Source organism: Martes martes (assembly GCF_963455335.1).
Source record: "Martes martes genome assembly, chromosome: 13".
Lineage (NCBI taxonomy): Eukaryota > Metazoa > Chordata > Mammalia > Carnivora > Mustelidae > Martes > Martes martes.
The window spans coordinates 13,877,683-14,021,861 of NC_137901.1; the positions used below are offsets into that span (position 1 = coordinate 13,877,683).

Here is a 144,179-nt window from a genome sequence, read left to right on the forward strand (position 1 = left end):
CTTCATAAAGACCAACGCTTTCTCTTCTCTGGGGTAAGTTCCTAAAAGCAGAACGGCTGGATCAGAGTAGGTGTTTTGTTTACCTTGCTAGAAACCGACAAACTTCTCCCAAGTGCTTGTACCATTGTCCACTCCTGCCTGTTCCTCTACAAACCAGCCAACAACTGGTATGGTCAGCCTTTTCACTTTAGTCATTCTAATGGGTTTGTCTCATTGCCGTTTTAATTTTCATCTCCCTGCTGCCTAATAATGGTGAACATCTTTTCATGGGCTTGATATTGGTATATCTTCTTTTTTTTTAAGATTTTATTTATTTATTTGTCAGAGAGAGAGAACAAGCAGGGGGAGTGTCAGGCAGAGGGAGAAGCAGGCTCCCCACCAAGCAAGGAGCCTGATGTGGGACTCGATCCTAGGACCCTGGGATCATGACCTGAGCTGAAGGCAGACGCTTAACCGATTGAGCCACCCAGGTGTCCCGGTATATCTTCTTAAGTAAAGTGTTCATATCTTTTGCCCATTTTGTATATTTTTTTTTCGTTATTGCGTTTTGAGGGTTCTTTACATATTCTAGATGCAAGTCCTTTACCGTATCAAATACATGATGTGCAAATATCTTCTCCCAGTTGATGACTTATCTTTTCATTTTCTGAGTGTTTTCCAAAGAGCAGAGTTTTAATTCTGATGAAGCCCAATTTATTGATTTATTGTTTCTTATGGATCATGTTTTCAGTGTGGCACCTAAGAAATCTTTGCCTAGCCCGAAGTCACAAAGGTTTTTTTCCCCCCTATGTTTTCTACTATAAATTTTATAGTTTTTGTTTTTACATTTAGATGTATGGTCCAATTTGAGTTAAATGGACCCTTAACTGTACTATTTGGTATCTGGAACAAGGTGGGGATTATTCAGTTTTTTGCTTATGTATTTCTAATTGTTTCAACACCATTTGTTGAAATGACTATCCTTTGTCCACTGAATTACCTTGTACCTCTATGGAAAATCAGTTTTGGGGGCTCCTGGGTGGCTCAGTCGCTTAAGCGTCTGCCTTCTGGTCAGGTCATGATCCCAGGTCTGGGGATCGAGTCCCGCATCCAACTCCCCGGTCAGCGGAGAGCCTGCTTCTCCCTCTCTCTGCCTACTGCTCTGCCTACTTGTGCTCTCTCTTTCTCTCTCTGTCAAATAAATAAATATATACATCTTTAAAAAAAAAAAAGAAAATCAGTTTTTGATACACGTGTGGGCCTATATCTGGACTCTCATATTCCACTGATGAATTAAAATTTAAACTTAAATAACTACCTGCGGCTAATGGCTACCAAATTGGACATTTCAGGTTTAAACTGTAAGCGTCTCAGAACAGGTGCTATGTATAAATCTCACCAGAGAAAACTTTTGCTTTGCCTTAGGCACCAGAATAATTTTATTTGGACCTTCTTACCATACGACTGCTAAAGAGGAATTAAATTTTCACTGTTTTTCAGAAAGCGGATTTCAATTTTCCTCTTCCAGCTTATTATTGGGTCTTTAAGGGCTGGAGGCCCAAAGAGACGAACTCCAGGCTCTGAGGTCCCATGTTCAAATCCTGACTTAGCAACTTACTAGCTATGCAGCCATAAGCAAGCTGCTTCACGGTCCTTCCTCAGTTTCTGCATCTATAAAATGGGCATCGTGAGTATAACCTATTTCATAGGATTGTTTCAGAATTAAATAATACATGGAGTGCTTAGGCAAATACCTAGTACATGATAAAGCCTCAAAGCTAGTCATTATTATTTCATGTGAAATAAAATACAGCAGCAGAAGAGGGAGACATTGTATACTTTCTGAACCCCCGTTCCCTGTCTTCAGAGACACTCTGCTGTGTTTTAGTGTGGGTCTCAAACACTTTAGCTTCAGTACATTCCATAGCTGTGCATGTCCTGGGACCATTATACCCATTTTGCAGATGAGAATTAAGGTACTTAAATATTTGTCCAAAGTCACTCAGCTACAGCAACTACCATTTGAGGCCTGAGCTGAAAACCTGGCTTACTTCTTCTTTTACCACACGTCTCTAAAAATACACTGACGAGGAGCTCAGTCTTTTGTGTCCCAAATAAGGTTAAAGGAGTCATAAGGGGATGTCACTGCAGGCCCACAGTTAATACTGAATTAATTAATATTCCAGTAATACTGAACTTCAGAGAAGAGATTTTGCTATTCTGAAGAATGAGGACAGGGTGTCTAAATCCAGGTTTCAAGGTTTGTAAACTTTGTGCTTTTAACTTAATGATGTTCAAAGTCAATGGACATCTGAGCAGCCTGGAAACTTCTGAGATGCCCCTGAGATGCCCCTCTCCTGGGTGTTCTGTGCAGTCGGGCCAGGCTGTGCCCTGGAGTCTGCATGTCATGGGCCCCCAGATGGCCCTTGGATGACACTGGGAGAACAGCCGTGACCCACAGTGCTCCTTGTCTTTGCACCGGACCCTTCCAACTTAGTGAGCAACCAGGAATTACTGCCACATTAGCCAGAGCAAACACACCTCCGGCTTTCCCTTTCCCTCAGGTGGAAAGTCTGATTTAGGGGGAACAGGTTCTTGCACCAGCTCGGCAGGCACAATGATTTATTTTCACCCGGGCCATACCCACTGTAGAGAAGCTCACTTTCGCTTTGCCATGTCTTTCCATATAGCCATATTGAAAATATCTCTGTCTTAATACTGAACAGATCCTTGGGTATTGTGAAGCATTGGGATGTTGCATCAACGTGTCGTGAGGAGGGTGGAGTGGGAGGAGGGTTCTGGAGACCCACAGGAAAAGCCCCTCTCTGGAGCTGAACTTCCCTTCCAGTGCCAAGCACAGATTTTCCATCCTGTGGGAAACAGATGGGATTAATGGTCTAGCCTATTGTCTTTTCTCACACCAAGGCCCTATGAAGGTCTGTGCGTTCTTGTTCCAGAAAGGAGTCCCATCTGCACCAGGGAGGGACAGGCAGCACCTGCAAACCCAGCCTGGGGCCTGCGTTTTAAAACCGACTGACTTCTTCTTTTACAATGCATGTCTCCAGAAATGAATGGGGGAGGGACTCAGCCTCTGTATCCCAAATAAGGTGGAAGAAGTTATGAGGGGATGTCACTGTTGGCCTGCAGTGTCTGTCTTCCGGGCAAGTAATAAAAGGGGTTGGCGGTGGCCCAGCCCCTTGAAAGTGCCTGGTTGTCCCTACAAGGAAGGGACTTGGAAGCCCCCGGGGTCTACCCCTGCTGCCAAGTGATCGGTGCCATCACCGAGGAGTCCACTCCTGGCACATTGCTGACTGTTTAAGGAGGTGCCAAGGGCAACTGCTCCGTGTTGCCTCTGATGAGAATAATGACAGAGTGAAACCCTCTGACTGGTTTCCGTCTCCTAACATTCCCACATTTCCATTTCATTGCAGCAGAAGGAACAAAGCACTCACAGAATCAAAAGACAAGGAGAAAATCTTTTCAAAGCTCCTCTCTGACGAAGGATTCATACCCAAAACATACACAGAACTCTTAAAACTCAACATAAGAAGGCAAACCACCCAGCGTTTAAAAATCGGCAGAAGTCCTGAACAGACCCCTGCCAAAAAAGATGACAAGCAAGCCTATGAAAGGATGCTCCCCATCACAGGTCATTAGGCGTCTGCAGGTTCATACATAACACACTACTGTGCGCGGACCAGAGTGGCTGAGAGCACCAAACGCCGGCGAGGATGAGCAGCAACAGGAACTCCCGCACCGTACAGGTGGGGATGCAAAATGGACGCCGGACAAAATGGACGCCAGACAAAATGGACGCCAGGTTGGCAGTTTCTTATAAAACTAAACACATCTTACCATGTGGTTCAGTGATTACGCTCCTTGGCATTTGTCCAGAAGTTGAAAACGGACGTCCACACAAAACTTGCCTGTGGATGTTTAGGGCAGTTTTATTCATAATTGCCAAATCCTGGGAGCAACCACGATATCCCTCAGCAGGTGGGTGGATAAATAAATTGTGGCCCATCCAGACACTGGATTGTTTGGCAAAAAAAGAAAAGAGTTATTATTTCATGAAAAGACACGAAGGGACCAAAAATGCAACTTACTTTGCGAACGAAGCCAATCATTCTGTCACCATAATTACTAAGTACCTTCAGCTAAGTCAGAAGGTTACATTCTGTATGATTCCAACTATATGACATTCTGGAAAAGGCACAACCATGGAGATAATACAATGATCAGTGGCTACTGAGGGTGAGAGGGAAGGATGAAGAGGCAGAGCATAGAGGATTTTTAAAGAACTGTTCTATAGGATGCTACAGTGGTGGGGGGGGGGGGCGCCTGGGTGGCTCAGTCAGTTAAGCATCTGCGGTTGGCTCAGGTCATGATCCCAGGGTCCTGGGATAGGAAACCGCATCAGGCTCCCTGCTCAGTGGGGAACCTGCTTCACCCTCTCCCTCTGCCTCAGACTCCTGCTGGCCCTCTCTCTCTCTCTCAAATAAATAAGTAAATTATTAAAAAAAAAAAAAGTGGATGCGTGTCACATCTTTGTCAAAACCCATAGGATGTACAACACAGCCATGAACTCTAATGCAATGAACTTTAGTAATTAAAGTATCAATATTGGCTCATCCATTATAAAAAGGAAAGATATAAAATGCACGCATAGGATGATTACAATTCTATGAAATAGAAATAGCTAACGCAACGCAATCGGATCCACAGAAAAGAGGCATTCCCAATTGTGGAAGGCGCTAACACAGGAAGGCGGGTTTTGAATAGGAAAACATTCCTGAAGGAAATGGAAGGATGTGTTAGAGCTCCCTATATGCTAGGGCGGGTATTGGCCTTGAACGTGTTAACCCGCACAGTGCCCCACGACAGGCCTGTAAGTCTGTACCTACGGGTAAGGGAGCTCGCTCAGAGAGGGGCTCCAGCTCCCTGGGCCGTCTTGGGGTTCGAACCCCTTCACCTTGGTGAAGGTGCATGCCCTTCACCAGGTCATACTGCCTTAAAAAAATTAGCAATTCGACTGAGTTTAAAACTCTGTGCAGGAACCGCTTTAAAACAAAGCTATAATACCACTCATTTGTTAGTAAGCAGATCCTTCTGAAATGCTCGGAAAGCGCTTGCACCAGAAATCCTCTGCGGAGCAAGGTGAAGGCGAAGTCCGACCACTCACCTTTCTCTGGCTCCATAAATCCACCGGAGCGGATCAGAGGCGGCTTCCCTGGAGGCCTCGCTGCTCCTGCGGTGGCCTGGGGACTCTTCCGTCCCTGGCTGGTGTGAGGTTGAGTGGTGACTTGCGGGCCAGGTGGGGGTCCCCGGGGACGGAGCCTGGGGCGGGAGGCGGCGGCCGCGCGGGACCGGGCCCCGCTGTCGCGACAGCGCCCCCTGCCGGCCGCGGACCGCGCTCGCGCTCAGGCTCAGGTTCGTGCCGGCGGGAGCCGACACCCCGGCCTCGCGGGGAAGGTCCCCTCTGCGCCCCGCGCTCCCCCACGGCGTCAGAAGGGGCCCGCGACCGCGCTGCGCACCCCCGGCCGACCCGGGGACGCGGTTTCCCTGGCCCGTCGGCTCCCTAAGTTCCCAGCAGCAGCTCCAGGCAAGCCCGGTGCCCGTGTCGCCGAGGGGGAGAGGCCCTCGGTCCCTTTCCCTCTCCGTTCCCGGCCCCGCGCCCGCCGCCGTCCCCGGAGACCGCCACGGCCAAGCTCCCCGGCCGCGATTCCGGACCCCGGCGGCGTGGGTCACTGATGGCCGATTCTTCCGGGGGGTGGGGCTGGGGGAGGGGGAGTAATTTTTTTGCTCCTCGGGGCACACCCTCGCTCTCCGTCTTCGAGTTCTCTATCAGCCTGCTTCGATGGCTCTGCTTGGCTCCCACTCCCCGCCCCCCTCCCCGAACTTGGGTACTTCTGTTCTGTAGGTCTGAGTCTGGGTCGGGGCGAGTCCGGGAACCTGTGTGTTTGTTTAAACCCTTCGGGTGATGCGGGAGGCAACCCAAGGCCACACTTGGCGACAAGCACTGGACTGGCACATACCACTCAAGTGCAACAAATTCACGGGTGAGCAAACGAACTCGTGACTGCCTGCCCCGCCTGCTTCTCCTCCTGCCTGCCTCCCTCCCCGGGGCTCACCCGCCTTCACGGCCGCTGCCCCCGCTCAGGGGAGCCCCACCTGCCTTGGCTCCTCCCGGCCCAACCCGCTCCCCCGCAGTGGTTCAGCTTTGCCGAGGTTTTCTTCGCCCTGTCTCACCCCTTCGCTAAGGAACATCTGACCTCCTGCTTCCAGGCCCCGTGAAAATGTTGTGGCCTTTGAAAACCCTTCCCCAGTTGCAGGCAGGCCGCGGTCACCTCTCCACCCTCCCTGTGACCCCACGGCTGGTCACCATGTCAGCACGAGTGATAACCTCTTGCCACACTCCGAGGTCCCAGCCAAGGGATGTTTGCCGAGTGGCTGCCGAACTGTGCACAGGCCTCCGCAACCATCTGGTGCTATTTTTGTGCAAGGAAACAGAGCACCAAGAAGACGGACCGCAAATTCCTACACTCACACACTGGAACTTCAAAGACACTGGAAGGTGCATCTTTATTTAGATGAGGCTGATCTCTGTCGGGGGTCGGCCAGCTTCTTCCATACAGACACAGACTGTCGCTATTTCAAGCTCTGTCCTAACTGTTCGACTTAGCTGTCCTAGGACGAAAGCCGTCATAGTAATACATAAATGAGTGGCTGTGTTCCAATGAGCTTTACTGGTAGACACTGAAACTTGAATTTCATATAACTGTCACGTGTCATGAAGAGTTACTCTTTTTCAACCATTTAAAGATGTAAAAATCATTCTTATTTGTGGGGCTTCGGTGTCGCCCGTCTGCGAGCCATGCCTAATCCCGCGTCCTTCGGCACAAGACGTGTATAGGAGCTCGATTTTTTTTTTTTTGACCGAAAGGCCTCGAAAATGAAAACTTTTATCAATACAAGCAGAGAAGAACGGAACAACGGCTGGATGGGGTGAGGCGGAACAGAAAGGGCTCTCCCCGAGATCCCTTGCAGCCAGAACTGTTTATGCCGCCATCTAGCGGTCAACTCCCGTGAGGTCGGCTCTGAGGGCTCTCCGCCCCGCAGGACCTGGAAAACATTCTCCCCTCCCACCAGCTCAGGGCCACGGTTGGGGTTTGTGTTCCTGACCACACCCAACAAGGACTTCAAATCCGTTAAACCAAAAGTAAGTGTGAAGGCAAAGAACTCTAAACCTTCCATAAACCTGCTAAAGTGAAAAAGCAAGCTTCAAGTCGGAATTTTGAGATCATTAGTCCAATTTCTACTACCTTTTCCCAAGCAAGCCCTCGGCTTTCGGGTAAGAAAAAGAAAGGTCAGAAAGGCCAGGTGTTCAATAGGACAGTTTAAGGCTGAGCCCGCCCATGAGTCCCGCTGGCCTCCAACACAGGAAGATCTGTACCATCACACAGACATGCCTGCAAAAGTCCTGCGACGTGGGCACAAAGTGGCGGAGGAGCCCAGTGGGTAGGATCCGTGGGTTCCATTCCAGTGCGCCACTTAATTGTTCTGTGCCCTTGGGTGGTTAGCCTTTGTGCCATTTCCCTGACTGCTAAAACGGGGCAAAACACCTACTTCAGAGCGTTGCTGGATGCTGAAATGAGCTAAGGGTATCTTGGCCTCAAGGTATCAGCTACCACGATGAATTTCTTGAGTACCTACTACGTGGCAGACATTGAGTGCTCTCTATATTTTGCCTATGAGATCCTTGTAACTGTCTTACAGAGTGAATTCTTTCCTCCATCCTGTAAATAAGCCTGTAAATAGGTGTACTGTGGCTGGGTGCTGGGAATGGAATCACGAAGGGTGTAAGGTCTTCCCCACGTTCATGTGATTTAGGCATCCAGTACACAACAGAGTGACCATGCGACAAACCTGACCCAACCCTGATGTGCTGGCAAGAATGAGCACTGAGTAACTGTTAGGTAACGTGGTGGCATTCTTAGCATTTAGAAGGCTTTTGGGGTGGGTGTGACCCGTCACTGTTCCTGCCTGGAGGTGACCTTGCGGCCATCACTCTTGGCCTTTGAATTGTTTGTGAATGATGGCAGCTGGTAGAGGGAGTGCCTGGGACCATCTACATGCTGGAACTTCCAACAACCAGCAGTCACGTGTCTCTTCTGCTTGCCCTGCTACTTTATCTCGCCCATTTCTGAAGGTCTGTAAGTTTATGGCTAATGGAATATTCACATACTGCTCAATTTATCGAGACCCCTGAGGACAATGAAAAACTCAGAGCTCCAACAGAATATTTGCACATGTTTAAAACCCTGGATGTTGGTAAGAGTTGCTGCTCCCTGAATGTATCTGAGCAGGCAAACACTTAGAAGCTAGTTCTGAAAGTCCCAGGGTTTCCCATCTCTGAAAAGTTTCCCCCATCCCGCATCTTCAAGTCCCTCAATGAGACACAGAAAAGAGATGTTTGGGCCTACTAGGACCCCAGCCCTGTCCTCTCTCAGAAATCCAGAGACCCCAGGGCCATTAAGACCATGGGTCTCTCCACAGAGACGCACCTGTGAGGGCAGGCAGCGGCACAGGAAGTAAAGCACGAATCTGAAGCCTGGTCTTCACCATCGGTGTGCCTGTGGCACTCACCCCATTTGAACCTCGAGTTCCAAATCTGTGAGATGGGAAGGAGGAAAATCCTATACCCTCCACACAGTGCTGACCAAGGAGCACAGGGACAAAGTGCAGAGGAAACCATCAGGCACCATCAGTGTGTTTCAGAGGTTTATAATAAACTTTGAATGCGATGACTGAAAGAAGAGATTGCTCAAATTACTTTTATGGCCAGCTGCCTGCGTTCTTTAAGGTTTGGGGCACAGGCTTACAATCTCAAATGTTTTCTGTCTTACGTTCAGTTTTCTCTAAATTAGGTCAGTGGGAAAGAACATCTGCTGGCTTGCATTGTCCTTGTCCCCCACCAGGTGGCGCTGCTTCCCAATTAGCAATTTCTTTTGGCGAGAGGCTGGCTGAGACCTCCTTTTTTACATGGATCAAGTTGGAGCTGCAAGAAGAAAAAGAAGAAAAAAATGAAGAACCACCCGGCCCCCCACCGCACGCCCCCACCCCACCCAAATTCCAAGTGAGCAAAACGGGAGCTGGGGATAAGAGCGCTGGTAACAGAGAACTGCAGTCACTGCCCAAGGAGTAGACTGTGGGGCGGAGGGTCTCCGATGCCTTCATAGTGATGTGCCCCACCTTCCAGAGCAGACAGGAGGAAGCCTACAGGCCTGTGCTCCCAAGATGGACGGAGTCTGCAAACACGCACACAGTTCGGGCAATGTGTCCCCACACTCCCATACAGAGGCCTCTCGTTTTTCAAAAGAAGAATTTAAGAATTTGGTTCATTTCTCAAGGTACGGTGAGGAAAGCCACTTTTGCATGTTACGGGCATAAGAGCTGCGAATTGTAAGCAGTGATGAAATGCTGAGGTTGGACTGGCCTTCGGCATCCAAACCGCGCCGGCCAATGTGCTAACAGGAGTTCTCTGGGAAAGGGCAGTGCTGCCCTCTGTGTACGGTCGGTGTAAAGGGGACCTCGAGTGGACCCCTGCCTCTCAGCCCTTGGACGCTAGAGTCCTTTCTCGTAATAGCTGGTCCCTCAACACCCCTCCTCCAGCCCCCCACCATGCAAGGAAGGTCCAGAGACACGGTGACCATGTTTTCCTCATTCCCCCACACCTCATTTCCCTGAAAATAAATGGGCCCTCCTGTGGGGTGCCAGGGTGGGGAAAGTCAGCATTTTTCTTTATTCATTTGAGATGAAGTGATCGAAGGGTTATGGGGTTGAGCTACTGTCCCAGCTTGCCTCCATTTGGTTTCACTGCCTTAACCTTAGAGTGCTTTTGTAATCAGTATGTAGAATTGAAAAAAGGTGTCTTCCAAGCTCAAATGGACGACGCTCTTAAGTACTAGATGCTACCTGTCAAAAAAAAAAAAAAAAAAAAAGATTATTTTACACTGTGCTTTCATCTTTATGGAACCTTCTCAGAAAGATTTGATTTTTAGCACTTACATAAAAAAGTAAGTGTGGATTTGCCTTGTAATGTACTTCTTCTACTCCAGTGTCGAATAATCGGGATTGGGCCACTCAGCCCAGGGCGGCCGTCATTTGGTAAGCTCTCCAACGAGAGCTGATTTTTGAGGACAAGGAATATTTTGGTTTTTGGCAGTGGACAGAGCTGAAGTAGCTAATCTCAACATAAGAACGAACTGTGTTGCCAGGTCCTTCACCACCCAAAGGACCAGACCTGCTGCCCTCCTCCCGGCCTCAGCTCTCTCTCCCGTCTTCAGGTCTCCTTGCCAACAACCTCCAGCCTCCTGTCCCTCAAAAGCAAATTCAACAGACATCCAAGTGCCTTCTTGGTGCTATTTCCCAATGTTGGACCTTTCGCATATATTAAAATACTGTCTCGTTTTCTGTCTGGGGAAAATGAAACTCAGAGGCCCAAGGTCCCTTCCACTTGCCTCCTCCGGCCGGCCCTGCTTCTCCCACTGCCTCACCCGCCCCCTAACCATCTCCGAACGGCCAGACCTTCCTGCCTCCACCAGCCAAGTTCCTGTAAATACCAGCGTCAACATGTTCCTCCTCTACTGAAAATCTGGAAACTTCCAATGTTGCATTCCATCAGCCTCAAAACCTCCAGCCTGAGTCTGGTTTACCTCTTGAACCACAAACCTCACACCTCTTCTAAAACGTTCCTTCTCCTCCTCCCGCCGCCCCAGCCACCAGGCACTGTCCCTTACAGTCCCGTGCCCCCTCCACACGGGGACCCTCCAAGGCCCGGCCCTCTGCACACTCCCTGCACAGAGCCACGGTTCGCAGGCCTCCCCCGAGCCGAGCCTTCCGAGGCACCACCACGTCTGCCCAGGAGGGTGTCGGGCTACGGACTGTGGGTGGGATGCGGGCCGCGTGCGCGCAAAGCACTCAGAAAACGATCTGGAAAACCTAGGATTTGGGTAGGTCTTACAGCCCGGCACTTGCACTCCTGGATTTGAAGCCTAGAGAACCGCCGCACACACGAGCCGGGAGACTGTTGCCAAAACGCGCCCGCGGGAGCAAAAATCGAAAACCGCCCGAGTGTAGACAGAGCGGCTGAACTGTGTGTGTGTGTGTGTACTTTCCCCTCTGCAGGAACACTGTAAAGGTAGTGAAGACGAATAAACCGCGGGACATCAGGCCTGCCACACCTGATGAGCAGAGACAGTCACAGAAGACCGCCCGCGAGCTGCCTTTTCTGCGAAGTTCAGGAAAAAGCGAGCCAGTGTGGTGGGGGGAGGAGGCCGGAAGGGGTGAGGAACAGGCAACAACGGGGTTCCGGACAGTAGGCTCCCGGGGGGCCGTGGAGGAAGGAGGAGAAGGGGCAAGGGACAGGCAGGGGACACAGGTGGCAACACGGGTGGCCTGTGCACTAACTGGCAGGCGTTTCCTCATGAGGGCCCGAGCGCAGGTGCATCTGCTGGCTGAGGGGGGAGCCGGCTCCTGGGGCTGCTCAAGCCCACTGTCCGAATGGGCCCGGAGGGAACACTCAGAAGGTGGCTCCGGACAATTCGGCCATGATTCCTGCCTTGTGCGCCCGAGCCCCTGCACGCCCACGGCTGCGAGTGCTGGGGGACGGCCGGAGGGGCCTGGGCTGAGCCCCCCGGTCACCACCGCTAGGCGGGACCGAGCTGTGCACACCCGCGAGGCCAGAGTCTCCCCGTGAATTACTCGGTGTGCAGAAACGGACTAGAGACTGGGTCGGAGAAGACAGAACCGGGGGGACACAAGCTACTCCATACTGTCCCGAGAGCTGCCTGGAAAACACAATCGTCACAAAGCCGAGAGTGTAAATCAGGTCCCCTGCACCTGCGGGGCGGGGGGCCTCCATCGGAAAAAGCCCTGGGCACACAGCGCAGGCTCTGGGGACAGAAACACAGGCTCTCCTTCCAGTGCCACACAGGCGACCTATAGAGTAAGACTGGGGGTCGGGGGGTGGGGAAGAAACTGAAGAACATCCAAATGGTAAAAAACAATCAAAAAACTTGGGGATTCACTGCCCCACATTACGGGGGAAATGGAGTGATTCTTTAAAAAGAAAAAACAAATCACCACGTGTGATGTCCTCCTCCTATCACTTTAACACAATTTGCAATAAACCACAATTCTTAAGCTGTTTTTCATTTTTTTATTGCTGTTAATTCAAGGAAAAAGGGTTGCATAAAATCCAATCTGTTCTAGAAATATAAGTGGCCTTTCCAGTACATAACATTTCAAATATCAAAGTATATGGTAAACATACAAATAAGGAGAAGGTAACATACCTCCTATGTACAGTACAGTATTTTAAATCATAAAATAAGCTCCATAAAGTACAACTGGCAAGGGATTCACAATGCGGTCCGTACGTGGCTTATCAAAACTCTCACCGGAACAACTCAACTGCAGCTTAACAATTAATTTAATAATGTGGTCCAAAAATACCCAGATCAAATAAAATATATTTAATCAAAATAATTTCCTTTACTTGAACTTTTCTTTTTAAATTAAAGCTTTCATCTACCCCTGCATCCCCGCCCCTTTCCCCTTTAACTCCCACCCTGAAAGTTAGTTTCAAAATGTACATTGCTGCTATAAATATAAATGCTACCTATGAAGCATTAAATGAAGCTTCTTTCGTCTTCAAGTTTTTCCTTTTATCTAGCAATCTGTTAGGCTTCTGCACCAAGACCAAATATTTAAGTCCCTCTGCTGTACACCGACGTTACTCCACACAACAAAAACCTATCCCTTCTGCTCCGTACTGAGGAATGGGAAAACAAAACCGGCCCCGACCCTTATCTCGGACTATACAGTGGTAGTTACTCATTGCTGTTGAATGCAGCAGTTCCAAAATACACCCAATCTTCCAGATAATCTCAGTGCACTTTAGGAAATCAAAAATTACCTGGAAGCAATTTAGTACATAGATTGGCTTTAAAAAAACTTTTTTTTTTTTTTAAACAGCAGCATTAAACTTAGTGACATGACACTGACATGATTAATACCATCTTAACACACTCAGAATTCAGTCTTTCACATTATAATCAAGCATAGTGGTAAACTTATCAAAGTGACTTTGCTACGAGAGACGGGTTAGGGAACAAACCTGACTTTCGCAGAAACCAGAGCTTCTGCTCAGATTGCAATAAACCATACACATTTTAAAACACAACGTAACACTGCTACAGTTGGTGTGAGAAAAGAAGAACTCTTTACTCAGGTAGTGTCTCTTTAGCACGACACAGTGGTAGACTACAAGAAAGACCGGCTGTCGACTTTCATTACACACAGACACACAGAACAACACTCACACTAGTTTGTTTACTTTATTATGTCTCTCTGAAGCAACAGGCTAAAAAAGTATGATGGAGTAAAAAGTTTTTTGGGTTTTTTGTTTTGTTTCTATTTTTTTTAATTTTTTTATTTTTTTAAGAAAAAGCTCTTTGTCCTCTTCAGACTTCGTATTTTTTTGTTTCATATGGTTTTACTTCTTCCGCTCTCTTCCACTTACTTTAATTTTGATTTGGACCACAAGCACTGCATATATGTGTTTATGGGATGCTGTTTGGTACATATATACACACAGTTCAGGGGACTTGGTGTGTCCTTTCACGGGAAGGTGAAACATTCCACCCTCGATTTATAGGAAGGGCAGGTCATGGAAGTGGAGACTGATGCACGGCCAACGGCCCCTGCCACGGGTCGCTGGAAGGAGGGTGGCGGGGTGATGTGTGTCCTTTAGGGTGAAAGTGAGAAGAGTGCGGAAGAAGCAAAGTTTCTCTTTTTCAAAACCATATGACTATCACCAGTGTTGTAAAAAAAGGTCAAATACACAGTTTTAAAGATTCAGTAAACATTGCACACAGCAAGTATTCAGTGTAAAAAAAAAAAAGCACAGCAAACATTTTCCTTTTGATAGTTTGTCTGGAGATTTAAATTACATGTATCATACAGGTAAGCCTGTTGTTGAACCAGGAGACCAGAGGCTCAAAAGCAATGCATTCTTTTTTGTTTTGGACATCGGTACAAGAGAAATGAAAAATCCCAACTGCATAGAAATCTAGGAAATGTATAGACAAAGAAACACAAACAAAATACCTTTCCTTTCCTCCCCTCCACACCCCACCATGACTCCCCAACACGTCAGGGTATTAAGCAGTCAAGCTTTACTTGTTTCAGTCTGCAGAATCCAACGTATCATTAGAAGGGGGGAGGGGAGGTGCGTATCTCAGTCTGTAAGTGCCTAAAACGGGAAAACAGAACTGCTAAGTCACTGCTTACAAGGCAAGGCATCACAAACCACAAGACAGCAAACGGCATGCTCGGCAGAAGGCAGCGTCCTCCGCACTACTACGATTCCAAAACGGGGAAATAAACTACCTTCAAAAAGTAGTATGAAGTTTGTGCTTTAAGTTCAACCTAAAGCTATCAAACTCGACCTTCCTGTAAAAATGCCAAGTATATACTCGCAATTCAAGCCTTTTTTTTTTTTTTTTTTTTTTTTCCGGGGTGAGATTTGGCAAAACGACAAAAGCCAAATCCAGGCGAAAGGGAACGGTCTGGAGTCTCCGCTGAATGTGCGGTCTTACGCAGACTTATCTAAGAACGTTTTCTTGTTTCTGGTGGTAATAACATTAAACAGAGTTCAAATAATTCCCTTATTCCCAGACCAGTGCTTAAATATTTTGTCCCTTAAAATGCAAGAGCATTTTTTTTTTTTTTGGAAGCATCTGCTGGGAGGGAAAGGGGCAGCACGAGGGAATGTGCGTGAGGCCAGCTGGCCAGGCACCGATCCACTCAAAAGAAACTAGAAATCACACGTGTCAGAGGACCACGTGACTTCCTACATCCTCAGTACCTGAAAAGTCTGCTTACTCTACGCAACAGGATTATAGCTTAAAAAAAAAAGTGCTGCAAGCAAGAGATTTGACATATATAACACAAATTCCCACGGTACTCCTTCCAAAGTGCCTCAGTGGTTTTATGCTTTCCTTGGAAACTGAATTCCTTTCACCTTCCTTGCGCTGCGTGCCCTGGGTCTACACTAGGTCTTCCCACTTGCATTTCGGGATTTGTTACCGAAAGCACAACACCCGTAAAGGAACACACACCAGCTCTTTCTGCCACACCGGGGCCACCGTGCTCAGTAAGGCAGGGAGAAACGGGCACACTCAAAAACAAGTCCTCTGGGAGCTCTCATGATTACCTTGTTGACTGGCCTCCATGGACGACTGCTTGCACTCCTGTGCGTAGTGTCCGCTCACGCCACAGTTGTAACATGACACGTTCCCGTTCTTCTTGGGCCCCGAAGCGCTCGTGTTGGCAACTACGTTAGGTGCTGGGTAGACAGGATAGAACCTCCCAAACCCCGCCATCTGCTGCAGGCCGTAGTTGGCTTGGCTCCCCATGACCGGGTCATGCACCAGCCCGTTTGCATATGGAGTCTGAGGCAGAAAGAAAGGAAGTTGGTTGCCGTTGCTCTGATGTGCTTGGTTGAGGTAGCTGCCATTGCAGAGGGATGGCAGAGTGAAGAACGACGGGACTCGGTACATCGGTCCGGGCATCGGGTTGGGGTAGTAGTAACTATTCAGCTGCAGGCTCCCGTTGGTCCCGCAGCTGCACCTGCGCCCACACGAACCGCAAGGGCCCGAGCCCACCTGCTGCGGCGGCAACACCGTCCCGTTAGCGTTCGTGTTTCCCACCGCGCTGATGTAGGACGTGCTGTCACTCTGCGCAGTGCTGTGTGTCAAAGCGGGGCTCGGGCTGGGGGCGGGGCCTGGGGTGTGGGTGGGGACGGCGGGCGGCCCGGCGGGCGGGGCCTGGCTGAGGCCCGCCCCCGCCGACGGGGCCGACGTGGCCGCGGGGCTGAGCACGCTGGAGCTCTGGCTGGGCAGCACGCTGGCGGCGAGGGGCGAGCCGGGCAAGGTGTAGGAAGCTGGTGGCTGGGCGGCTGACAGGCCGGCTGCTGGAAGAACTACCTTCACATTGGTAGGCTGAGGGACGGTCCCCGTGTTTCCCTCGATTTGAGGCACCATTTGATTGAGTCCTACCACCTGGGATGCAGATTTTGTGATGGGGTCCGTGGTAGCAACAGGAGATCCCGGAAAACTACCTGGGCTGTGGACAGGAAGAAAGGCAGTGTTTGGTGATCCAATGCTCAGACTCGCGGGGGGCTGCTGTGGGATGTTAACTGGGCAACTCTCTGAAGACCCCTGTGGGGGCGGCAACTTTAGCCTCTGGATTGTGAGGTGTAAAGCGGGGGCGCTGCTGTGGGGGAGGAAGGCTGACGGAAGAGGTAAAGGGGAAGCCAGTAATTCAAGGTGTTTTTCGGATTCTCCAGTAGAAGCTGCTGGCCCCAGGATTCCAACAGGGGTAGAATTTGTGGATTCCCTTATTGCGGAAATAGCAACAGGACTGGGAACGAGCATCCCTATTGTCTTGCCATCGGCAGATTTGGGTGGAGGAACAACAACGTCAGACTTCTGGGCACCATTGTGCATGACACAGTGTAAAGTTGGCATAAAAGAAATATGCTGATACTTGGGTGCGGTTAGGGGATCTTCTAAAAGGCCTCCGTTGTCGCTTCCTAATGAAGCAATCTGAACAGGTGGCTGGACAGTGACGGTCTGGTTGACAGAACCATAGCCTGTAAACCTGGTTGTTGACGGATTCCCAGAATCCTCAGAATTGCTGTCTGTGTCTAAGGGAAACATATAAATAGATGTTAAAGCATGCATCACTCCCATCCCTTGCTAGAAATAAATTTTATCTTTTTTTTTTTAACTTTTATTTTACATTTTTTTTTTTTAAAGTAGCTTCTATGCCCAGAGTGGAGCCCAACGCAGGGCCTGAACTCACGACCCTGAGATCAAGACCTGAGCTGAGATCAAGAGTCGGATGCTTAACCGACTGAGCCACCCAGGCGTCCCAAATTTTAAGTGTATCTAAAATGAACTCTAAAGTTTAAAACTGGAGGAGACACGTCCCTCGGTTTCCTGACCACCAAGCTGACCTTCATTTAATTTTTTACTTCCTATGGGCTTCATTTAAAAAATATAGAGATTCTGTTAAAGGCGAAACTATGGTGACAATAAAAAGACCAGTGGACGCCAGGGGTGGGGAGTTGAGGGCAGAGACGAAGAGGCAGAGCACAGGGGACTTTCAGGGTGGTGATAATGATCTGTATGACACTATAATGGTAAATACAAGACATTATACATTTGTCCACTGCCATTAAAGGTGTAACAACCAAGAATGAACCCTTAGGTCACTGTGGGCGCTGGGTGATAATAACGTGTCAACAGATGTTCATGCTTGGTAAAAAGTGCACCACTCCAGTGAGTGCTAGTGATTAACGGGGCAGGCTGTCTACATGGCAGCAGTACAGGGGAAAGCTCTGTAGTACCTCCCTCTTCATTTTCTTGTAAACCAAAAACTGCTCTAAAAAAAAATGAAGTCTTTACAAAGAAAAAACAAACAAAACCAAACCATGGAGAGATATAAGCAACAAAAGGTTAACTGGAGACTGAATGAAGCACAACATAAACAGAGAGCTTTATTTAATATCACCTTATTACTGAGAAAAGGATTGGGTCTTTTTAACTTTAATCAATTTTAAGCAATGCACTTGATCTGTATTCTGCACTGCCAAACCCAAGGTCTTCACATGGGTCTCACACACATGATGCCATTTAAAGGAGCTCAATTACAAGACTATCCTTCACCCAAGCACCTAGCAGTAGGGAACGGAAGACAATGGAATAAATATCTGGTAAATATTCGTACTTTGACATATTTCAGTGGGAAAAAGAACATTTAAAGCTCCTAGTATAGTCATAGACCGAATGGTGTTGAGGCACAAGCAGCAAGGCAAACACGAGAGCGCCGCCATTTCTCCCGTGGTAAAACAGCAGTGGCAAATCCAAAATTACACTTTACATGGCGTTACTGCTGCAATCGCTCTTAGGGCTGTATGTAGAAATAGCTTCAATCTAGACTTCCCTTGGGTGTCTTGACTTCTGGTATAAAGAGGGCAAAAGATAAGGTCTAGACCACAATAGGTAGGCATTATAAACCCAGATACTGCAATAATTCGTAACCATGCAATTAAATGCAGTGCCTATTTTAACATTTTTTTTTGCTCATAAATTCAAGCAGAACTGCATCATGTACTTAAAAATGTTTACACTTAAAAATATTTACACGTTTAAGGTAACAGCTAGCTATACTCAGCAAAGATGTTAAAAACTTCTGAAACAATACTAAAAACAAATCATACTAGTAGTCTTTCTCAAGAAAGGTTAAACAGAACCTGCTTAATGACACAAGATGTCAACAGTGTTATTGAATCGATTATTACATTTTAGGAAGAAGAGTTTCAATATATGAGTAAGTGATCTAGCATAAACTTCCCTGAGTAACTGAGGTGTTTCTTCCTAAACACTTCGAAACAAAATGTATCCAAAAATTAGTAACTTATTCAAGGCATTTTATCTGTTCTGTAACATCATAGGAATACACAAAGACAAACATTTAAGTCCAAAGAAGACAGATCATTTTTCAGGTGGTTAACTGCATTTCTGTATGAACTGGGCTTTCTTTAAATCTCAAGTCATGGCAAATGACCCCATGAGTTTAAATAATCCCAAGTGGTTTTCTGAGCATTGTAAGGACTCCTCTAGCTAATGAGAGATGGTCTCTCCCTTTTCTGCACTGGCTTTCAAAAGTAGGAAGTCTCAAAACAAAACCCCATTATGAGCAACAGAACAACAAAGTCACATGCTTTTTAAAGCAACCTTTTCATGCACTCAAAATTCTAAAAATGATTAAAGCTTTTTCCCACAGTGGATATTTTTCCCCCTGCTGGTTTTAGACATTCCAAATGATTCCTCATTTAGGGAAGGCTCAATTGAGTCACTTGAAAACCGAGCCTATCTGAAAACGGCAAGTTCCTCCATCCAGGCTGCCAACTCGCCCTATTGGACGGCAGGAAAGGGAGGCTGCAAAGTAACCCGGGTGCACAGATGTGCTCTTCCCAATTCTGACCAAGGGGCCAAATGTACACTGTTAGCTCAAGAGCCCCCGGATTATTGGCAAATCTCACAGAATCAAGCAGAGCATGTGAAATGAAACACACTGAAAGCCTATCTATTCTGGATAAGGCAGAAAAATGCTCTCATCTAACCTTCATAAGAGCTCTGGGCAGTTATTTCCTTTTTTTTTTTTTTTTTTCTTTTCCATTAGCAAAGTGCAGATCAGAAGCAGTGCTGCCTCCGATGAGAACTCGTGGTCGAGTCACTACATGCTGCCTTGGTAGGGCTTCAGAACAACTGCACAGTCGAGACGGGCTGTGAGTGCACGTGATGCAGCAGCACTCCTGCTGTAGCTCCCTAAGACATGACCTGATACTCTAACACAGGAGCAAAGGTCTGGGAAAGCTATACACTGCCCAGCAAGAAGCCACACGTGGCTCAAATACTGTGGTGGGAGTATTTACACAAATACTCTTTGTGGCCCAAGAGAAATCAGTTAATACTTCCCGCTAGCATCGGTACATCTCATAACCATCAAATAACCAAAATGTTCCTAATCAGATATTTATAACCAAGATGTTACCAATCAGATGTGTTTATCATGTGTAAAGAATGATATCCTCATTCAATATATACATTTTTGAGATCTCATTTCCAGAATGGTAGGGTAAGGTTCTCTGACACTCCACTTCTGCATAAAAGGAACAAGAATCCTGGCAAAAACTGTCAAAATCAACTTTTTCAGAACTCTAGAAATTAACTAAAGGCTTGCAGCAAACTGAGGAGTGTTTATTCCAGAAAAGCTATTGACTCTCTTAAGAAGAGCAAGCACTGCAGCATTTTACCTTTGCCCTAATTCCTGTATATTTTCTCCAGCTCGGAAGTAGCTTTATAAAGGGAAAGTTTTGCAGCTACAGAAGCTTTATAAACTAGCAGCCTAGCAGCCACTAGAAAAAGCATGCATTTGGAGCTATCTAAAAGCCCCATCCCCAAAGAGCTGTCACTATTGGCCTAGCAATTAGAGCTCACTCTGTTAACAGCTGCTTACCCATGCGACATTTGTCACAATCAACCAGCAGCAAATGTTTAACAACTTGGCTGCCTCAGGCAGCATTACCACTTGGGGCTAACAAGAGCTTGACCACAAAACTTTGAAAGAAACAAAAAAAAATGAAGAATGAGATGTCCACAAGGAGTTCTGAAAAGCTTCCACATATTCCTAAAAATCTTAAAAGGCCAGACTCATATCTTGAGCTATATGTAAGCCCAGGAAAGACCTGAGAAAGCCCTCATTCTTACTTTTGGCCGACTCTGAGCTTCTGTTTAAGGAAGAATTGAGAACATAATACATACAGAAAATAAATAGCAAAATGGCAGATGTGAATTCTATGTTATCAACGATTGCAGTAAATTTAAATGGATTAAACATTCCACTCAAATGGCAGAGATGGGCAAATGGCTAAAAAGCCATAATCCAACTACATGCTGTCTATAAGAGATACACTTCCGATTCAAAGACACGAATAGGCTTAAAGTAAAAGGACAGAAAAAGAAGTACGCTATAAATAATACCTAAGAGAGCTAGAGTGCTGTATTATTCTCAGATAAAATAGACTTTAAGACAGAGTTACTAGAGACAAAAAAAGATATTTTATAATGATAAAAGGATCAGTCCATTAAGATATGTATATCATAAATAAGTACCTCCAGCAACACACACATTTTTAATTTTTCTACACTGAACTCTTTATTTTATTATGACTGTTTTCTTTCTACTTAATTTCATATGCAGGGAAATAACGCTTTAAAAAAATCAACACTGCTAGGAACTGCCAAGTCAGTGGTCTATAAGACACCCTTTATACCAGTTAAATTTAAAATCAATAATGACATTTATAGAAACATAAAATTATGTATGTCTGACTGATTTTAAGAGACAACATACATTTTCCTCTGCCACCCCCATTTCCCTTCCAGAGAGCAAACCTCTGTCTTTTTCTTCTTCACTTTCAAAGCTTTCTCTTCCATCATGTCGTGGGCTAGAAGGAGAACTGTAACTCTCTGAAGAGGTTTCTCCACATGTGTCATGTCCAGATCCAATGTCCAAATTCACATCTAAAAATAACAATTCTATTTTTTAAAAATCATGTTAAGTAGTTAAATTAATTTCTAAATTGAACCATTAGAATTAGTTACAGCTATAAAATTTTTTTTCTTTCAGTTTGTCTATAAACGCCTAAAAAGCTGGTCCTTGACCTAGGTAAAAATTCATTATTAAAATAAATTTTAATTGAAAATAACAATAACAAATACATTCTTCAAATAAAGGCAGAGGAAACAAGTCAATCTTACTGATTCTCTAAAAAATCAGAGTTTAGTTTCTTTGTAGGGTCTGCTCAGTCCTAGCACATGAAACCATTATCTAAGTCTAGATATTTTAGCTCCTCAGAGCTTATTGGAAAATACATTCTTTAATAGAATTCAAGAATAGAAGTGACTGCCAAAAATGTTTATTCAGTGAAATCACTGTGCCTGAGTATTTAAAAAGACTCAAATGCTTCCCATCTAGACTGAGTAGCCTCTTGAGTTCTGCCCAGAAACCAGGCCCACATCGAGGTGGGGTAGGGGGTGTAGTACAGAACTTGTCATGATCAATTAGTCATATCTGTTTTGGGCACAGAGGAAAGATTATTAGTATACCTAGTACTAGACATTCCTGCACTGGCCCAAACTTAGATAACTCTTCTATTCATTTCTGTAAACTCGGCAGCTAACACAGTTTCTGCCTCGCAGCAAGCGCTCAACATGTGTTTAGTGTACAAATCTGCATATAAGGAATTCTGGAGGCATTTCGGAATTATATAGATGAGTGAACCATTTCTATGGCAACCTGGTAGAAGCAGTAAAAGGTAACTGCTTGGACAAAATATGTGTTAGAAAAAAGATACGGTTTGTGTAATAATGAACAAGTTAGGTGACTAATCTGTGTCCTTTGAAGGTATTAAATTTATAACAGAGTTAGTACAGTTATGGATGACCTAGCCTAGCCCACCCACTCCAATGGTAAGGAGATATTAAAGAATAAAGTCATTAAGAATGCAGATGTTGCAATTCCCTTTAGGTAATAAAATGCCAAACTGCCAAAGGAAAATGGCACAAAATCTCATGAGACTGTAAGAGTGGCAGAGGAGTGACTTGGGCAAGTACTAGTTTTACAGAAAAGTAAGCTGGAGTGTACTTACACATGGTAATAGGTTCTGCATTACCAGTCACAACATGACTAAGGAAAGGGATGCGAGCCAACACTAATGGCGATCAGAAGACCATCTAATGCGCCATGGTGGCCAAACAGCCCGGCACTAAACTGGATTGATGAAAGTAAAACCTATACCACTGTGGTGTGTGTGGAAATTGCACATATAAATATCTCAAGCAGCAAAATGAACAAAATGAACAATTCTACTAAGGGAATCAAAGATCCAAGGACAGTTTTCACACCAGAAATGGTGCGCTAAAAGGGAGCCCCTGGAGTAGGATGAGCTGAGATCTGCTCACTAAAACTCAGACAGTGAAACCCCAGTGGAGTCTTTGAAACTTCAAAGCCTAAGGTCTGGAATGTGTTTTTAAAAAAAAAAAAAAAAAGAGCGGCTATTTCTCCAAATGCCAATTTATAGAATGATTCACTCTAGATTACGTAGCTAGTAAATACTCTCATCACCAAACTGTCAAATATAATCATTTGCAGTTTTTCAGGAGCTATAAACATCAATCTATACTAAACATAATCCTCTCTTTGAGGATCCAGAAGGTACAGAGTCTCGAACTTTTCTCATCAGGAATTACGTGATCCTTTGGAGTCAGGAGGTGTGGATGGGGAGGATGAAACAATTATGCCGAAGGACGGTCCACCCATTGTCTTTTCGAACAGAAGCATACATTTTTTTTATTTGTTCTCTCTCAAAGGGTAAAAGGTTATGCATGTTATTAAGAAGACAAAACCCCAAAACTTGTCATATTCTAGTCTAACAATAAAAATCCAGGTTATTAGTATGTTTGAACCAACAGAAGTTCAGGTGGACCAAAGAAGTATGTAGGTCCATCACATGACAGAACCATATTAGAGGAAGCTGGAGATTTTTAAGTCTCTGAAATGTCTTGAAAGAACTACTGAGAGGTCAACTATCTCACGGCCCCTCCAAACTTCCTGGTGCCACAACCCACAACGGAAGAACGGGGTGGAAGAAACACAGGTGATACAGTGGGACAAAGTTCTTAACAGCGCAGATGAAGTAAAGCAAGCAGCCTTTTAGTGGAGAGATTTAAAGCTGGAGGTTTTAAAAGCAAATATACTGCAAAGCATACAGATGACAAATAGGATGCCTGCTTTTCTGGGAGGACACAACACGAAGGGAGGCAGTAAGGGACTTCTTTTGCTCCCTTTTGTATCTTTAGATAATTGAACTATATAAATGTATTACTACTCAAGACGGAAGTTAAATTTTAAGATCAAAAATGAGTAATACCCCTCTTGGTTATTTAAAGATGCAGACAACCTCCCCATCAGAGGATCTGGTATTTTCTTTCTTTCTTTTTTTTTTTTTTAAGATTTTTTATTTAATTTGACAGACAGAGATCACAGGTAGGCAGAGAGAGAGGAAGGGAAGCAGGCTCACGGCTGGGCAGAGAGCCCGATGCGGGACTCGATCCCAGGACTCTGGGATCATGACCTGAGCTGAAGGCAGAGGCTTTAACCCACTGAGCCACCCAGGCGCCCGGATCTGGTATTTTCAACTCAAATACAGTTTCTACACTTTAAGACATGCAGGATTTTTCCATAAAGAAAAGAAAATCTTAAATATATCTTGAGTTTACTGAATGCTTAAAGGTAATTCCTTCTTTATACCCTAATGTTTCAAAGGGACATTAATAAATACAGGGGTTTTGTGGTTTTTTTTTTTTTTTTAAACTGGAGTCGGCAAACATCTGAGCTACATTTGACATCAATGCAAATTTAGAGATTTTACATACAGTCACACTTCGGGACACAGAATAAGGTTAATCTTAATAAAAAAAAAAAATCCTGATGTCGTATTTTCAGAATACTGGAAAATAAAGAGCCCAAGGAATTGGGAGGGTGGGATGTTACTTAGAAGTTCTTAATAACCTACAGTGTATGTTTTCTTCTACCTTCGAATAGGGAAAAGGAACTAAATTCCTGGGCACCGAAGGGCTCAGCAGTAGTGAAACACTTTTCACGTGCAGCCATATTTAATTCTACAATCTAGGGAAAGAGGTTCTTACTCCTGTTTTACAAATGAGAAAAATAAGGCTTCGGACAGGCCACACGTTTACAAAACTAGTGGAGTGCAACAGTCAAACCTACAATGGGCTGAGATCAAAGTCCACAGAACTTCTCTGCAAAGAGGAAGCTAAGGAGCAAGGAAGAGCGGGTGCTGCTTTGGGGAGCAGCAGTTCCCACAGTACGTGAGAGACAAGGAACAGAGCAATGTTCTGAGGGTGGCACAAATTTCGACGGCGAAATGACCCAATGTGGTAAATGATCTAGGAGACAAACATGTGGGCAGTGCAGAAAATGAGCTGGAGGGAGGAAAACCAGAGACAGGGAGATGAGCAGGAAGTAATTTCCAACCATCCACTGACAGAGACCTTTCATCGTTCTTATTTTAGCTTTTCCTCCTCCTCTTAGCTGCCACTACCACAGGAAACCTCAAAGATAGTTAAGTGTGACAAGAAACTCATCAACAACGTGGGATTTTTTCCCATGTCATTTTTTCCCCCAAAGACAGTTCAGTTAGCTAATTCAATGAGTTGGCCAGATGATTTTAGAATCAAAACGTAACCCTATTTCCTGTATCAATTTTCAGTCTCTCTGAATAAATAGCTGGTTTCAAAGCAAACTCCATTAAAAATACATACTCTGGTTATTCGTGTTGTATCACAACTGAGTGTGCTATTTGAAATAAATTTACATCTTAAAAAACCCTTAACTTGTGAGGTCAGTCCACTCAACAAATGTGTTAGGTACACGCATGAACAAAAAACACTCTCCTACCAGTCTATGGCCTTTTATTCTCTTTTATCTTTCCTATTGATAGTAAACATGACCTTGAAAAGTTATCATTGAGCCAGCAGAAAGGACATTTCTCAAATGAATACAAAAGCAAAAAAAGTAAAGAGATCTTAAAATAAAAGTGGGTAAATGGAAACTAGACAAATGTAGCACAATAAAAATCCGAGTGTCTGCGTTCCCCTAAAGCTCCATAAAACCCCATGAAGGGTGGCCAGTAGAACAGGAAAATGTCCACAAGAAACCAAAAAATGACTTTACACAAGAACAAGGACAGGTTTCCACAAGGGTAGAAAATACCTTCCAGCAGCAACTGGCTTGAGAAGCAGACAAGTGAGGGGTGGGTTGCTACCAGAGGAAGGAGGAGGTGGTAAGTAGAACTGTGGCAAAGGAAAGGTTTACCCCCATTGCTAAATCCTACATCCTCAATTAACGCCATTAATACTTCAGCATGGTTTAATTCAGACACTGCTGTTCGCATCAGTGCGAATTCCAATCAGTGTGAAGTACAGTATCAAGATTTGACACAACACTCTAATACCTATTATAATGGGTATCATGCTAAATATATTTAGGTGATGGGTGTTTAACAGAAAAACTTCCTTACCTTTCACAGAACCACCATGGGCATGTTGAGAAGTGGAGAGTCTAATACCATTTATTCTACTATTCAATCTGTTGTCAGTTTTCTTCATTTTCTCCCTAAACCCAAAGTACACACGTTAGCGACATTTTTTATAAGCTTCTCTAGAGAACACAGTTAAGCAGTATTACTAAAATTCCCCTCGGGGATGCCTGCGTGGCTCAGTAAGTTAAGCAAGAGCCTTCAGCTCAGGTCATGATCCCAAGGTCCTGGGATCCAGCCCTGGTTCGGGCTCTCTGCTCAGTGGGGAGCCTGCTTCTCCCTCTGCCTGTCACTACCCCCACCCCCAGGCTTGTGCTCTCTGTTTCTGACGAATAAATAAATAAATATTTTAAACAAGTAAAATAAAATTCCCCTCAGTTTTTTTATAATAAAAAAATTTTAGTAAGCTATAATCTAAATGCAAGATTCACCTTTAATCTGAGAATTCTGAACCTCTCCAAACTAAGCAGATTTGGCAATAGCTTTATTTCAATCATTTGCATTTGTTGATAACTTTGAATTTAAAAAAATTAAGCCCTGCAGTAAAAATAGGAGGAAAACTAGTCGAAAAATACCATCTGTATGATGTCAACTAAACAGGCCCAAAGTCAAACCCCCCTTGTTGCCTTTCTTACCAATTTCTATTACTGGAAACATTACATTGAACCTACTTTTCTATTTGTGGCTTTCCTTTCTTCTTATTTATTGATGATAAGCCTCGTTTCTCAGTTGAATGCTAATGGAAAGAATAAAAAGAAATCAAACAGACTAACAATAAACCACACTGTGGCGTTATCCTTCTGAGATCAAACATTCTAATAAATTCTGACTTCTAACCTATTTCCTGAAGATACCTACCTGAATCACTAAAATCTACACATTCTCTAATACTTAATATTAATCTAAGAAAAATACCTACTTTGTATTTTGCTTTTAAAATGGACCTGTATTCTTTCTTCTGACCACAAAATAAAACACAGTCAAGAAACTGGTAGTTGCTATACTTTCAACAGTATTCTATTAAAGTCCAGGTTGTTAAAACTTCCAAACGGTTTTGTCAACTTTAAGAAGAGAAGGTGTAGGCACTGAAGTAGCAAGAGAAAAGGTATAATCAAATGGACTCCGAAAATAGGCCATTAAGTAGGACTAAGGTAACATACAATTTCTCAAAATATGCTTCAATGCTTTAGTTTGTAAAAACGCATCCCAGTAAAGGTTAACATTTGGATCTGAGTGTTGGCCAGAAATAAAAACCAGGTTAACCCATCTATTTTCTAGAAAGAACGTGGTTCTCCCCCGAGCTGCAGAGTAAGCACCCCACTGCCTGCAGCACAACCCCACCTCGCGGACACACGGACCCCATTCTGCGCTTTCCCTCCACCAACTCCCAAGAAAGCAGGCGTTTCCTAATGACAGTCAGGACTTGGGGGAAGTGCCCCAACGATTCGCGAGGGAAGGTCTGTTTCCAAATTCACGTCACCGGCAGGAAGATGGTGATTGACATGTGACTAATTGTTTCAAAAGCAAAAAAATTTGTTGGCAAAACCGTTTAATGTATCCCTAGTTAGAATAAACATGACAGAATTTGTATCAAAATGTACTAAATTTCTGAAGGATAAAGGCAATCTCAAGGTATTCCTTCAGACCTCAGAAGAGCTCAGACTTTATATCCCAGTTACACTTACATGTAATCCGACATTTACATTCAAAGTCCGACACTCCACTCTCCGAGATAATAATGCACAGAGGACTCGACTCTTCTAGAGCAGCGATGCGCAAGGACAGAAACAAAACCCTCCAATACCTGGTCAGCTAAGGCCACACAGTGCTCCGGGTGCGGAATGGTGGTACAGCTCTGCTTCCTCCAATCCATGATTCCATTCTGTTCGGAATATTGCATGGTGAGCCCATCCAATGGAGAACAACTTGTACCAATAGTGCTATCAGAAAAGTTCACAGAAGTATGAAAATCTACCCTTAATAATGGAGCCTACCATATCACAGCATGAAGAAGCTCTAGTGACTCTTTCTGTCTTCAGTATATTATTTTTTTACACAATGCCTAGTGACCTCTCTCAGGGGGAAAAAAAAAAGTATAGTTTATACTAAAAGACTATTACACAGCTATCTAAGGGTTAGTCCCCATCTCTAAGTAAATTAGTAACAAATGCACATGGTCTTCAGACTCTCTGCTATGGTCGTCCTGTACCACCCACAGGGGCGCGTAGCCCCAAAGGGTGAGGATCACTGACTGAGAGTTGCATATGTCTAAGGCATGTTAAAAGGACAGGATGATGTGACTGAAAACTAAAAGAAACGTAACAGAAACAGACTCAAAAAGAATCCAGGGAAGGGAGGTACCGAGCAGGGCCTTTAAAATAACACTGCTTCATAGGTCACTGACTACAGGACGATGAGACCTTTTGGAAGAATCTTGGAAAACATAAAAAAGAACCCAATTTCAACTCTGGAATTGTAGAAGGAACTGAAAGTGAGAACTCAATGGATGGAAACAGACTAACAGAGTCTGCGAGGAGGAACTTCGGTCAGAAGAAACTAGACTGGAGCACCGAGAGGAAGAAAATACAGAGAACACAGAGAAGGGGACAAGACACGCGGGCCACGGTGAGAAGTCTATTATCCAAAGTCGTCCAGGTCTCAGAAGAGAGAAGAGAATCAGGCAGAAGCAGTATCTGAAGAGAGCATGGCTTGGACTTCTCTAACCCCAAAAGGTATCAGGCTTCAGACTTAAGAAGTAGAATTCAGCCAAAGACAGTTACAAACACATCCTAGGCGAAGTGCCGAAAACCAGACAATGAGAAAATCTTAAAAAGCAAGCAGAGTTTGAAAAGCGCACCAACTTCCAAAGAGCAGCAAGACGACTGAAGCGATGAGGGCCGGCTGTCTTTTAGCACCCCTAGAAAAGCAGGACCTGGGATGGCGTGGTTGACAGGGGAGGTGACCCCAGGAAGCAGGAACGATGAGTACACGGAAATAGGAAAGGAGGAAAAACCAACGTGAGGGTCCGTTACTGAGGTTGCCACAGAAGCAGCAGAGGTTCAAAGCAGCCGAGACCTCCCAGAATTATCTAACCAAAGGACCGGAAGCTGAGCTCTGCCGTCAGTTGAGTGCTGAGTCCCGGGGACAAATTAACTTGCATTTCTGGACTGTGCCTGTTTGAGAGCCAACTCGGTCCCCAGCCTCAGCAAGTGCCCCAAGGGGGAAGGTGGACAGTCTTACGGCTTAGGTGGGACGGGAGACAACGAGGGGAGCCAGAGCTGGGCTGAGGGGATACCACGCAAGCGACCAAAGGCGTACGACAGCAAGACAGTAAAACTGAGTTTAAAAGTGCTCACAGAAAGTAACCGCCAACCTAGGATCCTACATCCAGTAAAAATACGGACCAAATAAACACTTTTTGCAAGTAAAAACAAAGTGAATGCATCACTGGCAAACAGGATGCAGGAAATACTCTGGTGTTCTGCAGCAAGAAGGAAGTCACAGACGATGCTAACACCCGCAGGCCAGAATGAAGGATCCTGGAATTCTGACCGAAGAGTGAAAAAGAGTTTCGTGAGCTCTAAAATACAGGAATAACAATATGTGACATTTACGGTTTATACGGGGGAGAAGGAAAGGGAAGTGACAGTGATTAAAGGTCCTCACGGGGTAAGTGGTGCCAGCACAGTTCACACCGGGCCGTGGTAAATGATGGACGCAGAAGGCAATCTCTAGGGTAACCCCCAGAAGAACTGAGAACGGGGTAGAACAATCAAGGTCAAGACAAGAGAAAAACAGAATAAAAGCCACCCTAGAGCAGAAAGGAGAGAAAAAGAAGGCAACACAGAAAAGGTGGGACACATAACAAGCAAACAGCAGAATGGCAGACTTAGAGCCAAACGTCTGGGTAATTCAAGTACATGTGACCCAGTTAATTAAAAATGCACAAAGGCATTTACGTTTTAGAAATTAGATACGTACTTCACGAGGGGACTTTTCCCGGTGTGTTTCTTGTGGATTATGGTGTGCTGTAACACGTCTAGAGTAGAGAAAAAAAAAACAGTTCATTATGCCAAATGCTTCTGCAAAAATCCAAAAGGATGATGCAACTCATTTATGGGACTGTAACAGTGTCGACAGACCGTGCAGAACACTTCTGAGCATTTTCCACAGAAAATTCCTTAAAGAGGCAGTTTTTAAAAGACATACTAAACTACTGAATCTCCTCAAATATCCTCTCAAATATGGTCCTGGCCACCTAAGAGCAAACTGGTTTTGTCTGAAACTACAGAAGTTCGCTGTGACGTGCCACTATGAAATGGCGACCTTCCGTTTCAGGCTTTTATTTTAACCGTTAAAAAAATGAAGCATCTCAAACATTCAAAAAATGCCTATCTCTTAATATAAGAAACGCCCACGTTCCCAGCCCCCAGGTCTATTCAACTGACTCCTGGACAGCATGGGTCCCCCTTACATACAGAGGTTTTTTCTGATGGTTCAGTACAGTACTAGAAACCTATTTGCTCTTCCATATGATTGTCTGAACGTTTTCTTCTCGCTAGCCTACTCTATTGTAAGAACACAGCAGACAGTACAGCTACAATACAAACTATGTGTTAAACACTTTCGATAAGGATTCCGCTAAGCTCAGCTGTGGGGGAGTCAGAAGTTCTGCCCAGATCTTCAACTGCATGGGAGTCAGCACCCCAACCTCCATGTTGTAACAAAAATATATCACAGAAACAACCAAAGGCCTCTTCCATTCCCTCCGACTCCCTCCCTCTCCAAGGGAGAGCTAGCTGAAACATTCCAGTGCGTGTGTTTATTAAGACTTACAGCCCCTGACCTGGTCAGACCCAGGTATTTGCTGTTACATGCAAGGCTGCTGTGAAGACTCCATGTCCCCTGGGTACATGGACAACAATTTTCACAGCAGCAGAACCGCTGGGCAGTAGCATAAAATTAATTACTTCCAACCTCACTGCACAGTGTCAAGTTCCTGTCCAAATGAGTTGTACCAATTTATATCCCATCTGCGGCGGATCAGAGTTCCCATTACTTCATACCCCTGGTAATGTCACTCGAAAAAGCTTTGCTGATCTGATGAGCATGAAAAGATACCTCACTGTTTTTACAGTGTGCATTTTTCAGGCCGCTTGTGGGGCTAAACACTGTTTAATAGCCGTTCGAATTTCTTCCATGAACTCTCTTTATCTTTTGCCCCATATTTCCAGACTGATGTTCTCATTGATTTTTTGAAAGAGTATTTCTAGTGTCTGGATGGAGTCTTTCTCCAACTGTGAATATCCTCTGAATGTCTTCAAATTGTCTGGTTTGGGGGTCACATGTTCAGTTATTTTAGATTAGAAAGATCTCCGCTACAGGCATGCTCTGCTTTGTCAAGAAAGCCTTCTTGTCCCAGATGATTAACATTTAGAAGTTCAGTTTTATAATTTACACGTTACATTAAGTTTATGTTACATATATGTTGTTATTCACTTGCAGTTCTGGGCTTGACATAAGTATACATCTAATGAGATAATATTTTTTTTCAATCGGAAAGCCAGCCAACATCATTTATTGACTAGTCTATTTTTTCCTCACTTATTTATAATGCCACCTGTCACATTCCGAGTTCCCAGATGTCTGTTTCTTGGCTCCTTAATCTGTTCTACTGGTCCTTTTGCCTCTCCCTGTGCCCGTTATCAGGCAGAATAACTTATTCCGGTGAATCCACACTTACCTTCTTCTTGACTTGAAGCTTCCGAACTGTCTTCCTTTAAGTGTTCTAAGATTTTAGAAGTCTTCAGAGAGGACTGTAAGTTATCTGCAGGAAGTATTCAATATCATTAATCTTTAGGAAGACTGTAACAAAAGAAAACACACAGAAGGATTCCTTTTCTCCCAAGAGGGGGAGAATGGACAGTTAGTGGTAAAGGGAACTTCTGCTAGCTGGGTCCTTTAAGAAACCCAAGTGATGGGGTGATGGGGCACCTGGGTGGCTCAGTGGGTTAAGCCTCTGCCTTCGGCTCAGGTCATGATCTCAGGGTCCTGGGATCGAGTCCCGCATCGGGCTCTCTGCTCAGCAGGGAGCCTGGTTCTCCCTCTCTCTCTGCCTGCCTCTCTGCCTACTTGTGATCTCTCTCTCTGTCAAATAAATAAATAAAATCTAAAAAAAAAAAAAAAAAGAAGAAAGAAAGAAAGAAAGAAAGAAACCCAAGTGACAGAGCACGAAAACAGGCTCAGGTGCCAGGTGAGAAGTAGCACGAGTGAGTGCTTCCCAACGTCACCGGGGGCTGAGGACTGCAAACCTCTCGTGTGCTGTAAACTACTACTTTTATAAAACACGATCCCGTGTGGCCATGTCACACTGCTCCACAGACTCCGTCTACTGTCACTTTCTATTCTATCACAGAGCAGGGAGAAGCGATTCAGAGGCCAGCACGGACCGGTCAGCAAACACATTCTCAAAGGCCCGGAAGACTTCTCCATTACGATACAGACCAGCGCGATTCCAGAGCTTAAAACTGAAGTCACTTAGGAGTTTAAGAATTTTGTTTTCTCAATCGTTGGAATATAGAACACTACGCTCTATCCTAGGGAGAAAAAGGGTAGAGCAGTCATTCTTTTCAAAAGAAATGCAAATGAACTTTGACAACAATGTATTCTTTGGTGAAACAATGGGGTCATCCTGACGAGATTTTCCACAATCCCAAAACATGTATGTTTAATACATTTTCATTACACAGCAATCTGATACCTTTAGTGCTGCTCACGTACTTTAAATACTGTAAAGCTCTCATGATGAGTTTTCTATTATTTAACTAAGCACTACTCACTTGGGCCAGTTTTCCCAGGCAGCCTGCTAAAAATCTGAATGTGAAGTTTAACTGCATGTTTCGATGCTTTTTTAGAATTACATAGATGCTAGTTAGTGAGTAATCCTTAAAAGTACTTACACTCAGTCCAAACGGAAGCACCGACTATTAAATCTATATAGTGCTATGATGATTAGGATTTTCCTTAAAAAAAAAAAATACAGCTGCTGCCACCATTCAGACATAAATTTAACCACAGGGTTGTTCATCTTGTCTTATTAACTTGTCATCGAAAGTCATTCATTCTACTTTCTACTTGTTTGTTTAAAATATTTAAGGCTCAAGTGCCCCACGAGAGAAACTGTGACAAGTTAGCCCAGGTTATAATATCGAATCATCTTACTTTTTATAACCTCTTTTTCTTCCACCTCAAAATGATGAAATATGCATTTTCTTTCCCCTTTGGTTACAAGAAAATATGACTTTGTTGAAAGCAGAAGAAAAGATTAAAAAAAGTGAAGAGCCACTTGCCAGAGCGGCTGTGCTGGAAGTCAGCACGTTCTCCTAAAGCACACGTCCACGTTCCTGGCAAAATATTTGTTTAAACAGGCAGTTGAGAAAGATGACATAAAATGACACATGAGGCCAACTGTGATGAAGGATGAGACATCAGAGCAAACACCAATGCACAGGAATAGAAGGAAAAAAAATGGGGAAATCTTCAGGAGACAGTATTTCAGTTGGGTCCTAAGACAGGCGTGATTTTAACGGGCTGTGCCAAAAGGAAGGACATTTAAAAGTTCAGGGGTAGAACGAGCCAAGATACCGGGACAGGAAATGGCAGGTGTACTGGGCGGTCACGAAGCCAGAGAGACTAGCAAATAAGGTACAAGGAGGCTCATGGCTGGGCTCCAATTTCAAAGCAAACTTCTAAAGTTGTGATCAGGGGATTAAGCCACTGATCCCTGCGGTAATCCTGGGACAGGTTAAAGCGAAGTGAGAAGCTAGAATCCGAGACGGGCGAGGTTTTGCGCAGGGCATGCAGGAAAGGAAGGCTTCACTGCCAACAACGGGCCGGGGAGGAGGGGCAGAAAGGAAGGCCTGCTCCGTCCCTCGCGCCCTGGCCTGCCAGTGACAGAGCACAGAGAGGAAAGGGGAAGAGGGTGAGGCCCGGGTTTCCAGCCTCGGAGGCCGGGGAGGTCATCATTATGGGAACAGGGGACCCAGGAAGAAAGGCAAACGCTGAGAGGGTCTACACCAGGCGCTCGGCAGCACGGCAGCGCCATGACCCGCACGCCAGGGTGACGAGGCCCGGGAGCACCCAGGGGTGGGACCCACGGGTGGGACAGAGCTGGCCTCCGCCCGGGGGTCGCTGGGATCTGGGACAGTAGCTTTCACACAGCGTCACGGACGACTACGGTGGTTCCCAACCAAACGCCGCCCTGCCCCGACGGGCCCCCGGCGCTTACTGAGGCTGTGCAGGGGGTCCGCTGGTCCGGCCTGGAAGAAGCTGTGCACCCGCCGACTCTGCAGGAAAGCTCGGGAGGACGTGGAAAATAGCTGCCTGCGCGCAAGGAGAAGACGGGCGTTAGCGCCACGCGGCCCGGCCTCAGCCTGGACGCCCAGGCCAGCGCCCGCGGCCGTTTACTTCGGGTATAGAAAACAGACGGTTTTCCTAAGGAAAAGAATAGTATTTTCTAACACACTTCCCAGAGGAGGAAGTGGATAAAAGAAACCTATTTGCAAAAATCTAATACACAGGTGTATTTTTAATTTTCTGTAATCTAGTGGTACGGTTACAATTCTGGCAGAAAAAATATATATACATATTATTCTGTCCATCTTTTGCCCAAGTGGTCCAACAGCCATCTTTCCGCTCAGAGTGAGAACAGCAATTCCTTCACTCTTCTTCACAGGGTGCCGCTTTTCCTCACCTGTCTGTCCCACGAAGGCACTTCCCCACCCTCTGAACCTAAGAGCCTAGGACGCGGGGGTGCCGGGGGCCTGAACCTGTGGGACGCGGAGGTCTGGGCAGGTGCGAGCCAAGACTGCGTCCTCAGGCAGGACTCAGTGATGATTCATTCCACTGTACTTCGTACCATGAGTCTGAGCCGTTATCTTTGAAAACCAGCTTTCCTCACATTTCATTAGTATAATTAAGACTTCAGCGGGAAGTCTTCTCGGCAAAGGGACCCAGCAATAAGGGGCATAGTTACAGGAGAGTCTCCTGGAGAGTTTCCTCAAGGATCTGAACACCAGCCCAACCGAATCGCCCTGAACCAGTTACTAACCCTTTCAGCTTTACTCCCCTCCCAGGGAATGACACTACCGGTTCTTCAAGGTTATGACACTCACAGCACACGAAGCTGTCCCCCTGCTCAACGTACACACCTCCTTCCACCACTTCTGAACACGTTAAATGCTCATTTAAAATTCTTAAATTTCTCCCCAAGGTTTTTGACCTGTCATTCATATTAATTATAAAGTCATTAGATACCATACCAAGAGATGACCCTGTGGACCACAATTACCTTGTACATTAGGCAAAATTGCTTCTTGGTATGCAAATGTGGAAATAAATATTCAACTGGAAGACAAACAGGGGAAATGAAGAGATGGGAGGAAAACGGAGCAAGGAGCTGATCTAAATTTCCAGGTCTGAACACATTACCTACAGCTGGGGACTAAGACCCAACGGCAGTGGTGAAACCTATTACCCGGTTACATTTACACACCAGCCTGTCCACCGACAGACAGACAGACACACCTTTAATTTGGGCTTGAGTCCCAAGAGACAGCCTAGATGCCACCCACCAATCCACGAACCGAGTGCAGGTCCGCTGTGCGAACACTGAGCCACGCAGACAAGCTGCACCTGAGATGAAGACACAGGCCGGAAATCGGCATCCGCACTAAAGTCAAGGTTTCAGGAATGTAGAACCACAAGATGGTAATCATACCTGTCTATAAAAATCAAACTGGCCATAAACTAACATATTAATAAGAAAAACAAGATTATATTTTGACAGGACCAAAACCACCCAACCCCTAAGGTACATTTCAATGCCTTATTTCTCTCTTCCTAATTTACAGTGCTCTGGAACTGAACTCACGCACCATGTCCTGTACCAGCCCCATCTCTACTGCTCCTATAAACTCATTTTCTATTTCCCACGTACAATAATTGCCCCTTCATCTACAATCACTCCTTTTCTTAAGTGACATGAATGATAATCATACTAAACTAAAATTCACGAACTAAGAATGAGGTCTTCTCACATCCTATTAATGGTGTTGGGACCACAAACCAGCCATACAAATCAAATATTTTTTTTTTTAAGATTTTATTCATTTATTTGACAGAGATCACAAGTAGGCAGAGAGTCAGGCAGAGAGAGAGGGGGAAGCAGGCTCCCTGCTGAGCAGAGAGCCCGATGTGGGGCTCAATCCCAAGACCCTGGGATCATGACCTGAGCTGAAGGCAGAGGCTTTAACCCACTGAGCCACCCAGGCGCCCCAAATCAAAGAGTTTTTTTAAGGGAAATATTGGGGGAGGGGACGTATTCTAAAAATATAATTTTTGAGGAGTACAGTCTTTCCAAGCAGGATACAAAACCCTAAAACCGTCAGAGAAAAAGATTGATATATCCTATCTCAGAAAAATTTAAACAGTCCACATGGTCAAGAAATAACAACAAACAGGGCTCCTTTCTTTAATCCAACAAATAACTTATAAATCAGTCAGATCAATAAAAAGTGGGGACTGAAAAAGCCATTCACAGGAAAGTGCAAATAGAGACTAACTACAGACTCAAACACAGACTAAAATAAGATACAGTCTTCGGGGTCCCTGGGTAGCTCAGTGAAGGTTAAGCCTCTGCCTTCAGCTCAGGTCATGATCTCAGGGTCCTGGGATCGAGCCCCACATGGGGCTCTCTGCTCAGCAGGGAGCCTGCTTCCTCCTCTCTCTCTGCCTATTTGTGATCTCTCTCTCTGTCAAATAAATAAATAAAATCTTTAAAAAAAAAAAAAAAGATACAGTCTTCCTCTCTAAGATTGGCAAAGATGAGAGATGGAGAGTATCTTTTGTCTGCTGAGGTACAGAGATCCGAATGCAAGTCTTCCAGGGTATCAAGGGCTGCTACCTCCTTAGAATCCTCAGAAGTAACTTGGAATCATCACATATTTAAAAATGCGTAACTTATGACCAAACAATTTCAATTCTAGAAATTTCTCTCACAGATAAACATATCCAAATGTGTTAAGAAACAGATGTGGATATTCACTGTAATACTGTTTGTAGTCTCAGAATATTTAGAATCAGAATGGCCATTAAGTATACTCATCATGATACCACTAAAAATAGATTATGTAGCAAATAAAAAGGCAGCAATCTTTTTACGTGTACCGATGTACTACCACGTCCAATATATTTAATAAAGAGTAAGTGGCAGGAAAGTGTGCATAGGATCACTTCATTTGCGCAGTAAATATGCACAAATACATAAATACAAGGGTATGCATATGCACAGAAAATTTCTGAAAAGTTACATAAAATTTTTTTAAGGAAGGCTATTTCTAGTGACTAAATTTGGAGAAAGGGCAATTCAGGACTTTCAGCATCACACCTTCCTCTACATTCTTCACAAGTAGCTCAAATAACACCTTTATAGTAAGAATGATCTTAAAACACACGCACCCACACGCCTCCATGATCATCACTGAGGAGAACCCTAAAAGCTGTTAATAAGCAAGAGTCAGACACATACTTCTTAACTGTCATCTTAGCCAGGAACCAAATTTCTAAAAGTGGCTCCGTATGGAAATATTTTTTCCCCTCTAAAAAATCCTCACACTTAGAAAGAAGTTGCAAATACAGTAAAACATACTTTTCTGAACCATAAACAGCTGATCTCTGACACCCAACCCCTGGCAAAACATCAGTATCCCCTACAAAGACATTCTCTTACAATCAATAATGGGACATTAACACTTCATGATAAATTAAGACCTAATCCTCAGACCCCATTAAAGTTTCTCCAACTGACTCCGAAGAGTCCTTTTTACCACCAAGACCCAGTTCAGGTCCTATGCCGCACCCAGCTACCATGGGAGCTCCTCGGCCCTCCCATGGCTCTCACGGTTTTAAGAGGACAGCCCCTGTGGTTTGTGGAACGGTCACAACTTCCGTTTGCCTGATGTGCCCTGCAAACAGATTCGTAGCAGGATTCTTGGAGGACCAAGGCTTTGTTTTTTTTGCTACAGCCTACTGTGTGGTGATTCTGACTGACGCCCTCATCACTCACCAAGTTCACGTTCCTGGATTAGAGAGTGACCTGTTAGGCTTCACCACTCTAAAGCCACCCTTCCTCCTCTTAGGAATAATAAGCATTACTGTGTAGGAAAAGACTTTGATACTACAAAATATCCTCATTCTATCTACTCATTATTTATTTCAACAAGGACTCGTGGTTTCCTCCTCTATTCGATGTTACTGTTTTATTTATTTTGATGTTTGATTTGCTCCAGATATGACCATAGGAGCCCCTTCAAGCCGGTGTCTGGAGCCTCGTGACCGAGCCGCTCCACTCCTCGAGCGCCGCCAAGCCTCCTGGCCCAGCAGGCTCGTCTCGTACTGCTCCTGCGCCAGCCCCACAATCACCTCTTCATCCGAGGAGCCCTAGTTCCGTGCAGGGCAGAATGGTTACAAGTCAAGCTCTGGACACCAGGCATTCCCACTGCAACTGGCTGTGGCTGCTTCCAGACCTTCTCAAAGAACAGAGCCAGGGAACACAGGTGTACGCACAAAGCCGTATTTATTTCCGTATATATGCCAAAAATCACAGGTCTGCGTCCGTATCTTCAATTCCAATCAGACGCTCCAGGGTGCATTCTGGCGGTCTTCCTTTCCGTACTGTAACCCCGTTCCCCAACAGAAAGACACCTGCGCTTCACGGTTCTTAACATACTTACATCAGGTCAACCCTATAGTCATATATTCCCACTCCTGCCCCCTCCCACCTCCTGTGCAGGTACCCTCCTGACACCAGCGGGGCTCAAGCGCATGCCGGCCACCTCTCCCACCGTGCCAGGCCTCCCAGCACCGTCCCTGTGACTGAATGATGCCTCACTCCACTTAGGGCCCCTTTTCTAGTCCCTTAAGGCGCGTCCTCCGAAAGCACTGCTGCCTCCGGCCTTGCTCTGAGTGGGTTGAGGACGTACGTGTTTGGGACGGGGAGGGAATCGATGAGGACTCGTTAAAAATGACAGTCCTACGAAGAGCCCAGGCACTGGGATTACTAAGACTTGAACCACCGCTTAGCACATCTCCTAGAGCTCATATGCATCAAGTTCTAATACCTAAGCTGAATAACAGATGCCTGAGAACACGGACAAGTATTTCAGAAACAGCACCAGTAGCACGAAAACCAGATCGATCAGCTACTAATAAACTCTAAAGTTCTAATAATTAAAAAGTGATCCTGGAACAAAAATGAGATTGTTAAGAGGAAAAAATCCAGGAACATGTTATCTACCTAGAAATGTAGGAATCAGTAATACAGGAAGGAATCAATTCATGGCTTGGAAAAATAGATTTTGATCCTGGCCTCACTTAGTGAAATAAAATAAATCCAAAACAAACAATAAAAATAACAGAAACTATCCCACCCACAAAAAGTAAATTGATCATGTTTCAAAACAGGGATAGCTTCAAGCCTTTCGAAATAAGTGAAGAACATATATAGCCCAAATTCAGAAGTTACCAAGTGAACAGCTGGTCCCATTCCTACTCCCAGAGCCCCTCTTCTTCCCTGGACACAAGCATCTTTACTACTGTGTTTTTCAGAGATATTCTCTGCACACAAACACGTACATATCCTTTAAAATAGTGACATTCTATTAACTGTTCTCGCCTGGCTCTCCCCCAGCACTCCTGAAGGTACCTGTTGTTCTTTTGTAGTAAGGCCACATAGCATTCCAATGAATGTCCCATGACATTAAAATGACTCATCCTGTGAGTTAACCAAGTCTCCATCAATATCTAGCTGTTTCTAGTCTTTTCTAGTCAAAAATTACAGCACTCATCTTTGCATGACAGTGGGAATACTCCTGTATGATAAATTACTAGAAATCCGGGGCGCCTGGGTGGCTCAGTGGGTTAAAGCCTCTGCCTTCGTCTCAGGTCATGATCTCAGGGTCCTGGGATCAAGCCCCGCATCGGGCTCTCTGCTCAGCAGGAAGTCTGCTTCCTCCTCTCTCTCTGCCTGCTTCTCTGCCTACTTGTGATCTCTGTCTGTCAAATAAATAAATAAAATCTTAAAAAAAAATTACTAGAAATCCGACAATATCAGCCTAGGCCAGTCAGAATAGCTAGTACCAAAAAGACAAGAAATAACAAGTATCAGTGAGGACGTGGAGAAAAGGGAACCTCGTGCATTGCTGCTGGGGATGCAAACGGTACAGCCACTATGAGAACAGCACGGAGGGGCCTCAAAATATTAAAAATATAAAAGTACCGCACAATCGAGGATACCACCTCTGAATATTTACGCAAAGAACATGAAAACGCTAATCTGAGGAGCTATATGCACCGATGTACTGATCACAGCCTTATTCACAACAGCCAAGACGCGAAAGCAACCCACGTGCCCATCAACAGGCGAATGGATCAATTCTTGGCTTCAGGCTAAGATCAAGTGAAGAAAATGTGGTACACACCATGGAATATTACCCAGCCATTAAAAAAAAATGAAATCTTGCCATTTGGGACAACACAGATGGACCTAGAGGGTATTACATTAAGTGAAATAAGCCAGAAAGAGAAAGACAAACACCATATGATTTCACTTATATGTAGAATCTAAAAAACAAATGAGCAAAACAACAGAAACATACTCCAATACCGAATATTGGTGGTTGCCAAGGGAAGAGGGTAGAGGTATGGGTGAAACAGGCGAAGGCGATTAAGAGGTATAGACTTCCAGTTATAAAACAAGTAAGTCATGGGATGAAGAGTACATCACAGGACCTATAGCCAATGATACTATAATAACTTTGTGTAGTGACAGATGGGGACGACTCATGATGTCCTGTTATCCTATTACATACATAATTGTTAGATCGCTGTGTTACATACCTGAAACTAACATAATGTTGTATGACGACTATACTTCAATTAAAACTAAATTAAGGGGGGCACCTGGGTGGCTCAGTGGGTTAAGCCTCTGCCCTTGGCTCGGGTCATGATCTTGGGGTCCTGGGATCAAGCCCTGAATTGGGCTCTCTGCTCGGTGGGGAGCCTGCTTTCCCCTCTCTCTCTGCCTGCCTCTCTGCCTACTTGTGATCTCTCTGTCAAATAAATAAATAAAATCTTAAAAAAAAAAAAAAAAACTAAACTAAATTTAGGGGTGCCAGGGTGGCTCACTTAGTTAGCTAAGTATCCAACTTGACTTTGGCTCAGGTCATGATCTCAGGCCTGCTTAAGATTTCTCTCTCTCGGGGCACCTGGGTGGCTCAGTGGGTTAAAGCCTCTTGCCTTCGGCTCAGGTCATGATCCCAGGGTCCTGGGATCGAGCCCCACATCGGGCTCTCTGCTCCACGGGGAGCTTGCTTCCTCCTCTCTCTCTGCCTGCCTCTCTGCCTACTTGTGATCTCTGTCAAATAAATAAATAAAATATTTGAAAAAAAAAAAAAAGATTTCTCTCTCTTCCTCTCCCTCTGCCACTCCTGACCCAAAAGAAATTTACATTAAAAAAAAAAAAAACTAAATTGAAAATATTTAAAATTAGGGGCACCTGGGTGGCTCAGTGGGTTAAAGCCTCTGCCTTCGGCTCAGGTCATGATCCCAGGGTCCTGGGATCGAGCCCCACATCAGGCTCTCTGCTCAGCAGGGAGCCTGCTTCTCCCTCTCTCTGCCTACTTGTGATCTCTGTCTGTCAAATAAATAAATAAAATCTTTTAAAAAAAATAAATCTCTGAGCCATCTAGAGTTAATTTTGATGTAAGGAATGACATATGGTTCTAGCCTAACTTTTTCCCCATATGGCTACAGAGATGTACCTAACATTTAACAAACAACCTGGGAATGACTTTGTATTCATGAAGAGATAAACCGAAACACAGAAACAAAGACACATAGACCTAATATAGTATTATACTCTTCATCTAAAAAATCATCACTGAGAAATGTTATACTACTAAAGGTAAGTTGTTAAAAGTCTAAAAACACTAAGACCCACAAAGATAAATGGTAAAGGACAGATGATCTTAAAAAATACACAAATGGCTCAACTTAGAAAAAGATACTGAATTTCACTAACAAAGAAAGTGAACATTAAGCCAGTGAGATAATCATTCTCCTATCAAATGAGAAAATAGTTTTTTAAATGATACTCAAATCTAGCCAAGCTGTGATGAACTAGTAAACCCAAACACTAACAGTAAATACTGTTTATGTAACATTTTCATAAAAAAATAATAATATATGTATTATCAGGGATCCTAAAAGAGGATTATACTCTTTAAATCAGTAAATCAATTACAAAGACTCTCTCCTCAGTAATAACTCATAAATCTGGAAAATTTTTTAGGCATAAAAATGGTCAAAGCAATATGGTGGTGGGGGGTGGAAACGGTCTTTCTTCCCAACAACAAAGAAAGAGTCAAAGGATTACATAGCCAGATGGGACATACTCTGTAGCCATTCGAAATAATCTTGAAGAATTAAATAGAAAATCCTTATACTCTAAGAAGGAAAATAGATATAAAACTTGCCTCACTAATATTACAAGCAAAACAAAAAACTAAAAGGAAAATTTTAATTGTCAGTAACAGTTATTTGAGTAACTGTCATCTTTTCATTACTTTTCTGTATTTCCCAAATGTTCTATATTGAGCATCTGTCAGATTTATTAAGGCGGCCCCAAACTACCAAAACAAACTGAGCGACTCTACATAGAGCACTCTGTATACAAATATCCTGAGTAAGACTTTACTGTATTTTATCCCCCTCAACAGGAGCAGTACGCAACAGGACTGTGAGTCTACGACTGGTCAGCCGCGGGGTCTCAGGCAAGGCAAAGACCTTGTTTGACTCCGCGGCCTCGTAGCTAGCACTGTCCAGCTGGGAACAAAGCAGACCCCGATGCCAGCACGGACAGGGTGAAAGCGGACTTCCTCCCGGAGATGTCCTAAAGATGCACACTCTGCGGCTCTCCATACCCCAGAGCCTGCCAGCTGGCCTCCTCTCTATCTCCTCCTGGGCCGCCCGCCAGGTTCATGCTCCAGACTGCCTTCCGCCGCCCAGGGTCACAGCTGGAGAAGCTCCCTCCTGAGTCACCTTGGAGGCAGCGGTCTGAGTGCTCCCCACCCCCTACGGCCGGGTGCTCAGCGTGTGCCGCAGGGACCAGGAGCACTCCAGAGCCCAGTACATCGCAGGACCAAGCCCACTCCCGCGCTGCGGGCTAAGAATCTGCGCCTTAACGAGATCCCCAGGGATGCATGAGCCCCCTGACTTTTGAGTAGCACAGGGGACCCTGGAATTCGACCATCTCTCCCTCACCATCATCCCCTGAATGCTCGGTGACCACTCCCTGCCGCTCCCTGTCTGTCTCTGAGCCCTCCCGCTGGGCGCTCTGAGCCACCTGAGCGAGCCAGGTCTTCAATGAACAGATGTGCCCCTCCCTGCTTGGACTAGAAGCCTGTGAGCCAGTCTGGGTGGGGTGCTCCCCTGCCCTATCTCGAGGGCTGCGAAGGTGGGGGGCACTCCCCTGAAGCTGCCTTCCAGCCACTGCGCCCTCTGGTTGCAGTCTCGCTCCCACAGTCATACTCAGCTTGGCCCCTGCCCTGCTGTCTCCCCCATTCCTGGTCCTCCAAGGTGTTAGGGACTTTCCAAGCCCACACGGGTGATCAGCCAACACTCTGGCCTCTTAGCCTCGCTGCCTCTTCCACAGGGATTTCCTCCATCTGTGTCGGTCTCTGCTCGACCCTGGATCTTGTCATTCAATAAGCACACCCCCCTCCTTCCCAGATTTCTGCTTCTCTCCCTCGGGGAGCGAACATCCCCCCTTCTTCCCAGCCCGCCCCATCCGGAGAGTGCTGGGTCCCCCGCACAGGGGGAGCGCCAGGCACTGAGCAAAACCCCTCTCTGCCCACTCTTGGCCTTGGCAAGGCTACTCCACAAAACGGGGCCAGCTCGGAATCAGACGGCCGGCGGGACGCCCCACTCAAGCCTGGAATCTAGCCTGTATGTTCCAACACTGCTTTTCCCTAGTTTACTTATTAATAACTGCACGTCTCCAGGAAAACGGCATTTGTTTCCTCGGCCATTACCGCCCTCATTTCTCTCTCCTAAAGGGAAACCCTCACAGAGGGGGGAGTTGCAGCAATTAAACAATCACAGAAACCACACTCCAAACCTCTCAGAGTCACAACCACCGGCCCCCCTCAGAATTCCCTAATTCAGGCATTCCACGCTCTGACCGGCTTCATTACCTGCTCACTCCCACGACGCCCGATTCTTCAACTGCGGTTCACGCTCCTGTCCGGCTCCCCTATCCTCACACCGGGAAGCTGTCCGTTTTTAAACACTGCACGTGCTTCCCTAAACTCATTTGCCCCGGTGTCCTTTCATCACATCCAAGAAAATCCTTAACCAACCATCTGCTTTCCTAGCACTTGAACCTGAAATGCTGGAAAGATGTTTTTAAAAATCCACACAGCAGGACAGCCCGAGACCACTATAGTTTACTGATATTCCATCTCAAATGGGCTCCACGCCCCGGCCAGCCGATGAGGTTTCCTGCATCAGGCTGTGCACGTCCCCACACAAGCCCTGGACCTCCCTTCTGCTCTCCAACATTCGGTCCCCACCCTCAGGGTAGCCATTCTTAAGCAGATTCTTACTTTAGGAAAAAATAGAAGCCAATAGGCAAGAGATCCCTCCACTTCCCATCACGAAATAAGCATATTTACCCACATCCACACCCATCCTGCCCACACAGAGCCCCTGGGCCACCATTACCCCACTTGCCCGCAGCACGCTCTGGGAGCTGACCCCAGTGCTGTGCCTGACCCGCCATGTCCCAGCCGTCGCCACTGTAACTTCCCCACCCTACAGAAGAGCTGGTCTTCAGAGCGTTAATTTCTTTTATTTTCTAATCCATTAGCCTAATCTTACTTACTTGACAACTTAAAATAAAAAACATCTCTAAAGTTGAGCTCTTGGACAAGGAGCTCTTTCAGTAAATATTTTATGGAGAAAACAAGAGGGTCACTGAATGTTGGTATATTTTAGAGGCAATTATTTATGATATCAGAGAGCTGAGGAGTCTAGTGATCAAAGTAATTAGTTTGATGTTTCCTCGTGTGAGCCTAGACCCAAATAACACACAGATAAAATGTCCATTTTAAGAAGCACCACAGAAAGTGATCTCCCTTGAACTCCATTCTAAGACCCCTGATGCCCATTATCTCATCTGTGCCACCGCTGTGACTGCGTCTGTGAACTGTTACCTTAGGATGGGCTCTAGGTCAGGATGTCGCCGTTCTTCCCTTTTCAATGAACCCTGATTCAGGGCTCTTAAGATGGTCTTGTCAAAAGTCTCTGAAGACACTTCCTTTGGGAGCTAGAAAAGAGAAACAGCGAGGCCAATGTTAAGCTTTTCACTTACCGTTAAGTAGGTTACAAACCAGAGGCATAAAAGGAAGATAAATGTCTCTTGCTCAGTCATCGTCCCCAAACAGTTCCTTCTCCAAATCTTCAGGACACAGGTCCCGTACCGAAGCAGCATCGATTTTTCTACTAGGAAACAGTCTTCTGCCTTCTGGGCACACCTCAGGGCTCTGGAACAGGGCGGAACAACCCGGCAGCCTTCAGCGTGCTCCTGGGACGCGCCCGCAAGCCGCTCACGTTCTAGGTGCCACGTGCCACATGGAAGCGACCCTCCACACGGAAGCGCTTCAGTGACATGGAACTACATTTTGCCTAGCGTGGCCATGATTATTTTAATCCTCAAGCAGGATTCTGAGAAGTGTTATCCCTGCCTTTACAGTTCCCACCCTCGCGCCTCCTACTCCGCATCTGAATCTCCGGCAACGTCAGACTGACAGGCCGACGCACCAGATAAAGAACTGGGGGTGAGAGGTGGGGCGAAAACTCTCTGTCTTGCTCACGCACTAACTGAAGGGTGAGTAACCCTCCCCGCCACGTGCCGGTGGTACCCGCAAAACGATGTACCAGCAGCCACACACAGAGAAAATCATGACTTGGCCAAGAAAGGTTTTATTTAAAAACAAAACTTTAAGTCATGTTGTTTATTAAGTAGCTTACTTTTAAAAATTCCTAATGAAGCCATCATTTCTAAAACTAACTTCCCAAGTCTTTCAAGAATTCCAAGTTTTAAACTTAACCTCCGATAACGAGTCTTTACAACGAACTCCTGAATGCCTGGCACTTTTCACTAAAACGAAGAGCAGAAGCGTTAACACAGTCCCCGAGGAGCTGTGGGAAGAGAGCAATGTGACAAACTGTCCGCTCACACGCTGCTCTCTCACCAGAGAAGCCGAAGCAGGGACGCTCTCAACAAATCCGCGTTCTGAGTCAACAATTCAGGAACAGAAAACTTAACAAAGACAGCATAAAGTATCACTAATTTTAGGCAGTGAGACTATGGAATCAAGATGTTTTGTCAGAACGAAGCTCTTCCTGGTTCTTTTACCACGTGGTACGGCAGAGGGCCCTGCCGGCATCCTCACACCCGCTGCGCAGAGCGAGGCCTCTGGTCACTAAGAGGAAGAAACAGCTCCCAAATCTACACATTTTCCGGAGAAAGGACTATTTCAGTATTTATATTATTTTAATACAGATGCCATAGTACCCATTTTATGCATGTATTTCCGGAATATCTGTACACAGCCAAAGCGAACCAGCCTCGGTGCAGTCTGTTTCCACCACGGCATCACTGCTGGCCCTTCCAGCACGAGCACACACGTTTCCGCCTGGTCACTGACGGCGCACGTGATGGGCCAGAGCACGGATGTGCAGTCATCAGTATTTGCAAAATGCTTTATTTTCAAGTGGTTTTTATCTTCAATTTCCAAGGACTATTTCCAGTCCTAGAGGAAGGCACATTTGCTAAAAATACAGCTTTAAATCATGTCTCTTCTATTCTAGTCACTTCTGAATTTCCTCACCTCTCGGTCTGCGTTCCAGGCCCAGCCCCCACCCCTGGGCCCCAGCTCAGCCTCGCACCAGCGTAGAGCGTTGGGAAGCATTTCTCCTCGCTAGCACGAGCTTCTCTTTAAAAACTTTGAGGCCTGGGGCGCCTGGATGACTCAGTCAGTTAAGCGACTGCCTTCCGTTCAGGTCATGATCCTGGGGTTCTGGGATTAAGCCCCGTATCAGGCTCCCCATTCAGCGGGGAGTCTGTGTGTCTCCCTCTCCTCCCTGTTCATGCTCTGTCACTATCCCTGCCTCTCTCTCTCAAAATCTTAAGAAAAAAAAAAAAAATTCAAAACACTGAGGCCTAATGGAGAACCATCGTTATAATTCAGTTTTCGTAACTCTTCTCAGCCATCCCTCATTCATTCAATCAACAAATATTGAAACCCTAACCCTGTCCTTGGTCCTGCTGTAGGCTCTGTGGATAGAGCAGCGTAGGAAGCCGCGAAGCCTGCCTGCGTGGAGCTTCCAGGCTCGCAGCGAGCAGCAGACAGCTGTCAGATGCAGCTTCAGAGCACAGGGGAAGAGGGCCTGGATGCGAGGACAGAGGCTGCCACTTACGTGGGAAAAAAGGATCGAAGGCACTGACCTCAGACTCCCTCTTCCACATTATAGCAAACAGTAAGTGCAGTTAAACAGCATCTACAAAAGTTAAAGGTTGTTAGTATGCACAGGCTGTCAAAAGGACACTTCGGCTCATAACTTTCATAGATGATTTTCAAAGGTAAAAAGGAGAAAAGATAAATGGTAAACTTGAAAGGATGTTTGAGAAGAGGCAATTAGTTTCTGGAAGCATACAACGTTGCCAATTATTTCATGTAACGATGAGGCATCTGTTCCACTTTAGAAAAATTCTATATTCAAAAGTTGACTAACTAGGGGTATCATTAACTACCATGATTCTGAAGAGTGACTTAGTTGGGGGGGGTGTTTTCTTCAAGCACTTAAGCTTTTAGAAAAATTGGACAATTGCAAAAAAAAAATCTGTCAAGACGAAGAACGAGCTGAAGCTTAGGGAGACCCAAGAGGAGAGACTCTGCCCGGTGCCAGGCCCGAGGCTGGAGGTCAGTCACGTGCTCTCCGTTGAAGTCTCTCGGCAGCACACGGGACAGATGGGTAGCACCCCGATCCCGTAACGTCTCAGGGAACTGGCCTTGACACGCGGCAGCCCTGGCCCCCCACCGCGCCAACTGCACACCGCAAGACATTTCAGCCTTAGCTCCATCTCCCTGCAACCTACCCCGCAGCGCTAGACTCCACCACAGAAAGGGCAACCCAAGAAAAAGAAACGAAGTACGTTGCTCTCTGACCCGCAGGACACCGGTTCATGACTACTTGCCCTTCAACTTGGATAGATTTATTCTACCGAGACAGAAAAGTCAGATATAAATGCGAGAGATGTTAAAAGCGCAGGTGTGGCGGTGGTGCCGGCCAGCCCTTCCCAGCCTCTTCAACGGGGTTAGCCAGGAGCTAGGATCCCTGCGGAGCCAAGGGCCCTCTTCTCTGCACGACAGCGCTCCCGCGCCCGGTCCTCCCACCACCCTCTCCTTCCCCACCATGCTGCGGACCGCTGACGGGCCACCCACGTGGGGCCTTCACCAACTGAAATGAATGACCCCTCCCCGCCCCGCAGTTAGGTCACCCTCTTCAAGTGGCAGAAGGCGCTCTCGGCCCTGAACCAGGAAGGCCCGCTTTAAAACAAGCTGAAGGAAGATATTCAAGTTGTCCCTGGGTGTTAGCGGACTAACACTGTGACAGCACATGGAACCATGTCGTCCACAGAGCCAACACCTACCAGGCTGCTCATAGCTCTGCCACCTGGCGACACAGTGACTACTAGCTTTCAGAACGGAGACCCACCACGTGATCTGAAAGACTACCTTTACAGTGACAAGCAGACAACTTAGAAACCAGCACAGTGCTGAAAATTTCCCGTGTCACAGGTTCAGTAACTACATCCCACCTTCACCCAAAAGTTAGTAATGGAGTTGGGAATGTTTCCTGGCTTCGGGACTTTTTATCTCCTTCTTAGCAATACATTTTAAAGTGTATTTGCTTATTGCAAAATAGGAAGGTACTGGTTAACCATTTAAGCCCATTTCCTCCTTTTAATATTTAGCTCTACTCATACACACTTCAATAAAATAGAATTTAAAGACACAGGCAAGAGTTTGACCAAAATGACCTGAGATACCTTTTACCTCTGCAAGTCAATGGAAGATGTTTCCATTATCCCTCATTCTCAACACTCCGGAGAGTCTATCACGGGGTGGTGGGGGCGGTGGATGGGGGACGGGGGACGGGAAGCTGGAACTCAAAGAAGGAACCAAGGGACATGGATTTAAGGAAGTCCACAGAGGGAGCTGAAGAGCTGTTAGGGCTCAGAAGCACAACAAAGGCTGGCAAGCCTCCTTCCACTGTGCAGACACACCCTTTCACAGGAAGCACCCTCGCAAGCAGCCACCATTAATATACACCTTGGCAAGGAACAAGGAGTAAGGTTCCACTTCTTTCAAATGTGCAAAACCCTTCATTTCCTTATATGGGTCACATAAGAAAACTTGGGTTTAGAATAACATGACATTTTCTGTAAGTAACGTTCGTGGAGAATTCTAAGTCAACCTTCATATATGTAGTTAAACCTTCCTGGTGTGTGTTTTGATATTGAGGTTTTTGGATTCTACATATTACATAAAAATCATTTTAACAACAAAATCTGTACTTTTACCTTCAGTAGAAATTCCTGTAGTTCTTGGTGGGTTTTTGTTACTGTTGTGACTGAAAGATCAGACCAATTTACCTGATTTAAAAAAAAACACACACACATATTATATAGTTATTTCTTAGGCAGGAACCGGCTGAAAAAAAGCCACATGTAAAACAAAGGGCCTACTTAAATTTTATTAATATTAACAACTAGAAGTATAAAGTTAATCTGGCATTATCATTAATTTCTTCAAAATCGTTAAAATTAATGGCACATTGACACACTCTACTCAAAAAAAGTTTTAATAATTCCTTTCACATTGCATGGTTTTGTTAACGTTGTCTTTTAAAATGTGACTACATTATAGTAATTTTTCAAAAGGGAGAAGCTGCATGACTCTAAAATGACACTTTTGACGGTATAGATCTATATAGCAAGGAAGATAAAAATTCTATCTCCGGGAAATTATTAAACATAAATTCTTCAGAGAAATAGCTAGAGTTTACTGCCCCTTTCGATAGTACCACATTGTATTTTTATGGGCTATATGGCTTATGAAGAGATTTCATCTTCATCTCAATTCTTTAAAATCCTTTATGGTGGATGGGGCAGGTATGATGACCTCCCATTTCCAGATGGAGAAACTAAAACTCTAACAGTTCCCTTACTGACATCTGACTCCAAGGAAGCAGAAGAGCCAGACTGAAATCTGGTAGCCACTTTACCTCTTGGACACTTTTAAGTCAGTGGACTGGATGGCGGCCCACTAATAATGTCTACTTTACAATTATTTGAGCCAAGTGAAACTTACATTATGCAAATACCTCAGGCTTACCGGCTAGTCATACCGTTATTAATCAGATAGTTAATAACAGATAGGAGATTGTATCTACCAACCCTCAAAGCAAATATCCTCACTAACTGGCACATCTTTTAAGTGATTTTTAATTATTCGAATGTTCGCTGAGCAGCTACTTGTGTCAGACACTGTTCTCAGTGAAAGGGACACAGGAGTGGACAAGACAGCCGAAGTCTCTGCTGGCTGAGGTTCAGGGTCTGGTGCATGAGACAGATTACAACAAATGAATAGTTAAGACTTCCCCTCGGGGATCCGGGCTCCAGAGGAAATGAACAGGGCATGGGGCAGGAGCAGGACAGCACATCAGAAGGGTGCCAAGAAAGACCGCACAGGAGGGAGCGTTTGAGCCAGCCTAGGAGTTGAAGGGATGTGAGCTGTGCCATGGTCTGGGAAAGACTGTTCCAGAGCTGGGGATGACAAAGGCTTGGAGGAAGGAACAAGCTAAGAGCTCCAGCAACAAAAGGAGTACTCGTGTAACTGCCTGAAGAGAGTGCGGTGGCTTGTGCCACGGGTTATCATCACGTTAAGTGAAATATGTGGAGATAAGGACTTAAAGTTTGTAAACTGAGGCTACTCCCCGCACGGAGCAGAAGCCAGAGTTCTGATATTCATTCAACCAATGCACTAAGCAAGTCGGATACAGTGGGATGACAAAGGATGAAGAGTCCTGCTCTCCACGAGCTAATAACCTACTGGAGAGGAAAAACGTGTCACCCAAACGGAAGACCGGGAAGCTGGTGAAGGGAGGATACCGTGGAATGAACGGAAACACACTCTGCTGGGGCATCAGAAATGACTTCATGAGAAAGGCACAGCTAAAGTTTGGCGAGCAATACCTTTGGGGAAGAACTGAAGTGAGCGAGCACAGAAACGTGGCGTCGGTCCGTTGGGCTTCAAGGCGCTCAGTCCAACCTTGGGAGAAAGGGCTAGACAGTGAAGCCCAAGCAGGGAGGAGTAAGGAGGACGTGGACAAGGAATCCACATGACAGTCAACAGGCAAAAAGGAGACATGGGGAGGGACAAAGCTGGACTCTACGGTTAATTAGACAGCTGTCTGAAGGACAGAATGACAGGAAAGCAATTAGAGATAAGAAGACAAGGCGACAAAGGCCAGGGAATAAAACCTTCGTGGAGAAAGAAGAGGAGGAGAAAAATATCAGGGAAAACCATGCCAGCAAAAGACAAGGCCCATGATCTTGATTTAAAAAATACTAGAGAAAACGTTTACTTTTACTTTTAAAGATACATCTTACACCTTATACTGAAGGCTCTTTTTTTTTTTTTAAATAAAATCGTCAAGTAACTTTAATGTGATACAATTAAAAACTTGGCAAACCATGCAGCACATAGGAAAACAGGACATTCCCTTAATTAAGACAAACGTATGCATACGTACAGCTTTTTCTTAAATTAGCAAACCCGCTGTAAGTTTTTCCAAAGATCAATTTTCATTTTTCCCGAAAGGTCATTTAACACGGTACATGAGAGCCCGCTGGGGCAGAGGGGCTTACTTTGAAGGTGTACTCCCAGTACTTGTCAGCCCTTTTTCTCTGGACTCCTTTCAACATTATCTTCTCAATGTGCACGGCTGAAAGAGAGAAAACACGAGGACTGGTTCCACAGATGCAGGCTTCAGTCACCCAGTCCAACAAATGCTGAACGACTAAGTTGTTTAGCTTCACCTTTACTACTGGTCTTAAATCATGACGTAAAACTGAAAAGTGCAAAAGCACAGCAACGTGCTGTTCATCCGTGAATTTTTTCCTATACCCGTTGAGTATGCCGAGTACCTCAGCAGTTCCAAGCATCCTGTTAAGCACCAATAAATAAACAAAATACACCTACAAGAAAGATTATTTTTCTAGACGACCATCTTCAAAATGTTTGTTATTCCAATTACCACCGACAGCACTTTATTTGATTTTTCATGCATGGTAGGTGTAAACTAGAAAATACCTAGTTTTTGTTTAAACTGAAAAAAGAACTATGGGGCACCTGGGTGGTTCAGTGGGTTAAGGCCTCTGCCTTTGGCTCGGGTCGTGATCCCAGGATCCTGGGATCGAGCCCCGTGTGGGGCTCTCTGCTCAGCAGGGAACCTGCTTCCCTTCCTCTCTGCCTGCTTGTGATCTCTGTCTGTTAAATAAATAAATAAAGTCTTAAAAAAAAATAAGTAAACTGAAAAAAGAACTGATATAAAAACTGATAAAAATTTCTTTCCAATTGGGAATTTTAAAATTGTTGTTCTCAACAGGACCCTTAATATCATATAATAGTATTATAAATGTAATGTTATTAATGAACTTCACTGTAAAGCTTCACTATAGCAAAATTTTCCACAATTGACTACACAGATAAAGTAGTGGTCCTAAATTACATAAGTAATTCTAAATTGAACTAGGTAAGATGCCACCTTGTTAATGAAGTAAGCAAATCTGCAAATTCCGGAACTACTCATTTAATACCATCTTTCAGGAAGTAAGTGTCTTTACAAATTGAAAAGAGCCAGGCTACTAACCGTAATACAGGGACTTGGGGGGGCGGGGAGGCAAGAGAAGCTGTTTCTCAGGGTATGAAAGAAGAAACAGCATGTAAGCACTAATGAGACTGTAGTCACGAACATGACAAAGGTCACGGGAGTCAGGAGAGGGACTCCACAGACTAGGGTCACTGTTAAATTCAGGGGGCAGGAGATGGTGAAGAAAAGGAAAAGGATTAACTCGGAGAGAAAGAAGTTAAAATAGATGAAGGAGAATACATGAAATAACAGAAGCAGACAGAAGAATTAAGATTGTTACAGACCACGAAGAGTGGGCAACGGGGAAACAGGAAACGTAAAGGTACAGAAATTTGGGGAAAGGAGACATTCCTAACAAAGGAGATACCGCCATCATTATTTTGTGCCAACTTTCCATATATACAGTGTTTGGTGGCCCGCTTCTAGGAAAAGGTCCCCTCACTGGGTGAGAAATGCTGAGGATGGAAACAAAAGAAAAATCTCAAAAGCCAGGTGGGAAGCCTGGAACTCCTCAGACCTATGCAATACAACCAAGGCCAATGCGGGGCAGGGAGGGCTGCCGTTTTCTTTCCTATTAAATTATGTAAAGGACGATGCTATTTAATAACAACCATCTGAACCAATCTACGTTCAGAAAATATAAAGCAGCTCTCCTTCTGCCAATCAGTGGGCTAGGCAAGGGCAGGGGACCACTGGGGCATTATGGGGTAAGGGAATGGGGCTAGGTCTTCAGCCTGATCTCTCAGAATCAAGATGAGCAAGACAAGAGGATGGTGAGGGATGGCTGGTAAGGGAGACCCTCCGGCCCTCACAAATTAAAACTAAGCAGCAGAGATCACATGCGTTGGTTCAAAACTAAAGAACGTGAGAAAAATCACCTATACTACCATCTTGTGGGTGTTAGCATCTTGATGTCATTTTTTGTTTTTCTAAAATATTTTCTATTAAAAAGATAAAAAAGGACCTTCATTGTAAGAGCAAACTCTGCTTCGGGTCACTCGCACGTGCAGTGAGTGTGGCTGAAGGAGGCTATGAGTCAGGTAGTTCTATAGCCTTGAACAGGCTGGAACAGGCAATTATGTAGACTTTTTAAAAAACATTAAACACGCATACCTATTTCTCCTCTTGTGAGGAAAAATGTACTACACCGAAAGGACTATAGTTGGTACTGAAAGGAGACAAAATGATGTTGATTCAAAGCTGCCATAACCGAGTGTGACGCTTACTGCACACACTTCACTGGGCCCAGGCTACCCGGGGGGGCGTCTATGTTCTCCATTTCAATTTTCCCCTCAGGTTAACAGACTTCCCGAATATTAAGAGAAGTGGATATCTGAACTCCCTCCTTTTCAGATGAAAATGTCCTTTCAATACCCCGATCCGGCCCTCTTGAAATCAGCCTTACTGTAGGAAGCATGGGCTTGTAAGAAATTTCTTCACTTTCTTACAGTGAACTTCCATAAAATTTCTTTTTTCAGGAAATGCTGAGCACATTCTCCAGATAAAGCACTCGACAAAATACTTAGGGAAAATGTGAAGGTTTTTGCACTCCGAAAGTATGCAACTAGATTTAAGACAACCAACCACAAGGCAGAACCAAGTAAACACAAGCCAGGACGGGCCAAGGGTTGAGAAGCAGGAGCCCAGATGCAGATCTGAAAGGTGGGGGACTGGGGCCTGAGCCAAACCTAGTACCTGGAGGATATCTCCACTCCAAATAAGGAGAGAAAATTTAGAGTTAACCAAGGTAACTAGCACTCTGCAACCTTCCCCCATAGTTTACAAAACACAAGCATACCAGGGAGCCTGGGTGGCTCAGTCGTTAAGTGAACCTTCGATTCAGGTCATGATCCCAGGGTCCTGGGATCGAGCCCTGCCAGCATCAGGCTCCCTGCTTGGCGGGAAGCCTACTTCTCCCTCTCTTCTCCCTCTCCCACTGCCCCTGCTTGTGTTCCTTCTCTCACTGTGTCTCTCTGTCAAATAAACAAAATCCTTAAAAAAACAAAAGAAAAACAAAAAAAACAAGCATACCTTCTCGCTGGGTTCTATGAGGTGCCACAGGAAGTCCATCATGAGGTATTGGGGCTTGTTCTAGTAAACTGGCCTCATTACTTGGCGTGTAATCACCATGAGCAGAATCGTTCTAGGTGAGAAAGAGGGGCACATGTTAGTCTGCTCCACAGACTAAGAATAGTCAACTCCACAGAAATAAACCATAATAAAGTCTTACACTTGTAACAGCAACCATTTTAACAGCAATTTTTAGAGCTCAAATAGCTGATTACATGTTAAGGGTGGAAAGGCACAAACTGGCTTTCATCAGTAAGGAAAAAGAATCAATATTTATCTTCATTTCACAATAATATTCTATCAATTATTTCCTGTCTCAATGTTCTTGGGACATATTGCACATTATGACTTGGGACTTCTCAGTAATGTCAATTTGAACCAAAGTGAACCAGAATCAAAGGAACACAGATAAAAGAGGATATCCTTTACGGTAACACCCCATGTACATGAGAATTTTCTTTTTTACAATTTCTATTCACTACTTGATTTTAGTGATGGTCTAACAAGATGCTTTGGTAGGAAAAGGTTTTACAAAATGTTCTCATCAGTATCTGCCAAATTTTTTTGAACAAGAATGAGTATGGCCGGTGGGTTTACCATTAGTCATGTTAAGCCACCTAACAGCCACTGGGCCCTAACTCTGAGTTTTATTCCTGGGAGAACTGCTGCCTGGAGTCAGGAAGGGCCTGCTTATCTCACACACAGCTCTCCAGAACCAAAGCAGTGCGTATACTGTTCCTACAACACACTGATTAAGCCAAAAAAATAAAACAGCCTTAGAACTCTTTATCACGATGCACACCTTACACCTTCACGTTCAGAATCTCAAAATACTACTCAGAACAAACCACCCCAGTTTCAACAATTACAATTTGACAAACGTGCAATAATATACATCAATTTAAAAAAATTGTGTCTACTTAGAAATGAAGCAAACACAAGCCCCAACACTTCCCAAGAATCCTAATTTAAAATATTTTGTTCTGCCATCTTAAAAATATTTTGTTCATGCATGCTGGCCTGACAGCAGGTATGGGCTGCACGTTGACAGCTCTATTTCTGGGAATAAAGCATCACATAGACACTCCTGGGAGCTAAGCTTCAGCCTTATATATAGCTTGTCTTCCTGTAGAAACCCAAGGAAATAAGCATTTGTCTACACAGAACCACTTAATAAGGAGGACAGGACAGCTCTCTTCATCAACATATAACTTCCAAAACATTTAGCATGATGGCATTCACCAATTTTCAGTATTAATGATTTAAGAAAGGTAGACCGCAAGAATTCTTCTAGCAACAACAAATTTATCTGTTTCCTAATCTAGACCATATAATCATTTATGACAAAGTCATAAAACAGCACTGGCCTAACACTGCTGTAAATACTTCAAAAAAAATCAATGTAAGTAAGCACTGTACTCCTCTCAAATACTTGTGTTCACTGGAAGTTTAGTTGAGTAAGTCCACCATTTTTTATAGAATATTTTTCTACACTGCTCACTTGTGATTCATAAATTAAAAATAACACCTTCAAATAGAAACGCAAAATCCGCCAAAAAAAAAACAAAACAAAACAAAACCAAAAACAAAAAAAACCCAGATAGTTTTCATCAGGGAAACGCAAATCAAAATCACACGGAGATACCGCTTCACACCCATTAAGCTGGCTGTTCTCCAAAAAAAACACAGAACACGACGACGACTGGTGAGGATGTGGGGGAACTGGAACCCTCGTGCGCCCCCCGGAGGAAGGGAAAATAGAGCACCCCGGCGGAGGCAGAGCAGCAGTCCCTGAGATACTGAGTTACCACGTGGTCCCACGATGCTGCTCCCAGGAAAAGCCAGGGACGTGAACAAGTAATTTTTTCACGGCGGCATCACTCCCAACAGCCAAAAGGTAGAAGCTCAAATGTCCACCACTGGCGAACAGATAAACGGGATGTGGCTTGTGTACACAACTGAGTGGGATTCAGCCTACAGAAGGAATAAAACTCAAATACATATTACAATGTAGATGAGTCCTGAGGACATGGTGCTAAGTGAAATAAGGCTGGCACAAAAGCACAAAGTAATATTCCACTCCCATGAGGGACCCAGAACGGTCCCCGTCACCGACAGGAAGTGGAAGAGCGGTTACCAGTGGGGGGCTGGGGCGCAGAGGAGAATTTCCTTCATGGATGTAGAGGGTCAGTCTGGGATAAAAGAAAAGTCCTGGAAATGGATGATGGTGATGGTTGCGCAAGAATGTGAATGCACTGAATGCTACTGAACTGTACACTCAAAAAGGTGTGAAAATGGCACATTTCATGTTACACATTTTATAACAAAAAATAAAAATTTTTAAAAATAATTTTATTATGCTGCCTCCACAAATATTACACTGAAGCAACCATGAGAAAGTAGTCCGCTTCACAGTCAAAATCAAATTTTTAAAGTCTGAAGTTATACTTTTAAGAGCCAGGAAAAGGTCTCCTATTCAATAACCTAGGGAGAAAAATGAAGTTCAAGAGTCTTTCCAAGGACCTAAGTTCATCAACCCATGAAAATACCTACTAATTAAGTTTTCTCCCACCCTACGTCTCAGCATGCTTCAATGCTATAAAATTATTTAAAGTTCAGAAACTATGTATAAAATTCTCAATTTTATCACTTTAGTAAAAATTTAATCTAACGCCTTTGTGAGCTTCAGAGGTCAGAATCAAGTTTAGGAGTCCCAACAGCGAATGGCTCTCTGTTCTAATGTCTCCCCTTTCCACATGTCAAATATGCTTCCTTTACTCTCAGTAAGGGGAAGGGTGTCATAAAAGTTGAGAAGCACTGGTTTATGGAATCTTCCAGAGAGGCCTTACACTCCCTTTCTCTATTAAGTTCAGATTCCCAGGAAAACGCACTATAGAAGACATGCCAAAACTGGCATTTTACAAAGACTAGTTAGATGAAAGTGTCAGGAACAAGGGAAAAGTGACGAATTTTTCTCTGCTTGGATTAAAAAATGAAATTTAAAAATTCTAAGCTTGTAAAAAATGTGCACAGGAACACACACAAAAAAACATGAGAATGTGTGTGCTCTCCTCCTTTCTGTAAGTCATCTGAGTAAAGCGTTTTCTGTGCTAAGGTGAGCCTTAAGAGCCTTAAGAGCTCCTGGTTAGCGCAAATCTACGTCAGGTAACACGGCAGGCTGGACAGTTCATTCATTCCAGAGATTACTCCAATTTAACTTTTATACATGTATATCCAACACAATTACAGACTTGAGATTTCACCAGTGTGAGAGGAAAGCCTGAAACAGTCAGTTGCCTGGACAGTCCAAGAGAGACTCTTCTGGGTCGCCTGGGTGGCTCAGTGGGTTAAGCCTCTGCCTTCCGCTCAGGTCATGATCTCAGGGTCCTGGGATCAAGCCCCACGTCGGGCTCTCTGCTCAGCAGGGAGTCTGCTTCCCTTTCTCTCTCTCTGCCTGCCTCTCTGCCTACTGGTGATCTCTCTGTCAAATAAATAAAATCTTAAAAACAAAGCAAAACAAAACAAAAAAACAAGAGTCTTCTAACATACCATGGAGAACAAAGGTCACAGTGGTCTCCTTTTATTTTAACAAAGGTCAAGCTGTAGATGGAGTTTATTTTAGCTCATCTAACAGTGTTCTGCATGCTTCCTCTAGTCCTTTGATGCAGACTAAATTTAAAAACACCAGGACATTCTCTATTAAAAAAATAAAGAAATTCAGAATTCTGTAGCTTTTTTTTTTAATGGACTAAATTCTTCAGAAGTTTTTTTACACTTATCAAGTGAGACTTTGAATACTAACATTAGTATCTAACCACAATATCTTATTAAGTTTCTGTGGTAAATCAAATAGAGCTAAAAATACTTTGATGGCCCTCATACTGAAAGGTGGATCTAACCCCCCAGCCAGTGGGTCTCAGCTGGCTTTCCCAGACATGCCTGACCCACAGACTGTGAGGGAAGGAACATTTGGGACTGCTGGGGGCAGGTCCCCAGAAGCCCTGGGGCCTGAGCACCGCCCACCCCCCCCCCCAGCCACCACCTAGATAGTGCACTTGCCCTGAGGAGGCCGCACTGGCGGGGGCGGGGGGAAGCTATAGGTCCCAGCCACCATCTTCAGACGCCCCGCAACCAAGACAAGCCTCCCTCACTCCTCAACGCCCGTCTACACCCCTGGCCCATGGAACTCCGGGAGATAATAATAAAATGGGTCTGGGTTAAGCCACCAAGTCTGGGGATAACTTGTTACACAGTTATAGGTTTGTTTGTTTTAAGATTTTATTTATTTATTTGACAGAGAGAGACCACAAGTAGGCAGAGAGGCAGGCACAGAGAGAGGGGGAAGTAGGCTCCCTGCTGAGCAGAGAGCCTGACACGGGGCTCGATCCCAGAACCCTGAGACCATGACCCGAGCCGAAGGCAGAAGCTTAACCCACTGAGCCACTCAGGCGCCCCTACATAGTCATAGATTTTAAATTCTCTTCTTTCTATCACCAGGGTCCCAACTAAAGCATGTTATTATTGAAGCAAGATTCATAGAAAGCCTTACTTTGAATGCGAGAAAACGATTAGTTAAAAGAAACATGTCCGGAGATGTTTAATTCCATCCATTTTGGCGGGAGAAGAGGGAAGGCGCCAGGGAGAAGGGAAGAGCTCCTTGCTGCCTCTCCGAGAGCCTGCTGAGAAGGGGCAGGCACTTGCCTCATTTCTACTCAAACCACGGTAACGCCTGGCATTGCCTTCCAGCAACTCAGGAAGGGCAAACGCTGTGCAGGAAGCGGCAGGACCGGTGAGCAGCGCAGGAGAGCCCCGCTGCCGGCACCTGCCGCGTCACAGCTCAGGGGCTGGGGGACAGCACCATGCGAGTTTCTGCTGGGATCGCGGCTCACCTCGCGTGTAACTTCTTGTTTCTTCTGGCTAGAAGGTGCAGACGAATGTGGCAGAACGGACCATAAAGCAGGGGTCAATGCACCCTAGCCACTGAATGGGCGGGGGAAGGCCCAAAGTTCGTTGTCCCCATGTGTCCTCTCTGCCACCGGAGCCCCCAGACCGCCGTGGCCACTGCGACTGCAGCTCTGAAAGGTCTCCTTGACGTGACACGAAGTGGTGACCTGTGCAGAGCACGGCTGGATGGCAGCTGGGTGGGTGGAACAAGAGTGGGGAGGGAAACTAACTTTCTACAGATTCTGGAGAGCTCCAGGAATTTATTACAAATTTTAAAAACCATTCAAATTGTTGACGTCACTGTCTTTTTCAGCGAACTGAACTAGGAGGATATGCAATTAGCAAAAGAATGCTGATAGGGAAGCCTACTGGGGAGCAGGAGGACCATAGCTTTCATCCCAGATAATTGTCACTGGCCTTGAGGTTTTCCTTGTAAAACTCCCCTCATGTTTCTGCTTTCAACGCCAATAGCGTGGTCTCTAGTAGGCGCCTGTAGCTCACAGGTGGATGGGGGAGGACTGTAAACTTAGACCACAAACAGCGGAAAGTATGGAAGGCAGGGTTGGGGGGAGGGTGACAGCCTCCCAGCCTAAACCGAAGCTGGGATCTCTCTACCACCTTTAGACCCAGCATCTGTGTTTACCAACCAAGCTTCTGCTTTCCTACTACAGAAGGGAAAAGATCTCCTCTTGTTCCCTAGAACTAGGAGGCTAAACCAGGAACAGCAACATCCCCTGGGCTAGGACCCCCCAAACCTTTAAATCCCACTTTACCAGATGTTTCAGGGGAAGTGAACAGAACACACCCCTGATCACAATCCAGCAGATCCATCGAGGAATGCGCTCTCCTCCCCAGCCCCTTACACCTGCCAGCTGCCCTGCCTTCCGCGGCCAATCCAGAGGAGATGAGGGAGGAGGCTCAAAGGGTCCCTGGAAGGAAGCGAGACCAGGGCTCAGAAGCCTGACCGCCCGCGGCACTGCGGGGCCCTCAAGCTCCTGCAGCAGAGCCCCAGCCTTCAGCGCCAGCGGCAAAACGTTCCCGGAACCATGCAGACACGCGAGCTTACTGTGTTTAAAATGGATCTTTGACGGTGACTAATGGATAGGTTGGTAAACAGGACAGTGCAGAGAAACGCTGTATTAGGACTTGCATTTAATGCCACCTGTTAGAACAGGTGCTATCCCCAAACAAACCCACCTAAGACCGCTCTCTTCATCAGGTAACCTCTCCTAAGTTTGATGGCCTCTCTCTCTAGTACCTCCAAACACACATGACGCTGTTTGTGGTGGCTTCTAGGACCACCGCTGAATCACAGTCATGTGACACCCTCCCCACGAAAAATAATATGCTGGGGGAAAGTTGGGTTTCCTTAGATATTCCTAACAAGAAGCGTAAAAATCCCCCATTCTTAGACTGCAGATGGGTCACTTCAGGGAGCGGAGTTTTTAACTTTCTGATCCTAAGCAGGATACTATCTCAGCTGGGCATCTGACTCCTCCTGTCCTCAAAAGGATCACAGATTGGAGATCAACACCAGGCAACTACAAACAACTACTTAAGTAAGAGGTTGGCCTAAGGGGCACCTGGGTGGCTCAGTGGGTTAAAGCCACTGCCTTCGGCTCAGGTCATGACCCCAGCGTCCTGGGATCGAGCCCCGCATCGGGCTCTATGCTCAGCAGGGAGCCTACTTCCTCCCTTCTCTCTCTGCCTACCTGTGATCTGTCTGTCAAATAAATAAATAAAATCTTTAAAAAAATAAAAAAAAGAGGTTGGCCTACAATTTATGAGTTCTTCATGCTATCAAAGCACCATCCACAGGTCTGCCCAACTTATGCATGCCCCACACACAAAAGGCTTAACTTGGACTATAAATGGCCTGATTTTGGAATAATAACTAATAAATACAATTACTGACCATTCACCTATTGAAGATTCAGTTCAAATCTATACTGCTCCACAATTTTACCTAAAGCAGCAACTCCCTTTTTTATTTCCAGAACAGTTGTGCCTGTACTACAGAGCTGCAAAGACTGTTATAAAGTAGCTGAGAAGCATAATTCATACAAGGCAAAAAAAACCACTTACTGATGTACTTTGTCTTAAAGCAATTTATCATATTGGTATTTTTCAGAGCCATATCTAAAAAGCCTAAGCATAAGAAATTTTGAGTGAGCTTTTAGGATTATATGCATCGCTGACAAAAAAAAGGAAAAAAAATGAGACATGAAGCCTAAGTATTTGAGGAACTTAAAATTTAGGAGGAAGGTCAATTTTATAAGTTAAGAATATTTCAAAGTAAAGTTTAAAAAAAAAAAACAGGAAAAAAGTCATAGAAGTACCAAAATTACAGCACAGAATACACACACTGCTGGCATTCAGAGGCAGCAAAGAATCCTATGAGAAGACAGCCACAGGGACAATTCCAGCAAACATCACGCAGGAGGAGCTCTGAATGGAAGATGGGATGCGTGAAGAAAGTGGGAGACAGGGCTTTTAAGACCAATGACTTACTAGAGGCCAGGTTCCCTCAGTGAATGCAAAGTACGTGATGCGATTAAACACTGCTTTAGGAAAACATATCTGGCAGTGGCATCCAACAGGGAAGAGGTGGAAAGGCTGAAAACAGCAGGATCCGTGCTGAATAAAGTCCCAGAAGAAAATGGCACAGCAAGGATGAGGGGAGGAGAGGATTAAGGTTATCAAACCAATCAGAGTGATTAGGAGTTTAATGGTACCGCTGCGAGAACTGGATTAGCCTGGAAGAGTTTTGGGTTTTTTTCCTAAATCAACGATTCATGCTTTTCATACACATCACACATAAAGTGACAGTGGACGTGGCAGAAAGACACACGACCAGCGCACCCACACAGATTTTTCAATTTCACTGCAACCTGTTAGCAACCCACTCCTTTCCTGTCTGTCAAGGCCCTCTGTGACCCAACCCTTACCAGCTCTTCCAATTCTGGCATCTCTGTTCATCCACTGCAACCCGGCTGTGCTAGTCCCTCTTTGGACAATGGACAGATCCACCGATATGTACATCTTACTCTTGTTTACCCGGCATTTTCACACATGGGATCGGCTTCATCCTCACAGCAGTTACATGCAAGGAACGCTGATGCTATCCGATTTCTGACTGAGCAGCCTGGAACTTGTAAAGACTAACAACTTGCCAAAGCGACCTGTTTAAAACCTGTATGTGACCTCAAGTAAGTTAATTCTTGAATAAGCATGAGGCATTTTGAACGAGCCAAGACACTGAGAAAGGAATTAAAGGCCAAAGGTTCCCTGGGGCATAGGAAGGACAGAAGGGAAATGGCCTACCAAGGGCCCAGGAGCCCCGCCACCTGTAACAGCAACACTCGATGAGGCACTTCCCTTCTAGAGTGACTGTTTACACAGGCTGCGAGAAGTAGGCTCTGCCACAAAGCCTTCTCTGTGAGGAAGAGGAGTGCTGCTCCACAGTCCTCCATGATGAAAAAGTCAATAAAAGTGAAGCTCGGTTGGCTTCGAGGCTAGCGCATGTCATTTCTGCCTCTGTCTTTAATAAAAAAAATTTTTTTAAAAAAGTTTAGCTTAATATTTCTCAAGAAAAGACAAAAATAATAAGCTTAAAAATAGTCAATTTAGTAGCTTCTATTTTAAAAAGCATAATGTTCCTTTACTGTGCATGGATTGCAGGCCGTGCTCTGAAGTAACTAAAAATTATGTAATCTAACAAAAATGCAAAACAGCTTTAAATTATAGGATAGTTTCCTAACTAAATGTGAAAACTGGATAAAGATTTAAAGTAGATTATGGTTGCAAGGGAGTTAATGATCATCCAAAATCAGAATATGTATGTTCCCCATTTCTATCCCTGAACCCACTATGGAGAAAATACGTATTTTAATAATTTGTGACCCAGAGAAATGCTTCCTTTGGTTTTCTTTTATCTGTGGCATACCAGATCCTTACAATGTAAATATTAAAAATAAATGCCCCAGGGGTGCCTGGCTGGCTAAGGGTCCAATACCTGATTTGGGTTCAGGTCATAATCTCGACTCAGGTCATGATCTCAGGGTCATGGGATTGAGCCTGGACTTGGGTTCCATGCTCAGCACAGAATATACGTGAGATTCCCTCCCTCTCCCCTCTGCTTCCCCGCATGCTCTCTCAAATAGATAAATATTAAAAAGTTAAAAATAACTGCCCCAAATAAATGCCTCAAACACTACCTTTACAATTACCCATCCTTCCTGAATGCCAACCAATGTAGAGGTATGGTAATAGAGAACAATATGGAGAATACTATGTAAATGGGAAGAAAAAAATGAAAGCCCATTCCTGAATACAACTGATAAAAACAATGTGGATGGCTACATCTTAGTGGAAAAGAAAAGTGCACTGAGCATCATTCTCAACAGATTTGTACTCAAGACAGTGAATTATTTTGCATGTTATCTCATTAATTCAATTACCACAACCTCAAAAAAAATTTATTAATGCCATTTCACAGATAAGATTGAGGCTCAGGAACTAAAATAGCCTGGCTAATGTCACAGAGTGAATGGCAGAGCAGGAATGTAAGCCAAGTCTACTGCTAAACAGGCAATCACTCTTCAAGGCCTCTGGTCACCTCTACAGCATACTTCCTGTCCTCTCCCCCACAAAAAAAAAATCATAAAAGGTAGTATGAACAAAAGGTGTGTGTGTGTGTGCGTGTGTATAAATATGTATCACACTCGTTAACGTGCGGGAAACTAGTTTCTTCCTCCCCATCTCTACCACCCTCTCCTCCTATTGTGGGTCTAAGATTTTGCTTGAGTTCTTGCCTGAGAAAAATCTCTATACAGAAAAACAGAAGTAACTGGAGAAGGATACCAGTAGCTCCCATTTGCTACTAAAATAATCACTAACTCTCATATTCTAAAAGCCCCTTCTAGGAAAATGGCCTTTATTAACTGAACTGCTCTTATATTTTACTGTAGCCAAACCAATCTAAAATTTCCCACAAAAGATACGGCTGGAGGGCACCTGGGTGGCTCCGTGGGTTAAAACCTCTGCCTTCGGGGGCACCTGGGTGGCTCAGTGGGTTAAAGCCTCTGCCTTCAGCTCAGGTCATGATCTCAGGGTCCTGGGATTGAGCCCCGCATCGGGCTCTCTGCTCAGCAGGGAGCCTGCTTCCCTTCCTCTCTCTCTCTCTCTCTGCCCACCTCTCTGCCTACTTGCGATCTCTGCCTGTCAAGTAAATAAATAAAATCTTTAAAAAAAAAAAAAAAAAACCTCTGCCTTCGGCTCAGGTCATGATCCCAGGGTCGTGGGATGGAGTCCCCCATCGGGCTCTCTGCTCAGCAGGGAGCCTGCTTCCTCTTTCTCTCTCTCTCTCTCTCTCTCTCTCTCTCGGCCTGCTTTTCTGCTTACTTGTGACCTCTGTCAAATAAATAAATAAAATCTTAAAAAAAAAAAAAAGATACAGCTGGTTCTGTCCCCCACTGGTAATTTGTGAGATGCTATTCCCATTCCTCTAACCACCACCTTCCAAACAAGACTAAACTTTTACTTATAATTGCTAACATTTAGCGAAGATCACGTGCCAGACATTATTCTACAAGTACTCATTCATTTGATCCTAACAATCTCACATAAGCACTGTTATTATCCCCACCGTAGGAGGGAGGAAAGCCTTCTCCACGCCTACGGCTCCAGTGTTGCTATTCAGTTTAAAATCTCCCAGTGGTGGCCAACAATTAAATAAAGGTATTTCTCGTCTGGGAGTTTAGAGTCATTCTTCTTAAAAATCACTTTTAGAAAACATCTTTTTAGTGCCTGATGGCAGGAATCCTGACCACTGACATCTCCCCTCTCATTTTCAGCCATGCTCGCACTAGGATTAGTGTTGCCACATACACATTCAAGTTCTCTTACAGTAGGAGTATTTGTGTTAACACTCTTTTTTTTCCAGGCCCCAACACTACCAGTGCATTTTCTGTCCTATCAGAATGACTTGCGATACTTACTCTGTCAAGTACCATATTAATTAACCTATGGTATAAGAAAGTAACAACTTTTGAGTTCTCTTCATTGATTTTTGTAAGACACATGGCCACTTAATTTTTTTGAGTTCAGGTATGTTTCTTGTGAATTCAAACAACACTAAATACTATCTACCACACTAAATACTATCTGAAGTTTTCAGTTTGTTTTATTCAAGATATTTGCCAAGCAACTGTGTTTTGAGGATACTAAAAACACAATCTCCAGAGAACCACCACCACACAAACAATATTAACTACTAACTGCTACTATAATAGTCTATGCATTTTATGCTTTTTTTTCAGCCTTTGTGTTGCTAATTGAGGGTTAAGTCCCCAAAATCAGAATATCCATTTTCAGGAGCAGTTAGGAGAGTCTTTAAGCATGCAAAGATAGGAAGCTTGGCTCTTCTCTTTTCAAAGAAACACCAACAAAACTACATCTTTTAAAATGCTTATGCATGGGGCTCCTGGGTGGCTCAGTGGGTTAAAGCCTCTGCCTTCCGCTCAGGTCATGATCCCAGGGTCCTGGGATGAAGCCCCACATCGGGCTCTCTGCTCAGCAGGGAGCCTGCTTCCTCCTCTCTCTCTGCCTGCTTCTCTGCCTACTTGTGATCTCTGCCTGTCAAATAAATAAATAAAATCTTAAAAAAAATAAAATACTTGCACAGTTTTTTGTCACTATTGCTAACACGCCATTTACAGTTTGGGTTCCTAATAAGGGATCCCTTTTTAAAAACAATTTTTTTTTCAGCTAGGCTATATAGGCAATCTGTAACTTGATCAACACAGCAAACTACATCAATCACACACATTTCCCAAGACACTGCTAGTGCATACTGCATGCTGAATTTTATGTAAGTGACTGGCAGTCCACAGGAGTTGAAGAAGATGAACTTTATGCACAAGTCTCCTAAAAGCAATATTTAAGTTGTAATCCAATGTAACATTTACTCTAAGTCACATAACATTTTCCAAATCACATTTTAAAATAAGCTCGAGCAATATTACTTTTCAATGTAAAAATCTACTTGAATCTTCCTTCAGTTTTCGAAAATGACCCAATTTGTATATTCTAGCGGTAAGCTTGTGGACTTGCCCCTCAACTATCAGTTATTATGGTAAACATGGTAGGTCACTAAACAACTGCTGGGACCGGTCAACTTGAAAGCATATAATTACATAAAATTTGTGTTAAAACACAAGTTGCTTTTTTTTTTAGATTGACTTATTTATTTGTCAGAGAGAGAGATACAGCAAAACGTTACTAGTTTTTTACAGAAAACTTCAAAAGAGAAGCTGCTCCATATTAAGTATTGAATACGAGTCTTGAAAATAGCCAGAAACAGTAATAGGGGCTTTTATTCTAATGGAAAAATAAATCAGCTCCACTTTATGCGTCTAGTATGGATGAAAGTAATGAGAAATAGAATGATTCCCAGCCGAAAGTTACACACACGTGTCTAGAAGGCTACTTCCGGGGCAATAAAAGTCTGCCCCACGAGTTCCCCCCTGCCATTCTCAGAGCGCACCATCCACGTGGTTCTCAGCTCTGCCCCGCGCGGGGGCCTATAGCCCGCAGAGGCCGAAGGGAGCCCCGGGGACGCGCGGCCCCGCCCCAGCCCGCCCTCCCAGGGGCGGAACCGGCGCGCCAGTCACGTGGACGGCCGCAGCCGCCATCTTGCAGGGAGGGGGAGGGGAGGAGCCCCGAGGGACGGGTCCCCAAACGCGTCGGCCTGTGCGCGGCGACGCGTGACCGGGGGAAGGGGGGTGCCCTCCGACGCGCCACCGCGCGTCCCCGCGAGGGACGTGCCAGACTCGGGCACCTCCCTGCAGACTCGGAGGTGGGCCCTGCCGCACCGGGAGCGTCCCAGCGGCGCAAGGCCGAGCATCAGCGGTCTGGGCTGCGGCGAATCGAGATGCAAATCCATCCACCCCCATCAGCTGCCTTTGGAGTGACAGCTTGGGAGCAACAAGATCGGCGGAAATGTCTTCAAGGCCAGAACTAGCTACAGCTGAGGGCCTCGGAGTCCAGGCTAACAAGCAGAAAGTACGGGGTCAGAACAATTTAATGAGACGTGAATGATTTGTTACGGTAACCCTAAGCTACCCGAGGAAAAGTTCATCACGCCACCAGTGTCTAAAAATAGCCTTCAGCGTCACCTGTAGTACGTGTATCCCGTATGATTTATTCTCCTACTTCAACGGATGGCCCCAGCACAGGGCACTGCCTGAGAAGTAAGATGTGCTGAAATTAATGGCAGGATGCCCAACCTCACTTTGCCCACTCCTCCCAGACTGCAGTCCAGATGAAAATCTCATTACTCTAGTTTGCATGCATATCTCCCTTTCTCTAGTCGCCTTCCGACCCTCTCATTACAAGCAAAATTTAATGGAGGGAGAAAAAAAAAAAGGGCTCCTAGCAGTTAAAATCAGAAATCGGCTATCCTTATTGGAATGGTATGAATGGAATAAAACTGTTCCACTGTCAAATTTTTATATACCTACAATCTAAGATCACCTTTACACTATATAATTTTAAAAAAAAAAGATACACATATTCCTCCTGATTTCAGGCTTTCTTCTCCAAATATAAGTGGCTTATAGGACTTTTCTGCAATTATTTCAGTGACTAAGCGAAGAATGGAAAAGGGCTTTTACTAACAGTATACACATCTGCATATTAGTAGTAAATAGACACTAGAAGACAAAATTTGAAGCTCACCAAAATACTGGATACTAGCATTACTACACAGGAGTCTGATACAATATGCTCTAAAATGTGAGTCACTTCACAGAAGCCTCGTTTTTAAAAGGAGGATCTCAGCCTAGATTATCCCTAAATCCCTTCCAGCCCCCAAATTCCTTGATTCAATGGTATTGAGTCCACACAGCCGTTAGAGAAATACAATGCCCAGTTTTAGTTCCAGAGTATTGAATGACAGCAATACATAAGTTGAATTAACTTTCAAGAAAGGAAGCAGAAAAAAATCCCCCTTTCCAATACATCACTCCTGGAGATCACCTAAGTTGAAAAGTATGACAACCAAATTACTACCTTTTAAATGACTGTAAACCACGAAAATAAACCTATTGTACCTAGTTTTCTATTCTAACTGAAACTACTCTCCTCTCCTCCATTAAATTATTACGATCAAGGACTTTATATTGGGCCTATTAAACTGCTTTCACGGCTCTATAAAATTTCACCTTAATGTTTGAGACAAGTGACTCATCTGAATTCTTGTCTACACTGTCGTGTTAGCAACTTTTAGAAAATAACATGTATGCCTACATTAAAGGCCCAGCAAATACCCCCAGATTCAAATCTGTAGGCAAGACTCAAGTTCGATAGAAAATAAGTTATGCCAGAGGTAAAAGGTGTAAGCAGCCCGCTCTAGGAGAGGTTTCTTGACCCAGACAACCTGCGCTACGGCTCCTCTAGTTTTTGAGTCAATTCGCAGCTCTCCACATCAAGCTTTTTCTGGGAACACCAAGCTAGCAACAAGAGCCAAAAGCCCTACGACCCCTTTTAATAAAACTCGGGCATTCACTGAGCAGAAAGAGCCCCTTTGTGCTGAGGACAAGGGCAGCACGCCGAGAGCGCACCTTTGGAACACCTCAGCGAGGGGACAAGGCAGAGCTTTGAAACTGCAACCAGAGCGCCAGATGGCGAGAAAGAGAAGGCGCTGCCCGGGGCTAGACTGAGGCTAACAACAGTCACCTCCAGCGCTTCGCCTTTCCCACCACCTGGGGCGGGAGATGCTCCAAGCCAAAAATGTCCTGAGACCCTTCCTCCAAGAGGGGGGCCAGGCTGAGAGCTCCATGTTTTCCGTGGCAACTCCGGCACGGAAGAGACTTCTAGAGCATTCTGTTATGGCGGGTGCCTGAGTGTGCATGGGTGGGGGTGGGGGGTGAGGGTGGGAGAGTGGAACTGAACCGCCCAGCAGAACGAAAATTAGTATTACGGGGCCGGGAGCCGTGGGGTAGGGATTCCGAGCCACCTGCGCTGGGCCGAGGCTCGGCCAGGCGGCGTCCAAAAGCCAGGCCGGAGAGGCCGCCGGGGCGGTGACCGCAGCGCGGGTGCTGGGAGGCTCGCGCGCCTTACCTGGGCCCGGGGGCTGGCAAAGTTGCACGGCTCCACCTCCACCTCTGCGTCCTCGGGGCCCCCGCGGAGCGCAGTGCGGAGCCTCTCCAGGTGCTCCCTCAGGGTGACCCGCTGGTGGAAGGAGAACGCCGGGTGCAGCGAAGCCATGGTGAAGAGCAGCAGCAGTTCCTCCTGGGCCCTGAAGCCCAACCCGCCGCCGGGCCGGGGCTCGGCGCCGCTGCCTTCCGGGCCGGAACCGTCCTTCTCCGCGTCCTCCTCGCCTTCGCCGTCCTCCCCGCGCTCGCCGGGCTCGTCCTCCACGCCTCCCCGCGAACCCTCACCCCGAACCGCGCGCAGGCTCTTGAGCACCGAGTCCACCTGGGGCAGGAGGCGGTGCAGGCGGCCGGCGGCCTCACGGTTCTCCGAGCCCAGCAGCGCCAGGTAGACGATGAGGCGCGAGCGCACGGCCGGCTCTCGAAAATCGGCCAGCGGCCCCGGGTCCGAGAGGCCGTTGGCCTTGGCCTCTGAGTCGCGCAGGTAGTGGTAGTCCTTGCGTGCCAGGTCCTCCAGGCACGAGCCGAGGAAGCGCAGCTCCAGCGGGTTGCACAGGTCCAGCAGCCCGCACATGAACTCCAGGCGCTGCGCCGAGCCCAGCACCAGCCCAAACCACTCGTACACTCGTTCCTGCTCGCGCAGCGCCGCCGCGGGCCCGCCGCCTCCGCCGCCGCCCGGCATGCCCGCCCCCGCCGCTGCTCCGCCAGCAACAGGCTGCCCTAGCCCCCGGGGCGGCGGCGGCGGAGGCGGCGGTGGCGGCGGCGGCGGCGGCGGGGGGCCCCGCGGAGGGCCCGCGGGCGGCGGCGGCGGCGGGGGACGGCAGTCTCGGCGGCGACGCGGCGGCGCCTTTGCGCCCGGCCGTGCGTCTGCCTCGGGCTCCTCCGCCTCGGGCGGCGGCTCCACGGGGTGCGTCGGCTTCAGCGGCAGCTTCATCCTCAGCATCCTCGGCTAACGCGGCGCGGACATGCGAGCGGGGGCGGGCAGGCGGGCGGGGCCGGGAGGGGGGGCGGGGGCCGAGGCGGCGGAGCGGCCGTCAAGAGCGGGGCCCCTCCATGCCGCCGGGGGAGGGCCAGGGCCGGGGCCGGGGGCGGGTCTCGGCCGGCGAGGGGGGCGGTGGCCGGCCGGCGGGGTCGCCGGCGTCGTCTTCCCGGGCCGGAGGCGGGGCGTGCCCGCGGCGGCTCCTCCCCCTGGGCTCCGCGCCGGCTCTGGAAGCCCGAGTGCGGGTGGGAGCAAGCAAGCGAGTGTGTTCTCCTTCCTCCTCCCTCTCTCCCGTCGTCCGCACTGGGCTGGGGCGGCGGCGCCTGAGCGGTTCCCTCGCGAGCCGGTGTGGACCCAGCGGCTGGGAGAGGAGGAGGAGCGCCCGGGCCGGGCGGAGACGCTTGCGGGCTCCGCGCAGGTACCTCAGCCAATCAGTGGCCAGAGTCGACGGTTGCGTCGTTCTCCCCGCCCCCAGGGGCCGCCTCTCAGAGAAGCCACGCCCAACTGCTACCGGACCGGCTCTCTCTCTCTCAGCGGCTTCCGCGCGGTCCCAACAGCAGGTCTTTGCCAGTTTAGGGTAGGACGAGGGTGGGACGGAGGGGCGGTGGCCAGGTGCGCCCGAGCGCGACGAGGGGCATGCGAGGCCCACGTGAGAGGACTGAGGGGGGTTGTTTCACGTTTTCCCAGGGCCCTAGGCCGACTTTAGATTCCTGACTCCCCTGCTCTGTCTCCTCGCGGGGGCCGCCGCCCCACCTCGGCCAGCGCCGCCCGGTTTCCTCCGAGGCCGCATCGAGCGTGTCCCGGCCTCGGAGGTTCCTCTGAAGTGAGCGCGCCAACCCCAAGCCGAGCTCGCTCAGCCCTCCACAGTCCGGCCGACTTTCGGGGAGTCAGCAGAGGCATAATTCCCCGCACAACTTCACAAGGATCGTTGCGTTGGCTCTCTGAGTTGCGAATCGGGGAGCTGGCTCGGGAGGCAGGGTTGTGGCTGCGGTTGGGGAGCCCGGACGCCTCGATCCCGAGCGAGCGCCCACGCCGGGTGCTGGCTGCATAGAGCGGAGGTGGGGACGCGCGGCCCCGGGGGCGCAGAGGTGACCCGACCCGAGGGACTTCCGCGGCCTCTGGGCGGAGGGGGGACGTGCTCATGTGGACGCCCCTGGCCTAACGGTTGCCTCTGGTCTGTAACGCTCTCGGGAAATTTTTTGCACGACAGTTTAGCGAAAGTTCCTCTCCGCCCCCACCCCTCAGCCTCCATCTTTTGGGGATCATTTTATTTGCTAAATAACGTTATCGGTGCCTGACACTAACATTCTGGATCCTTGTGCCGGTGTAAATTCCCGGTGATTTCGAGGAACGTAATAAGCTACCACCTTGACGGTCTTTCAACTTTTTTTGTTTGTTTGTTTTGTTACAATATTTAAGGTTTGAGGACCTTTAAAATGTTTCTCTCACATTGTAGTTTTTTTTTTTAAACATAGCCCCAATTTTTTAAAAAGATTTTATTTATTTATTTGACAGACAGAGATCACAAGTAGGCAGAGAGGCAGGCAGAGAGAGAGAGGAGGAAGCAGGCTCCCCACGGAGCAGAGAGCCCGATGCGGGACTCGATCCCAGGACCCTGGGATCATGACCTGAGCCGAAGGCAGAGGCTTTAACCCACTGAGCCACCCAGGCGCCCCATAGCCCCAATTTTTAATACCCATCTGGATTTTCTGAGGGTTAATTTTTAAAAGGTGGGTTTGATTTTAAATCCTTAATGTGTTTTGGGTTTTTTTTTTTTTAAGATTTTATTTATTTATTTGACAGGCAGAGATCACAAGTAGGCAGAGAGGCAGGCAGAGAGAGAGGGGGAAGCCGACTTCCCGTTGAGCAGAGAGCCAGATGCGGGGCTCCACCCCAAGACCCTGAGATCATGACGTGAGCCACCCAGGCGCCCCATTAAATCCTTAATGTCTTAAGTCCTGTTCCCGCCCAACTATATAGCAGGAGTATGTAAAAAATAAGAATGACATTGTAACTCTGAAATGTTGGGACATCTATGGGAGAGCATACACTGAGCCCTTTATCTCACAACTTTATACCCTAAGAAGCTAATTTATAATTGAGTAAAAGGCTGAACTGAAGCCCAAGTCAGTTTCAGCAATAAAACAGGGAAAGGGAATTATTTTCAACACATCTGAGATTGGCAAAGTATATGAAAGCCATTCTTCCATGAAATTTACCATTTCTTTGCATTCTTTGGCTGTAATGTAGAAATCACTACAATCAGGAGAAACCTTCGTCAGGAGAAATCTTCGTAAAGACTTCTATTAACAATCCTTGCTCCCTTTTGCTGTCCTCTTCAGCTTCCCTGGAATCTTTTACCCTATCTCATCTACCTCCCACGTTTCTAAAGCATGGGCTGAAATACTTTAGGCAACCAATAATTCTATTAGCCCAGCTAGATCCTCACAGGCTCCTACTGAGTCACCTGTCTAGATCCAGGTGTCTCGTGTAGTAAGATAATATACGTTGGGAGGTGATTTTTATATGTGACCCAGGCAGAAGTTCTTTAGTTTCCTGGCAACAAGAAGCCATTTGGTAGGAGCTCTCAGCGATACCTGACCCATGCATTTTATATTAGAATTCAGATTTGTAAAATAAGATGATGACTTTTGTCCTTCTATCTATGGCCAATATTAGAAAATGCAGTGATCAGAGCTTTTGCATATATATGCCATATATACAATGATTTAATGATTCTGCTTGTCTTCTGTCAGCTGGACAATTTGCTATTTATCCCCCAGTGCATTGTTTCAGACCTCTCTCCATACTGCAACTCACTAGACCAACTCAACTTTTTTTCCACGCTTTAAAAGTGAGAGAGAGGATACATTCATTGGGCAAGAGGGATGTACTACTACAGTGCCTTTCTGGGAGGGGCCCAGATGGAAGTCCTAGGATACACTCCTCCTACATTTTTTAGCGGGCATTCTTCTGTAAAGAAGAGCTTTCCCTGCACTCTTCTCCACACTTTCTCTTTGAACATTCTTATGGACTTGGATTCTTTTTTTAGTCACTGGGTACCATCCTGTTCTTTTTGATACTCAAATTCTGCTAGGTTTAGGTATGTTTAGTTGGGAAAAACTACCCAGATGATTCTAATAAGACACCCTAGGAAGGTATTCCTCCCACCAGGCCTACCTATTGAGAAGAGGTCTTCTCAATCTGCTCTAGATTCTCTGGTATTTTACATATTCCTGGTAATTATTCAGATGGGCCAGATACTGGTACTGTGGTAATGGTGGGTACATTTTTATCTAAGTTGTTCACAGAAGGATATATACCACAAAAGACATCTTTAAGGACACAGAGTGCTATTGTCTCTTGTCTCCAGATGATATTGAAGGCATATTCAATATACTATTTAATGCATATTCACTGTGTCTTTTTTGCCTCCTTAGCTATGAAACATATTATTGACATTACTGTCCAAATATTTACATGTAAGCAGAAGACTGCTTTCAAGATTCTACTTTGGATTAAGACACTAGCCAGTGATTGAGGATTAAGGAGACTTTGCAACCCTTCCTTTTGTAATCAGGTTACTGTAAGGAATTTCAGTAAAAGCACAGTTAATGGATGGTTCAGAGCAGACTAATCATGATATCAAGTCCATGAGAAGGATGCCCAGACATAGCTACTTCTAGCTCAGATAAAGCAACTAATTTGATCCATACCAAGAATTTGTGCTTTCAGTCTTTGTGAGTGTTGACTTATTTGCTCCCTCCCCCATTACACCTCTCTGTTTCTTCCATTAGAAGATAAGTCTTAATGTGTTTTGTACTTGGTTTTTTTTTAAATTTTTTATTTCTTTTCAGCATAACAGTATTCACCATTTTTTCACCACACCCAGTGCTCCATGCAATCTGTGCCCTCCCTAATACCCACCACCTGGTTCCCCCAACCTCCCACCCCCCACCCCTTCAAAACCCTCAGGTTGTTTTTCAGAGTCCATAGTCTCTCATGGTTCACCTCCCCTTCCAATTTCCCTCAACTCCCTTCTCCTCTCCATTGTACTTAGTTTTATACCTTGGTATTTAGAATACAGTAGATGTTAATAAGTGTTTGCTGAATAAGCAAATGAATGAATAATGCTCTAGGAACCAAAAGTAACTGCCAACTACTCCTGGGGTCACCTGAAAGGGAAAAGGAAACACCTGTGTTCCAGTATTGCCAGACCAGTCCCCTCAGGGGACTGGGGACATTCTGAATGAATTGGCTTAGGTTACATGCCCATTACTGATTATTCACTGGAGCCACAGAAGTGGAGTCAGTTTCCTCAGAACTACGTGGGTCCCCCTGAAAAAATCCAGGGCTGTTGGAAGAAAGTGAGGGAAACATGGATGACTGGGGAAACAACGAATGTGTGTCCAGTGCCATTGTTCTTACAGTCTATACTTTTGATCACAAATTGTCATGGACTTAAGGTACCTCAAAAATACATTTTTGTTCAGTTAGATCATGCATTTAAGAGCTATTAAATATTGTTGTTAAAGATTACAGCTAAAAAGCTGGTCTTAAGTTCCTGCAAACAACACATAAATTATTCATTGATATATAACTTCAGGAAAAATTAAATTAAAAAGATAAGTTTTGATAAGGCTTACAAATGCATCCTATAAGACATATTTGACATAGAAATGATCAGTATTGATGCTATGACAGTATTGGTAAGCTGGGAATCCATGCCCAACACTAATGTATGGCACCTTTCCTGGGAGACTAGTGTTTGGCTGAATTCAGAGTCTCCCTGGAGCTGTGGTTTCATTTGTCAGAGAGATTCTTAGGGACTTAGATGGACCAGATGGCCCAAGTTCTCTCCCTTGTACATTGAAATGTGGAGAAACCCTGGAATCCACAAATCTTTGAAGCCTGTCCAGAAATAAACCTGATTCTATAGTGGGTTGGTTTGGAAAATCCTCAGCCTACTGGCTCGTGTTAGAAATTCAGGAACTAGGGGCACCTTAGTGGCAAGGTCAGTTGAGCGTCTGACTTGGTTTCAGATCAGGTCCTGATCTCAGGGTTGTGAGATCAAGCCCTGAGCTGGGCTCCATTCGGAGTCTGCTTGGGATTCTCTCTCCCTCTGCTTCTGCCCCTCCCCACCTCTCTCCTCACCTCTCTCTCAAATAAATAAATCTTAAAAAAAAAAAAAAATCAGGAGCTTGATGACATTAGATACTTGCCTGGTTCTGTGGGATGTCTACAAATAGACCTTGTGCCCAACTGTTCAGAAAGGTAAAGGCTGTCTCCCCAGAAAAGACGACACTGCTTCCTAGGGACTGACAGAGAGGTAGAGTTGAAGTGTCAGAAGTTTGGCTTGCTAGATAGAAAATCACTGTTCCAGTAGTTTTCTCTGGAATGGAATTTGCTGAATTCATATACTTCTTTAAATATGGTTACATCAAATTATTGGTGAGCTGTTAGTTGTCAACCCAGGTCAAACCCACTATCTCTTATCTTTTTGCTCATAAAAGAAGCCTAATTTTTTTCCCAAGCATCCAGCCTTTTCCCAAAGATCCCATATCATTTGAGGGACACCTTTGCCAGCTCCATAGATAGATCTTGAGCAGTAACCCAATCAGGATAACCGAGATTTCTTGCCAGTTGGTTCAGAAATCTGGAGCTATTGGGATATGTCAAAAGGACACCCAAGCCAATAAACTCTGGCACACAGAGAGGCTCCTACTCAGCAAATCTAGCAGAATTTGAGTATCAAAAAGAATAGCATGGTACCCAGTGACTAAAAAAAGAATCCAAGTCCATAAGAATGTTCAAAGAGAAAGTGTGGAGAAGAGTGCAGGGAAAGCTCTTCTTTACAGAAGAATGCCAGCTAAAAAATGTAGGAGGAATGCATGATGAGGAAACTACCATTTTGTAACCACCAATGTAATAAGCGATTTACGCATTTTCACCGTTGGGTACAAAGTTGCTAGGAAGGAGAACATTCATGTGTTCTCGACACCTCAGTTAAAAGGCATCAGAAAGGTACTTTTTCATTGCTAAATCTGATGGACACCACCTTAACTACGTGGTCACAATGAGCATTACTGATAATGGGATAATTTAATACCATATTCTTCCTCCTGTCATGGATACCATCGGAAGAACATACTACTTGTAGTTTTCTTGCCAAAATGTTTACACTGAATGTAATCATGGTGAAATAAAACAAATCAGATTGTGGGACATGATACAAGACAACTGGCCTGAATCTTTAAAAATATCAATGTCATGAAAGCAAACGTAGGCAGGGGACTACATTGTCCTAAACTAAAGAAAACTAAAGAGGGGCACCTGGGTGGCTCAGTGGGTTAAGCCTCTGCCTTCAGCTCAGGTCATGATCTCAGGGTCCTGGGATCAAGCCCCGCATGGGGCTCTGTGCTCAGCAGGGAGCCTGCTTCCCCCTCTCTCTCTGCCTGCCTCTCTGCCTGCCTGTGATCTCCCTGTCAAATAAATAAAATACTAAAAAAAAAAAAAAAACCCTAAAGAGGCATGATGACTAAATGACCAAAGAGGCATGCCAATGGGCATGATGACCAAATTAATGATCTGTGAATAGATCCTGGGCTTAAAACAAAACAAAACAAAAAAAACCTCGGGGCACCTGGGTGGCGCAGTTGGAGGAGCATGGGACTCTTGGTTTTAGCTCAGGTGGGGATCTCAGGGTCATGAGATTGAGCCCTGCGTGGAGCCCCTCATTGAGATTCTGTCTCCCTCTCTATCCACCCCTCCTGCTCGTGCTCTTCCGCTTGCTCGCTCGCTCTCTAAAATAAATATTTAAAAAAAAAAAAACTCTGAAAGACATTTTGGGGATTATTATGTAAGTTTGAATAGGGACTTTAAAAAAAAAAGATTTTATATTAGAGAGCCCGTGAGTGGGGGGAGGGGCAGAGAGGGAATCGCAGACTCCATGCTGAGCAAGGAGCCAGATGCGGGGCTCCAGCAGAGCTCAATCCCAGGACCCCGGAGATCACTGCCTGAGCCAAAATCAAAAGCTGGACGCTTAACCTACTGAGCCACCCAGGAGCCCCTTAAATACGGACTTCTTGTTAGCCATGGTTGCTTTATCAATGCTAACTTTCTCGGGTGACATAATGACCTTGTGGTTATATAGAAAAATGTCCTTCTTTTCAGTTGGTATCTGCTGTAGCATTGAAGGTTTAATGGTATCCACAACTTATTTATTTAAAAATTATAGAGAAATCAAGTGTGGCAAAACATTGACAATAGGCAAATCTAGGTGAAGGGTATATGGGTGAACATTGAGCCATTTCCCCTTTCTGTAGGCATGATTTTCTTTTCCAAATAAACTAAGAAAGCGGAGATTACAAATACAGATCTACAGGATGAGTAAAAGGCAGAAAGTATATATATTAAATTTATTAATATAGTTTATCCCATTTGAATTGTTTAACTGGTTTTATAAATGGGACAAAACATTAATCAAAGTCCTTCTTAAAACTATATACAAAATGGAATAGTAAGATTCGTGAAAGGAACAGGGAAGCCTAATGGAGCACTAGTTTTCTGAATTTGTTACCTCCATCTATTGACCTCCCCCAAAATTAAAGAGTGAAGCTGGTTAGGATCAACCTGTAATGGCTTGCAGAATCGAAGTGTCCCAAGAGTCAATTTGGCAACGCGTTCCAAAGCAAACGTGGGATCTAGCCAAATGCAAGCAACGTCATCCTCAGGCAGAAGCATTTCTAAAGAAGGGTGCAAAATAATCTGCTGGAACCAAAATAGAGAAATCCTGGTGAAGTACCAGGTCGATGGTGTTCCATGTGGAGCATGTTATAATTAAATTACCTTCATTTTTCTTATCTGCCTTCTACCAACAGCGATTTAAGGAGATTGCTTGTAATCTAACTAGGGAAAATGGAGAGTCAATGCATTTGTTCAGGTTAACGTGGGACTTCCCCGTGTAAACCATCATTGCATCTGATGGATATGACTTTGCCGTCCCCAGAACGACACACTTTGGCAGGAGAAGACTTAGCTCTTTGGGCTTTTCCCTCACTCTCATGGAGAGTCTTTTTTAAGACCATGTAGTTCTCACCCTAGGATTCTGATTCGGAACCTAATAACCTTTTGATTAGCAATTCAGTTTCCTATTGACTTAATGCTGGGAAACAGGATACCCCTAGAGAATGGAGATAGATAATTCACTCCCAGGGAAAGGACATTTCGCACTGAAAGAAATACACTGACATTCTGCTTCTGATCCTTTGTAGGTTTAGTTAGAGGGGGTCACTCCCCCTGAACCTTGTCAATTCGGAGTAAACAAGATCACTTTCTTGGATCCTGGTTTACACATACTACCTTGAGCAGCCCGCTGTTCTTGTCTGAGATAATTTTAACTTCTACACATTTAGGTCCAAATAATACCATTTAAAGATTTTCTCTTGAGGGGAAAAAAAAAAACCTATTTGAAAGAATTTCTTAAAACTCTAAAATTTAAAAAATTTGGGGGTGCCTGGGTGGCTCAGTGGGTTAAAGCCTCTGCCTTCGGCTCAGGTCATGATCCCAGGATCCTGGGATCGAGTCTGGCATCAGGCTCTCTGCTCCGCAGGGAGCCTGCTTCCTTCTCTCTCTCTCTGCCTGCCTCTCTGCCTACTTGTGATCTCTGTTAAATAAATAAAATCTTAAAAAAAAAATAAATAAAATAAAATTTAAAAAATGTTCCTTAGCAGCTTTAGAGGACAGATTACAAATTTTTATGTGAAGAGGAAAATATTAAATTCTAAAGACTATTACTTAAATCCCATAAACAACTGATGCTGTGTAAGATTTAATTAATTTTTTAAAAATTATGTTTAAATTATATATATTCTATGTATAAATAAGTGGTGAATTTTTTTAGTTCATTAAAAAACTATTCAATTAAAAACCACCAATTTCTGATGTAGAAAAATATTTGTTGGGCGCCTGGGTGGCTCAGTTGGTTAAGCGACTGCCTTCAGCTCAGGTCATGATCCCAGAGTCCTGGGATGGAGTCCCACAGCAGGCTCCCTGCTCCATGGGGAGTCTGCTTCTCCCTCTGACCTTCTCCTCTCTCATGCTCTCTCTCTGTCTCTCTCTCAAATAAATAAATAAAGTCTTAAAAATATTTATTTTTCACTTTTTTAACTGATTTTGATGGAACTATGTGGATCCAAGTGAAGCAAATATAACCTAAATTCAACAGTCCTCTTGCCACATTGATCCCAGAGCACATCTACACATCAGAACACTGGTGCTATAGACCGACTATAGTTGAAATATTAAAAGAAATATTTATTTTGCTTTTAAACATCAAGTCAGAATTTATTTTTCTTGCATTCCATATTCGTACTTAAAATGTTCCATCAACATTTACAACTTTAAGGTTTTAAAGGTTTTTCTTCATAATTCTTAAATATTTTGCTATTAAAAAAGGCATGAGAGGGACACCTGGGTGGCTCAGTGGGTTAAGCCTCAGAGTTCTGATTTCGGCTCAGGTCATGATCTTAGGGTCCTGAGACCCTAAGGCTCTGGGCTGGGCATGGAGCTTGCTTAAGATTCTCTCTCTGCCACCCCCTGTGCCCTGACCCACTCACCCAAATTCACTGTCTCCCTCAAAAAAAAAAAAAAAAAAAAAAACACAGTCATTTGTTAAAAAGATTTTATTTATTTATTTGAGAGACAGAGAGGCTGAGAGCAGAGCAGGGCAGAGGGAGAGGGACAAGCAGACTCCCTGCAAGCTGGGAGTGGGGCTGGATTCCAGGACCCTGGGGTCATGACCAAAGCCAAAGGCAGACACTGAACCTACTGAGCCACCCAGGCACCGGGAGAATAGTTTTATTTCACAGAAATGTAAGCTAAGTCCAGACCTTAAGATTTTATCTACATAGATCTACTGTTTTTCAGACTGAACTGTGCTCGTGTAAGATTGGCAAACTCGCGGCGAACGTCATCGCTGCTGTTGAAATTCGGACGGCGTGCAGAACCGTTTCAATTCTATCGGAAGGCTTTGCCTGCTGGTGTCAGAAGGGGTGGGGATGATAGAAGGACTTCGGCTAAATTGTCCTTTCCTGACTTCCGGCCTCCGAGGAGCCTTGGGCTTCAGCTGACGACCTCAGGCAGTCAGCCACACGGAGGAGATGACTGCCTGGGGCCAAAGGAAGACTCCCACGCACCACCCCCACCACCACCCCCACCCCGCCCCCTTCTCAAACCCTCCCCCTTTCTCCTCCCACGCCTCCGCCTCTGACCCCAAGGTCTCCACGTTCAACGTCCAATGGCCAGGAGGAATGCCCTTCTGTGGATTCATCCTAGTTTCTGCTCCCACCTGGGAAGGCTCTGGCAAGGGCTGCAGCACCACTCACCTCCCTACACTTCCCGCCCGTGAACTTAGCGGAGGGACCGGAAGAGCTGACGTCACCTAGCGGCCGGATGACCCGATCGCGCGGAGTGGCCCTGGTTCCCTCCAGCTCCACGTCTTACTGACTGGCCGGTGTAGTCCCGACTCCGGCGATGTGAAGCCGTCAGAGCAAAGAAATGGCGGGAGAGAAGAATCGTTTCGCCGCAGCAAAGCCCAAGTCTTTCTGAACAGCGACCGTGATGAAGACTGATTATCGGGTATTGAGCTGCGTGCTGTCGAACTAATCACTTTAGACATAGTTTCTCTTAATCCTCATAACATTTTGCAGATAAATGCCATTTTATAGATGATTTTATAAACTGGGACTGAGAAGGTGAGCCATTTTCCAAGGTTTCATGCCAGAATGTGACGGAGGCCTGATTCAAACCCTGCCTGGCCACCCAAAACTGCGTTTCCAACCACTGTACCATCTAGAGAATGTGGAATACTTTCAATTCAAGGAGCGAAAGGATTTAAAGTAACATTTACCACTAGTTTCCTCACTATAAAAGCCACAGGTGTTCGCTATTAAAAATCTGAGTAATAAAAAACTTTGATTAATGTTAAGAATTTTAAATTAGCCATCATTCCACTGCCTACAGGTAGCTACTATATATTCCATTTCCAGTATTTTTCTGTGATTGAATGCGTGTGAGCATGCATGTATGTAGGTGTGTATATTTGTGCAGAGTATATATGTATTATAAACCAGTTCGGGGGGTGCTACATTTTTATCTTAAGACTGTACTGTAGATTTCCCAATTTGGGGGTTGTTCATTGCTAGTATATAGAAATATAATTCATTTTTGTATGTTGATCTTGTATTCCACACTTTGCAGAACTTACTCATTTTAGTAGTGTGTGTGCGTGCGCTTTAAGATTTTCTGTACAGAATCATAAGTCTGTGAGTAAAGACAAGTTTCGCGTTTTCCTTTCTGACTAGTGTGCCTTCTTAAATTCTCTATTTGCACTGGCTAGAATTTCTGGTGCAGTGCTGAAGAGGTAAGAGTGAAAATCCTTACCTTATTCTCAATCTAGGGGGGAAAAAATGCAGTCTTTCACTATTGAGTATGATGTTCGCTGTATCTTTTTCATAAGTGCCCTTTATTAGATTATGGAAGTTCCTTTCTATTCCTAGTATGCTGAGGGTTTTTATCCTATATAGGTATTGGATTTTGTCACACGCTTTTTCTGGGTCTTGGAGGTGATCATGTGGTTTTTGTACTTATTCTATTACATGGTGTATTATATTAAATGATATTTAGATATTGAACCAATCTTGCATGCCTAGGGTAAATCCCACTTGGTCGTAATGTATCATTTTTGTTATATGTTGCCGATTTCAGCTCTCTCTCGCGGCTGCCTCTCATCACCTAGGCTGCCTGAGTAGAGCTAAGTCACTGGGAGTCACTGGGAGCTGGGAAAAGGGGCGGAGGGAACAGCCCCAGGCTAAAGTGCCGCAGACTTCCACTGATCTTACTGAAGTTCAACAGTTTATCGCAACCAAATTCTTCTCAATTTGTTGTAGGACTTGGGTCAATTTACAGAGTTCTGCAATGGCCATTTTTGATAGTTTTGTCCAATTTCATCAGTGCTTTTTGGGAAACGGATTTGGCACGCTTCTCCCTCAGTCACTCAGGCACCCCTAACCCCTGCCTTCAGCCACCCCCCAACCCCAGCGGTTTCTGTAGGGACGAGCTATACATCCCTAACTTTTCCCAGTCTACTTTAGTTCATGTTGTTTCCACTTTATGCAAAATGTAGAAACCTTGTGAGGTGTAGGTTCATTGACTGGTGTTAGGTTTATACATAAGTTTGTTTACCTCAAATTACATAGGTTCATTTACCATTTCTAAGGGGCATATGTAAATACTCAGTCCATCTCCCATCCTATCCTGTATCTGCAAAAAATGTTTAGGGTTTAGGTTGAATAGTCACGAAGCCCCTTTTCATTTAGAAAGCACAAATGCTTTTAATGAAGAAAGAAAATTATAACAAAAACTCTTTACATATGTATCTGTGAATGCCTTTTCTTAAGTTTAAAATTCTTGAAAGGACAAGCAAGTCTTTGTGTTTTAGGGACTAGTGCCTAGAATAATAGCTGTAATTCTTTCACCGTATAAAAGGTACAGAGGGTTATTTGGGGCGAAGGTATTATGCGCAGAGTGAGTGATCTGTGTGTACTTGTAACACCTTTGCCCCCATGAGATCACACAGAACTGAACTTACATAACTTTTACACCAGGAGAGAACCAGCATCCACCACTATCTTGTGACTACGTGATCACTAATCATTCATATCTCTTGACATTTCAGGAAATGGTATATTTTCCACTCCTGATTGTACTCGTTTGTAGCAATATAACTGAGGAAAAGTTTTTAGGGTGTGGTCTTTGTTTTAGTTGTGTTTCCTTTTTGGAGAACGAAGAGTTTATTTACTTTTCAATGCTGTCTCTTAGCATATATATTTTTTTCTCTTGCCCCAAAATTACCTCTTGGAGAGGTATGCTGTTAATTTTCTGCTATGTGTATGTTCACATGTCTGGTTACATGGCATTTATCTATTGTGGAAGGTTAATTTTTAGCAATCAGAGAACATGTTTATCTAACTTGTCACGAAGAGGCATGCTAAGTTTGTGCTTTATTCCTTGTCTGGAATGTTGCTTATCTTCTCCTCATTCCTCTAAATCTCAACCGTCCTCAGAGACTGAGCTCACATCTCCTCTTTCAGGAACTCTTCCATGACCATCCCATCCGGAAATGGCCTTTTTCTCTTTCCTTCCTTCCTTCAGCAAATATGTATTGAAGATTCACTCTTTGTAAGACATCGATTAGGCAATAGAAGTTATAGGAAAGTTGTATCAAATCATTTCGCACTTGCAGATATGTGTTTATATCTTATTTTCTCAGTTAAATTGTGAGTTGCTTGGGCTGCATCCTCCATCATATTTATTACATTCCTTATAAAATGTAGTAGGGTGCTTCTATTTAGTAAGGGGTAGGGAAGTTTAATTTACATGATGACTACATTTGTAGACTTTCTTTAAAAATACTGAAGTTTGCAAGACACAAATAGTTCCAATATTTACATTATTTAATCATTCCACCCCAAATATCTCAATACGGGTATGGAACTAAATTTTGAAACTAGTCAAGAGTCTGTCACTTTGTTGCAGTTACATAATGACTCCTACCTGGCTCCCCTCTTCTCCATTATTTTTCCAGGTTCTGTAAGACTGGTGTGTGTGTGTGTGTGTGTGTGTGTGTGCATAACCATATAAATATAACACCATATAAAGCATTAAATAATCCCAGCCTGTGTCAGATTCCCAGATAGTGTGCCTGAGAATGCAGGGCCCAGGAGAAAGAACATTGTCCCTGAAATTAGGACATAAAGCTTATAATCCCTCACTAATGTCCATCTCCTCCTTTGCAGAATATAGGATATGGGAGGTATTGGGCTGAGTGATTGCTACAATCTCTTAGAGCTCTAAAATTATATGAGCTTCTGCAGACTGATTCTTTGAATAAAAATCAGGAAGTGGAACATCAGAATTTGCTGTACAAATATAGTCTACATCACTTGCAAATTTTAGCCTGCTGTCTCCTCCTTCTCTAATGTTTATGATGAACCATCTTTGTGAAACCTGTTTTCCCAGTCGAGAAGGCCCTTCTCACCCTGTCTGTGTGTGTGTAAGTCTCACCCTGCTTCAGGGTCAGATTCTACCAGTCCCAGAGGAAAGGAACTAACCTGTCTTCTCCAACCATCTGGTCCCCCCGAGCCTCCCCTCCCTCTGAGCTACCACACCCCACCCTCAGTTATTTCTATGTGTAATTCTTGTCTATCCTATGGGATGTGGGCCATATGTTACATTTCTTTTCATGACTGTGTCAAATAAACAAACTGATTAAAGCTTGATTTTTAAATTCAAATATATTAGTAAACTGCTAAAAACCTGTCAGAGGCATAGGTAAAATGAAGGACATTTTCATATAAATTAGATATGAAGCAAACTGTTTTAATGGAATATTTGCTTCATATAAGTTTAAAGAGCTTGTTTTACCAGTAATACTTATATTAAATAGGCTATTTTGGAACATAAACTGCTACAACCAATTTGTAAAACAATGTGACAATATGTATCAAGAATCTTAAAGTGTTTGTACCTTTTAATATACTTATTTCTGGGAAGGTATTCTAAGGAAATAATCCTAAATCAGAAAAAGAAAAAAAAAAAGGCTTTATATGAAAACATGTGCATAATAGCTTAATCTGCAATCTTACTATCCCCAGATAAGTGAATGGGCAAATATATCATATACACATGAGACAATATTATGTAACCATTACAAATGTAGTAGGTAAAATGTGTACCAATACAGGGAAATGCTCTAATATAATGTTGAGCGAAAAACATCAGGATATAAAAGTTTACAAATAGCAAGGTCAAAACAATAAGCAAAGGGGCGCATGGGTGGCTCCTTCCGCTTAGCACCTGACTCTTGATTTTGGCTCAGGTCGTGATCTCAGGTTCCTGAGATCAAACCCCGTGTGGGACTCAGTGCTGGGCTTGGAGCCTCCTTGGGATTCTCTCTCTCTCCTTCTCGTTCTGCCCCTCCCCACCCTGGCTCATGCTCTCTCTGTACAAAACAAAACAAAGCAAAACAAAAACAAAAACAAAAATGCAATATGCAAAACTATGAGTAGAAAAAAGAAATGGAGGAGAGTATACTAAAATTCTAAAAGGCGTTATCTTTTTATGACAAAATTGCAATTTGAATTTTTCTCTTTCTACTTTTTTGCTTTGTTTTGTTTTCCACATTGTCAAAATTGAGCATACATTGGAAAACAATATAATTTCAAATACGGGGACACCAAAGATTTAAGTTTCAAGCAGACATTTTTTAAGAACTCAAATATCTTAGTGATTTAGCATCTGAAGAAGATGTGGTTGTCTAACTAGAAGTTCGATCTTTTCTGTCGCCCTCAGAGTGTCGCCAAGTCTGAAGAGTGATCCAACCACTCGGTCACTAGTTTGAGTCTCTTCCTCAAACTTTCTGCTCATGCTGTCCTATGGAGTCCTTGAACTATTCACACTTCCACTGAGTTGAGAGTAAGCTTTGAAGAAAGAGACTCACACCTCCCTTCCTCCACTTTATGGTCAGCACCCCAGCTCGGTCAGGGATTTTCAGTCTGTCCTCCACCTCCACCCCCCACCCCCGCAAAGAGGCAATGGTTCCTTACGTTTGACTGATCAGGGTGACAGGGATTCTTGGTGCTCTTTTGACACGTCAAGAACCACACACAAAATAAGTCAGCCATGGGACATACACACTGAGGCAGCTATTAGGCAAATTTATGATACTAATAAAGCAACTGACTTTTGCTTAATGCTGGACCGAATTTGCCTGGTACTAAGTTTTAAAACTGCTTAAACATCCCGTTTAGGAATATCTGCCTTAGAATAATTCATGTATTTTAATCAGAAGGAATCACAAAGGAACGATTCTAAGAGGATCAGATACTACCCCTGGAAAGGGAAAGAGAGTATCCTGAAAAACAGAACTGAAACCAAAGTGATAGAAATGAAACGAAACTGAAACCTAGCCAGCAAAGCTGTTGAAAAAAAAAAAAAAGTCCTGATCTTAACAGAGTCGTAGCAGGTAACTAGATATGGGCCAGTATTACCAAAAGTAAGAGAACTAAGTGTCTTAAATTGTCCTAGGTTACATTTCTACTCAAAAGAAACAGGTCACCAGCTGTGTGATCTTGCTAAAGTTACTAAATACCTCTGAGTGTTCGTTTAGTTGTCTGTGAAGGTGGGTATGGTAGCACACATCAGCCGAGATTAAATATAGACTCTGAGGGCTGGAGGGGAACTTAGGGATCATCAGGCATGACTCTCCCCTACCCCCCAAACAGGACAGGGCCTCGTTCTAGCCATGCCTCCTCCCAGTCCCTTGACATTCAGGGCCACATCTCTCCTGTCAGGACAGCAAGCTCTCGTGGCAGCCAGAGTTTCCGCCTCAGGGCCCGGGCAAACTGAGTCCCAAGCAACGTGAGGGACAGGGTGAGAGAAGAAATGCTGAGAGGACATGAAGCTGATCTGGCTTCATAAGACAGCTCTGTGGGGACAGCTGAGGGGGCGAGGTGTCTCGGTCTGTGGCACTATCAAGTGATGACCAAGCCAGGCACAGGAGATGGTGACGGGGACCACAGGGTAAGGGTGCCATGCAGACAGGCACAGGACTCAGAAGAGAAGAGCCCTGGGCTTGTCTAAATCCTCTGCCATCGCCATCTTGAAATTCTTAATAACCTTTTAATAATTTCATTTTACCTTGGCCTCCACAAATTATGTAGCTAGTCCCGCTATGACATCCAAGACCCACTTAGCAGAGCGCTGGGGGAAGGTGAAGAGGGGGACACAGGGAAATCAAGAACTGCCCCGCCATGTGTGACTTTTTCCTATGACCCAGTGAACGGTAGGACAAGGCTGCATTGTTCTTCCTGTCCCCTGAGGACGGACTTAGCACCTACAGGATTAATCTGAGGGTTCACGGGGACTGGGATTCATTCCCACAGAGGCAGCTCCACGGAGGTCTCTGGGAGCGGGGGCAAGGGCCTGGTTGTTGTCATTTCTCCCCCTGTATTTTGTTGAGGTAAAATTAACGTAACGTAAAAGTAACCATTTCTTAGTTTAAAGCATAGAGTTCAATGGCCTTTGGTACACTCACAGTGTTAGGCAGTCTTCACTTCTATCTAGTTCCAAACCATTTTCGTCCCCTCAAAAGGAAACCCCATACCCATGAAGCAGTCACTCCCATTCCCCACTTCCCTCAACCCCTGGCAACCACTAATTTGCTCTCCGTGTCTATCGACTGACCTGTTCTGGACATACCACAGAAATGGAAACACACTATGTGGCCTTTTGCGTCTGGCTTCTTTCACTCACCGTCATGTTTTTGAGGTTCACCCACATTGTAGAATGTAGCCTGTAGCACTGGGGCATTGTGGACCAATTATATTCCATTGTGTCGACACACCACACTTCGTTCATCCATACCAGCCACTGACGGACGTGTGGGTTGTTGCCACCTTTTGGCGGTCGCGAATAGTGCTGCAATGAACATCTGTGCACAGACACAAATGTCTGAGTACCTGTTTTCAGTTCTTCTCCAGTACATCCCTGGGATGCTGGGTCATATGGTAATTGTTTAACTTTCCGAGGAACCACCAAACTGTTACCACAGTGGCTGCACCATTTTACCTTCCCACCAGCCATGTAGGAGAGTTCCTGTTTCCCCACCTCCTGGCCAACACCGGTTATCTTCTGTTAACTCTCTTTCTAATTGTAGCCATCCTCACGGATGGGAAGTGGTATTTTGCTGTGGTCTTGATTTGCATTTTCCTAGTGACAAATGATGTTGAACAACTCTTCGTGTGCTTGTTGGTCATTTATACATCTTCTTGGGGAAATGTCTATGCCAGTCCTTTGCCCATTTCTGAATTTGGTTGTTTGACTTTTTGTCATTGAATTCTAAGAGTTCCATATATGTTTGATACAAGTCCCTTACTGAGTATATAATTTGCAAATATTTTCTCCCACTCTGTAGGTTGCCTTTTCACTTTCATAAATAGTCCGCTGATGCACGAAAGCTTACAGTTTTTATGAAATTCTATTTATTTTTTCTTTTATTGCTTGGGGTTTTTTTTTTTTTGGTTTTTTTTTTGGTCATTTTAAGGACTCCATTGCCAAACCTAAGGTCAGGAAGATTTACTGCTATGTTTTCCTCGACGAGTTCTACAGTTTTAGTTTCTAAATTTAGGTCTTTGATCCATTTGATGTGATTCTGTATCAACTGTAAAACAGAGGTCCGACCTCATTCTTTTGCTTGTGGGGATACAGTTGTCCCAGTGCCATTTACCAAAGCCCCATTTTATTGGCTTGGAACCCTGGTCAGTTAGCCATAGACGTATGCATTTGTGTCTGGACCCTTGAATTCTCATACTCATCTGTATATCATAGTTTGAACGGGTATAGATAAGAATGTGTCAGAATGGGCTGCGGTCTGCCTCACACAGAGTCATGGTAACGTCAATAACCTGGACAAAGGTGAGACACATAGTGCTTGGTAAATGTGAGAAAGAGTAGAGCTTTTAACATTAAGCATAAATACTGCAGACACATGTGCAGAGGCCACAATCTAGGGACTTGTTCAAGAACTTGGAATAAAAATATCTAAACAAAGACAAGCTGAGCAGCCTTACCTGGCACACCTATCCTAGAAGCAATGTTCTTATCTTGGTGGCTGAACTCGTTCTACAAATACAAGTAAACATCTTAAGGAAGGGCAGATCCATCATGGATACTGCAAACAATTCAGAATATGGTGCTCCGTAGGCTAAAACTAGGAAGAAATTATGATGTGTGGACTTGAAGCTACTTTAAATCATCCCCCTGTTTTCCATTTGGTAACATACCAATTTTTTCTCTCTCTTTAGACAAAATGATCAAACTTTCTAAGAGTAAATTTAATTCAAATAAATTCAATCAGGTCGTCCAAATAACTTATGATTTACTATTTAAATTTTAACTAAGTTAGTAAGTATTAATTATGTTTTAATGTTATTATTAGTATGTTTATATATTTAATTATAATACATTGTGTTATTCTATTTCCTTAACTATTAGTAATCCCTCATTCATGAAAATGCTTAACAATAACTCTTTAACTCAACAATTTATCAAGGGTTTACCTTGTGTACCATGGTGGATGAGGACATTTGTGTATTCATTCAGCGAACACTGTCTGAGCACAAACACACACAGTCTGGGCCCAGGGTGGGACAGGAGCAGACCCTGTCTTCCTACAGCTGCTGGGTCCTCGGTTGGTCCTATAAAGGGCACTGAAGCAGAAGTCACAAACTTTTCCAGGGCCCCACCAGCTGCCGTCCTGCCCCAGGACCCCGAGCTTACAGCTAGTCAGGCCCACAGGTGTGGGGCCCCCTAGCCTCTCAGCTCAGCCAAGACACATAGGAGCTTCTCCTGTGGAATTTTGCTGGGATGCTAAGGGAAATCTCCAAAGAACAAGAAGAAAGAAGCAAACAACCAAGCAGAGAAAGGGACAAGTTTACGGAACATGGATTATTTATCCCAAGGGAACAGAGTTCTTGATTTCGGTCTCATTAGAAAGGTCTTTTCCTAAACCCCAGTTTTCTACACACCACCCCCTACCTACCATGCTCCTCCCCTGGGCTGCCACAGTCTCAGAGGTGCCCCGAGGGAGGGGCAGGACCTTTCCTGGGGCCTCCCAGGCTAGTCTCGTTAGGTTACAGAATCTTCGGGCTTTCTCTAGGGCTCATTATCTTAGGAATGAACCTCTCTCCAGTCCTAGGCCCACCCCTAACCTTGGCAGGGCTGGGAGGTAGAGGTGCAAGAGGAGGTCACAGGCCGTATATTTAACCTGTTTAACCCTTGAGCATGGCCGACCCCTATTTCTCGTCTTGGTTTGTTCCACAATCTTTCAGATCTGTATGTAGACACTCCAGTCAACCATTCCATGTTCTCTACCATTCTTACTACCTTTTGTTGTAATTGTAACCAGAATTGTTTCATGGCAATAACCTATAATATCTCAATAAAAAATTTTTTTAAAAAGAGGAGGAGGAAAGAATGAAGAGAAAGAGAGTCTGTGGGGGTGGGGGGGGGTGTATGTGTGCAGAATGGCCCACACAGCCAAGCGAGAGGCGCTCCTGCACCAGGCCTGTCTGCTTTGCAGGAGCCCCCCCACCCCCACCCCAGGACAAGGAGTACACAAGGAGCCTACTCCTTGTTCCGAGCTCCCCCTTTCCAAACCATGCTGCAGTAGCCAGGGCCTTGGAATTCCCTGCCGAAACAGCCTACAGCCCATTTCTGGGGCCTGCACAGCCTTTCCCTCTTGCTGTCACTCTGACTGGGACTTGACCCACTGCCCGTGTGGACACCTTTAGAGCCACGGGTGGGCCAGTGGGGTGGCTGGATTGTAAAGACTATGAGCAGCATTCGATTCAGCAAATGAAGAGCTAGAATGCTGGTAACCCCGCATGGCGGTGACCCAGTGTGGAACGAGGGCAGGCGTGTTGTTTCTCTCCTCTGGAGCCACAGAATTCTGGAAAGGAGAGCAAGAAGGCAGAGCCAGTCTGGCCCACTCCTTGAGCTCCTGTAAGTGGGACATGGTTCCTAAGACACGCGAGAAGCAAGATCCACTGTTCTGCTCCTGTTACTCATTAGCCGTCGAGTCCAACATCAGGCACGATCCAGAGACGAAAGCATATATATCTGCATTTGGCTTCGTCATTTCACTCATCAAATCACAGGTGGACTGTACTTCTCTGGGAAGAAGGGCTGTTGATTTTGGCATCCAGCATCCCACAGTTCAAAGCACAGTAACATTTTCTAGGTCCTTCTGGCTCTACCAGAATGTCTGCCCAGGAGGCCCACAGCGGGGAGGGGCTGCCTCTTGCGCCAAGTCCTGTCAGACCCGAGGGCTTCCTGAGAAGCGCAACGAGCCCATTCTCTGAGGATAAACTGAGCGAGGCTGTTAGGGCACAGGAGGAGGGAGGGCACAGGGGAGAGCGAATCGCAGTGGAAGAAACTTCTGGATGAGTATTCATAATTAGCAGTAACAGAATCACCCGTCGGTCATGAAGTGCTGCATGTTTTAGCGTTTGGAGCACTTCTTTCTCTATTCCCTGCCTAATTTATATTTCGCAGCAGACTTTTGGAATTACTGTCTTGCGTATTTATGCCCTGCTTAGTTCCCCTCCCAAAAGGATTTGAAGCAGCTTATCTCCTTTAAGGTTAATATGTTTGGATCCTAAAGCTTTTCAAAATGCATTTGGGTTTGTATCTGCCAACCAAAATGTCTCTTGGGAGATTGTCAGAGAAAATAAATAATCAAGGAGGGAGAGCCAGAATTGAGCTAGAGGACACTTGTGTCCCAGCGTATTGGAAACACGCTCCTGCTGTGGCCACACTGGGAGAAAAGGCGAGATGCTTTAAAAAATGATTTCTATGGCATTGGTCTGGAGAACAGGGCCTGACACACCGCTGCCTAGAGTCACACAGTGTCCCAGTCGGTGTGTGGCAGCCCTGTGGAAGGGCCGGGGGTGTCTGGTGCCCTCTGTCACAAATACTACTTACCATGCGTGCCATGTTGGAAGTCACGAGGTGGAGCCACATCATACGTTTCATCACCTGGATGGCTCCAAGAACTCCTCTAGGCTGGGAAGGGCGCTCATTTGTATTTATGTCCTAAGAACAAGGCATCACGACTGACATGTGGTAGGCACTAAGTAAATGTTGAACAGAATCTGCAAGTGTGCTTTTTATAGATTCCTCCAAGTCATTTTTAGAATGTTGAGCCCTAAAAGCTCAAGGACAGAACTATTGATCCTGCAGGTGCCAGGTTGACAATAATTTATTAATCCATATTGGGGAGATATTAAGTCTAAAAAGGAGGAGACTTTGCAGGACAGGACGGTTTTATTCAAACACTAGAAAGTTTGTCCCAGGAGCAAGCTGGGAACCACTGAGCGAAAAACAGAGAAACAGGAGAAGTTTCTCAAGGACAGTATCATGGGCTAGGGCTTCGGGAGCCGGGCATTCTCGCTGCTGCTGGACCGAGGGTACAGGCACAATTTTTCTGGGAGAGAATTTGGTATGCGTAGAACCTTTGACTCGAGAATCTGGAGTCTCATTTCTAGATTTTGTTCTTTGAAATTTATCAGCATCAAAAAGATATGTGTACACGGGTGTTCAACACAATTAATAGTTATAATAATGACACATTTCGAACAACATGAACTTTCCACATTAATCATGATCTCCAGATACTCATGTGTATCCATTTCCATTGAAAGAAATATTATACAGTTGTTAAAATGGTGTTGTAGAGTTACACTTACTTGAACGAAAATATGTTTGTACCATACGGCTAAATAGAAAAAGCAAGATACAAATGGAACAATTTTAATTTAATAGAAATATATTTGTAGTTGCTAGAGAGATAGAGAGAGAGATAGAAATTCATGAGGAATATACATCAAAATGTTGATGGCAGTTATCTCTCTGGGTGTCAGGAATACAACTAATTTAACATTTTTGGTTTTATCTGTTATTTCTAAACTTTGAACCATGGATATGCGATACTGTAATACTAATACTAATTTGAATACTAATTCTAATTCTAAAGAAAGTTGGGACTGATGAAAACATGCCCCTCCTGTCTGTTAAGTCAGTGAGCTTTCTGTTGCCTGAAGTGCTCAGCTACAGTGGAAACTGTTTCAGGGCCAGATGTTGTAGGAGGAAAGCTGGAACCGAAGCTAAACCACTTCCAACCGTAGATGCTCTGATTCCATGAAGGAAGATGGTGACGTTAGAAATTGTGTATAAGTTCTTCTCATGCTTTGTCAGGTAAACATGGTTTTTCAGAAATAATATTTTTTTTAAATTTTTTTTAGAAATAATATTTAAAGATTTTTTTTTGCAAGGCTTGTTTTTGATGGTGAGAATATCATTTAAAATCAGAAGTTATATTCTTTGTTTTTTAAAGAGAGCAAACCCTTTATTTCCTTTACATACTTTCCTTAGCAAAGGAAAGAGAGATCAGGAACTCAATGATTTTTATTTTATTTTACTTTTTTTAGTGAGGGAGAGAGCAAGGGGAGGAGGGCAGAGGGAGAGGGAGAGAGAGAATCCCCAAGGAGACTCCACACCCAGCAGAGCCCAATGTGGGGCTCACTCTCACAAGATCTGAGATCGTGACCTGAGCTGAAATTAAGTGTTGGATGTGTGACTGACTGAGCCACCCAGGTGCCCCAGAAGTTATATTCTTAATATATTTGCCTTTTTCTATGACTTCTCAATGAGCAACGAAGTACGAATTCGAGTATTCTCATTTTGTTCACTGGTTTGGCACGTAATACATTTGTGTCTGGCTCTGAAAACAGAACTAATATTTGCCTCTCATCCCACTGGGCACAAGGTAAGCTCCATGAGGCCAGGCATTCATTTATGCTGCTCCAGAGCCCAGGAGAGTGCCTGGCACACAGAAGGCACTCAGTAAATATTTTGTGAATGAATAAATGGATGTTGGCATGGGAGACTAAGCAACTTGGAAGAAAGCTGCTCTGCAAATACATGCTTTGGGCTGTATTCATTTTAATTACTTTAAAAACATGAATTGGTAAACAGAATTCCAAAACAAAAAGTCATTTTTTTATGCAATCAATTTTTCAAACTACTAAACTTCTTTCAAAGTCAGGTATGGTCTTTCTACAGCTGTATATTTAAAAATTGAAAACCACAGATCACGTCCTAGATCACTACTACTCAACAGAGCTTTCGGCAACAAGAGAAATATTCTCTGTCTGCACCCTCCAATATGGCGGTCATTAGCCATGTGAGGTACTGAGCATGTGAAAAATGGCTGGTTGAAAAGGAGGCGCTGAATGTTAAATAGTATTCAGATTTAGAAAAATTCTTGACCACACAGCCTTCCTAATCTCCAGTAGTACTGCAACATTCTGGACATTCCATACATTTATTTGTATCCAAAATAAGGTTTCCAAATAAGGTTGTATCCAAATAAGGTTTATTATACAATCCCGATCCTAGCTCTGATTCTAGAGTGCCCTTTTCACTAGTTGACTACTGAGGAATAGGGCCTTGATGGTGTTAAGATATAAATACAGGATTTTGTTTGTTTTCACTTAAGGATCCCTGTGACATTATCTACAAAGCAGACCTCGGAGTCTGGGGATTGGGTGAGGCAACCACTCAGGAGGGCCAGCCCACTGCCTTCCCCAGAGGCCTTCATGAAACATTCATGCAGAGTGTTCTTCTTTAATCGACTATTTATCTTGATTCTTCATCTCGTTGATGTGTAACTAACTGTCCTATGGACATGGGTAGTGATATGGATGGTACCGTAGGTCAAAGAACAGGAAGCAATTTAGGAGAAAAGCAAAAATGGAGAGAGAAGGCAGTTAAACAATATATTTTTGTGGGACTTAACCGGAAAAAAAATTGTTGTGAGGTTTATGAAGAATTATAGCCAGTTGCTGAATGCGGTGCAATCAGAAAACAGCTAAGCTTCAAACACGGAACACTAGAAGCCTTGGCGGCCATTCCTGAGTGCTTCTGATGCTGTATGTCAATTTCCAACCTGTCACTAATTCCTATGTTTCAGATTGCACTCTTCTCCAGTCCCATTGCCAGCATCAGAGTCGAGGACTTCAACCATCTATCTAACCCCAGTGCCATAGACCGAATGTTGGTCTCCCCCCAAATCCTTATGTTTAAATCTTAATCCCCAATGGGAAGGTATTAGGAGGTGGGGCCTTTGGGACGTGATTAGCTCAAAAATACAGATTCAAAGGGGAACGATCACAGCCATGTTTATAGCAGCATTATCAACAGTAGCCAAACTATGGAAAGAGCCCAAGTGTCCATGGACTGACGAATGGATAAAGAAGATGTGGTGTATATGTACAACGGAATATGACTCAGCGATCAGAAAGAAGAGCTCTTGCCATTTACACTGGCATGGATGGAGCTCGTGTATTATGCTAAGCGAAATAAGTCAAAGACAGATACCATATGATTTCACACACAGGTGTGATTTAGGAAATGAAACAGATGAACATAGGGTAAGGGGGAAAAAAAAGGAGAGAGACGGGGAAGCAAACCATAACAGACTCTTCAAGACAGTGAGCAAACTGAAGGTTGATGGAGAAAGGAGGGTGGGGGATGGGCTAAAGGGTCATGATGGGCATAAGGGCTAAATGGGTGATGGGCATAAAGGAGGCACTTGTTGTGAGTACTGGGTGTCATGTGTAAGTGATGAATCACCAAATTCTACTCCTGAAACCAATATTACACTAGATGTTAACTAACTAGACTCTATAAATACAAATTTGGAAGGAAAAAAAAAAAAAAAGAGGCGGGCCTTTAGGAGGTGATTAGGTCCTGAGGACAGAGCTTCATGAATTGGTCTAGTGCTCTTTTGTGAGACCCAGAGAGCTCCCTCGCTCCTTCTGCCACGTCAGGACATAGGGAGGCGACGGCTGTCTGTGAACTGAGAAGCAGACCCTCACCAGACATGGAAGTTGCCAGCGCCTCAATCACGGACTTCCAGCTTCCAGAACTGTGAGAGAGACACATCTGTTGTTTATAAGTCACCCAATCTATGGTACTTTGTTACTGGAGCCTGAATGGACTGAGACACCTAGTTCAAAAGTCCTTCTGCAATCCTCTCCCGGGAGAATGTTTCTGGAACAATGCTTTCATCCTTCCCCCAGGAACAGAATGGAATGAATGTCACTCTTTACACCCAGGGGCTATAATGGCTTGTGTTCCTTCTTGCAACAGGTCCCGATTTGATACCCGATGTGAGGTAAGAATGAATGACTGTCTTTGCTGAGAAAGGAGAGTCCCATCTACCACAAATTGATATGTTGTCCTTGGGCAAGTCGCCTTATCCCTGGGCCTCAGATTCCTCATCTAAATTCCTCATCCTAAAATAGCACCATGAGACTCAGCATGTTTAGGTTCTTGTCCAGCTCAAATGTAAGATTATTTTCAGTTCAGTCCCTTAATTTTCCAGGCCTTTCATAGTTCGATCCCATTGTTTCTAATCAAAATTATCTTCCACTTCTCAGTATATAGATTTGGGGCCTTTCTTTGCTTCCTTTTCTCATCATAGCCCAAAACCGTGGTCCTGGATCATATCAGCACGAGTTGATATAAACTTCTTATTTTTATTTTATTTTTTTAAAGATTTTATTTATTTGAGAGAGAGAGAGAGTGCAAAAGTGGGGGTGAGGGACAGAGGGAGAGGGAGAAGCAGACTCTTCGCTGAGCAGGGAGGCCCACATGGAGCTTGATTCCAGGACCCTGGGATCATGACCTGAGCTGGAGGCAGACACTTAGCCGACTGAGCCACCCAGGTGCCCCAGCCTCTTTATATTCTTAAAATTTGTTGAAAGCCCAAAAGGCTCTGGCTTATGTGAGTTATAGCCCCATAGTTATTTACTGCATTATAACTTTAAAAAGGATTAAATCCTTTAAAAACAATAATAAATCCATCACTTATTAACATGAATGACATATTGTTTATGAAGAATGTATTTTCAAAAACCAAAAATAGTTGGTGAGAAAAGTGGCATTGTTTTACATTTCTGCAAATCTCTTCAATATTAAGCTTACCACCTCTTTAATACCAAACAGCTGGTTTCTCACCTCTACTGCGTTCAGTCTGTTGTGATATGTTGTTTTGGTTTACATATGTAGGGGTGAAAGTCTGGCTTCATACAGATATGTGTTTGGAAAAGAGAGGAGAATTTTCTTTGCATATTCTTTTTTGAAATTTCACCAGAAGTAGACAAGAACAGTTTCTTAAGGTTAGCTGTGATGTGGAATCTGAAACCGTATCAGTGAAATTTCCCTAGTCGGTTTGATTAGTCCCATTGGTCCATCTTGCACTTTGGATGGATCTTTCATCCCTGCCCATGCATAATTTTATAACATCATGCATTAACTATTTGGAAAATATTGGTTCACTGAGTTGTGGAGATCTTCCAAATATTGACCCATTTCATTATACAGTTTCAGCACCAATCTCATCTGAAAAGTCTTTAAGTACCAGGAAGCTGTCCAACTTATGATGCCTGATATAAGATTTTTTTTAAATCTAATTTTTGCTTATAAAAGCTCAAAGAAAACAAATACCATCGGTTGCTCGTCCTTGGTGTGACAAGCTCATTTGTTTCATTTTCAAGAAAATGTCTGCCAAGCCGTCAAGTCTGAATGACCATAGTTGCCAGTTGTTCTTCCAAGTACAAAAAGTGTTCCATGAAGAAAGCAGTTAGTTCAGCCCACAACTCAAACAACTGTACAAGTGCTCTTCCTTGACGTCACCATGGTGGTTGGATGGCAACTGGAGTACTTTGTGTGCACTTTCTGCATCATCACACAGAATAGTTCAGATTTAATAAAATTACTAGTTTATACTGTTTTACCAAGGACATTCTCATGGAAAAACTGGCCTTTTTTTTTTTTTTTCTTTTTCAAACCCATCATGGACAGCAGTGAAGAATCTATGACTGGAGGGGCAGCCTGGGCCAGTGCCATGCTTTGGGTTAAGGTGGCAGCAGTTTTACCTACCCTCCACCCCCAACTGGTGGCTCGTGTGGCATCTGAGCAAATGGCAACACAGTGAAAACGGCAGCTAACGTTTAGCGCTATCATAATAATTTTGACTTTGCAGACCTCCTGAGGGGCTTGGAGGCCCCCAGGGGCCCATGTCATCACACTTGGAGAACTGCTGCTTTACATTCTGTGATGGGCTGAAATTGTCTTCCCCATAAAATCCATACACTGCAGCCCCAATCCCAGTACCTCCGATTGCGACCATGTTTGGAGATACGACCTTTAAAAAGGGTGATTAAGTTCAAATGAGACCCTGAGGGTGGACCTAATTCCATCTGACTGATGTCCTCATAAGAAGGAGAGATCAGGATGCACCGACAGACAGCAGAGGTGCGCGTGCCCTGAGGGACCACTAGGTTAAGAGGCAGTAAGAGGGCGGCCGTCCGCCAGCCACGGAGAGAGGCCTCTGAGGAAACCAACCCCGCCGACTTTCAGCCTCCAGGCTATAAGAAAATAAATTTCTGCTGTCTAAGCCACTAAGCTTCTCTTCTATTATGGCAGTCCAAGTGACTAATGCAGGCTTCCTCATGCCCATCCTGTGTGTCAGATGGCCTCAGGCACAACTGCCCCTTGAAAGCCATTCCCCTCCTTCCTCGTGTGGCAGGTGTGCTAGGATGTGTAGGTGCATGTGTCCCGGGCTCCTGCACCAGAGTCTGCCAGCTCTCTGCGCTGGTCCACATTTTCACACTAGCCTAGGCATCTCCCCACCGCCCCCCCCCCCCACACCTGCTGCTTTGCTTAATTACGAGATCTCCAAGTTTGTGGACCAATTCAATGTCTGCTCTGTAGCCTCAGGGCCCAGTGCAGTGCTCAATGTGTATCTATCAAGGAGGCACTGCCATTCCTCCTTCCCTTGCGTCCAGGAGTTCTCAGAGGCAAATGACTCTTTTCTGGTAGTTTTACTCCAGGACCTCCTGATCCATAGCCACAATTTGTGTAATATTAGTATGGGTGCATTTTTAGCAAATTTTTAAAAGGTAATACATTATAAGAATGCACTACTCTTTCGGGGCACCTAGGTGGCTCAGGCAGTTAAGTGTCTGCCTTCAGCTCAGGTCATGATCACAGGGTCCTGAGTCTGCTTCCCCCTCTCCCTTTGCCTCTGCCTCTTCCCCTGCATGTGCTCTCCATCAAATCAAGAAATAAAACCTTAAAAAAAAAAAAAGAATGTGTTATTCTTCCCAACATGTATATTAAACATTGGGTCACAATCAGGCTTTCCTTGGGCATAGTTTGAAAGGCAATTTTAAAGTTTCATTTCTCATTAACATTTCTGTTTCGTTCATTCATTAAAAAAAATTATAATGATCTCACTTACATCCCCCCACCAAAGGTAGTTGTCCTTTGTTCCTTGGGGAAATTTATAGTTCTCTAATGATGATAATATTTTGGCTTTACATCTTCTATAAATTTGTTCATTCATTCCACAAATATTCACTAAGCACCTCCCCATGCCAAGAATGATTTTAGGCACTAGGGATATAGCAAAGAACTAAACAAAATCTGTACCATTGCGGAGCTTATGATCTAGTGAATGAATGGTGATTTCTCAAACTAGCCTATGATAAATTTCAATGGTCTTTTGTCTCTTGATTATGTTCTGAAAACTCCTCCCTGAATCTTTAGCAGTAAGCATGTTGCTGGCAGAGATAACATCTTGGTGCTATCTGACACACATGCCAAGGATGCCACCATTACATACTGTGTCCATAAGAAAACTATGAGGTCACAGCTTCACAGTAATTTAATCATTCTAAAATCCCACTACTACTTTGAGAAATAACGGGCTGGGCAGCATTGGCAAAGTTCATGTGTAATTGCACACGATTCTCCAGAACTCAATATGATAACCAAGAATCATAATGATTTGACATGTTCTCAAAAGATGTCAATGTTTCCATTTCATGGGACACTCCAAAACCAGACATAGTAATTTTAAAGGGAGCTATTTTTAAACTGAACAAATCTTCTGGAAATAACTACCAGAGGAAAATCAGCCTTCTTCTATCTGTCCCTAATAGTCACAATTTAATTATAGAGGACCAGATAAAATGCTTAACAGACAGATGTAATTAGTGTCATTAAAGTGCCTTTTAGGAGTAATGGTTAAAGAAAGAAGAACCTGAGAAATTATATATAATGACTCTCTCTACCTTATTTCTTCCAATGAGTTCACAGCTATTACCCTAACTTTTCCCACTTGTTTTCTTTGTCCATAGGCCAGAATTGAGCTTATTTGTATATGCAAACAGCAGCTAATCCTGCCCTGGATGTGGGGATAAGTTTAAATCATACAATACTGTAGTAAGACCACTTCATTCCCGTGGTGACTGGTGACTTTCCTATGACACTTCTGAGTGAGAAGTGAGCCAATACCACCTAAGTACCTGATGTCACATACGCTGATGACAGAAGAGTGGTTTGGTAACAGACTGTCACTACCGGGTGATTCCTACCACTTCCTGGGACCTTCAAAGTGCTTCTATGTACCCTGTAGGATGCATAAGGAACTCCACTGGGAGGAAGAAATAGAATTTCTATTATACCTTAATTTTTATCTCATTCTTCTGTAATTTCTATTTTTGTGTATGCTTCATAACATGCATACCGTATAGGAGTCTATGCCTATAATTTAGAAGTAAAGAAATGCACACCAGGATGCATGCTCAAATGTCTTACTGATGGAGCATGCAATCAGACAAGCTTGTCTTGGGGACACCATTCTGGACAGCCAGGGTAGAAACATCTCACTAACACAGGGTGGACTAAATCCTATGGATGCCAGAACCTGAGCAGCAACATCACTCTGGCTTCCCTACCTTGGAAGAGTATGAGGTAGAGAGTGCAGTGGGAAAATGTGGCCGATGGTCGGTAGGGCCTGGTGCTCTTTTTGGTGTCATTATGGGAAGTCCCTCCTTGGGAGTTTTGCTCTCAGGTCTCATGGCCCGTCGCATTCAAGGACTTCCTGGTGCTTCCCAAAGCCTGCTGGCTCTTGTGTCCTCCTGTCCAAGGAGGCTTCCAGCCATGTAAGCACCCCCCAGGAGTTGTGGGGGGATACTGCTAAGCGCCCCAGACTGGGCTGGCCCCACAGCTGAGGTCCACCAGCTGCCAGCTGCCAAGTGGCAGAGGCCAAACATCTCTGCCCTTTTCAACCTCTTGGGAACATCACCAGCCAGCTGCTTGTGCTCCTGGTTGCAGTGAAATCCCCCTTTTGGCTTCTCACTGCAAGTACCCTAGCACTCTGGTGGTCAGCCCCAAGGGACAGACAGCTGGTGGTGTCTAGAAACACCCATTGTTTTTGATGCTGACTTTTAAGAATCAGTTCATGCGTACTGGCTCTTTCCCAGAGGCTTCCCACCAGATTACCCAAAACACCCAGTTGATGCAAAGAATCCTTCTCAAGCCGAAACCCCTCAGTTACCCACCGGTACCGTCGAGCAACTACATTTCTCTCCAAGGGTAGATGCTGTTCAAGCCTTAAACACTTCCCAGAAAATTCTTTCTAGTATTCCATTAATTCAGTTTCCCTCAAAATGAGCTGTTAACTACTCCTCTTAAGCAAGAACATGATCACCTTTTCAAGATAAAAAGAGATTTCCTTTTCTCTGATCTTTCTCAAGTTAATACATCTCTCTCTTTTCTTACCACACTCCATCTCCCAGCCCCCACACAACCACTTTAGAGCATTTGTTTGCCTTTACCCTGAGACAACTTGTTTTGGCCTCATCCTTGGCCTTGGGGTCCCGATAGAAAGGAGCACCATCTGAGGAGCAATCACTTGCTTTTAGTTCTACTCCTTAAAAACTGCGTACCCTTGGCAGTGACGCAGTTATTAAATTAGAGTGTGTTCTGTTGTTCCCTGGAAGGACCATGAGTACAACCTCTCTAGCTTTCCAAGCCTTCTCTTTCTCTTTTCTCTTTGTGGCTGGAGGGAAGACGTCGCCCTCCTCATGCCTTCTGACTCACGGAGGCATATTTCTCCACGAGGCTGTGCGACATCGAAGGGCCGCCTCCACTCCCAGCAACACCTGCAAGAGTTTTCCCCAACAAGATGCCGCATTAGCACACACTCCAAAGCCTTCTCTTTACTTCGTTCCAGATCCCAAAGATCCAACTGACGCAATAAAAGGTTATATTTATCTGTGAGACCCACAAAAGATAGTGTGATAATAAAAGAAGATGAAAAAGATAAACACTGACAACATAGAGATTTGAAAGCTATATGAAATGGTAAGAGAAAAAAATTCATCATGGAACACTAGGAAATCAGCCATGGTAGATTACATTCTCTGGGGGCTGTTTCTCCTCCCTGCCACTCAACTCTTCTCTCCTAAAGCTCTTGTTTCACTGCATTGTGGGTATTTGTTCGCAGGGCCTATTAACATTGGATTTTGGTTACTCCGGGATAAAAACCAGATTTTGCTTACCTCCACATCCCCAGTCCCCAGTACGGTGTTTAGAAAACAGTGGAAAACAGATGTTTTCAGAACATCTGAAGGTTTATTAATGGGAAGGAGAAGGGAAAGTGTTTCTGAGAGAAGACTAGAGAAAGCCTGTTGAGAGAGAAAACTGGAGTCTAGCACATTAACTAAAAGGAACACAATGAGCCTCTGTGCCATAGGAAAGGTTATTTTATGCAGCCATAATGTCATGTTTTCCCTCCAGCTTATTGGAAAGGTACCGAGAATTACCCACGGAATTGGGGTTGGTGGGGGGAGACAGAGAACAGGATGGGGGAACGGGATGGGAAGAATGGGATGAAATTCATTGCAGATGGTGAATTTTACAGAGGTGTTTTTCACACAGATAGTGTCTGATAGGCTGTAAAAATGAAAGCAAAATAAATTAATCACCAAGTGTGAAATGCCTTTGAGTCTACTAGGAATGATTTGGTTATATCGAGAATTAAGGATGAGTAAAAGAATATGCCCAAATGGGTAATGGCCTCTAATAAGAACTGGAGGAAAGAGAGCTTCTCCCATCACTACTATCATCACCTCCGCAACACCATCATCCAAGGAGCAGAAAAACCTGTCAGTGTCAGCACACAGGCAAACACTCACATTGGAAGACACACCTTGGAGACAGATGCCCCTTTCATCATTAGATACAAGAGGCAAATGAGGTAGATAGATAATGTGATTTTAGTATTGTCATTATTGAGCACCTCAATTAACGTAAGATTCCCCAAAGGGTTAGTATTCTGTTAATGTGGAAGAGGATGGAATTCAGGATTTTTATATCTTCTGAAACAGATGGTTATAAATTTAAACTTCAGGAAATACAAGAAGGAAGAAACTCAGTCAAAAAACCTTAAAGTCCTAGTTTCTTATTTTCCAGGCCAAACCCTGCAGTATAATTGTATAAATAGTTCTGAGACTCTCTTCTATTTTTCTTCCTTCCTGGAGATAATCCGCAAAGTGTCTGTCTGGACACATCTAATGGTTAGCCAGATGGCATTCCAAGAATCGCTTTTCTAAAAGTCTGAGATCTCGTCAGATGCATTGGAATGATCTGAGCTGGTGGCGGGGAAGCAGCATTAAGTACAGAAGCTGTGGAATGGAGGGAAGGAAAGAGGATCAAAGAATGCCAAGGGAGGAATATTTACTTTAAAAGGCAGAAGGAACGTTTGAGGGTGAGATGAGAAAACCTTATATGTATTAAGTCTGCCACAATCCTTGTGACGCAGTGTTGCCCTGAGCTAATCTTAACACTATCAACATATCTTAACAGCAGAGTAAATGCTATATTAGGGCTTATAAATATTTCACAATCAGGCTTGTTAACTGCAAGACTTTCCTTGCAGATTCGAAGTGGAACAGCTTTGAAAGGAGATTATAATGGCTTTTAAGGCAAAGCTGACGAGCCTTCCCTTCAGAGACCGCCAGCTGCTTGCTGTTCCAGGAGACCCCAAAGCTCACTTCAGACCCACGGGCTGACGCTGAAAATGTACCCAGAGCTTCCGTACTTTGATTTAAGGCTGTGCTACCTGTCAAAACACACCCTCGCGACACCACTTTTTCCTTCACGCTTTCCCGGTGGTAACAGTTAGAATAAGGTGCAGACCAGTCACTTAGAGATTAGTGAATGAGCTTCAGTTTCGGTCCCGAGTCTAAATTTGTAGGGGTATAATTTCATGTTTTTAATACATTCACAGATTGGGTACGACTGTAGCTCTTCTTACGGCTGAATCGTATCCCACTGTACGGATACTTCACCTTTGTTGTCCATCCATTGGCAGACATCTGCTTGTTTCTGCCTATTGTGAATCCCGCTGTTACGAACATTCGCGTGCCAGCATTTGTTTGAATACTTGTTCTCAGTTCTTTTGAGTGTACATCGGGAGTGGAACTGCAGAGCCATGCAGTAATTCTGTTTACCTTTTCGACGAACTGCCAAACTGTTTTCCAGAGCGGCTGCGCTATTTATTTTATTTTATTTTAGGTTTTATTTATTTTTTTAGAGAAAGAGCGTGCATGCGAGTGTGCTCACACAAGTCGGGGGAGGGGTAGGAGGGAGGGAGATAGAGAGTGAATCTCTCAAGCAGACTCCATGCTGAACATGGAGCCCTACACGGGGTTCAATCCCACAACCCCCGAAATCATGACCCGAGCCAAAATCAAGAGTTGGCTGTTCAACCGACTGAGTCCCCCAGGCACCCCCGGCTACACTATTTTACGTTTCTCCCAGTGATGATGAGGGTTCCCATTTCTCCACATCCCTACCGACACTTGTTATTTTCTATTTTGTTTTGTTTCATAATAGTCATCTAGTTGGTAGAAAGTGGTATCTCATTGTGGTTTTGATTTGTATTTCCATAATAACTAATGATGTTTAACATCTTTCAAGTCCTTTTTGGCCATTTGTATATGTTCTTTGGAGAAGTATCTATTTAAGTCCACTGTCCATTTTTAAGTTGAGTAGTCTGTCTTTTAGTTGTTAAATTGTAAGAGCTCTTTATGTAGTCTGGATTCTAAGCCTTTATCAAGTATATTATTTACAAGTGTTTTCTCCAATCTATGGATTACCTTTTTATCTTCTTGATAGTATCCTTTAGAGCACAAAGTTTTTAATTTTGATGGAGTCTAACCGTTGCTTGTGTTGTTGGTGTCATTTCTAAGAATTCAGTGACAAATCAGAGGTCAGGAAGATGTACCTTTGTTTTCCCCTAAGATTTTTATGCTATTAGTGCTTACATTTTAGTCTTTGACCCATTTCGAGTTATTTTTTTTCTACTGTATGAGGTAGGATCCAACTGTATCCTTTCACATGCTGATGTCCAATTGTCCCAGCACCACTCGGTAAAAAAGACCACTCCTCCACCACTGAATGATCTGAGCATCTTGACAAAAATTAATTGACCACAAATGTATGGATTTATTTCTATACTCTCAATTCGAGTCTATCGATCTATACATCTGTCCTTAGGCAAAAGAATGAATCATTACAAACCAAATATACAATAATATAATAGTAGCTATGTAGTTATGAGTATTCTTTGTTTCTTCATATGGCTTTGAGGTATTGCCTAGTGTTCTCTTATTAGAGCCTGAAGGACTCCCTTCAGCATTTCTTGTCAGGCAGTACTACTAGCAATAAACTCTCTCAGTTTTTGTTTATCTAGAAATATCTTATTTCTCTTTCATTTGTGAAGGAAAGTTTTGCCAAATCTTGAATTCTCAGTTGAGAGGTTTTTCTCATGTAGCCCTGCCAAAAGTATCAAAAATGATCAACTCATGGTCTGTCTTGTTTCATCTTCTGCCTCAACACAGATAACATTTTTGAGAACTACAGAAAGAAAAAGGAATCTTAGTGAAATTTAAAAAAAAAAGGTTTGAATTGAATGGAAACAAATGTATGACATATACTCAAAGATGTACTTAGAAATGTATAGCCTTAAATGCATGTATTAGGGAAAAAAAGCAAGGCTGAAAATCAATGACCTAAGTATCTCAAGAAGTTCAAAAAGAACACCAAAGTAAACCCTAAGAAAGTAGAAAAGAAGAAAAAAAATAAAGAGTACAAATTAATAAAGTAAAAACCAAAGGTACAATAGAGAAAACCAGTAACAGCGAAAGCTGGCTCTTTGTCAAGACAAATAAATAGGATAGATCCCTAGCAAAACTGAAAAAGAAAAAAGGGATAGGCACAAACCACTTATATTAGGACTGAGTAGGGAACATTGCTAAATATCTTACAGACTTGAAAAATACAATATAAAAGATCATGAATACCTTTGTACCAATAAATAAGAAAATTTAGATCAAAAGGACAAATTTCTAGGCAAACATAACTTACCCAAACTTATATAGGATGAAAGAAGAAATCTGCGTCTGATGTCTACCCAGGAAACTGAATTTAAGCATTGAGTCAAAGAAAACTCTAGGATTGGATGGCTTCACTGGTAAAGTCTTTCATATATTTAAGAAAGAAGTAATAAAATACACCTAATTGGAAAAAAAAGATAATGGGTGGATGAATATAAAAGGTAAAATAATAAAATTTCTAAAGGCTACTGTAGCACAAAACCTCATGACCTTGGAGTAGACGAAGATTTCTTCTTTCTTCCTCTTCCACTCCTCCTTCTCCTTCTTACTTTGGGTAGGCAACATACCCAACATGGGGCTTGAACTCACAACCCTGAAATAAAGAGTCACATGTTCTACACACTGAGCCAGCCAGGTGCCCTAAGAATAGACAAAGATTTCTTAAGTAGGAAAAAAAAAACCCCACTAATAATAAAGAAAAGACCATATCATAGTTAAGAACTTCTGTTCAACCCAAGAAACCATTGAAAGAAAAGGCAAGTTATATGGCCAGAGATACATTCGTAATACATACATTTTACAAAATATATACTCATTCCCAGAATATATAAAGAACTACAGATCAATTTTTAAAAGTATAGAAAACAATTTAAAAATGAGCAAAGGACTGATAAGCTTATAAATAGATGATTAACTTCATTAGTCATCATGGTAATGCTAATTAAAACCATCATGGGGATGCCTGCATAGCTCAGTTGGTTAAGTGTCTGCCTTAGGCTCAGGTCATGATCTCGGGGTCCTGGGATCGAGCCCCACATTGCACTGCCTGCTCAGCATGGAGTCTGCTTCTCCCTCTCCCTCTGCCTGCCACCCCGCCCCCCGCTTGTGCTCTTCGTGTAGTGCGCACTCTCTCTGTGTCAAATAAATACAATCTTTAAAAAAAAGCCATCATGTGATACCACATCATACCCATCAAAATGGCTAAACAGAAATAAAACCAAATAACTGATAATACAATACTACAAACTGGTGAAGATGTCAAGCAACCAGAACTCTCATACGCTGTAAGAGCACGAATCAGTAAAACTACTTTGGAAAACCCTTTGGCAGTTTCTGCTAAAGTTGAAAACATGCAGACCCTATGATCCAGCATTTTCACTCCTGGGTTCATTCCCAACAGAAATGAATGTGTGTGTGTGTGTGTGTGTGTGTGTGTACTAAAAATGACGTGTTCCAGAATGGTCATGGCAGCATTTTTCATAACTGCCATACATTGAAACAACCCCAAATACCCATGAACAGTTCAAGCAGTAAATGAACTGTGATATCCTCATGCAAAGGAAAATTGTGAGAGCAACAAAAACGAATTATTGCCACCCACAGCGGCACTGATGTATCTCTTAAGTGTAATACTGAGCAAAAGAAGCCAGGTCTCCAAGGGTATTTATGGTGAAATCTCATTTAATTTACATACAAATGTATATCTGAAGGTCAGAACACGCAGGCAAACTCTAATCCACACTGTAGAAGCCTGGATTACCTGTGAGGGGTCAGTACTGGGAGGACAGGAAACACGCTGGAGGGTTTCGGGGTGCTGAGGATGTCCTATTTCCTGTTCTGGGGAGCGGTTCCACTACTGTGTGTGCTTTGGGAAATTCAACAAGTGGTACATTTGTAAGTCGTGTACTTTTCTTTATGTTGTGCTTCCACCAAAAAAATATTTTAAAAAACAACCAACGGGGCTCCTGAGTGGCTCAGTCGGCGGAGTGTCCGACTCTTGATTTGGGCTCAGGCCACGATCTTGTGAGATCGGCTCCCGCGCTGGGTGCGGAGTCGGCTTAGGATTCTCTCTCTCCCTTCGCCCCTCCCCCCACCAAAACCCCAACAGAGCAAACAGAGGAACAAAACCTCATCTTGGCCCTCTGTGCTCCCGCTCCCAGGACCTGAGTCTGGCAAAGGGGCCATTGTCTAACCCGGCTCTCTCTTCCTCTGTTTCCACTTTGCTGTCCTTCTGTCCCGAAGGCAGATGACAGACAAATAATCAAGCCCTCGCTTCCGAACGTGCTGGAAGCTTCTCATTTCCCTTGTTTCTCCCTTGCTTTTCTTCAAACTCTTGGATGTGCTTGTTTCTCTTCTGTCGTGCTCTCTGGCTGCGCCTCCTCCCCCTGCTTCTCCTCTGTTGCTCCGTCTCTTCTGTCGCTGTTTCCCATTTCCTGTCTTCACCCCCCCCCCCCACCACCACCACCAAGAGGTAAGTGCGGGAAAGGGGAGCCGGCACGTGGTTCTCACTGAGTAAGATTTTGCGTTCTTCGTTGTCCTGTTGAAAAGCAGGTAGACTGAAAATATTCACTCTCCCTAAGAAGACTGTTGCCTTCAGGTTGTTCCCATTTTAGCTTTCCCTAAATGGGAGTGCTGCTAAAATACCAATCGTTAAGAGAACATCCCATCCATTATAAATGATCGCCTCTGGATGGCAAGATCTTAGGTGATTTTTATTCTCAGAGTTTTTTTGTGTTTTTTTTAATATGTATACATTTCTGTGTTTTAAATGTTTCTACATTTTTTGCAAAAGATGATTTTCATTAAAATATTAGTAACAACTTGGCACATCAACCCTGTTAGGCTTTAAATTTTCTAAGTTTTGGAAATTAAAGGTTCTAGGAGCAACAAAAATTTTAACCAGTCTCTACTGATGACATTAGAGAACATCGTGATGGGGTTCTTTTTGCTTTTTGTTGAGTTGTTGATCGGAGTTGCCAGGTAAAATATAGGAGGCCCAGTTATAGTTGAAGTTCGGGTAAGCAATAAATCTTGGGCATACACGAAAAAATTATTCATTGTTTTGTATTTTTATTTGCTGAACCTAGCAACCTTAACATTGATGGATCTTTTTCTGTGAGTCACCACCCTCATGAAAAAAAGAGGTTCACTACTCCTGCTAAGTATGAGATGGGCAGGCAGGGATGGAGGGAATGTCAAGCTTTAGGCAGAATTCTTCTTTAGGCCTTTCCAGTGATTCTCTCTCTTATGGTGCTGCTCTCCAGCCAGAACTCTGTAAGGGCTAAGCAGTGTTCACTTGGGTTCAAATCCTAGCGCCAGTGTTTATTTGCTTGATAATATTTGGCAAGTACCTCAGTATTCATCTATAAAACAGTAATACCATTACCACAAGCTTTCCACGTTATTGTAAACATGAAATAAAATATTCGTGAATTACTTAGCTCAGCGCCCACCATCAGTTCTCTACAAACAGCAGCCTTTGTTATTTTTTAAAGAGACCGTGTCTCTTTCCTTCACACCACCAAGGAAAGGACATAAGACAAATGCACAAGTGACTCTAAGACAAGGCACATGATGATGTGGGTGGAAAGAGGGAAGGCACCCTGTTTCGGAAGTTGGGAAGAGAGAGGACTACCTCTGTTCTTGAGATCGGATGTTCACCCCAACACCTGAACATGAACCGGGATCTAGGAGGCTACGTATAAAGTGGGATTAGATTGCAGAATTTGGAATAAGGCCGTTCGAGATGGGAACAATGGCTTGAACCAAAACACAGAGATGGAAAAGTAGGGGACATGGACCGAAAATAGCAAACAATTTTGTTTGAGAAGGAAGAGTGAGGAAAAAGGTCAAGAGGTCTGGTGGCCATAACACCTGCCCCAGGGGTCTGATCTTCATTCCACACCCAACACCGTGACAGTAAAGGTGCCTTAGCAGAGCCAGGACAAGACGAGGCTACTCAAGAGATCATTCTGAAACCATGCACAGAGAGGATCGAAAGGGACATTTCCTAGTGGCCAGGGGTAAGGGTGTTGAGTTCAGGATCCATTGAAATAATGCTGATCTCATGATTCCCTGGCTTAAAACTCTTAGGTGGCTTCTCATTCATGATCAAGTCCAAAATGCTTTAGGTGGTGCCTGAGGCGGTGTCATAGCCCAAACCCATCCTGGCTTCGGTCAATGCCTCTTGCTGGCTGTCTGGTGTCTCCATGCTCTGGCCACGCGGGCCTCTCTTCAGCACCTCTGGCTGTCCAGGCCATCCCACATTTCAGCCATCGCATTGGCTGTTCCCTTTTCCTGACACTCTCCCAGCATGTGGCCGGGGAAGCCCCCACTCGTTCTTCGGATCGCAGCTTCACGGACCCTCCTCTGAAAGCTGTCGCTGAAACACCAGTTGAGTTAGGCCCTCCAGGTTTCTGCTCCCAGAGCACCCAAAAGTTCTCCTGGGCACATCCGTTATTATTGCACGTTTGTAATGAGTTTCCTACCGCCTCTACCTCAAGGAGGGCAGGGACGCAGTGGGCTCGTCGTACACCGCTTACTGGGTTCAAACGCAGAGCAGTAGACGAGCAGTGAATTCTTGTTGACTTCTTTATAATGGTGAACAGTAATGAGATCCCTCCAGTGGGATGATGGCAATGGGCATGATGGAGAGAAGAGGGCAAATGTGAATCTGTAAGTCCAAGCTGGTCCCTCTCCAAATGGAATGCTCTAGAATAAGCTGGGAATGAACTATGGATGGGACCCAATCAGGCCTCCTGCCTGTTTCTGTAAATGCAGTTTTGTTGAAACAGAGCCACACTCGTTCATTCAGGTGTCATGGAGGGTCCCTCTCTTGCTATGCCACAGGTGGGCACCTGCACCCGACAAAGCTGAAAATACCACCAGGCACTACGCCGAAATAGTTTGCCAAGCCCTGCTCAGAAGACCGCATCGAGGTTTACCATACTAATAACAGTGGTTATCTGTATGTGGCAGGATTATAGATGAGCTTTATAGTCTCCTTAATTTTCTGCATTATTCATACTTTCTCCGAAGAACATATATTTTTACAATCCGTGAAACAATAAAGGTTATTAAAAATCAGAGTGAGTGCCCCACTCATTCTTTTTAGTTTTTTATTTGTAAGTGTTTTATGCTTCTTTCAGGAAAAAAAAATTTGTTAATCAGAGCAATTTTCTGGGCTGGCTTTGGAGAACGTAGTAAGACCCCTGGGACCCAGGGGAAATCCCATTCCCCCCCAATTCCTGCACCAGTGGGACTATGACTTTCTGCTCTTTGATGAGTCTGGCTTTTGATTCTGAATTCAGAGGATCAAGCTGAACATTTCCATGGAACTTGGAGTCCAGTAATTGTGTACCTGCCCCATACTGTACATGCCCACGATTGGCATCTTTATGAGGAAACCACTGAGTAATATTTTCTATATTTTAATAACAATTATTAATATTAACTAAAACTGCAAAGTAGACACAATTCTAACAGTGAAGATTTTTTTTAAGTACTAGCCGATGACTTTCATTAAATCTTTAAACATCTCATTTAAAAAAAGGTCAAATTTCCCATTTAGACAACTCTCTTCTTCCTTCCCTTCCAAAAAGTCCCAAAGTAATTTAAATAAATGATTATTATGGAAATTTTCTGCTTATAATTTTTCATTAACATGAAAACTCTGTGAGAACAAGAATAGTACTGTCTGCATTGTTCGTGACTGCATGCTGGCGCATGGAACCATGAGAAGCACATAGGCGGAGCTCAATGATAAATATTTGTTGAATGAACGACTACAAGAGAAATAGGTAAGAAAAAACTGGTCCCTAGGCAGAGAGGTCTTCACCAAAATATGAGAAGAATGCACACTTTTTAAAAAAAATTAACATATAATGTATTATTTGCCCCAGGGGTACAGGTCTGTGAATCATTAGGCTTACACAATTCACAGCACTCACCATAGCACATACCCTCCCCAAAGCCTATCACCCAGTCACCCTATCCCTCCTTCCCAACCCCCAGCAACCCTGAGTTTGTTTCCTGAGATTAAGAATCTCTCATGGTTTGTCTCCCTCCCGATCCCATCTTGTTTCATTTTTTCCCTCCCTACCCTCCATGACTCCCCACCCTGCCTCTCAAATTCCTCATCTCAGAGATATGATAATTGTCTTTCTCTGATTGACTTCTTACCCTCAGCATAATACCCTCTAGTTCCATCCACGTCATTGCAAATGGCAAGATTTCGGGGTTTTGATGGCTGCATAGTATTCCATTGTATATATACACCACATTTTCTTTATCCATTCATCTGTTGACGGACATCTAGGTTCTTTCCATAGTTTGGCTGTTGTGGACATTGCTGCTATAAACATTGGGGTGCACGTGCCCCTTCGGATCACTACATTTGTATCTTTAGGGTAAATACCCAGTAGTGTGATTGCTGGGTCGCAGGGTAGCTCTGTTTTCAACTTTTTGAGGAAACTCCATACTGTTTTCCAGAGTGGCAAGAATGCACACTCTTAAAAACACTTAGAAAATTAAGGAGAAAGAAGGAGAAACATCTCTCTCAACTTGAAAGCTATCATTGTTTTTTGTTTTTTGTTTTTTATTTAATTTTTTAAAGATTTTATTTATTGATTTGAGAGAGAGAATGAGCAGGGTGAGTGGCAGAGGGAGAGGGAGAAGCAGACTCCCCATGAGCCCCATGCGGGCCTTGGTCCTGGGACTCCAAGATCATGACCTGAGCTGAAGGCAGCCACTTAACTGACTGAGCCACCCAGGAGCCCTGGAAGCTATCATTATTATTCAGCTGCATTCTTTTCATCGTTTTTCCATGTACATAATTTCTAAATGTCACATTAACTATGTATATATGCAATTGTCTTCCTTTTAAAATTAGTCTTACAGGGGTGTCTGGGTGGCACAGTCAGTTAAGTGACCTCCTCTTGGTTTCAGCTCGGGCCGTGATCTTGGGGTTGTGGGATTGAGCCCTGCATCCTGCTCTGCACTTGGCACAGAGTCTGTTTGAGGCTGTCTTTCCCTATCCCTCTGCCCCTGCCCCCTTCATGTGCAGGATCTCTCTCAAATAAGTAAATCTTTAAAAATAAAATAAAATTAGGGGCACCTGTGTGGCTCAGTGGGTTAAGCCTCTGCCTTCATCTCAGGGTCCTGGGATCGAGTCCCACATCAGGCTCTGTGCTCAGCAGGGAGCCTGCTTCCTTCTCTCTCTCTGGCTGCCTCTCTTCCTACTTGTGATCTCTCACTGTCAAATAAATAAATAAAATCTTAAAAAAAATAAAATAATAAAATAAAATAAAATTATATTAACCTCACAGGATGAGGGTTTTCCATGTCATTTTGAAGTCTTTGTGGACACTAATTTTAATGATGATATGATAAAGTGATGGAATTGCATTATGTTCTCAATAATGCCCAATTTCTTTTTTTTTTTCTTAAGATTTTATTTATTCGACAGAAAGAGAGAGAGACGGTGAGAGAGAGAACACAAGCAGGCGGAGTGGGAGAGGGAGAAGCAGGCTTCCTGCTGAGCAGGGAGCCTGATGAGGGGCTCCATCCAGGACCCTGGGACCATGACCTGAACCAAAGGCAGATGCTTAACGATTGAGCTACCCAGGTGCCCTAATTCCCAGTTTCTTTTCTTTTGCCATTGTAAATAACACTACAATAAGTACCTTTGTGGGTCCAGACATTTTTTTCAAAGAAAGCCCGGAGAGCCCGGATTACACGTGGGTAAGAAGTAGCCCCCAGAGCTCTGTGCTTTCAGCAATGATGGTTTACTCATTGCTCATGCTGTATGTCCACTGCAGAAGTGGGAAAACGGAATAAAGTCTTAGAAAACTCAAGTTCCCTTCAATTCAAGGAAGAGCTGCTGAGTGCTTGTAATAAGGCTCCCTGCTAGCCCTGAATGTGCTGAAAAGATTTTCTGATGCGTCACAGATAAACGAAAACTGGCAACGACATTTTCATAACATGCTGTGTAAGAGCAGGAAGAAAAATCAATCAAGAAAAATGGCAAAAGACCATTTTTCTAGTCGAGTCATTCGTATGCCACGTCTGTATTGTTTTACTTGTCTCTTTTTCCTGTCTGCTTTAAAAAACCCTCCTCTGTGCATCAAGGCCAGCCTGGCAGGTCTCTGTGCCAGCAGTATAGCCTGAGCAGACGCGGTGCCAGGCTCTAGGATCACCAGCCTTGGTTTTGCAACACCCTTGTGCTCCCATGACCTTGAGAGCTGTTGTGAAATTTTCCAAACAAAACACATTTCAATTTACCAAAAACAATAAAATAACATAAAAATGCCCTTTGGGCAAATATTCACAGTGCTAGGAATTTTCCGAAGGAAATAGTCCACCAAAGGAAAAAAACGATAGACTCACAAAGATCTTTGTTATAGGTGTTTGTAATGGCAAATGATGGTAGGTAAATTGTAGGATAATTACAAGACCAAGTATCATGAATCAGTAAGCATTTCTAAGTATGAAATTTTCATAGATGCTTATGATTTAAGGTAAAAACGGGGGGGGAAGGGATAATACATTTCCATCTATATTCTACAATTATGTATAAAATGTTAATATACTTTAAGAGGGCCTGGTAGACATGTTGCAATGAACACTGGGTGTTATATAAGACTGATGAATGACTGACCTCCACCTCTGAAACCAAGAATACATCATATGTTAATTACTTGAATTTAAATTAAAAAAACATTTAAATTTAAAAATAAAAAACAAATAAATAAAAAATTTTTAAAAGTCTAGTAGGAAATATGGCAAATGGAATGGTTGGTTTGTGAGGTATGGGAATTTTTGCATTATTTTAAAAGATTTAATATCCTTATTGTTTTTGTTTTAACATTTGAAATAATTAAGCATTTTTAACAAAATACAGTAAAGTCCATTCCTGAGAGGGACACTGGGCCAAACTAATGCTTTTTAAAGTTGGAAACAAGGCCTGAGGTAGGTAACGAATATTGTGCTGAGAAGCTAGTCTGTTAGCTCTCTTGGAAGCATCAGTCCCTCCTTTGTCTGCTGTCCTCTTATTATTCATTATTCAGGACCTGAATTATTTAGATAAAATTTTCTGAAATAGGGCAGTTTGGAGAAAGAACAGCCCTTGGTGTCCAATCTCTTGCTACCACTTTCCAAAACTTGCGAAGCGAACAGGTTTGAACCTGCGGGCATGCTTCTGTGCAAAACACGTGGGTCTGAGGAACACGAGGCATTTTCCAGAACCAACTACACCCAAGTCTTTCATTTCGTTATGGATTAGGCACCCAGCGGACTCCCAACAAATCACTGATGAGTTGTGAAGGAGAAGAAATCCTACTGCTCACCGAAGCCCGAGGGGGGGAGGGGCCGTGTGCTCCTGAGCAGCGGGTGTCTTGCAGAGGAAGGCGGGAGGGACAATGGGCTGAGGCCCAAGGTCCCGTGGGGAGAGTGCACCCCATCACAGCCGACGCCCCGGGGGATCTCCCAGAGCCAGGGCACCCCAGCACCGGCGAAGGGAGGCCGAGAGCGCTACTCTGGGGTCTTGCCGTGATGTTCACGCCCCTGTTGATGAAAGGCGGCAGGAGTGGCTAAGGAAGACCACCAGAGCGCGGCCGGGCTCATGGAACTCCTGTCCACGACATTCCTTCCTGGGAGCTCGCTCCAGCCCTGCGGCTGCAGGGACAGGCTCTTGGAACCACTATGCAACCTTGAGTCAAAAATTCTTTGGAAACCTTCCTGTGCTTTGCCATTTGAATCCATGATACGCCAGCAAGGCCAGAGACTTTTTTTTTTTTAAGTACTTTTAACAACTCCCCCGTGTTGCTGTGGGTTTGTTTTGTTTTTGGTGTTTGGGGCTTGCCTGGAGCAGATCCAGGTTCCTCACTCGGTCAGCTGGGCGACGGGCACATCATGGCAGCCGGAGCCTTCTGAATCATACCACGGCATCCGTCTGGGCAGCTGGTGGCCACGTGCCACAATGTCACCTTGGCTGCGCTCCTGCAGACAGTGTAGGGGCTGTTGACAGCGGCATCCGCTCTGCTTCTCTGCACTGAGGCTGAACGGGGAAGGGACCAGCGAGGTTGGTGGGGGACCTGGAGGAGCCTTAAAGAGCCAGTTAGCCTCTGCTCAGGGTAGTGAGACTCGATGCACATGCACTGAGCTACGGGTTGGGCCGGCTTGAGAAGGCCCCGGGGTCAGACCGGCCGGTCTGGGTGGCCCGACGGGCCCCACTGGCTCTGTCCCCAGATGTTCGTTTACCCTACTTTATTGCAAATTGAGCTGACCTAGGTCTAGCCCTTGGGTGATTATAAAGTTTCAGTTCCCTTTGCAAAATATTTTGAGGTCCTCAGTAGAGATGAGCGATTGATTACTAAATGGGAGTAACAGATTAGATGTGGGTCTTCCCTTCTGGGCAGGCAGCAGATGATTCCTTCACTGTCCCATCTTGGCGAAGCCCCAGAAGGCTGGGCTCCCCACTTTCACTTTGCTTCTTAGGGTCTTCTTGAACGAAGAAGCTGTCAGAAACAGCAACAACAACAAAACCCCCTTTATTTAAATTATCTGATGTTTCCTTTGCCAAAGATTTAAAAGATGCAAAGATTTCAGAAAACTGTGGGGAATGAGCCTTACTGCCAAGTTGCAGGCAGGAGAGAACACTCTGAGTGGTTTTCAATCGTCTTCTGTAATAAATGATTAATTTCCCCATTATATTACATTAAAGGGATTAGAAATGATACTACCCTCCTTTTATATCCAATTTTATGAGTCACTTGTACAGGGGTGTAGCAGGAGTAATAAAAATGGGCCAGATAGTTAAAGAAACCATGTGCCAGCAGCAGGCTTCTGTGTGATGGGAATTTCTGTTAACCCTTCCTGTCCCCTGGGGGAGGGGCTGTCCAAGGAGGGAGGTCCTAGGAGAGAGGCTTTCTTCTGAAACAGGGGCCCCCAGCGCTACACTGGGATCAGAAGTCAGTGCCCGGGGGGCCTCTGGCCTCTGGGGAACCAATCCCGCACCCTTCTTTGGTGTAGGGCTTGATGAGCCTTCCCCCAGACCAGGCCAGATCTCCCACAAACTCCCTGCACTGGTTTCCTAGGGCTGCCATAGGAAATCCCACCAACGAGGAGGTTTAGAACAACATAAATGGATTCTCTTACGGTTCTGGGGGCCCGAAGTCTACAGTCCAGATATCTCCAGGGCCATGCTCTCCGAGAAGGTTCTAGGAGGGAACTACTCTAGCTTTCTCTTCCCGCCTCTGGAGGTTCCTTGGCTTCTGGTAGAATGACTCCAGTCTTCACTTGCTGTTCTCTTTCTGTGCATATCAGGCTCTAAACATCCCCCTTTCCAAGGACATGAATCAAATTAGATTAGGGCCCACCCTCATGTAGGACCCATCATAACTAATTTACATTCTCAACGACACTATGTCTAGCTCAGGTTACCATCCTGAGGGGCCAGGGGCTGGGACTTGAACAGATGAGTTTTGGAGAGACTAAAGAGGCACAACACCCATCTAGGTGGGCTTTTTCCAGACACTTCTCTTGCAGCTTTAGACTCTCCATCCCAAAGTTGTGGGTAAGTTGCCAGTCCATCAGGCTTGTCAATTCATACCCGGAGACCCGTTCTCCTCCCCCGTCCCCACACCCTTTCAAGAGGAGAAAAACTTGCTCGTGGGAAAGCCCACACATAGGTGAGGAACCCCAAATTTGGTTTGTGTCCTCCCTGTTCTCATTCCCATTTCCTCAGATTACAATCCTTTCCCCAAATCTCCTTTCAAGTCACAATCTGGAATTTACTCACCCTGAAGGAAGGCAGCACGTGACTGTGGAATCTTAGTGTTAGGTCTCCCAGTTCACCTGTCCAAGTCCCTTCCACAAATGACCTTGACATACCTGATACCAAAGCCTCAAGCCCAGTGAATGATGTTCATTGTGGAATTCTGGGCCCTGGTGACAAAGAGGGACAGTTTTTGTTTTTTGTTTGTTTTGCCAGGGCAGGAAGGGCTGATCATGAGGGTTCTGAGGTCATAGCCGTGAGGTCAACTCGTCTAGCTCTGGTGACTGTATGTGGGTTTTCTTGACTTACATTCAAATAACATCTTCCTTGGAGGCTGGGATTCTGAAAAAGGAGGGTGGGTAGGTGGGGAAGGGGTGAACATCCCTGCAAGGCTAACATAGGATGACTCCCTACCATCTTCACTCTGATACACTCTGCCCTTGAGGTGAACAAGTCTATCTCAGCCGTGAGTCGTGTTGGGGGGCGGGGGGCAGTGTACCTTGAAATTCTGCTCAGAGGGCTCAAAATACTTTCAACACTCAGCTCCTCCTCGACCACCATCAGGAAGAGATAGTTTAAGTGAATACAGTGAAATACTTGAGTTAATTTCTGCCGTATTTGTTGCTGTTTTCTATTTGTTGCCCTTGTTCTTTGTTCCTATTTTTGTCTCCCACTTTTTTTTCACTTTTTGTGGTTTTAATTGAACATTCCCTATGATTTCATTTTCTCTCTTAGCAAATCAGTTCTATTTCTTTTTAAAAATTTTTTGGTGGTTGCACTAGAATTTGCAATGTATTTTTACAATGAATCCAGGTTCAATTTCAAATATCACTATACCAGTTCACAGGTGGTGTGAGGGCCTTCCTCATCCTAATTCCTTCTGCCTGTCCCTTGCAGTCACTCATTTCACTTACATCTAAGTATACATAGTTGAAAACATTGTTGCCATTATTATGTGGAGCAAAATGTTATCTGTTAGATCAGTCAAAAATAAGAAAAATAAAAGTTTGTTATCTTAACTTATTCCTTCTCCGATGTTCTTCCTTTCTTTATATAACTCCAAGCTTCTGACCTGGATTATTTTCCTTCTCTCTAAGGAATTTCTTCGATGAGGCGCCTCGGAGGCTCAGTTGGTTGGCCATCTGACTCTTGATTTTGGTTCAGGTCATGATCTCAGGATTGTGAGATCCAGCCCGAAACTCACTGGGGGGGAGTCTGCTGGGGGTTCTCTCTCTTCCTCTGCTTCTACCTGCCCCTGCTCATGCACGTGCATACACACACTCTCTAAGTAAATAAATAAAATATTTTAAAAAAAGAACTTCTTTAAACATTTCTTGCAAAGCCAGTCTATTGGTAACAAATTACCTCGATTTTTGTTTCAGAAAGTCTTTGTTTCTCCTTTGCATTTGAGGGCTAATTTTGCAGGCTACAGAAGTCTAGGCTGGTAGTTTCTTTCTTTCTTTTTTTTTTTTTTTTATATTTTATTTACTTATTTGTCAGAGAAAGAGAGAGAGAACACAAGAAGGGGAGCAACAGGCAGAGGGAGAAGCAGGCTCTCCACTGAGCAGGGAGCCTGATGTGGGTCTTGATCCCAGGACCTTGGGATCATGGCCTGAGCCGAAGGCAGATGCTTAACCAATGAAGCCACCCAGGCATCCCTAAGCTGGTGGTTTCTTTCAATGATTTAAATATTTCACTTCACTTTCTTCTTGCTCGCATGATTTCTGAATAGAAGTTGGATGTAATTCTTATTTTGTTCCTCTATAGGTATTTTTTTCCTCTGCCTTCTGTTGGGATTTTTTTGTTTTAATTTTGGGCTTTCTGCAATTTGAAAATGATATGCCAAGCTGTAGGGCTTTTGGTTTCTTTTCTTTTCTTTTCTTTTCTTTTTTGACATTTATCCAGCTTGGTGTTCTCTGAGCTTCCTGACATCTGTGGTTTGGTGTCTGACATTCATTTGGGGAAATCCTCAGTCATTATTGTTTCAAATATTTCTTCTATTCTTTTATCTCTCTCTTTCCTTCTGCTATTCCCATTATGCACGTTATACCTTTTGTCCTTATCCCACAGTCCTTGAATATTGGTTTGTTTGTTTGTTTTCAGTCTCTGTTCTCTTTGCTTTTCGGTTTTAGAGCATTCTATTGATAGTTCTTCTAGCTCAGAGGTTCTTTCCTCAGCCAAGTCCAGTCTACTAATAAGACCATCAAAAGTGGTCTTCATTGATGTCATGGTGTTTTTCATCTTTAGCATTTCTTTCTGGTTCTTTCTTAGGATGTCCACCTCTCTGCGTACACCGCATCTGTTCTTCCCTGCTGTTAACTTCATCCATTAGCACATTCATCACAGTTACTTAAAATTCACAGTCTGATAATTCCAACATCCCTGACATGTCTGGTTCTGATACTTGTTCTGTCTCTTCAAGTTGTATGTTTTCACCTTTTGGCATGCCTTGTAATTTTTTTCTAGTTAGCCAGGTGTGGTGTACTGGATAAGAGGAATGGATATAAACAGCTCTTTGGCAATACGGTGGTGGGGTGTGGGGGAGGGGAAGTAACCCAGAGTTCTGTGACATATGTCAGTCTTCTAGCGAGCCTCAGTCTCTGGACTGTGAACTACAAAAGCATTTCTCAGTTTTGTTCTCTCCCTTAGGTGTGACACAGTGGAACGTGTGCACCAGAATTGGTTATTTCTCTTCCCCAGGTCAGCCAGGCTCTGAGAACACCCCAGTAAGTTAGGCTCTGGTAACCAGTCTTTCCTGTGGGCGGGCCTCGTTAAGAACAGAGTGCTCTGGGTGGCTCAGACGTTAAGCATCTGCCTTCAGCTCAGGTCATGATTCCAGGGTCCTGGGATAGAGCCCTGCATCAGGCTCCCTGCTCTGCAGGAAGCCTGCTTATCTGAACTCTGATAATGAATATTTAGGCCGTTTCTAATCTTTCCTTATCAAAGACAACGGTGCTGTCTATGTTCTTGTACACGCTCTTGGACAGATTCCCGTGGGTTTCTCTATGGCTGCGGTCAAAGCCTTCAAGAAGGCTGTGTCTTCAAGTGCCCCTGCCTACAGCCTCATCAATTCAGTAGGACGGACTAAGACGTTTTGTTAATCTGATGGGTTTTAACTTGCATGTCCTTGATTACTAATTTTAGCATTTTGGGATGTGTTTATTGGCCACTGGTGTTGCTTCCTGTGAAGCTCTGCAAGTTTGTACTGTTTGCTCATTTTGCTTTTTACGCTGTTTGCCTCAGTTTTGCATGGACGAATCTGAACAGAGTAAGTATCGTGATCAACCCTAAAAGGTAGAAAGCTACCCCCCAGGGGCAGCGTTGGTTTGTCTTCATGGTGATGACAGGCTTTTTTTCCCCTCAAAGATTTTAGTTATTTAATTGAGATAGAGCGAGAGCGAGAGCGAGAGAGAGACTCACCAGCAGGTAGGGAAGGACAGGGGAGTGATGGCAAAGTAAATGAGGACAGAGACAGACAGAAAAGTAGACCAAGGGAGGTGGTACCTCAGGAATTCTCTGCTAAGTTCTTCTATTTTCTGGGTGAATTAAGAAGGGGAGCAGGATGTTGAAGGCTTGAGAAAAGGAGAGAAACAGATATAATATTAATCAACTTTCAAAGGTTTTTATTTTTATTCCTGAAATTTTTATATCCCATGATAAACACCAAATTTAAAAAAAAAACTCTTAAAATGGGATGTCAACACACTGTTTTCTCTTTGGAATAAACTGCTAACCCGTAAGCAGTTTCTCTAGCAAAGAACACCGTTGAGTTCTGGAGGATTTCTACAAACCGCACTCTGTTTACCTTTCTCCAGAAACAAAAGTGACGGAATAGTTACCATCTGCTTGTCCTAAGCTTAAAGTCCAAGTTGTAATATTTATTCTGACTAACCTTCAGGGAATGACAAAGGAATCCTTTAGAGCAAAGGGAAAATTTTAACCGATGACCACACTCTGCAGCAAGTGCTGTGTTTAAGAGAAAAGGAGATGAAACTAGAAGAATACAATACTGCCCGCTTTGCTCTCCTGGAACCAGACCTGGTCTTTTTATAACAGGAGAATCAGAATAACCTTCCACGGCTGTGAGTCTGGCTGTGAGTCTGGCCACCACCGAACCCGGGCTGCCAAGCGCCGTGGGAGTTTCAAAACTGTTTTGAAACTGACCGCCCACACTCGCCACCTCCCTGCACCCACTGAATTTCAACACTGGCCTGGTGGTGCAATGTTGATATTCCCTGGCAGAAACTCCTTCCCAGAGGCTATAGGATGGGGCAGGCTTTCTACTAGCAGCTTCCCCCACACTGTGATTTGATAGTGTGTGGCAGACTTAGAAATGCATTTTATCTGAAAATTTATTTTCAGCACAAAATTTGGCCAGGCCATACATTTTCTCTTTGGCTCCTTCCCCCTCATCCTGTCTCTGATGCTGCTTGCTACAAACACCAACAGAAGTATGGATTTGACTACCAATGATTTGTTCAATTTCATTTAAAATGACTATTGACCTTTTCCACCTCCGACCTGATATCTTTCAGAGCTGATCTAATTTCTGTAGAGATCTGTGCCTGTAGACTCATGTGAATTTGTTAATTGAGTTAGAGCACCGCCAGGCCAGCAGAAGACCTTCACTTGGCTCTGTCCTGTGTCTAACACTGAAACCCTGGCTGCGATGAAGTTTTATGGGTTGAACACGTGAGAGCTGATGCATTGCGGCCCGCATGTGAACACTGATGCAGTCATTCCAAGGGGATGCACTGCTGGTCTCAGAATTGCAGAACGCACAAGACAGGCCTGGAAGTGGGAGGGCTGGTGACTTCCAAGCGGTGCCCCCTTCTTCTGGAAGCTCTCAAACACACCGCGTAGCGCTGGCCTGAGGGGCATGACTCAGCACTCTGGACCCAGTCTGGAGATGTGCTCTCCATTCCGTAGGACTGCGGTGTAAACGCTCTTCTCTGTGACTCAGCCGTCATGACCTCTGTGGGCAAGTTCCACGGCAGGTTCTGTGGGCCAGCGCTGTGCATCTAAATGCAAAGGCTTTATCAGCCAGGCTGATGGATGGAGCAGCTGCCACTTCCCAGGGAAACCAGGAGTTTCCCCCTGGGTCAGCAGGGAAGGGTTTCCTGTGAGGATACCACGTGTAAAGTCCTTGGGGAGGCAAGGCTTTCTGAGGATGTGAGTTAGCACGGCGAAGCTCACCAGGGCTTCTCTGGTTTGATATAAATAACTCCGTACTGGCAGCAGATGGGACGAGAGCCAAGGAGTAATGAATACTAGGACAAACAAACAGGCCTCTGGGATGCCGGCCCAGCCACTCCAAACCACGGGTGGCAACAGGCTCGGAGGTGGTGGTGGGCGAAATCGTACCGGCAACACTGCCGTAATCCTGCGGCGCAAAGGGAGGGGAGCTCTGGAGGAGAATGCGAGCATAGATCACACGGATCTAGAGCATTCGCTTAAAGGGCCACAGCTGTGAAGCATGTTCACTCGCCTGATTGGATGTTTACAGATTAACCAACAAAGCAGGATTTATATACTGGACACTGTTTGCAAGTGCCCTGCTTGAGAGAGAGCAAGAGTCGTGAGACAGCTCCAGAAGGACCCGCGGCCAGCAGAGCTGACAATCCAGTGCACAGTCCCGGGAGCAGAAGGAAGCCCTGCGTTTAGTCTGGCAGTTTTATATACTATAGAACTAACTCCTGTGTAAAAGAGACTCCCGCAAGGGAAGTAAGGGAGGGAGGAGAGTGAGATGAACCGAGTGCGCGACCGTCAGGGAAGAAGTCAATATGGGAGGCAGAGCTGCTTTGAGCTCTGATGTCATAGTCAGTACGGTGATGGTGAGCCTCGGGACAGACCAGCAGCCAAAGCGGGTAAGGAGCACAAATGGAGACCCCTGCATTATGCTAGGACGGTTGTCCCACCCTCAGCAGAAGCAAACTCAAGGCCTCTCTGGATAAAAGCATCCCCATCGCAGGCCCTCGGGATTCCGCCCAATGAAGATCAACCAATGAATCCAGAATTAAAGAACATGAAACCTACAAGCAAATGGGCCACCGTGAGTGAGAATTAGCAGAAACTATGAATCCCAGAATTAAACCTCTGTCGTTTAGGTAATGAAATTATCAGACACAAATATATATAAAATAACCATGGAGCCAATGTAGAAAGTCGGGGGGGAAAAAAAAAGAAAGATCGTTAAACTAGGCAAGCAGTAAGAGACCAGAAAAAAGACCAGGAAGGTTTTGAAAAAAGAAAAAAAAATAGATTTAAAAGGTCAATGTGAAAAATGAAAAATAGAATTGTAAAAGTTAAAGACAATGCCCCTTGATGAGGGGGTGAAACAGCCAATGAGACATAGCTGAGGAGGTCACTTTATTCCCTGAACAAATATGTTTTTAATATTTACCACGAGTCAACTACCATTCTAGGCTGGGAGAATATAGCAATGGACAGAACAAAGTCCCCGCCCACACATAGATTACAAAATAGATTGTAGCAAGTAAGTAAAATACAGAGCATAATATCCGGAAACGTAACTCAGGGAAGGAGGCTAGAGAGCACTGCTGGTGAGGAGGACTGTGTTTTAATAAATAGGAAGGACGGAAAAACAGCTCGCCAAGAAGCGGACATGTGGGTAAAGGTTGAAAGAGATGAAGGAACAACACATGGGCATACTGGAGGGAAAAGCACAGCGGGCAAATGGAACGACAAGTACAGTGGCCTCGAGGTACAGATCCAGCTGATCTATGTTAACTCCTGGCAAAGAGGCCGGTGTGGGTGGGAGAGTGGGAAGGGGGCTCTGAGAGGTAATGGGAGGCAGGTCCCGGGAGCCCTGCCGAGTAAGACAGGACGTACCAGCCTGCAATCACACTTTAAAGGCCCATATGAAGTTAGTGGTTATGAATTTAAATTTGAATTTAGCTGTAAAGTGCGGCTTGCAAGCAACCCCTGTAACGATCCCGGCTTGTCCGGTGTCTGGAGTCCTCTCCTCCCCCTCGTCTGTCTTTGGTATTTTCCCTGACCCCTTCTGCCGGATTTATTTGCACCCCCATCCCCGTTCTGACATTGTATCAGAGCCAACATTGTATCACGGTTACTGTTTTATGCCTTTAACTGGGGACTCTTTAAGGGCCACGAGGAGCTGTAGTCAATGAATGCAACGCTCCATGAATTGAACTGTGCCCGTGCCTGCTTCGGCAGCACATACACTGGACTGGACTGCGCTCCATAAAATCCTGCCAGATTATTGCCAGAAAGGACTAAATGGTGACTGTTTGCAAGAAGACTTCTTTTGGCGCCGTCACCAGATTTGGTTTGTCGTTAATTTAAGCATACTGCTGAATGTGCAATCAATATTTTAGTAATTATGTACAAATAGTTCTCGTTATAAATCAAAGTTGTTATTACTGCCTTAAGCTTTGGCTTTGGTAACAAGTCTTTTCTTGGAGACCGTGCTGTTTTCCTGATGTCAGCTGCCTCGGCTGGGTCCTATGCCATTTCCCTACACAGCAGCATGCTGGGGTTAGCTGGTTAAGGAGGCCAGATCCTGGGACGCCCAGGTGGCTCAGTCAGGTAAGTGTTCAATTCGATTTCAGCTCAAGTCATAATCTCAGAGTCAAGGGATCAAGCCCTGCATGGGGCTCCAGGCTCGATGGGGATTCTGGTTGCCCCTCTCCCTACTCTCTCGCAAATGCTCTTTCTCCTCTCTCAAATGAATGAATGAATGAATGAATTTTAAAAAGAAGTACGGATCCTACTTCCCTGACCCCCCTGGAGTACATCTTAAGTACCTCGCTCGCCAATGAGAAGATCATACCTCTGCTCCTCAATGCAGGATTCCAGCCAGAAGGCCACCATAATCTCTTTCACAAAACTGTCCGAGGAATTACTGAAGCCCAAGATCACTCCACCTGAAGAAAGCTCTGGAACACAAGCTGTAAGGCAGAGTTATCCCATCTTGATGTCCTCCCGTCATTGTCCCCTGGTGGCTCACCAGTCCCAGGCTGCTGGCCACATGGCCAGGGTGCTTACGGGAGTAGGGGCTACCCCACCCGTCCCCTGGGTCAGGCAGCTCCCATGTGCCAACCCAGCTCTCTAGGCGAGCAGCTCTAAGCAGTTGGGGGACAGGTACACTGGTCAGGTAAGGGGCTCCTGGACTGGCACCCAGGCCAATCAGTTCACACTCCCAGGAGATTCAAACTAGAACAAGATGGCTTAGCCAGCAAAGATGAAGGAAAGCACAAAATCTACCTATTTTTTTCTCCTTTTCCCAAGAAGCATTGGGCTTAGTTATAAACCAAGACAAAAGGGTTTTTTAGAGAGTGGTGTCCTAGGATGAGGAAATCCGTATGTAGCCCAACATTTTCACTACCAAATGGCTCAGCTTTATCTAAACTTGTTCAAAGCATGACAATATGTAGTTTTCCATCTTCACCAAGGGATCCCGTCTGAGTTCTCTGGCATCTCCCTCCAGAACCTCCACGGCCCGCACCCCCACCACACCGGCGTAGGACAGAGCTCTACTATTTAGCTCCAAGTCACCGTAATCACCCACATTCCTGGCCATCACGATTTCAACTCCCTAAATGTGTACTGGGTGGGAAGAAAATCCAGATGTAATCATGAACAAGAGTAGGAAACCGTACTTCAGCAGTCAGCACCCCAGAAGCTGACCCATTCCTACATTTAATTAGAGAGAGCTCTCATCCGAATCGACAGCAGAATCAACACCAGCCGCACGCATAATGGCTTGATGCGACTGCTTATAATCAAAGGGGGAAACACTGTCCACCTCCTCATTTTACCTCAGTGTCATGTCTGCTATTATTGTCCACAAAGCCTTTGTTTCCAGCCCAGCACAGACATTGTAAGAGGGCTCACTAACTAGTTCTTTTAAAAGACAAATCAGTGTGTCCAAAGCTCTGCTGTATGCCTCCCTTCTGGTTCAAAGCAACATTTATGTCCCTCTCTGGTGACCCAGACCCATGGAAACCCCACTGGACTTGCTTCCCCCCGCCCCCCACAAACACACCCATTCTCACATAGGTCCCCATGAAACACCTGCGTATTCTCCTCCCTTCTTGCCTTTGGTTCAAAATAAATTAAGAACCCAAAACAAAGATTCTAACAAGAGAGGAAAACAAATACCTAATTTACCAAAAGAACAAGTCCTTTACCCCCTGGGAGGTATGAGTAGCTCACGCCTTCTGCTGAATCAGGGCGCTAAATTAAAAAAAAAAAAAAAAAAAAACGCATGTGTAAAATACATACTTAAGTCTTACCTCCGACAGATGACTAATGGCAATTAGGCTGTGTTTTGTTCCTTGTTCAATTCAGAGATAATTATTTACTCAATAAAATTTAAACAGTTATCATAGCATAATTGGAAGCTCAGGGTAGTCTCTTCCTCTCCCCGCCCCTTCCCAGCTGCAGCTGACACAGTCACGTAGTAGACAACATGATTATTAGTTTGCTTCTATAGCTTTGTGACAATTTATGGGGAGGAAATCCACAGGCCTCCTCCTCTTTAACAGCCCTCCTGAAACAGCCCCTTGTAAATTCTCGCCTGACCTGAACCGTCACCCTCTTATTTCTAACTGATTTATTTTCTCCACTCCTCAGGAAAGGGAGCTGTTTTTCAAGCTTCCTATTTGGGAAGGGGACACTGGCAAGCTAGAAGTTCTCTGCTTTTCATTTACAAGCTTTTCAGGGCTGAGAGGAGTTTGAAGCATCCAAGAGAACCACGGGGCATCTGTCCAGTGGTCTGAGGGTAACCTGGGCACTAAATGGGTTTCAAGATCAGGAAATATTAGGAAGAGATGGGACGTGGGTGGTCACAGGGGACACCTGCCTAGCCTAGCAGGCGAGCTAACTAGAGTCCAGTGATTCTCCAGCTAAGAGCTAGTCAATAGTTAACAGCTCATTAGTAGAAGAGCTGGGTCTGGGTCTAGACCAGGTCATGATCGCTTCCCCTACACCCCCTCACCATGGAGGCAACTACCCTTCTCCCCACCCTGCAGTATGGCTGTTTCTTGGGCAGCTCTGTGGGTCTCTTCTGACTTTTGAAAGGTACCATCCTTCTGTAGGGACTGACTTTCTACAGCAATCTGGGAAATGTGATGCCTGGGAAAGGGGTGGGAGGGAATGAACCTTGATTTAAAATAAACCCCCCAAACCACTCCGTTGTATCAAAATGTGGTTCAGGAATCATGAAAACAAGGCCTGTGTTTGGTGCACGTCTAAAGAATACAAAATGGCCCTTCTTAGAACCCATGTTAAGGTAGCAACATTCCAGCCGTGTTCTGTGCTTCTGCGTGGCTCCTTCCACTCATGGGGCAGGCCGCGGAGGCTACGAGGAAGCAGATTCGAGCAGTCCCAAGATTTCAGTCTATCTGGGCCCGCCAGCCCTTCGTGCAGCATGATGTATGTAGCTGCTGCCTTTGTTGGAAACCCAGAGCCGAAGCCTCATCGCCTTTTCTCCCCACTCACAAAGGCCTTCCTCCATCTGCATTTTATTGCTACGGAGATCGGAGATCAGAGATTGAATGGCTGCCGTTCCAGGCCGCAGAAAGTCCTTGGCTCAGCAGCACCTCTGAGTCATCCTTAGAGAGGTAAGAGGAGCAAAGAGGCAGATGAGCAGGGCACTAGTGGGCTGCATTCTGGGGGAGGTGGAGGGAAATGCGGCCCGCCAGAGGAGCCCAGGTCGCAAAGACACTGCAGGCAGGTGTTCTGTCCTCCTTTTCATTTGCTTCTGTTGATCCCTCCATTCCTGAGGTTTGCAGATCCCAGCCCCTGCCACCCGGGAGCGCAAGGAGATTGGGCTGTGTTCTGCCTAGAATCTACCAGTGCTCTGAAACTGCCTCTTTCCAGTCCACCAATGGGGAACAAACAATGCCATGGAGATTTAAATCTTCAGTAAAGAGGACACTTCTTTATTGGAAAAAGTCTTTGTCCTTTCCAAAGGGGATAAAAGATTATAGACCAACTGGTTATTTAAGTTTATGAAAATATACAACATAGGTTGCTAATGCTTTTCTATTATTTTCAGTGATAACTGTAAATTAAGGAAAAGGCAAGAAGACTTGAGGATTTTTCTTCCTGAAAACAAAATATGGATTGTGTCCAGGAGCTCTCAAAAAATAGTAAGTATTTCCTTGAAAAATATATCAAACAAGAGAAAGACAAATACTTTTGTATTATCTTCTGAGCTGCCAATTGTTAAAGCAGCTTTCTCAGGCAAAATGTCCTGATTCAGTGTGTCCTCCCAACCTGGGACCGGACAAGTGAGGGAAGTGCCTGTCAGAGATCAGTTTAGCCAAGGTGCGAGGGAAGAGATTGCTCCCCCATCCCCCACCATCCTTCTGCCTCTTAGGACCGCTGCTTACAAAGGATCTCACGTTTTACATTTTATGACCACATTTCTTGCACCCAGTGCCCCTCCCACCACCACCTCTCCCAGGCCATTTGCTGGGCCCCAGAGCTCACGGAGCTGCTGTGGGCTGTGGGTCATATGCACAGCGCACGGCCAAGGGGGTGACTCTGTCTCCTACAAGCCACGCCTCGCTGCTCATTGTTTCCTCCCGAAGCCACAGCCGCTCTTTGAGCAAGACTGCCTCAGGCTCCTCATCTGCAGTGCGGGGACATTTCCACCTAGTTTGGATTTCCTCTCTCCTGAGAGCAGAGCCTGAGTAAAGAATTGGGAGCAGATTTATCCTTTGGAAAGCATACTCATTTCCTAGGGCTGCTGAAACAAAGGACCACAAACTGATGGCTTACAGGAACAGAAACATATTTTCTTCCAGTTTTAGAGGCCGGAAGTCCCAACCGAGGCGTTGGCAGGATCACGCTCCTTCTGCAGTTTCCAGGGGAGAATCCTTTGGTGCCTCTTCCCGGCTTCTGGTGGTTGCTCACCATCCGTGGCAATTTCCGGCTTGTCACTCATCCCTGCAATCTTTCCTTCTGTCGTCCCAGGGCCTTCTTTTGTGTGTCTCTGTACACCCTCTTCTGTCTCCCCTAAGGTCACTCTCATTCGATTTGGGGCCCACCTGAACTCTGTACATTCTCACCTCAATCCTTATCTTAATTACATTCTGACGTTCCAAGTGGACACGAAATTTTAGGGAGACATTATTCAACCCAGCTCAGGGCTCCAGGCTCCTTTCAGGTTCTTTCTTAGTTCTGGAATTATCTACTGCTGGCACTGGGGCAGTGGATGCCAGGAGAGGAGATCATCACTGGTGCTCGAAATATCCGCTCACCACTGACTCCTATGGCTGAGTTTCCCCACGAACAATTTCGAAATCATTTGACTCAATCTTCAAGACTCAATCCTCTGAGAAATGGCAAATATCACCGAGAGATCATTTCTCAAGCTGTGATTCCTGGGGGGCGGGTGGGTGGGGAGCATCAGAATCACCTGCCTGGTCGGGGTGTCTTACAAAGAACACCTGCTCTGGGATTCTGCAAGAGGTGGGCGGGAAGTTGTGCATGGTGAAGGGGTCCCTTACATAGTAAACTGCCAACACTCTGCAAACGTTTTCTCTATCTCAGCTGTGTAACTTCTGTTTCCAACCAGGATTACCCACTTCCTGGCCATCAGTTGACCTTAGCACTTGTTTGGGGGCTGGCGGAAGATGTGAAGAGAGAAAAGAGAAGATACACCAAGGAGCAGCCCCTGAAAGGGCAAACCACCGAAATTTCACTCTTCCTCCATTTTCTAGAATAATCAGGCCCAGATGTGTAGCAGGGATGGCAAGTCCAGCCTGGCCCACTATGAAATCTGGTGTGAATTATGTGACTGCGCGGCATGCTGTGTTAGGAAAGATTCTGAGGCCGCATCTGTGCTAAGTGGAAAGAGAGCCGTGATAGAGTCACCATCTACCACAAACCTCCCCAGGGACTCTCAAGCATATGCCACATGCTCGTCATCCCTGGTCTATAGCTTTTTGGGGGGACCAATTCCTAAATATGTTGCTGCCAAACATAGGGAAGAGATTTTTATGTCCTGATATAAAAATATACGAAGTCATAAAAATAAGCTATTGCTATGCTATCACTACTTTTTTATATTTCTACAGACATCTTAATGCTCAGTGTACAAATCTTGTGATTTTTGAATCATAAATTCTTAGACACAAGGCATGGGGTCAGTTCCTCCTCTGCAGCCAAAGGCATGCTGGGTAGCGGTTGTATAAGTAGGGTGAGTGGGCCTGGGCCAAGCCTGAGCTCAACATCTTGGAGTTGGGGTTAGAGGAGTGAATAGGACAATGGGGATCGGAGGGCTTTTGTCCCAGTCCTGACCCTGCAGGCACCGCCATGGTCATGCATTTCAAGCCTCGGCACCTTGGCGTCCCCATCTGTGAAAGGGGTATAGCCAGTCCACCCTTCTCTTCCCCCATAGGTTGGTGCCCAGTGGGGATGGAACAAGAGTGCGGGCTCAGGACAGGCTGGCAATGTCTTTTAGAAATCATTCCTGCACATTCTGAGGCCAGTGCCATGACAAATAAGAACGTTTGCTGAGGAGGGCACTGCCCAGGAAATCCAGCTCTGACGGTTAAAGAAAGCCATCTGGAAGTCTCCAAAGACCAGGGGTTCTGAAGACGCCAAACAAGGAAATGTGACAGTGTGAACAGTCAGCAGTGTCCCTGGGATGGCGTACAAGGAACAATCTGCAAGAGGGACTGCCAGGAGCTGACCTTTTACTGCACTGGCACCATGTGCAGAAGCCCAGGATGGGCGGCCAAGGTCATGTGCCCTCATAGCCAGTGTCTGAGGACATTAGAAGGAGCCTTAGACATGACTCAGTGAAACACTTGCTTCTGAGCAAGCAGAAGGTAAAGTTTTTGTTCCAAGATCCCACAGCTAATTAGTGGCTGCACGGAGACGAGAATGCCACTCTGCAGATGCCAGGAAGAAGAGAATTTGCAGGATGTTGGAGGGAAGGCCCAGAAGAAGTCCTATATTCCCTGCAAATAGCTGGCCTTGACCCCAGCGGAATGCAGCTGGGCCCTGATATCCATGGGCCCCTTCCCAGGTAAGGGGGTTGCAGCTTGAATGGGAGAAAATCAACTTGTGGGATTTCAGTTTTTAAATGTTTAATCCTATTTAACGAGACCAGATTGACAGCAAGAAGTTATGGGGTTATAAGAGCAGAATGGGATGTTCCTGAGATCTGAACCCCAGTGTCGGGGCAGTGAAATTTTAAAACCTGGTCTAACCATCTAAAAGTTGGTCTGCTTTTCACTCACCATGCACTGGCAATCCTAAATAACATTAGTGACACAGTAGTCTGCCCTGAATAGTCTTTTTATTATTATTATTTTTTAAAGATTTTTATTTATTTGACAGACAGAGATCACAAGTAGGCAGAGAGGCAGGCGGGGCGGGGGGACAGGCTCCCTGCTGAGCGGAGAGCCCAACATGGGGCTCGATCCCAGGACCCTGAGATCATGACCCGAGCCGAAGGCAGAGGCTTTGACCCACTGAGCCACCCAGGCGCCCCTGCCCTGAATAATCTTAAACCCAAATAAGCACATTCGTATTCTTTATCCTTTAAAAAGTACTGTATTCTGTATGGGAGTTAACTTAGCACATGGCTTTGTTTCCAAATAGTGGATGAGAAGTAGACAACGCGAGCCCTCATAGACAGAGGCATGGACTTGAGTGACTTTAATCCTGTTGTTGTATGGAACCATGCAGAAATATTTGCAAACTGGCAGGATCGACCTTGAAAAAGGCACACAAACACTTTAAAATGATTCCTCAAGATCAGTGCAAAGGAACTGTGGAGAGGACTATGACTTCTGCCAAAAACAAAACAAAACAAAAAGTAAATAAATAGAAAAAAGAATCAAATGTAAGGAAGAAATGTTAGGAGAAACAAGCAGAGGTGCGGTCTGACATTGCCTGGGGAAATTAACAGGGCAGTGTTTGAAGCCTGAGTCAATTTCTCCAGGAAATGGACAAGAACACAATGGCTCAGATAAGTCCCTATTTGCTGTCATTCGGACACTTTCTCTATCTTTGCACATGTGAAATTTGAGAACCAAATACAATAGTAATCTGTGATAAATTTCCAGCGGATCAGTTTTTGGCAAAAATTTTTCAACCTAGAGGACATTTGGAAGCTGCTAGAATTGGCTGCTTGGGTGCCTCAATTGGTTAAGCAACTGCCTTTGGCTCAGGTCATGATCCTGGAGTCCCAGGATTGAGTCCCACATCAGGCTCCCTGCTCTGCAGGAAGTCTGCTTCTCCCTCTGACCTATCCCCTCTCATGCTGTCTCTCATTCTTGCTCTCTCTCTCAAATAAATACATAAAATCTTTAAAAAAAAAAAAAAAAGAAAGAAAGTAAGTAAGCTGCTAGAATTGGTTCTGAAGGAACAAAGATGTGAACTATCTTGCCCTTTCTGGAATTCACTGTGACATGGGATTGGTATGTGTCACTGCCAAGTTTATCCTCATGCTTCAGGCTTTCCTTAACTGCTTGTCTGTCTCTTGTTACAGGTAAAAATAAACTTCACAGTCTATCAACTATACTTCAATTTTAAAAGGTGAGAAAACTTTAGAAATTAAAATGAGTAAAAAACATTCCGCAACGAACTATGAGACACACTGACAAATCCGACAATGCTGCTTATTGAATGTGACTATTCGGGATCGATTTTGATGAAATCACCGACAAGTCTGCAGAAGTCTCAAAGACAAAAACTGTAATGTTCCATTTGTTCCTAACATATAGGCAAAAGGCTCTCCCTTTTCTTTAAAGAAAAAAAAAAAGACTGAAAGTATTTACCGCTCACCCCCACCGTTTTATGGTAATATACTATTCATTTACTAATTGACTCATGTATGTATTTAACTGCCATGATTATGTATGTGATGTATAATAAAAGAAAAAATTCATTGTCTGCATTTCTTTCCCTGCCATTGCTGTTTTTTCTTTAATTTCATGAGACGACTCAAATTAACTGTATGCTATGGTAGGGGAGTTGTTAGAAAGAAGCCACCGTGGGTGTGAAGTGCTCCAGGCCACCGCTGGAGAAGGTACAGCCTTCTGGGAGTTTCCGCCCACCCATCCAAGGTAACGTTCACTCTTCCAGAGAGCACGGCTACATAATTTTGTAGTAACAACAGCACCAACGTTGGCGCTAACACTTCCCCGGCTACTTGACCGCACAGCGGATCCTTGCATCTGCTTCTCTCAGGTGGCTGCCCCAAGAGTCCGCTGAATCCTGCTGGAGGCAGGTACCTTGATTCTGGGGGAAACGCCAGCCTCTCCTCAGGTTCTCTTCTTTCAACCCAAGGCCAGCCTGAGTAATTTCTCAGGCCTGGGAAGCCTGCAGCCTGCCTTCTGTTCTCTTCTCCGTCTGAAATGAACTCTTCTGCCCCCCATGCTCCCCTTCCCTGGCTCCTTCTCAGTCCTCACCCACGGCAGCCTGTGTGACACGGCGCAGAAAGCAAGGTCTTGGGGAGGGGTGAAAAATAGATCTAAATTTGATAATCCTGGCTCTGCCACTTACTTGCTGTCTGATCTCGGGGGTTTCAATCTCTGAGCCTTGGTTTTTTTATTTATAAGAAGGGGATAATAGCAGATTATGAAAATTAAATGAGTCAGCATATGAGGGGGACTCAGTACAGTTTGCCCTGTAGGCAACAAGACTACGGACTCTAGGGATGGATGGTCTACTGACAGAATTTTAGGGCTCAGCCAACAGTGGAGTTGGGAGGAATTTTAGGGGCAACCGGTCTTCTCTTTTGAAACATCTACTCTGCATTGTCTGAAAGAATCTAACAATTGGCAGGTGGCTTTGCCCTTCCCATTGGGCACCCACATTAAACTCCGATCAGAGTCTCATCTCAGGGCCTGCTCTCAAACAGCTGCATTGAGGAGGCTTGTGAGGCTCTGTCTCTGCCCCACGAGAACAAAGGGTGAGCTTGAGCAGCCGCCCCTGCCACGGCAGAGGAAGCCGAGAACGCTGGCAAACGGAGCTCCATATCTGCCATCCCTCTGTTTGCCTCCCAGCGCGTATCCCACATCCTAAGGCTACGTGTCTGACGAAGGTGTAGAACAAAGTCTGGATATTTAAGCAGGCACAAATGCACATTTGGCTTGTTTGAATTCAGATGATGTTTTCCTTGAGCCAGGGCTGTGATCTGAGAGGTGGGCCCAGGCCCAATCTTAAAGAGCTGCTTGGCAACTCTAACAATTGGTAAAAGAGGAAAGAAATGGGTAAATAAAGTTTTTAAAATACGCCAAATGCCAAGCATTTTGTATTTCATTTCTAATGTTTTGTTTACAGATATTTGCTGTATTTCAGGAATTCCAGCAGCAAATACCCAACCATTACAAACCTCCGCCTGTCCCTGAGGAGGGCCTCGAGAAACACGTTTCCAACAACCTAGACAGAGTGAAGAGTGGAGGCATCCTCTGGGGGTGATGTCAGTGACACCACAAGATCCCTGCCTTCCAGAACACTTACACCACCTTCTTGGTGGTGAATAAATGAGGAAAATCTTATCTAGAGAGAGAGAGCAGTTTACAAACATCTGTTGACTTAAAGTTATTGATAATCAGTTTTTCCTCAAGATTAAGTTTTGATGGAGGATAAGAACAAGTTTTGAGGGAGAAAAAAAGATTAAGTTTTGATGGAGAGAAAAAGGGAAGAAGGATGGAGGCCTGTAACTTTGATGGGGGAGGAAAGAAGGAAATTTGGGAGAAGAAGGGGGGAGGTACCGTTTCAGGTTTGTCTACGTCAGTGTCCTGGGGAGGGCTTGAAATGGGTAGCTGCCGCCAAGGCTCCAGCTTCCGGGTCATCTGGGGGAAGTGAGCACACCTGGCTTTGCCTTTCTGGGTCCTTCCTCACAGTCATTCAGCTGGCAGACCGGAGGGCAGCAGGGAGCCCTGTGCTCCCTTCCCCACCATTCATAAACCAATAATCACCGCTGATACTGATGAAGGTGGAGAGAATGGGATTCGCTCTAGTTGCACCTGTGGCAAAAATCTATCCTAAAGTATTCAGCAGCTTTGCTTTGGTGATTCATGTGTAATGATTGTCAATCCTTTGTGTTCCCAGGGCCCTTCTCTCCTCTGAGTTCTGAGAAGAGCAGCAGGAAGAGGAGAAATGTATTTATTGAGGACCTGCCATACACCAGGCCCTTTACTAGAAAGTTCAGTGCTTTATTTCCAAGCCTCAGTGTGATATCACAGGGAAAGAACGAATTTTTCCAACTCACAGTCGAGGAAATTGAAGACTAGGAGGATGTCATGAGGCTGGTGTTCAAAAGAAGCTTTGTCGCATAGTAAAAGCAGTCTTCTGTGGCCAATGCAAAGGGGAAGCTCCTTTCAAGGTATACGGTGGTGGCAGCCAAGGAGCTCGTCTTGGTTTTATTACTCTTGATTTAGTCTCTCTTGTTTTTACGTGGCGCCCGGCTGTATTCCCATGTTGAAACACTTACAGGGATCTCTATGGGTGGAGCCTGTTCAGGTTCTTTTTCTCGTCCAACTAGAAAAGCACTTCACTCTGTCATGTCAATCCACCCCATCCTCTCAGCTGGTCACTCCGAGTGTTCCAGAAGGTTGTTAACAGGCACAGAGTGTCCCTTCCGTCTAGCCAGGGCCAGATGGCATTGGCTGATGAGATGCCGGCCATGCTCTGCCTGCTCCAACCACCTCCCTGTCAGGCACTCGGCTAGCCGGCTTGGGTACTGCTTCCTGTATTAAAGCCCCAGGGCCCTGAGAGCCTCCTTTCACGGGTTTCCATCTGACCTTGAGGTTCCCTTGTGTTTATCTGGAACCCTTCAATGGGGGGAAGGTGGGAGGAACCTGCTCACAGATGAGCAGTCAGAGGTTCTGTCCAAACTGAAGATTAAGTCAAACATTTGAGGGTAAGTACAGTGGGCTTCTAAATCTGTCCAGAGCAGTTCAGGGCTGCCCTCTGGAGAGTCTCATTCATTCCGGAATTGCCCGGAAACTGCCAGTACTGACCGGGGAAGTCAAGGCCTACTCTTCAGCAGAGCTCCATCTAGCGGAATTGCCTTCAATTACAAGCTTTATGCTGCCAAGGGAGTCCCTGTTGCGTAAGGGATCTGGCACTGGCTTCTTATTTTAGGCTCTGTGTCAATGGGATGATTGGGCATTTCCCAAATCCAAATAAGTCGTGTTAACATATCGTGGACGTAAGCAGGGTGTATGTTAACTGAGAGGGGCTACTTCAAAGCCTGAGAGCTTGAGTTCCACGTCCTCTTGACTCCTGGAGAGCAGAGTGGGTCTTACACCGGGATGGAGTCTCTGGCTGCTGGAGTAGTGGAGAGGAGTAGGGAAGGAGAGGAGAAAACAAGGCACATGTCCTGGAAATTTCCGTGGAAGATCAGGCATGGGCAGATTAAATGAATGCTGTCCTTACGAACACAGAGGCAGACAGATGAGCTGCCTCCCCGGCTTCGGAAGCTGGCTCTCAGCCACCCAGAGGGAAAATCCCCAACTCACCCCACCCCGCCAGGCTGGCATTGTCGGGAGGTCCTGAATGTTTAAATTCTTTCTACATCGCCTGTTGCCCAATGTGTTCTGAACATAAATGATTTCAGTCCTTCCATCCCTCTCCTTTAGAGGCAGCTTGCTACAATTTTGTAGGGTTAGAATTTCAGGGAATTAACTGCTCACATAAACTCCCACCACCCAGCCACCCTGGAACTCCATGAGGAATAGTGTATCGTTTTCTAAGGCTGCTTTGATAAAGCACCACGGACTGGTTAAAGCAACAGAAATGTACCCTCTCCTGGTTCTGGAGGCTGGAACTCCAGGATGCAGGTGTCAGCAGCACGATGCTCTCGGAAGGTGCCAGGAGAGAATCTGTGCCTCTCTCCCAGCTTCCTGTGCTTCTGGCCATTCCTGGCCTTCCTTGGCTTGTAGACGTGTCACACGAGCCTCTCCCTGCGGCGTTACACCGTGATTTCCCACCCTCTTCCCTCTGTGTGCGCCTGCGTCTTCATGTTCCACTCTTCGTGCGTTTCCTCTGCTCTTCTCATGAAGACACCAGTCATACTGGATCAGGGACTCAGCCTCCTCCAGCGTGACCCCATCTTTACTTCCATCTTGATGCCATCTCGCAAAGATCCTATTTCCAGAGAAGGTCACATTCACAGGTACTGACTGTTACGACTTTAATGTATCTTTTTGGGGACACATTCGATTCATGAGAAATAGGAAGGGACAACAGCAGGCAGAAGCCACACGACCAATGCCAGTTTCGAGGGCGGGGGAGCATGGAGGCAGGGACTCCCCATCGCGGCCGATGGCTGTTTTCCCTCCAGACATCCGTTACAGGAGGCTACATATGCAAACCAGACAAGACCCCAATATCACATACTATTATTAGAGTAAGATTCAAAATATATTTTAAACATATGCCATTTATTTTTGGCAGGTGTACTGGAAATAAATATGACCCATTTAACACTCTGTGCATTTTCATTGAAAAAGAGCCAACCAGAAATATGCAGAAACTTTTTTCTCAGTCATTTTACCTAGGATTCCTTCTTTCTCTTTTTTTTAAATTTACCTATTTGAGAGAGAGAGAGAGCGCGAGAGCGAGAGCAGTTGGGAGAGGGAGAAGGAGAATCCCAAGCAGATGCCCCCCTAAGTGTGGAGTCCCATGCGGGGCTGGATCCCATGACCCTGAAATCATGACCTGGGCTGAAACCAAGAGTCAGATGCTAAACCAACTGTGCCACCCAGGTGTCCCTCTAGGATTCTTTCTTATCTGCTATGTTATCTACTTGATAGATAATTCAGGAGATCCTGTTGTACCAAAGCATACAACACTCTTATTCCTTATATTTTTTGTAACCCTATTGCCTTATTACTGATAACACATGCATGTTTGCAACACTTAAGTGCTGTCCCTATAGAAAACACTTTATCCCTCCTTTCAAATAGACTTAATAGTGACGCCTATCATTGACTGACTGCTTCTAGGTGCCGGACATCATGCTAATTGAGTTATATGCATCATTTTATTTACTTCTTAAAATAAGCTTATGCTCTAAGTATCATTTCTACTTTACAGATGAGGAAGCTGAGCTTGGGTGGCAGAGTTTCTTGCTCCAAATCACACCAGCTGTTTAGCGGTGAAGCTGGAATCCGGATTTGAGTTCATGATTCAAAGCTTGTACTGGGTTACCTTCACATAACATCTTCCATAGTCAGCCTGGTGGATTTTCCTTGACAAATCTTGCCCCTTTTCCTTACCCCAACCTCTGCCTCACAAGAAGAGCAGCTCAGGTTTAGGTATGTAGACAAATGCCAAATGGTCCAAACCCATTTCAACATTCTCACATTTTACTTTTTTTTTTTTTTAGATTTTTTTTTTAATTTATTTGAGAGAGAGGACGAGAGGAGAGAAGGTCAGAGGGAGAAGCAGGCTCCCCATGGAGCTGGGAGCCCAATGCGGGACTTGATCCTGGGACTCTGGGATCATGACTTGAGCTGAAGGCAGTTGCTCAACCATCTAAGCCACCCAGGTGGCCCCCACATATTACTTTTAACCACTAGATGGAAATGTGCCTATTTTCTCATCTCCAAAATATCTTGAGCTCTTTTATAAGTACATTTGTGAATTCATCTCTCCTCTTTGGGCCCCTGAAATTCAAATGGCCATAGAGCCAGAACCACATTATTAGTGAGTCAAAACACACAGAACTAGGCCAATGAACTACCCTATTCATCACATTATTAAAAGCGACAAACATTCCACAGCAATTCCAGATGGTGGTCGAATCAACAATCAATTTACATACAACAGACACTATAGGCTTGGAAACTACATGAATGTATGTTTCAATCCATAAAGAGCTACATCAGTGTAATAATCATAATAAAAATTATGTATCTAATAAGGTGAAGATGTGATAAGCAACTTTAAAAAGGCCCTGGTAGTTTTCTATAAAATCACATGTATTTGTTATGGACTATGTATGGGCAGTATCTTTGCATGGACACAGTACATGATGGAGGGGTTGTCGCATCTGTGAGTATGTGCTTGACCTCATCGGGCAATGTGCCAGGCCCGGTGTAAGGTATGGTGTGTACACCTGTGAAGCAGATAACATAGCTCCTGGCTCGTGTCACGGCCTATGCCATGGCAGTTACAACACAGACAGAGAGATCTGCCCTGGGAGTTCTGTGTGTGTATATGTGTGTGTGTGTTTACAGATGTGTATATGTGTGTGTATAAACGTATGTGTGTGCTTGTGTGTAGAGAGCTGATTTTCACTATTCATGGGTTCCGTGTTTGTGAATTCACCCACTCACTAAAACATATTTAAAACCCCCCAAATCAATACCTGTGCTTCTGTGGTCAGTTGCCGAGATGTGCGGAGCAGTCAAAAATGTAGACCCCTTGATGTGACACGCTCCCAGCTCAGGGCAAACCAGGCAGCGCTCTACCTGCTTGTTTCAGTCACCATACTGCAAACATGTGTCCTTTCCGCCATCTACTTAGTGTCATGTTTCTTGCATTTTTTGGTGCTTTTTATTGATTCTGCTGTTTAAAATGCACATTTCCCTATGTAGACCAGTCTCCTCTCAGTTTCTTCAGTTAAGTCAAAACTACGTGTTCCTCTTTCCCTATATATTTTTGCTTGTAAGTGTATTTCTTGAGCTGTTTTCATATTTCTTTCCTTTCTGTGAAATGGTTTTTTAAAAAACTTGGGACCACCAAGTTGTAAAGATGTATGTTTTTACCTGACAGTCATACCACAGGTAGACTGTCCAGTTGAGTTGAGAAGCTTGTATTTGTTTTTAAAATTAAATTAATCCTGGATAAGAGTTGCTTTTTTTTTTTTTTTAGGAGTTAGTCCTTGACCACTAGTTTGGTACCATCTCTATTTTGGGGGACCTGTTTCACCAGCAGGCCTGTTACTCTCCATGACTAACTGTGTAAGTGCTTATAATGGAATAAATTGCTTTTCTACGTAAAAAAAAAAATAAATAAAATAAAATTAATTAATTAATTAATTTTAAAAAATAAAATAAAATGTCCCCGAGTGTAGAGTAGAAGCACTGTCTGGTGTCGCTAGTGCAAGAAGGCTGGGCTGTGCCTCACAGGGAAACTGGGTGGGCTGGAAAAGCCTCCTTCAGGCATGCGTTATAACGCTATTGGCATGAGCTCAATGTAGTTAATTAACAAGATATATTAAATAAGCTGTCTTTTAGAGGAAACACACAGAAAGCAAGCTTAAGTACTGACCAGCTGATGAAAGAAAATATGATCAAAACTCCAAGAAAACTAACTCCGTGTTTCCCCCCGGAGAAGTGGGGCAGGACTCATGGTGACCTTATGGACCCTTACTACTCCGAATCAGAACTGACTCTTTGTTGTATACACACACAGAGTTATACAGAGTACTGGGAGAATCCCACGTGCTCCTGAGGAGGGGAGCATCTACAAAAATCAGTACAGCTACTCAGCACCCCTCAGATGAGTCGCATGTACACAGATGGGAGGAGGAACGCGGAGGAAGGTAACTACACTCGGTGGAAAGAAAAGTTACCAGATTAGAAGTTATTAGATTTCAAGAGGACTTCTAATTTGTGGATCAAGTAGTCTGATCTTTGCATCTTTCACTGAAGGCAGGAAGGTACAGATAAGAAGGAGAAGGAAGATAGGAAAACCCATGAGTGTTCCACACTTGAACGTGGGGATGGACGGGTTGGGAGGGCTGATTTCTGATCCCATGAAGGGACGGAGAAAGAGCAGGGCTAATCATGTCCTGATAGGCTCCAGGGATGACAACCACAGATACTACAATTTTCTTATCACTTTTCTGTTATTTTTAATCCTCTCCTCTGTTTTCCTGCCCTGGCTAGTGCTAAATTGCCTTGGATGACTTCAAAAATACTTCTAGCCTGATTTAGAGTTGGAGGAGGGCAAAAGATGTCCAGCGGGCTTCCTCCCTGCAGCGCCTAAGAGGCGGAAGCCTGGCTAAGAGCAATGGGGCAGCCACAGAGAGCAGCCAGCCAGTCCGGGCCCCGCTGAAAAGACGAACACGGGGGCATCCCCACCACGCAGACATAGTTCTAACACAGCGCCCACAGGCAAATGGTCCTTGGGTGACTTCCCTACGGCCAGCCACACAAGAAGAGCTGGACCTTTCTTTTTTTTTTTTTTTAAAGATTTTATTTATTTATTTGACAGACAGAGATCACAAGTAGGCAGAGAGGCAGGCAGAGAGAGAGAGGAGGAAGCAAGCTCCCCACTGAGCTGAGAGCCCGACGTGGGGCTCGATCCCAGGTCTCTGGGATCATGACCCGAGCCCAAGGCAGAGGCTTTAACCCACTGAGCCACCCAGGCGCCCCAAGAGCTGGACCTTTTAAGAGCCATGTCAGGAAGTCCCAAAGACTTCAGTGATTGGAGCTAATGAAAAACACGTGGTCAGCTGAGAGGGCCTTAGTGGGTCTCTCAGAGCCACGGAACGAGGAAGATGACTCACCAGCCTGAGGGGGAGTGTGGCGTCAGCACCTGCTGGAAGGACTACAGAGCTACTCAGAATTAGTCAATAACACTTTTGTTTCTGTATCACAGAAAATGATCTTTCTACCAGGAAGTGGCAAAGAAAAATAGGGCTGGAGATGCAAAACCTAGAGAGCGCGCCAGAGCGAGAGCCAACAGGCCTCCAAGCTCAGGAGAACCACGTGTGAGGGGCCTGGGAGCCACTGAGGGGCGGCCTGAAGAGCAGGATCCACGAGAGAGAAGTGACAACTCCCAACGACAAATCAGTGGTCCTGCTCTAAGGGAAAGAGGGAAGCGGAACGCATAGACAACAGGTATCGATTCCTGGCTGGAGATGACAGCATGTCACAGAGCCATCCGTTTTTAGCCCTCAGCACGAGCACGAGGAATGGGTGGTGACAAACGAACCCCATTTCCCCATTTGATAGGATGACAATTACACTAGCACGTCATGGGAAACCCAGAGAGCCTGGGGATGTGGATTTTGGCCGAGGCTATGATGGCACCACATAAACAAGACTGAGAAATGTGAACCAGGGATGTTCCCCTCACAACCACAGCCTGGGAGCTCGCCTGGTCAAGAACCTGGGCCGGCCAATAAGAAATCTCCCTCCTGATTCCAAAATGCAGGAAAACGGATGGGATGCCAAATCTGAGCGAGAAGTTGATAACTTACTACGTCTCTCCTATTAGAGTTTTGATACCAGGAATACAAAGATGCATTCCTCCCTTGAGTGAGCTCATTCCTCAAAAGATTAAACCCAGTCATTCCACTAAGTTTCCACCGAAAACTTGTATATAAGCTTTCATAACATATTACATACAGCCAAAATGTGGGAACAAGGTCACATGGGGTAAGACAGCTTCCAGCTTATACACCAGGTGGCCTGCTTTATTCTTGTAAGCCTATGGACTGGCCAGTTAAGTTTCCGGAAGGTGCGATGTACCTCCCATTCTCTCAGACCTCTCCCCTACAAGGACTTTCTGAATTAGATCTGGGCTGTGGCTACTTAAATTATGTGGTGACAGATGCTGATGACACTGATTAATGCCTAGAACTGCTGAATCATTATGCTGTACACCTGAAACTAAGATAACACTGTATGTTAAAGATGCT

At 44.8% G+C, this 144,179-nt stretch overlaps 1 protein-coding gene and 1 long non-coding RNA gene across 4 annotated transcripts; one reads left to right on the forward strand and one right to left on the reverse strand.

Annotated features, from left to right (window-relative positions):
- Positions 1-8,816: 8,816 nt before the first annotated feature.
- On the reverse strand, positions 8,817-71,029 carry ZCCHC2 (zinc finger CCHC-type containing 2; the record flags this gene model as incomplete). 3 transcript variants are annotated; one of them, XM_080821442.1, is made up of 15 exons in its annotated part: positions 8,817-9,037; positions 14,224-14,296; positions 15,260-16,753; positions 21,072-21,200; positions 25,781-25,875; positions 26,470-26,534; positions 27,603-27,738; positions 29,780-29,837; positions 31,542-31,625; positions 34,086-34,180; positions 45,130-45,242; positions 49,566-49,637; positions 51,915-51,991; positions 54,950-55,061; positions 70,055-71,029. In XM_080821442.1, 14 exons carry the CDS (start codon positions 71,027-71,029, stop codon positions 14,229-14,231), a joined length of 3,573 nt encoding a protein of 1,190 aa, XP_080677568.1. In that variant the 3' UTR covers positions 8,817-9,037; positions 14,224-14,228. The 3 variants fall into 3 exon arrangements, 2 of the variants coding, with proteins under 2 accessions (XP_080677568.1, XP_080677567.1); XR_013967846.1 differs by lacking the exon at positions 8,817-9,037 and adding an exon at positions 9,760-9,954 and having other exon boundaries at positions 14,152-14,296; XM_080821441.1 differs by lacking the exon at positions 8,817-9,037 and having other exon boundaries at positions 13,018-14,296.
- Positions 71,030-128,600: 57,571 nt separating this feature from the next.
- On the forward strand, positions 128,601-134,478 carry LOC308354019. Its single transcript, XR_013967838.1, has 4 exons — positions 128,601-129,165; positions 129,603-129,696; positions 131,130-132,587; positions 134,058-134,478. It is a non-coding gene; the product is annotated as an uncharacterized lncRNA (long non-coding RNA).
- The last annotated feature ends 9,701 nt before the right edge of the window (positions 134,479-144,179 follow it).